This window comes from Taudactylus pleione, unplaced genomic scaffold (assembly GCF_031769625.1).
Source record: "Taudactylus pleione unplaced genomic scaffold, aTauple2 ptg000126l, whole genome shotgun sequence".
NCBI lineage: Eukaryota > Metazoa > Chordata > Amphibia > Anura > Myobatrachidae > Taudactylus > Taudactylus pleione.
This window is the reverse complement of record NW_028284528.1, coordinates 3,145,864-3,274,673: the sequence shown is the minus strand read 5'-3', so window position 1 is coordinate 3,274,673 and position 128,810 is coordinate 3,145,864. Positions and strand designations below refer to the sequence as shown.

At 49.4% G+C, this 128,810-nt stretch overlaps 1 protein-coding gene across 4 annotated transcripts; it reads right to left on the bottom strand.

Moving 5' to 3' along the window:
* Positions 1-24,305: 24,305 nt before the first annotated feature.
* Positions 24,306-103,752, bottom strand: PRDM15 (PR/SET domain 15). 4 transcript variants are annotated; one of them, XM_088472572.1, is made up of 24 exons: positions 103,459-103,752; positions 89,690-89,735; positions 88,109-88,202; positions 87,042-87,195; positions 81,017-81,269; positions 78,627-78,752; positions 76,701-76,799; positions 76,001-76,228; positions 75,290-75,461; positions 73,763-73,944; positions 71,221-71,315; positions 70,385-70,472; positions 69,243-69,410; positions 68,253-68,347; positions 65,985-66,116; positions 65,754-65,888; positions 51,138-51,301; positions 49,702-49,781; positions 46,870-46,989; positions 44,850-44,981; positions 42,476-42,557; positions 37,293-37,473; positions 32,390-32,596; positions 24,306-25,062 (listed from the first exon to the last, which is right to left on the bottom strand). In XM_088472572.1, exons 2-24 carry the CDS (start codon positions 89,724-89,726, stop codon positions 24,553-24,555), a joined length of 3,534 nt encoding a protein of 1,177 aa, XP_088328698.1. In that variant the 5' UTR covers positions 89,727-89,735; positions 103,459-103,752; the 3' UTR covers positions 24,306-24,552. The 4 variants fall into 4 exon arrangements, with proteins under 4 accessions (XP_088328698.1, XP_088328695.1, XP_088328697.1 ...); XM_088472569.1 differs by lacking the exon at positions 103,459-103,752 and adding an exon at positions 103,106-103,341; XM_088472571.1 differs by lacking the exon at positions 103,459-103,752 and adding an exon at positions 103,123-103,341.
* Positions 103,753-128,810: the final 25,058 nt, after the last annotated feature.

Genomic DNA, 128,810 nt, shown 5'->3' with positions numbered 1-128,810 from the left:
CTCTGTAGCGCCGACTTGGCGCTACAGAGCAGCACTCTGGAGGCAACGGACAGGTAAGTATAAAGACTATATGGGTGTAGGGTGTGCAGTGTGGGCCCCCCTGGACCCTGCACCCATTATAGATACGCCCATGTCATGGATATTCCCCGCAGATACGAAGAAAATAACCTGTAACACCGTAATTTTGAGAACAGACAAGGTTATAGTTGCAATCAATGCAATATAAACACGCTGGAAATATATTCTAAAAGTTTCATGGTGTCTATTTATGAAGAAGAGAAAAGCCAATTTTTGTGGCGTAATTGTCTGAAAATAGGCCAATTTTCAAGTGAAACCAAACAGAAAGTAGACTTGTCAATGCTTTGGGCCATTTATCAAGTGGCAGAAAAGCAGCTTAGCTATAGATGTCGTCACTGATGATCACGGCTGGACTGGCCATCTGGCAAATACCAGAAAGGCTGATGGCCTGATGGGCCAGTCTGCCCGTCTGTAGGCCTGGCACGAGCAGCTATACCTCACGGCGCTCAAATGCTCGGGTATGCATAGACAGGATTGAAGAGAGCAGAGCTGGGCCAAGGGGAAAGGGGCATGGCCTAATAGCATGGCCACGCCCCTCAGGATTTAAAAAAAAAATTGTGAAGCTGGGTGGTGGGTGGGGGGGAGCAAAGCCAGGGAGGGCGTGCAATCAATGTGATCGCTCCCCCCCCCCCTCCCCACAGGCATAGGAGACTGCTGCAGTGAAGTAAGAGGGAGGGTGGGTGATGCCAGACCCAGGCCCCTGCGATACCCACGCCCCCCCCCCCCCCCTCTTGGTGCCCCTGTGCATAGCTGGGGCATGCTGCAATGCCACACCCCCATGATGCATGGCCACACCCCATTTTTCTCCACACAGGAGGGATATCAAGGCTGAATTTACGAAACCAATCTGTCCCTGCTGGTGGTGTTACCGATAAGGACCACTTTGCTAACAGTGGGGGCCAAGTGAAGTCTTTCCAGGTTTGCTTAATCTCCACCGCATTGAAAAACAACACAGTAACACAGGAGAGGACACCGGACAGGTAAGTGATAGTAAAGACTGGCATTACAACAAAAGTATCAAGATGCAGCGATGCTAAGTGAAATATATCGCCGGCAACGGTGTTTAATGATGAATGGACCTTTCTGTAGATTGCACTAGCATTTATCCTGGCATTTTAGGTCTAGTATCAAACAATGCTCCGAGAACACTGTACATATCAGATAATATACACTTTCCAGTCAAGGCTGATCTTAATGATGTACAACTGAAATCATCATATGTTCACTAAACATGGTACATTTTAAATTCTCATAATAAAAGGATTTAAGGCCAAATCGAGAAAAGTGGTGCAGATTGGCACCTGGATAAACCATGGTGAAGGCAAGGGGTGCAGATGCAAATAGATTTTTATGGCTTATTGTATGTATTGTGTATGGCTTATATTTTTATGGCTTATTGTGCATATTGTGCTACATCTATAATGGGATGTAGTCAGGAAGCCAACGGTCTAAATACTGACCGCCGGCTTTCCGACTGTCTAATCCTGGCAAGGAACTAATGATAGGCGTCGAAATCCCAACACCTGTCATTAGACCTGCGCCGGGAGCCCGACACCCGGCATACCAAACGAAGGTAAGCCGGGCGCGGACAGACGCGAGGGGGGAGGGTTAGGTTAGGGGCTCCCGGTGGGAGGTTAGGGTTAGGCACCCCCCGGAGACTTAGGGTTAGGCTGCGGGGAAGGGGGGGTTAGGTTTAGGCACTTAGAGGGGGGTTAGGGTTAGGCACTTGGGGGGGGTAGGGTTAGGCACTTGGGGGGAGGTTAGGGTTAGGCACCCCTAAGGGAGGGTTAGGGGAAAATAGGGTTAGTTATACTTACCTTATTAGCGATCAGGACTTTCACCTCTGCCGGGCTTCCGCTGTCGGAAATTTGGACATGCGGCCGGCGGTAATACCTACTACACACATCTATAATGGGTCCAAGAGATAATCTGTGCAGCAGAACCCCCTGTCAGTGATCATGGCAGCTCCAAAGATTGTGCAGGTACCGCAGACAGCATATGCCCTGTGCAAGAGTCTTTACTCCCTACTGTGCATGCGCCATATTCCTGAACAATGACGGAAAGATGGCAGCGCCAGAATCACTTAAATGGGGTTCCTATGCATGGCTGCCTGCCAACTGCATAATGGCGTGTGGAGAGGGGTCCCGCTGCACACGGTCGCACTTATCTGTTAAAAAGATCATTGGGGTGACGTCTTTAAATGCCATATGTCAGTCGATCTCCTGTACACACTATGTTTGCGGCACGATACTGTCTCATCGGGGCCGTGTCATCCAGCAGTCCAAATGTTCGGAGCAGATGCAACTGGTTTTTAGACGACCATCAGTCCTGGGCGCTGTGTATACACCGTGCAATATTTGGACCAGGCAGCCGAGAATTCACCGTATGACCCGATTGTTGCACAGTATGTACCCCACCTTTCTGAATGTAAGAATGGATTAGATGTCTTTCATACAAGAAACAGCAGCTGCACAGTGCTGGCAATAGGCGTTGCCATATAAATAAACAATAAACAATAATAATAATAATAATATTGAGGAACACAGGAACTCAATTGCCCTTTACAGCCAACTATCTCGCTGGGGTTTTTAGCTGTGGTTTGGTTTTCCCCTTAATCAGCAAGTTATGAGAGTTGAACCTTGTGTCATCTTTCCGCCTTACTATATAGCTAGGTATATATGACGTCTGTCCTATCGCTGTATGCTGTACTTCATAGCTGAAGGGCCTGTGCGGGCTGTTCCCTGGCTAATAATAGAATCTGGGACGTCCTCACTAGAGGCAATACTACAACTAAGCTGCTACTGACATACCCTTTCTAAGAATACACCCATTGTGCCCATGTCCCTGAAGTGAGTGTGACTTGAGCCATTAATACATGTGTCCCGGTAAAAGTCTTGTTAAGATGTGACAAAAATAGGAACGCAACCATCACACTGAGCTGGAGAAAACACCTGGAGGCTGTGTCGGACTGGGGTATGAAGGGCACACCGGGGGATGCAGTGATAGGGGCCCCTACTTAGGGGTGTGGCCAGCCTTCAGAGGGGGTGTGGCTAACCATTAGAGAGTGCATGTCTGGGCCCCTTTAAAATATATATATATATATATATATATATATATATATATAGTACATACTGCTAGTGCATGCATGATAATGTACCAGATTAATAACAGCAATGCATTGTAGAAAATACACCATACTCCTGTGCAATATAAGGTAACATATGTATAATGTATAATTCAAGTGCCAGTCTGGAACCTGATCTCTTAAGGAGGGGGTGGGTCCTCAGACAGTCGGGCCCACTGGGAGTTTCCCCTATACCCCTGTGGGCCAGTCCGACCCTGCCTGGAGGCTACAGGCTACTATGAGATTGGGAAATGGCAGCGAGAACATTGCAGCAACCAATGGGTGTGTATATTTTTGGCCCCTCTGGGGGCAGCGTTGCATTTGAAATCTACGGAACCATTACAATTACACATGATGTGCCCGTTCCGGAGTGGCGCATCCTGGCCGCTGGCATCACTTTTCCGTCGCACCCCAAATGCTGGACAAACGAACTTTAGTTTCACTTTCTTTGGAGGGGGAACATGTGGAAGGTGGAGGGGAAGAACTCTCTGCACCAGGGACCAGAGTCCTTCTCTGTAGTCCTGAATGTTTAAGGTTCTATAAGTAGAGAAACCTCTATTTCATTGCGTAGGTTCATACAGTACATGCACTCTGTCATTGGACAGCTTTCCCTATTCTTCATCTAGTTCATAAATTTGCTCCATCACCTTTGTCTGACTCGTGTCTCTCTATGGGGTGATGTATAAATCCTCCCAAAGATGAAAACATATTAGTTGCCCATATGAACCAATCGGATTCCAGCTATCATTTACCTAGTACATTCTATATATAATGATAGGTAGAATCTTTATCGATTGTCCACTTTAGAAGGTTTGCTAACACTAATAAGGTGGATTATAGCTGGGGTGCAGGGCGGGGTCTATGGGCTACAAATAGAAGTTATGATGGGCCTGGTGAAGGAGAGATTACCGGTAATTTGGCCAGACCCGATGCTATCAACCACTTGGTCTGATATTGAAACGTGTGGCCGAAAAGCAAGTGTGAGACAATCCTGTTGAACATCTTGTAGAATGCAGATGTTGTATCTATCAGACAGCACCAGAGCTCTTCCCACTCTCTCCCAGGGCCATTTGGCCTAGACTAAAAGGCAGTATTGGCACATGCTTTGACGAGGGCAGTTTGAGCCATTTTATTGGGTTTGGTATGCTTTGCTGACAGTCACAATGCGTGATGTCGAGCAGAGTATGCCGACACGGTACTAATGTTAGTTAAAGCATTGTAACCATGTCGGCAATATAGAGCATCATATTTAAACTTATACTGCCGAAACGATTACAATCATGGGCAAAGCTATCATAGGTGCAAAGGTGCAGTTGCTATGGGGCCACTGGTCTGAACCCCGACACTGAAATACCGACGCCTATCTTAATCCCGATGCCGGAATCCAGAAGGACGGCAGCCGGAATGAGGTAAGTCCGGGTCGCCCTTAGTGTTAGCCGCGTGGGGGAGTGTTAGGTTTAGGCAGCGTAGCGGGGTTAGGGTTTGGGGGGGTTAAGGTTAGGCACTCCTAGGAGGGAGAGTTTGGCACCACTGGAGGGGGGTTAGTGTTAGGCACTAAGGATGGAGGGATAGGTTTAGGCACGAAGGGGGCAGACTTAGGTTTATGCACTAACGGGGAGGGTTAGGCTACAAGAAGGGAGGGTTAGGGGGAGAAAGGGGAAGGGGAAGTATACTTATCTGACCCCAGCCAGGATACCAACCATCGGGATGCCACTGTCTGTATTTTGACAGGAGGCATCCCAACAGCCGGCATTACATACCCATTCCTGGTGGTACATAGAGGCCCTTACAAACTTTAGCTTTGGGGACTTAAAATACCTAGTTATGCCCCTGATTACCACAGGACACCTTCAGAGGTCTTATGAAAACCCATGCCTCGACCGGTCAGAGCAGTTTTGGTTGCACGTGGAGGACCTACACAATATTAGGCAGTTGGCTTTAATGTTATGGCTGATGGGTGTACAGTATGTACACAAACCATCCCATCCATTTTTTTTTTTATTACTTGAAATTCAAACAAAATTAGATTTTCAATAAAAAAAAATAAAGTAGAGATATGGTAAGAACTTACCCTTGTTATCTCTTTTTCTACGAGGTCCATAGCATCCACAGGGTTACCTTGGGGTATAGGTCATGCACAGTTATCCGGCCACCTTATGCAGTAAATTTTTCTCCCAGGATGCAACGGGTCTCCCTCTATAACCCACCACCGGGCCGGAGGCTCCTCAGTTACGTAACAAGCCAAAGGCTGGAGGATAAAAGAGAGAGAAGAAAGTCTGGAACACACTAGAATCACATTCTCACACAGGAGATGGAAAGCCGGTGACCAGAGCGAAGCCCAACTGAAGCACAGGTGCATCAGGGCGGGTGCCCGATGGACCCTATGGACCTCTTAGAAAAAGAGATAACAAGGTTAAGTTCTTACCATGTCTCTACTTTTCTACTTCAGGATCCATAGAAGGTCCACAGCAGTACCTTCAAGAGTGGGGATGCTCCTGTGCAGAAAAAAGAATCCGCCGCCCGAAGGAAGCATCCTGAGTGGCAATGTTATCAAAAGCTTATACCTCATAAAGGTCTGGATCATGTAGCTGCCTTACAAAGCTGAACAGCCGAGGCACCACGATGAGCTGCTCACGAAGGACCCACAGGCTGAGTAGAATGAGCAGAACAGAGGGTAGCACAGGAAGGCTCTCATGAGTATAAGCCTCTGAGATCATCATACAAAGCCATCTAGCCAAAGTTTGTTTGTTTTTTGGCCGGCCATCCCCTTTTGTGGAAACCATAAAGTACAAAGAGTCTGATTTTCGAAGAGGTACGATCCACATAAATCTTGTGGGCAGGTACCACATCCAATGAGGCCTCACCTGCCAAAAGGTCTGGGGAATTAAAGGCCGGCACAATAATTTCCTCATTAATGTGGAAACTAGAGACCACCTTAGGAAGGAACCCAGGGCGAGTTCGAAGCACTGCTCTATCCCCGAAAAAAACTAGAAATGGGGAACGACAAGAGAGAGCCCCCAAATCGTAAACTCTTCTGGCAGAAGCAATGGCCAGTAGAAAAAAAGTCTTGGCATTAAGCCATTTGAGGTCCACTGAACCCAGTGGTTCAAAGGGAGGGCCCAGGAGGGCCTTAAGGACAACAGCCAAATCCCAAGGCGCTACTGGAGGGACAAAGGGAGGCTGGATATGAAGAACCCCCTGCAGAAAGGTGCGGATGTCAGGAAGAGGAGGAATCCTTCACTGGAACCACACTGAAAGGGCTGAGATATGGACCTTCAGTGTAGCAAGGTGAGACCAAGGTCCAAACCCGCCTGTAGGAAAGCCAACACTCTGGATATTCTAAACATCTGGCGGTCATAACTTTTTGGACTTCACTCAAAACATTCAAAATAGGTATGCCATACCTGATGGTAAATTCTAGCAGAAGCAGGTTTTTGTGCTCTGAGCATGGTGTTAACCACAGAGCCGGAAAAACCCTTGGCCCTTAAGAGGGATGTCTCAAGAGCCACGCCGTCAAAGACAGATGACCCAGATCTGAGTAGAGGCAATGACTCTGAGACAGCAGGTCCGGACATTGAGGCAACAGCCATGGAGTGTCGATGGAGAGATTCCAAAGATCTGAGTACCATGGACGCGGGGCCACTCTGGAGCCATCAGCAGGACCATGCCTCCCTCTTGTTTGAACTTTCAAATAACACGAGGAAGAAGGGAGAGTGGAGGAAACAGGTACACAAACTGGAAGGTCCACTTGACTGACAGAGCATCCACCAAGAGAGCTCTGGCGTCTCTTGTCCTGGACTCGTACTGTGGCAGCTTGTGATTTAGTCAAGAAGCTATGAGGTCCACATCTGGAAGGCCCCACTTGTCCACTAGGGACTGAAACACTTCTTGGTGAAGAGACCATTCACCGGGATGCACGTCGAGGCAGTCCGTTTCTCAATTCAGCACTCCTGGAATGAAACACTGCTGATATGGCTGGTAGATGGCCTTCCGCCCATGTCAGAATGCATGACACCTGTCATTGCCGCCTGACTTCGAGTTCCTCCTTGATGGTTTCGGTAAGCTCCTGTCATTGCGTTGTCTGACTGCACTTGCATGGGCTTTCCGTAAAGCAGCAGCCTGGCTTGTTGTAGAGCCCTGAACACTGCCCATAGTTCCAATATGTTGATTGGCAGTGCAGATTCCTTTGTGGTCCACCTTCCCTGAAAGGAGTGTGGACCTGTCACTGCGCCCCAACCCCGAAGACTGGCATCCATCATCAGAAAGACCCAGTCCAAGATCCAAAAGGGATGCCCCCTGGTGAGGTGGATCGTCTGTAGCCACTAAGTCAGAGACAGGCGAACCTCTGGAGATAGCACCATCGTTTGAGTCCGTATATGATGGGGAAATCCGTCCCACTTGGAGAGGATCAATTGCTGCAGAGGCTGGGAATAGTACTGGGCATACTCCACCATGTTGAACTGTCATAGATCCCAGTAACTGCATTGCTGAGTTGTCTGACACTCAGCGACTGTGAAGGTTTCTGCGTACACGCGTCTGCATAGTGTAGATCTTTTCTGCTGTCAGAAAAATCCTTTGCTGTTGTGAATCCAACAGAGCTCCCAGATGGATTTGAGACAGAATCAGTGAGGACTTCCTCCAATTGATCAACCACCCGTGTACCTGTAGCACAAATATTGTTAGCTGCAGGTGGTGGTGAAGCACCTCTGGGGACCCTGCTAGCAGTAAGAGGTCATCCAGGTAGGGTAACAGGCGGATCCCCTGCAGCCGCAGATGGGCTGCCTTTACCGCCATGACCTTTGTAAACACCCGAGGTGCAGTTTCAAGGCCAAACAGCAGAGCCTGAAACTGGATATCAGAATATGCAGGTATGCATCCTGAATATCCAGGGATACCATAAAATCCCCAGGTTTCATAGCCAGTATAATTGAGCGTAGGGTTTCCATTCTGAACCTGGGTACCATGAGGAATTTGTTCCGGGACTTGAGATTGAGAATAGGACGGTAAAAACTGTTGGCTTCTGGACTAGAAAAAGGGTGGAATAATAACCTGTTCCCCTTTAGGGACAGCGGGACCGATACAATGACCCCTGCCTGCAGCATGGATTGTACCACCTCTTGAATAGCCAAAGCCTTGTCCGCATTTTTCGGAAGTCCTGTGCAAGTGAATTGATGGGGAGACCTTCTGTGGAAGGAGAGGGCGTACCCCAAAGAAACAACTTCCCTCACCCAGGAATCCGTGGTAGTCTGACACCAGTACTGGGCAAACTGAAGAAGTCAGCCACCCACCCTGGGGTCCCCCAGGAGGAGGCCCATTCAGTCAGGCGGAGGGCATCATCAGGCTTGGCAGCCAGACGCCTGGTACTCCAAGCCTGCTTCTTAGACCTGGTGGATTTCTTGGTGGTGGATGGCCTAGGAAAGAACTGAGAGCCTGATTCAGAGCCGGATGCTCTTTAAGAGCGCTCACTGTGAATCAGGGCTTTTTTTTTTTTTATTGCGTCCTCCTGGCCGCTCGCTAAGCTGTGGGTGACCACCCACAGCTATGGCGATCGGCCAGGTTATGGTCGCGACCAGCGCGACCATCTGGGCTTGCGACGAGACCCTTGTGGTAGGGTCTCGTCCGTTGCAAGCCCCAGAGAGCCTTCCACAAACGGCAGGTGTTCCTTCGTTAATGACTCCATTTGTGTAGCCACTCCCTCTCCCCGCCTACAAAACGGGGCGAGCTGTCGATCAACATTGACAGCCGCCCCTTTTGTGGTGAGTCCCGGAGCGAGAGATTTTCTCTCTCGCTCTGGGGCTTGCACATGTGCGCGGTGCACGTGCGCTGTACCCCAATCAGGCCCTGAGTTCTAGCCTTACCTGGGGCCCGATTGGTCCGAAAAGACAGAGTCCGAGCCCCTGAAGAGGCCAAAGCAAAAGGCAGACAAGCCGACTTAGCTGCTGCTAAGGTATTCACAATCTTGTGCAAATCAGGGCCAAACAAGACTTTTCCGTCATAAGGCAAACACTCCAAACCCCTTAGACTTAGGCGCAGGAGGCTCATCCTCCTCAATGATCAGGGCTGCCTTCACAGCCTGTATCAGACCTGGAATTAGAGATGTGCACTGACCCTCGTGTTTTGGTTTTGGATCTGGATCTCCCCTGGTTTTGGATCTGGATTGGTTTTTTGTTTTTCGGGTTTAGTTTAGGATCTGGATTTTTTCTTAAAAAAATCATAAAAACAGCTAAAATCACATAAAATGGGCCTTTTTTTGTTCCTACAGTATTATTAACATCAATAACATTTATTTCCACTAATTTCCAGTCAATTTTGACCACCTCACAGCTTACAATATTTTTTCATCTAGTTTAGGCCCAAAATTTGCACCAAGATAGCTGGCTGACTGCAGCAGTGGGCAGCACAAACATATGGCAGTTCAACTTCAACTTCAAACATGGCACATCAGGAAACACTTTTATTATTCAAGAGAGGCCTGAGAGAGTTGGAGTATGTATGTAGTTGAAGGCAGGGCAGGGACAGGGAGCGTTGATTGGTAGTAAATTTAATTTTGATTTAATTTGATTTTCTCATCCCGGGAGGGGGACCAGGAAGAGTGCTTTCCCAAAACAAACAATTTACTTAAATAATCCTTTGCAAACCTTCTATAAAGGCATTTCTCAACCTGTACAGGGACATAAAAAAAAACAGTGTTAGTTAGTGGCCTTAAAGTGTGATATGTGAACAAGCGGAACAGAGCCTTAAATGCAACATTTCAGGTTTAAGTCTTACGTTGTGTCTTTCTTGGGAATTCTTTCTTTTGCACCATGCCTGCTTGCTGTCAGTGGTTTTTTTTCATCCCAGAAGGGGACCAGGAACAGGAAGTGTGCTTTCCAAATATAGATAAACAATTGTCTTAAATAATCCTTTGCAAAACTTTTGTTCTGTAAAGGAATTTCCCAACCTGTACAGGGAGATTAAAAAGTGACCTTCAAATTAAGTTAGTGGCCTTCAAATTGCCATTGTTACCACTGTCCACTTAACCATATTACTTAGATAAACAAGCAGAACAGAGAATTAAATGCAACATTTCAGTTTAAGGTTTAAGTTTTACATTGTGTCTGGAGATCATTTAGAAAGCAGAAAAAGAGCTCGACCACAAGCAGCAGATGACTAAACTCACACACAAAGGTTTAATAGAAATAGATACACCAGATCAGATGTTTACCCTGGAGGATCTGTCTGATTCATCATGGTGCCCCCAAGACCAAGATTGTGCAAATTCTGCCAAAAGAGAGACTGACACCACGTCTAAACATAAGAGTCACCTTCTGGATGTGCATTGTCTCATTTGCATGGAGGAAACCCAACCCTCAGATGAGATGGATCTCAGCCAGTGGACAACATTGAAATAACCATTAAAAAGTCACAATGGAAGACTACAGTGTTGAGAATCTTTCTTCACAGTCAGGAGAGGCCTCAGAGAACATGAAAAAGATGCTCTAGGTGCTCCATCATGTTCTGCAGTGTGGAAAGGTTTCATTCACGTTTTCTATAAAGCAGTTCAAAGTTACAGCCTTCAAAGTGTCTGGCTATAACATCCACCTTTGCCAGGAATTACCAAAGATTATCACAAGCAAAGGATTCATCTGTCCGGGATCTGTCTGGGAATTCATGGATCGTATCTGGCCTGAATGCACTAAGACATCCAGTGATTCTGTGTTCTGTAGCCGACTTTATTCCTACCTTAATCGCAAACCGAAATAGTGAGCACAGACAACATGGAGGCCTTAGTTATTCCACTGCCTGCATGCCAACCAATACCTCCCAGACTACACCCACTGGGGGGACCAGGTCTTGATAATGACCATCCCCATCTGTTGCTAGGCCTTCTTCCAAACCATCCATCCTAGACTTCCAGTCCAAAAAGGGTGAGCAGGGTACCTCTTACAGAAAGAGGAGCTAGATGTCCCCGATTACATTTTGTTTTCATCTATAATAGATAGATGATGTGGAGAGAGAAGAGCTTCAGATGTTGGAACAGGGGCTCCCAACTATTTGGCTTCCCTCCAGAGAGCAGAGCTCTATTCCTCAGGAAGTGTCTATGCCTGAGCTGATGATAGGTAGTCTCTGTTGGTAAACACCCTTCAGGAGATGGCAACCCAGAATAACAACAACTATAATAATGTGTCCACTGATAACCAGCCTGATCCCTTAACAGCAACATACCCCATATGGCCAACTCATAACATGACACCCAGTTTGCAGCCTCCTCTTCCTTATGACACTAATCAAGTCGCCATGGTTGATCAATCAGCCATGTGTGGTCCACTCAATTTTTGGCCTTCTACATTTTAACATCATAATAACACACTATAACACACTAGAGTTATAATCTTTGCTTTTGTTTATGTTTATGAATAGAACAGTTTTAGAATTTAGGATGTCCACTCTATATAGGTTTGTAAATATAGGCTTTAGTTTTTTAAAGCATATAACTTTTTAAGCTGTTAGGATAACATTTCTGCTATGTTTAAGATGAAAAAAAACATGTTTGTTTTTTTTAAAAAAAAAAAAATTTTTATTACTGGTTTTGTTTACAAAATGCAATAAAATTATTTATCAAAATTAAAAAAAAAAAAAAAAAAAAAAGTTTTTATTTTTTCACTGATGGTGTGGCTAACACACACACAGAAAAAAAATTGATTGACTGGGGGTAAACCGCTGAAAGAGGCAGCAGCCCCTTGACAGACAGCAACACAGCACCCCTGCGCAGCTACACTGATGACAGTGACAGCCAGGTGTGGCTGACAAGCACACACAAAATAATGTTTATTTATTTTTTGGGCAGCAGCCCCTCGACAGACAGCAGCACAGCACCCCTGTGCATTTATGCCGATGACAGGTGTGTCTAATACGCCACAAAAAATATATATATATTTTGAACCCCTGAAAAGAGGCAGCAGCCCCTTAACAGACAGCAGCAAAGCACCCCTGCACTGATGACAAGTGTGGCTAATTTATTTTTTTCACACTGGGGGTGGGTGAAGAACACCCCCTGGACAGCAGAGCACTTAAGCCAGCCAGTCCCTATGGACAGGATGACAGCCAGCCAGCCCCTATGGACAACAGTAGGAAGCCCCTATGCACAGCATCAGCGTGCAATTAACAATAACAAGTATTAAGAATTAACAACACAACAGCACAGCACAGCTCCCAGTTCCCTCTCTTTTTCACTCTCCACAGCAGGAATGAAAAATGGCGTTGAATCGCGGGACCTTTATAGGATCCAAAACCCGCGAGAATCTGACAGCGGGATGATGTTTTGCCTCGTTTTCAGATCAGAGTCAGGCGGGAGAACCCGAGCCAACTCGGATCTGCCTCGGATCCCTATAATTCGGGTGGGTCCGGTTCTCAGGGAACCGAACCCGCTCATCTCTACCTGGAATGTATATTTTTGATTTGAACTCTACCTCCTGAGGAGGGGGTACAGAGTCAGACTCATCGGGGAGCAGTCCATCATCAGATGATACATCATCATCATCACCCACAGTGGATTGCGATGACAGCAAGACCCTTTTAGCTTGTCTGCTGATGGGTGCTTGATTTTGCCGTACCTCAGTCGCATTTTGCAACACAGCGGGATATGTATTAACCCACTGGGGAGGCAACACCTGTATGGGTGTAGAGTGTTGCAGCAGGTTCTGTACTGGCATAAGGTGCTGCTGTTGAAAACCCAACTGGGGAAACCCAGGAGGGCCTGCCAAATGCCCCACAATGGCCGTTAGTGCTTTTGCAAAGCACTCCCATGGGGGCTCCTGCTGAGCGGCAGAAGCCGCAGAGGGACCTGTAGGGGTATAACACCGCAAACATAACTCCTCAGAGGTTATGTCTCCCACCCCCAACACCACTGTACATCTTTTACAGAGCAGCTTAGTAGGAGCCAAATTAGGCATATCACTCTCACTACCAGTCATAGTGAAGAGGATACCACTCTATAGATGTGACTGCGTAGTAAGGTCACAGACTGCAACTTCAGCCGCACCCGCACAACGCCAGTGCTATGGCTCAGAGTAGCAGAATAGGTACAGGGATAGCAAAATGGCTGACAGTTATAGAAAGCGAAACTCAGACAGACGGAGCTAGCTTACAGTCAAATGCAGAATAACAACAATACCTGTGTCACGGCCAGGGTTTCTCGGCGCGGTGGTATTACCTGTGAGGTCGTTATGGCAGCGGTGCTGGTGTTTGGCGAGGGGCATTGGCTGCGCGTGGTTCTGTGTGGGCACATTGTCACTAGGCCTGGTGAGGTCTGGCGGTGTTTCCGTTCCATTGACATGGGCGCCGCCATCTTGCCTGCAGCCATGTGATTCCAGCTGTCCAATCCTAGTAGGTCATGTGCTCATTCCAGCCAGTCACAGCGCGGCAATGAGTATTGAGGAAGGTCCAGAGCCTTCCTTCCTTCCTTTGCCAGTGCAACGTGTTTCTCAGCTGCGGCTGAGAGAGAGTACCTGTGCCTTACCTGCCTGCTTGTAAACGCTCCTAGCCTGAACCTTGCCTGCTCCAATCTGCTGGACTTACCCTGCAGCCTCCATATACCTTCTCACCTGCCTGAGTACCTGAATCTGTTGTTTCCCTGCACCTTGCCTCCATTCACTCCCAGCTGGACTTCACTACCTCTGTCTGCATTCGTCACAGTTCATCATACCTACATTCAGTTACAGCTCACCATACCTGTATTCAGTTACAGCTCATCATACCTGCATTCAGTTACAGCTCATCATACCTGCATTCTGTTGCAGCTCACCATACTTGTATACTGGACTGTTCCTGTCACTATCTGGACATTCTCCCATTAACACTCACTACAGTTATCTAGTGCACTTTAGTGCTATACCTGGACTTTTTCATTTGCCATTCCCATGTCTTCTAAGCCACTTATTAAAAACTCCACTTTTTCAATTAAGTCTGCTTCTGTGTCTGCTCCTATCACCACCCCGGGTCCACAAGAAATTCAGAACCTCACAGTTTGCACTGGCCCCATGGATCCGGCCACTGAACAGGAGTCTGGAGTTGATTTATTTCGCTGTATTGCTGGTCGTTTAGAAAACCTGGAAGCTACACAACATCAGATGGCCCAGTTCCTACAGGAGATGTCTAAACGCCAAGATAATCTGCAAACCTCGTTAATCACCCCTGGGGTATCAGCAACTACACCTCCTCCTGTGCCTGGTAATACAGGGACCAGGGTATCCCCTCGTCTACATCTTCCCATGCCAAGCAAATTGACGGCAATCCTAAGCTCTGTCGTGGTTTTTTTTAAATCAGTGTGATATACACTTTACATTACAGCCTGATAACTTCCCCACCGCTAGAACTAAAGTGGCATATATCGTGTCGTTGTTGACCGGCTCGGCTTTGGATTGGGCCTCCCCACTCTGGGAGCGTTCAGACTCTCTGCTGAATAACTATACAGACTTTGGATCTTCATTCAGGAGGATTTTCGATGAACCTGGATGCACAGTGTCAGCATCATGACCCTGAGACAAGGAACCCGCCCTGTCAGTCAATATGCCGTACAGTTTCATATCTTAGCATCAGAGCTTAAGTGGAATAAGGAGGCCCTCACCTCAGCCTTTTGGCATGGCCTTTCCGACCGATTAAAAGATGATTTGATTACCTGTGAGCCTACCACCAATTTAAATGATATGATCTCACTCTGCAACAAAATTGACCTACGCTTCAGAGAACGTCAGGCTGAAAAGCACAGAACTGATTGGCAAAGGTCATTTATGTCTCCCTTGCCTAACCGTCCACCCCATCCTCCTATAGATGAGGAGCCTATGCAGGTGAATCAAACCCATCTCTCCAAAGAGGAACGTCAGAGAAGGATGCTACAAAACCTCTGTCTGTACTGCAGAGATTCGGGTCACCTGGTGGCCTCCTGCTCCCGCAAGTCGGGAAACGTCCATTCCTAACTGACCTCGGGGACATCAAGTTAGGAGTTATTTGCCCGTCCCCAAATACTAAAGATTTCAAGATTTCCTTAGCTTTGGATCTCAAGCCCAACCCTGTCTTCGTCTCTGCTCTATTAGACTCTTGAGCAGCCGGAAACTTCATGAACTAGTTCATCTCTCAAGCAAGCAATTTCCCTGACTTCTGTAGATGGACATCCTCTAGCTAAAGGAGTGGTCACCAAGGAAACTCAACCAGTATTAGTTCATGTTGGGGTACTCCACTCCGAGTTTTTAAAGTTCTTAGTGATACCAGAGGCTTCTCAAGAAATCATTTTAGGACTACCCTGGTTACGCCAGCATAATCACAGGATAGACTGGTGTTCCATGCAGATTCTTTCATGGGGAACTGACTCAGAAATCCTGTCTTCCCATAATACGACCTGTAAGAAAGACAGCTTCGTTAACATCCCCAGCTATTCCCAAGGAGTACTAGATGTTCTCTGATGTTTTTTCCGAGCAACAGGTGAACGTTTTACCTCCCCACAGAGAATGGGACTGTCAGATCGAGCTGCTGCCTGACAAGATGCCACCCCTGTGGTCGCACCTATCCTCTATCCATGCCTGAGACTCAAGCCATGTCGGAGTACATCCAGGACAACCTAGCGAAGGGGTTTATTCGTCCTTCCACCTCTCCTGCTGGAGCCGCCTTCTTTTTCGTTGGCAAGAAAGACGGAGGCCTAAGACCTTGTATAGATTACCGGGGCCTCAATGATATAACGATTAAGAATCGATATCCTCTTCCCCTGATTACAGAGTTGTTTGACAGAGTTAAAGGGTCCATCATAGTCTCAAAGCTGGATCTGAGAGGGGCTTATAATCTCATCCGCATTCGGGCTGACGATGAATGGAAGACCGCCTTTAATACTAGAGATGGACACTTTGAATACCTTGTGATGCCCTTTGGGTTGTGCAATGCCCCTGCTATGTTTCAGGGCTTTGTTAATGAGATTTTCCGGGACCAGTTGTACGTCTCGGTTGTAGTTTACCTGGACAATATATTGATTTTTTCGTCTTCTGTAACAAAACATCATGAACATGTGAAGGAAGTATTGTCCCGTCTGAGAAAGAACCTCCTTTACTGCAAACTGGAGAAATGTGTCTTTGGGGTTCCCAGTGTGCCATTCCTTGGTTACATCATCTCTGGCTCCAGTCTAGAAATGGACCCCAAGAAGGTGCAGGCAATTTTGGATTGGTCCCGTCCTCAAACTTTGAAAGCCATCCAGAGATTGCCTGGGTTTGCCAACTACTATAGACATTTTATTAAAGGATTTTCATCATTATTGGCTCCCATTACCGCGTTGACCTGAAAAGACGCTAACCCTGCCCTATGGTCACTTGAGGCAGAGACTGCCTTCCAACTTTTAAAACAGGCGTTTATTTCAGCTCCAGACTTACGATAACCAGGTCTGGATAGGCCGTTTTTAGTGGAAGTGGATGCATCATCAGAGGCCGTGGGTGCAGTTCTTTCCCAGCGTTATGACGATAATCGAGTTCATCCCTGTGGGTTTTTCTCCAAGAAATTTTCTCCTGCCAAAAGAAATTATGCCATTGGTGAACAAGAACTTTTAGCAGTAAAGTTAGCATTAAAAGAATGGAGATACCTGCTGGAAGAGGCCAAGTTTCCCTTCACTGTCTTCACGGACCATAGAAATCTTCTCTTCCTCAAGAATCTTCAGTGCGGGAGTCCTCGTTTGGCCCGATGGGCAATATTTTTTGCTCGGTTCCAGTTCACCCTGACCTTCCGGTCTGGAGCCCTTAATCAAAAGACAGATGCCCTGTCCAGATCTTTCCGCTGTGATGACAAATCAGAGAATCAACAAAATACCCCTGTTTTGGAGTCAAGAGTCTTTGCCACCTTACAGTTACAGCCCCTACTGGGAAGTCCTTTGTGGCCCCGGAGTTAAGGAAGCAGCTCCTCACCTGGGCTCATTCCTCTCGCTTTGCAGGTCACTCAGGTACCCGGAAGACCTTGGAATTTTTAAAGAGAGGCTATTGGTGGCCATCCATGAAAGCAGACGTGTCAGAATTTATTTCTTCATGTTCTTCGTGTTGCCCAGCATAAATCTTCACGTCAGGCACTGGCTGGTGAGTTGTTGCCATTACCTTTTCCATCATGTCCATGGACGCATCTCTCCATGGACTTCGTCATGGAACTGCCGAATTCTCAAGGGTTCACTACCATCTGGGTCGCAGTAGACAGATTCTCTAAAATGGTCCATTACATACCACTAAAGAAATTGCCTTCTGCTCCTGACTTGGTTCACTTGTTCGTTCTACATATTTTCCTTTTCCATGGTGTTCCTGCTGAGATAGTCTTTGACTGTGGTGTTCAGTTCACAGCAAAATTTTGGAGAGCCTTATGTTCTGTATTGCAAGTAAAGCTAAATTTTTCTACGGCTATTCACCCACAAATCAACGGTTCCACTAAGAGGGTTAATCAAGACCTGGAGACCTTCCTGAGGATTTTTATGACATCTTCCCAAGACAATTGGTCTATATTGCTGCCATGGGCTGAATTTGCACATAATGCCTCCTACCACTCTTCCACGAACCAAACACCATTCCAAGTGGTCTACGGCCTTCATCCTCGGGTCCCTGAATTTCAAAGCCTGCCTGTCTTTGATGTCCCAGTTGTAGAAGACACTGTACGGAAATTTGCATCAATCTGGTCTCAAGTTCGTACTGACCTGGAGAAGGCGTCCACCCATTACAAATTTCAAGCTGATAAGAAGCGTAGCATGTATGCAACTTGGAGACCAGGTCTGGTTGTCCACCTGGAACCTACGACTTAGAGTACAGTCTAATTTGCTCCACACTTCATCGGGCCCTTCTCCATTATAGAGATCATTAACCCCGTGGCTTATCGCCTTCAGCTACCCCCTTATCTGCAAATTCCCAATTCCTTTCATGTCTCCCTGTTGAAACTGCTGGTGCTAAACAAATTTCAGAGTCCTGCCTGCTTCTCCCCGTGTCCAGGTCTTGGATTCCCGTCTCTGCCGAGGACATTTGCAGTACCTACTGGACTGGAGGGCTACGGCCCAGAAGAACGTTGTTGGACCGATGCCCGAGATGTCCATGCTCCTGCACTCATCAAGAGGTTTCTTGCTGCCCATCCAGAGAAGCCTGGTGAGTGTCCTGAGGCCACCCATAAGGGGGGGGGGGGTACTGTCACGGCCAAGGTTTCTCGGCAGGGTGGTCACCGGGTATTACCTGTGAGGTCGTTATGGTGGGGGGTCTCTGGCAGCGGTGCTGGTGTTTGGGAAGGGGCATTTGCTGTGCGTGGTTCTAAGTGGGCACATTGTCACTAGGCCTGGTGAGGTCTGGCGGTGTTTCCATTCCGTTGGCATGGGTGCCGCCATCTTGCCTGCGGCCATGTGATTCCAGCTGTCCAATCCTGGTAGGTCATGTGCTCATTCCAGCCAGTCACAGCGCGGCACTGAGTATTTAGGAAGGTCCATAGCCTTCCTTCCTTCCTTTGCCAGTGCAATGTGTTTCTCAGCTGCGGCTGAGAGTACCTGTGCCTTACCTGCCTGCTTGTAAATGCTCCTAGCCTGAACCTAATATATATATATTTTGAACCCCTGAAAAGAGGCAGCAGCCCCTTAACAGACAGCAGCAAAGCACCCCTGCACTGATGACAAGTGTGGCTAATTTATTTTTTTCACACTGGGGGTGGGTGAAGAACACCCCCTGGACAGCAGAGCACTTAAGCCAGCCAGTCCCTATGGACAGGATGACAGCCAGCCAGCCCCTATGGACAACAGTAGGAAGCCCCTATGCACAGCATCAGCGTGCAATTAACAATAACAAGTATTAAGAATTAACAACACAACAGCACAGCACAGCTCCCAGTTCCCTCTCTTTTTCACTCTCCACAGCAGGAATGAAAAATGGCGTTGAATCGCGGGACCTTTATAGGATCCAAAACCCGCGAGAATCTGACAGCGGGATGATGTTTTGCCTCGTTTTCAGATCAGAGTCAGGCGGGAGAACCCGAGCCAACTCGGATCTGCCTCGGATCCCTATAATTCGGGTGGGTCCGGTTCTCAGGGAACCGAACCCGCTCATCTCTACCTGGAATGTATATTTTTGATTTGAACTCTACCTCCTGAGGAGGGGGTACAGAGTCAGACTCATCGGGGAGCAGTCCATCATCAGATGATACATCATCATCATCACCCACAGTGGATTGCGATGACAGCAAGACCCTTTTAGCTTGTCTGCTGATGGGTGCTTGATTTTGCCGTACCTCAGTCGCATTTTGCAACACAGCGGGATATGTATTAACCCACTGGGGAGGCAACACCTGTATGGGTGTAGAGTGTTGCAGCAGGTTCTGTACTGGCATAAGGTGCTGCTGTTGAAAACCCAACTGGGGAAACCCAGGAGGGCCTGCCAAATGCCCCACAATGGCCGTTAGTGCTTTTGCAAAGCACTCCCATGGGGGCTCCTGCTGAGCGGCAGAAGCCGCAGAGGGACCTGTAGGGGTATAACACCGCAAACATAACTCCTCAGAGGTTATGTCTCCCACCCCCAACACCACTGTACATCTTTTACAGAGCAGCTTAGTAGGAGCCAAATTAGGCATATCACTCTCACTACCAGTCATAGTGAAGAGGATACCACTCTATAGATGTCACTGCGTAGTAAGGTCACAGACTGCAACTTCAGCCGCACCCGCACAACGCCAGTGCTATGGCTCAGAGTAGCAGAATAGGTACAGGGATAGCAAAATGGCTGACAGTTATAGAAAGCGAAACTCAGACAGACGGAGCTAGCTTACAGTCAAATGCAGAATAACAACAATACCTGTGTCACGGCCAGGGTTTCTCGGCGCGGTGGTATTACCTGTGAGGTCGTTATGGCAGCGGTGCTGGTGTTTGGCGAGGGGCATTGGCTGCGCGTGGTTCTGTGTGGGCACATTGTCACTAGGCCTGGTGAGGTCTGGCGGTGTTTCCGTTCCATTGACATGGGCGCCGCCATCTTGCCTGCAGCCATGTGATTCCAGCTGTCCAATCCTAGTAGGTCATGTGCTCATTCCAGCCAGTCACAGCGCGGCAATGAGTATTGAGGAAGGTCCAGAGCCTTCCTTCCTTCCTTTGCCAGTGCAACGTGTTTCTCAGCTGCGGCTGAGAGAGAGTACCTGTGCCTTACCTGCCTGCTTGTAAACGCTCCTAGCCTGAACCTTGCCTGCTCCAATCTGCTGGACTTACCCTGCAGCCTCCATATACCTTCTCACCTGCCTGAGTACCTGAATCTGTTGTTTCCCTGCACCTTGCCTCCATTCACTCCCAGCTGGACTTCACTACCTCTGTCTGCATTTGTCACAGTTCATCATACCTGCATTCAGTTACAGCTCATCATACCTGCATTCTGTTACAGCTCACCATACTTGTATACTGGACTGTTCCTGTCTGTCACTATCTGGACATTCTCCCATTAACCCTCACTAGTTATCTAGTGCACTTTAGTGCTATACCTGGACTTTTTCATTTGCCATTCCCATGTCTTCTAAGCCACTTATTAAAAACTCCACTTTTTCATTTAAGTCTGCTTCTGTGTCTGCTCCTATCACCACCCCGGGTCCACAACCAAATCAGAACCTCAGAACCTGCACTTAATGGCACTTACTGGTCAACTACAGATTTTAGTGTCTAGTTGAACAAAGTGCTACATACACTGACCACCACCAGGAGAGATATGTCTGGGGACTCGTACTCTGCACCGCCCGCAGAGATCTGCGACACGCAGCCAGGAGAAATGGCCGAAGAACTCATGGGGTGGTGGAGGCAGAAGTAGGAAGCTGTCACAGCCTAGCCAGACCGCGGTAAAGGCGCGCTGTGCAGCGGGGAGGAGGCACCTGTGAAACAGGGAAGGCTGCCTCCCCTGGCCAGCGGTTAACCCCTAGGATGCTGGAGCATGCCCGCCAACTTCAGCCCGCTGTCCCAGACGGCTTTGTGGAAGCGCAGGACTCAGTGCCTGGTTCCACACGCCATCAACCCCAGGGCGTCCCCAGCCCTGGAGAAAAAAAAAAAGAAGACTGCAATTCGGCACGCACCACCGCAGTACGTGTCGCTTACCTGCTGCCCCGTAGTGTCCGGCCGCAGTCTGAGGATCCTCCGGGGTCTCTGCTAGACAAGACCCCAGAGGCCCGCCGAGATCCCTGCATCAGTACCGGCGTCTCGGCGCCAGCAGGGTGATGACGTGGCAGTGCGAACTTCCACTGGACTGTCCGCACTAGAAGAATCTTTAAACTTCACGGGCCGTTTAGCAACAACCCCACTGCGTGTTCAGTGACCAGACTCTGGCCGGGCACCCAACGAAACTGAGGAGCCTCATTGGAGACCCATTGCATCCTGGAGAAAAAATTACTGCGTAAGGTGCCCAGATGACTCTGCATCACCTATACCCCAAGGTCACCCTGTGGACCTTCTATAGATCCTGAAGTAGAAAAAAGGTGTATTTCCCCAACAGCGATTGGATTTATATTATTTTATTGCCCAACAACAGCTGAAAGCTAGACTTGTAAATGTCTAGTAAACGTTTAAGTTGCACTGCGCAGGCTTCCATAAGTGCGACCGGAAAGACACAGACCACTGCTGCACATGACTGAGAATCAGCCCCCTATGAGTGAACAGCTGTACAGTAAAAAATAACCACTCTACTGCCATCTGGTGGGCATAATGGGTACAGCGAAAATCTTATGCTCTGCTGCACTCTAGTGGTCAATTGGGTTATTTCACCTGGGTTAAATTAATTGAGAGGCGTCTTGATATTTGTCTCAATGACAAACCCTCCAGTAATTTGGATAATTTTAGGTTTATAAAAAATAAATAAAATAAATTCACACCAATTAAACTAATATTGCAGTTACCTGGGCAGGATTAAGTAGGAAAACTGGAGAGTAGTGTGACAATAATAACACCAACTGCAAACTATCATTACTGGTTGTTGTTTTTGTCTTTGCTGTGTTTTGTGAGCCAGCAGCAGGAAAAGACCATCCATATAAGCAGTGACCAGGATCATTTAAGTACTGTTCCCTATCCAGTTTATTGTGCCCGAGTTCTAGGGTTCCCTCTATATGTTTTATGTACCCCTATTATATTACTGCCTGTGTAAGAGTTTATAGCAGTGACGGAACAATCGCTACTGCAGGGGCACACTGGACCGGCCATGTTAGGTTGCCCTTCTAAAGTCCATGCCCGCTCTCAGAGGTGCATAGCCAGGGAGGCCTGGGGCACTTTCTGAGAGCAGAGTCTGGACCCCAGATCCTACAACTGTATCACCAGGACCTTCCCCCAATCCTGCTATGAGTCCCGGTGTTGCGGTGTTCTGCCCCTGGATTGTAGCATTCACCTGCACAGATTATTAGGATGCTGCAGCCGTGATCTCAGTACCCAGAACAGAGGACCGACATGTCACAGAGGCTATAACATTTACAACCACTTACTTAGGTTATCACATTTTATGGGATAGCACCGATCTCTTATCCAAGACAGTTTTACAATTTCCAGAACTGAAAGTAAGGGGGGTATCCACTACAAAATCTGAAAACGACTGCACGATTACGACATTGTAATGGTGCAGTCGTTTGTCAGTCGTGTGATGAGCCTGCCCTGAACGAGCAGACGTTCAGTTCAGGCTCATCAATCATCTGGAAACATGCTGAACCCATGTTTGCAAGATGATAGATGTCTAAACGACCAGCGGGCGCGCGCATCACTGGTCGTTTTAGACACTTTTGCAAACGATTGAACGGTCATTATCGTTCAACTTAATCGTCTAGTGGGTACCCCCCTTTAGTTGTGGTCGCTCCTAGTCTCGCCCAGCAGATGACTTTGCCCCTTATTTTCTAGCCTTGCAGAGGTAATGCCAAAAGCAGCCACATAGGTTTGTTACAGTAACCTGTACTAGACAGAATGCAGGATCCCCTTAGTGTGGGACATTAGACAGTATTCACATATGTCCCCAAATGCTTTACATTGATCTCATAAAAGTTCAATCAAATGTAGTCTTAATTAACTTATTCTTAAAGACAATAAACTTGACACCTTTATGATCCATCCCTTTGCAGAGTATTATGAATTCCCGCAGTTGCTGATGAATAGTCTATTTTATGCCTCAGTTCCTATATTATAACAGTCTTTCTCCTTCCGCTTACTGAGGGACACTGCTACCATGGGATAGTGGCAAATGTTGCATTTGAGGTGGTGGGTGCCAGATGTAGGGGGTTTATTTACTAAGCTTCAAGTTCTAAAACCCGTTGCTTCCGATCATATTCATGCCCGAAATTTAAAAGGGCGATGATTTTACTAGAAAACACTATGGGCCTCATTCAGACCCACTCGCAAGCGGCTGTCCGCTCGCAAGTGGGTCGATGGTGTGCACTGCGCATGCGCACGACGGAGGGAGCTCCGTCGTGCGCATGCGCCAGACGCGACGAGCGAAGGACTTTCCTTCGCTCGTTGTGTCTGATCAAAGGGGGCGTGCTGTCGATGTTGATTGACAGCACGCCCCCTTTGGTGGGCGTGCCGGGGGCGTGCCTGCCAGACGGAGCCGTTCCCAAGGGAACGCCTACCGTCAGAAGCCGGCCCCACTGACATCACAAGTGATGTTAGTGGGAGTGATTTTGGCTCTGATAGAGCCAAAATCACTCCAGGGCTTGTGGTCGAAAACCCCGACCACAGGCTTCTGGTCGCACTGGCGATGGTCGCGATGGTCAAGACCATCGCGACCATCATCCTGCACGCTCGTATGTGCTGTGGGTGGTGACCCACAGCTATACGAGCGTCCAGGAGGACGCTCCATTTTTATGGAGGACGGCCCTCATTCAGAGCGAGCGCTCTGCTCAGAGCGTCCGGCTCTGAATGAGGGCCTATGAGCGAAAGCATTGACCTTGTAAATTTCGGGCATAAACACAAATCAGAAGCGCCGGGTTTTAGAACCCGAAGCTTAGTAAATAAACCCCTAACAATAGGATAAGGCTCGACCTAAAGGTGACTGCGTCGCTGTGCAAAGATAAAATAAAGAAAATACACACAATATAAGACATAATAAGGAGAAAAGCTTTGCAGCCATCGAATGTTCTGATCCATAAACATTTCTAGAAGGATCATGTTGTCAAGTGTTTTTAATGAGAACTTCAATAAGTGTTTAACACTGGCAAGAAAAAGAAAAAAATCTATTAGTCTTCTCATCCCTTCGGCTGCCTGAGAGGCAAAATTATTACAATGCGACAAACACATTCCAGCTGAAGAACCAAAAAAAAATGAAAAAAAAAATATAATAGTGCTTATAATTTAATAGGTCTCGTAACCATATTCAAGTACATAGCTTAGTCAAGGACTGGATAATAGTTTAGTAACTGTACATCTGTTCTTGCGAGTCTGCTTCCGTGGTTTGCCCGGCCTGCGTTGGAGAAGACGGAGGTTCCTGCTCAGTCTGTACGGAGGGAGGGTCTTCCTCTGCAGGGGGCGGAGTTTCGTCGACAGGGACCGCTCTCCATGTCAGAGGTCCTTCAGTTGCAATCTGCCCCCCGAGGGGAGCTATAGAATTCACAAAGGTGGTGAGGTTGATGAAGTGTGCCACAGGGTGTGGGCCGGCGGCCTCCTGCGCCGCGGTGATTGCCAGCTCAGCTGGCCGATTGTGGAGTACGGCGCTGCCGCTCACCGCGTCAAAAGTCACAGTCAGAATGGAGCTGTCGAGCTGGAGCTGCCGGTCAGGAGTAGTCAAGTGACCCACCGCCACCGGCTGCAGGCTGGCAAACTGAGCTCCTGCTGTTGTGGTGATGGGAGTAACCGTGATGTTGGTCAGCCCCACAGTGCACGCCGGCGCAGGTACATTCCCGTCACTAATCGTCACGACAACCTGAGCGGGGTGAAAAGCAAATGAGAAAGATCAACGTATCAATAGGTGAATGGGCAATAATAGATCAAGAAATGGTGACAGAGTTTCAGTTAGCGCTGAATTTCCTTTACCCCCATGCGCTTTCCACAAAGCAACATTACAGTATACGTCACCTCTAGTATCCATGTAGGCGATTCAATTCAGCGGGACGGAGCTATTCAATTCACCGTGCTGTTTGCTTTAAGTTGGAGAATGCCGATGCTTCCGACTTGGGTGTTTATTCGTGAGAAGCAGCATCCTCCAACTAAAGTGCCGACTGCGCAACTGTTAGTGCCGCGCTAAGCAGGGAAACAGCCGCCCAGCAGGCACTTTAGTCGCATTTCTCTTCTCGGACAAGACAGCGTGGGGCTATTCAGCATGGCCCTGAATTGAATCGCCCCCTATAGGGTTCCCCAGCCCTGTTCTCCAATGGATCAAGGATCTAGTTCAATCACAACAATACAGTCCAGCTCCCCCATGCCTATGTTCCTCTCTTATGTCCATCGCTAGTGCTGGATGTAGTGGAAGCAAGGTAAAGCCAGGAGAGGAGATAGAGGCACTGATGACTGTTCATCCGATACTGGGTAAAATCTTATTCTTCCATAAAACACCCAGATTATGAATGAATGTACTACACTACTTTTGCAGTTGGTACAATACTAAAGCTTAATAAACTCATACTCTTACAATTGTTACATTGATAAGAATGCAGTTTATGGACTCATAAGGAACCAGCGATATCACCTAGGATTCAGCCTACGATGTGACATCATGGGCCTGATCCAGCGGTGTAGGCTACTGCGTGCGCTCTTGCGTCAGTTGTCAGAGATGCAGCTGCGATTATATGCACATGCTAGCATCGGCCCTCCCCTGGTGCAGCAGCCTGCGGCTGAATGTGAAAGTACGGAGATGCCTACTTACAGCATCTTAGCACCCTCTAACACCGCCGATGATTCTTTAGACGCCACTATCGGCCACACCTTTGTTCATGCAAATCGACACTTGCAACAGCCCTACCGTTGGCTTTGTGGCTGCGGCTGTACGTTTGGGAGCGCCGACACTTTCACGGACACACCCACGACACTCCCATGAGACAGACAACAAGAGATATGGTAAGAACTTACCTTTGTTATCTCTGTTTCTACAAAGTCCAATAGGGTCCACAGGGTTGACCTTGGGTATAGGTTGGGAACCAAATCCGGGCACCACGCAGTTAAAGCTTTTAGCTCCCAGGATGCACTTGGGTCCACTCTCCCTATAACCCCGCCCCCCAGCCAGAGGCACCTCAGTTTGTAAGTAGCCAAAGGCCGGAGGAGAGAAAAAGAGAGAGAAAACTGGAACACTCAAGAACCATACTCACAGAAAAGGAGACGGGAAACCGGTGACCAGTAACAGAACCCATATGAAGCCAGGTGCGTCAGGGCGGGCGCCCTGTGGACCCTATGGACTTCGTAGAAACAGAGATAACAAAGGTAAGTTCTTACCATATCTCTTGTTTTCTACTTCAGGGTCCATAGGGGGTCCACAGGGTTGACCTTGGGGATGTCCCAAAGCAGTTCAACCAAGGGTGGGGACGCTCCTGTGCTGAGAGGAGAATCCGCCGCCAAAAAGGAAGCATCCTGAGAGGCAAAGGAAACCAATGCCTAGAACCTTAAAAAGGTGTGGACAGAAGACCACGTGGCCACCTAGCAAGGCAAAACAGCCAAGGCGCCACAGCGAGCCACCCACGAGGGTTACATGGCCCGAGAAAAACAAGCATCAACAACAGAAAGGCCTACCCATGGGTAGGCCCCTGAAGAAGACATGCGAGGCCATCCAGCCAACATTTGGCTATAGGCCGGCCATCTTTTCCTGTTAAAACCAGAAATCTCAGACCACCAATAAGGAGTCCGATTTCCGTAAGGAACTTGAACAGATCACATAAATCCACAGAGGCCGGACCACAGTCAATGAGGCCACACCAGCCGAGAGGACTGGGGACTGAATGGCCATACCATAAATTCCAGAATAATATGGAACCTAAAAATCACTAAGAAGAAACACAGGGCGAGAACAACTCACACCCTGACATGATGCCCTCCAGAAGAGGGAGCCACATGAGAACGCTCCCAATTCCGACACTCACCTGGTTGATATAAACACCCTGAGAGAAAGAGAGAGAGCCAAAGCAATAGACCATGTAATGGCTATCACAACCAGCGGTTCCATTGACTGTCCCCGAAGGGAACGAAGAACCACTACTAACTCCCAAGGAGTCCCTAGGGAGGACAAATGGAGGCATAATCCAGAAAACACTCCAAAGGATGAACTGGATACCAGAGCGGAGCAATTCCATATCTTAATCATACTGACAGTGTAGAGATCCGAACTGTCAGGACGGCCAGGCCAAGGGTGAAACCCAAGCCAGCCGGAAGGAATGCCAGAATATCTGGAAATCCTGGACACCGGAGGATCGTATCGACAAGTATAGTACCAAAAGAATTATGGCTGCCACAGTTTGTGGTAGGTCCCAGCAAAAGCTGATCCATGTGCTCTAATCATTCCAACGATGACAAAGCCAGGGAAGCCGTAAGACCACTGTAGGGACGCAGTCAAAGACAAACGACCCAGGTCAAAGGCAAACCCTAGGACCCTGAGACAACAGGTCTGGGCAGTGAAGCATCAGGAATGGAGTATCGATGGAGAGACTCCGAAAAACCAAGTACCCCTGACATCTGGGGCAATCAGGAGCCACCAGCAGGAAAGCATCTCCGTCTCGATTGAAACACTTCCCTCGAGGAAGAATGGAGACCGGAGAACACAGGTACGCAAATTGGAAGGACCACTTCACCAACAAAGAGTCACTGATGGTTGCTTCAGAATCCCCAGAGTTGGACTGTAACACCATAGTGTGATAGAGTCAGAAGGCCATGAGGGTCACCTCAGGAGGGGCCCCCCCTGCTCACCAGGAGATGAAACCTCTCTTGGGGAAGAGACTAGTCCCCGGGATGCACGTCGTGACGGCTGAGGACTCCCGCTTCCCAATGGAGAGCACCTGAAATGAATGCTGTCGAGATGGTCGGGAGGAGACCCTCGGACAATGTCCGAATGTATGACATACCTGACATTGCCACCCAACGAACAGTATTGCTAAAAAGGAAGCCACTGTTCTGACCCTGTCGGACTGAACTTTTTCAGGGTCACAGGGAAACAAGGGCTATGCCAGAGTGAAGGCCCAAGACAGGCTAAAGTTCCAACAAGTTAATTGACAGGGTGGAATCAACAGACATCCAACTGCACTGAAATGGATGTGAACCAGACACAGTCCTTAACAAAGAATACCCTGGACGAGATGGCCATAGTCACCCAAAAAGGGACCGACTTGCCTCCGGGGAGAGCATCATCGTTTGAACAGTGATCAGACAGAAAAAACTTGTTCCATCTGGAGATAAGCCAATTATGGAAAGGCCTGGAATGGAACTAAGCCCATTCCACCCTTCCAAAGGCAGACACTGAATAGTGGACCATGCATCCCAGAGTGTAAAGACATATGTCGACTGCGCAGACATCCATGTACTCCTAATGGAAGAGTGGAGATGCCGTATAATGCCAGAAGAATTCTCAGATTCTGAGAATCCAGCAGGGCTCCTAGTGGAAGAATACCCAGAGAGGGATGCAGGGAGGACTTTTTCCCCATTGAATAAACGTCTGCACCCTGAAGAAGCCACAGTCAACCTGACCCGGCTGTAAAGTACCCCGGTGATCCTGCTAAGAGCAGGAGGTAATCCAGGTACCGGAGCATTGGGATATACTGAACAGAAGTACTGTCAGAAAATCCAAAACGCTGGTAAACCCCTGTGGGGCTGAGAACAGTCCCAACAGGCAGAGCCCGAAAAATTGTAAGTGCTGTGATACAGCAAACCTCAGTCCATGCTGAGGCAAGGTCTCTGTAAGTACCCGTAGGGACGCGTCCTGTATATCCAGTGATACCATAAAGTCCCCAGGTTCCAAACATAGTATGATGGAGCATAGGGATTGCCTCCTGAGCCCAGGTAGCTTTAGGAACTGGTTCAGGGAATTTGAGACAGAGAATAGGCCAAAGAGGACCATTCAGCCACCGCACCAGAAAGAAAGCAGAACAACCAGTCCCTCGCTGAGAAAGTGGGGATGGCCCAATTAGCTCCACTTACTGCAACAACTGTATAGCTTTCTGGATTTGTAAGGCCCTGTTCGGGTCCGAATAAGGGCCTGCGTACCATCACATGGAAATAGGCCGCCTGAGCAAAGAGAGGGCGTACCCTCCTACCCACGTAGCCGCGGCAACTTGACACTAGTACCGGGCGAACTGAGAAAATCGCCATCTCCCAGTGGTAGGCCTGTCTCGTCAGGCTGAAGATATATCCGTAGGTTCAGAAGCAGGATCGGCTGGCAGTCCAGGCCTGCTTGGTACTGGATATGTCGGCCCTTGTAAAGGCCGACAGTCTATGAAAAAACAGACCTTTAGGCTGACCCAGAGGGCAAAAAGACTTAATAGACTTAGTCTGAGGCCCTGTAGTGGGCAAAGCTGAAGGCGGTAAATTTGTACTGCCACTGTCAAGGTCAGAACCCAACAAGATCTATACCCTATAGATGGTATCTCCACCTCTGCATTCACAGAGCGCAGCCATAGGGTATTACGGAGGATACAGTCGCAGCCGAAACTCTGAAAGTTAGGAGACTGGTATCCAATATAGGCATGTCCACCTATGACAACTGCATATATTACGTGAGCGACCAAATACATTTGAACCCCAGACGTGTTGGAGGGGAAAAAACATTACAAATGCATCAACTCAGTATGCAATAGTATTAACCAACCATGCTATAGCCATGGTAGGATGGGTAACAACCCCTGAAAGCGATACTGATTTCAGGCAGAGTTACCACCTATGGATCGGAAGAATCCGACCATGCAGGAATGGGATGCGTAGTAACGTCTGTAATCAGACGAGTAACACGCCCATCCACCCCAGGAGGGGCTCGTGATGACCCCCAGGGAATTTGGGACAGGAGGCCAAACACTGTTGTAATACCTCGTATCTGGCAACAGCCAGAGTCCCGCCATGCGATCCACCCGCTCCAGAAGGCACGTAATACTGAGGGTGTATGATACAGGTGCAGGTCAACATTCACTTTAACCAGAATGGACCTGCTACCAGCCCTAAAGCAGGGATAATAATACCTGAAATAGGCTTCCCCCCCCCCCCCCCGTCTAAGAGGGAAAGAGCCCAAAACAGTATCCAGTTCACGGCAGAGCCCACTGGGAAGTAACCACAGGGCGTCAACCACGCCAATTTGCGTTTCGTAGAAAACGACACCCACCCAGGGTGGCTGTTGTGGTAATCCCTGCAAGGGGAATGACAGACTATTGTGGCACCAGGGAGAATTCATATACTCGAAAAACCCCTGCAGGGAGCTATAGTCTGTGTCATAGGGGAAGAGTGCAAGAAACTGCAAGATACCCTGAGATGAAAAGGGCAGTATGGTGAAGTAACCCCAAGTGAGAGTGAGGTACAACAATGGGGCCCGCCCAGCAATCCGCAATTGAGAGGATCCCGAGAAAACAAACCGCCCAAGGGGGTCGTGAAAGGGGCCGGCACCCGATGACGCCACATACAGAACCCTTTAAGAGTTAAATCCTCCGCACTAACACCTGCAGCACATGGCTTGCAGGATAGTAAAAATGGGTGCAGTATAACGCTCTATCTCCTGGTCAGACATATCTGACCAAGCATTGCGATCAAGCAGCGCCATACTGGTCCTGACTGATACTAAAAATCAGCTGCAGGGACCCATTTTCAGCGTATGCAACACACAGTTCCACTCAAAATATGGCAACATGCAGCACGCAACAGTATGTGACAAACCTCACAAATATTAACAAGTATATAGATGTGAGGTCTCAGAACCACCCCAAGCACAGCTGTATTAGGGCAGATAAAGAAAAGGGATAGATATACACTGACAGGTGAGAGAATAAAGTACAGACAGTCAGCACTAGCATAAGTCACATACAATGCAGATATATACATATATACATAAACATGTCATATAATATACTGCACTATTACACTGCATTCAACCTACCCAGAAACAGGGACGGCTGCCTCCCCTGGCCGGCTATTAACCCCCGGGACGCCGGCTCCCTGCGCCGATCGTTAAGTCCCTGGTGGTCTAGTGGACACATGGGGTATGGGGGGGCCCGCCGCCACTGCTGGCGCCTCCGGTCTGTCCCCAGAGACCGGAGACACAGGACTGCATTTCAAATGCGCGGATCACCGCAAGCAGTGACCCGCGCCTTACCTGCTCCCCGTGGATCCGGCAGCAGTCCTGGGCGCCCGCAGAGTCCGGCTAGTACAGACTCTGGGGTCCCGCTGAGATCCCCAGATCTGTACTGGCTTCTCAGCGCCAGCAGGGTGACGGGGCGGCAGCTTAGACGTCCTATGGACAGTCTGACGCTGCCGCTCTGAAGAATCCAAAGTAAAAATAAAAAACTTTGTCCTTTAGAAAAAATAAAGCTTAGGGGCTGCTAATCAGCTCCCCACTGCACTAAACGGTGACCCGACTCCGGCCGGGCACCAACTTAAACTGAGGTGCCTCTGGCTGGGGGGCGGGGTTATAGGGAGAGTGGACCCAAGTGCATCCTGGGAGCTAAAAGCTTTAACTGCGTGGTGCCCAGATTTGGTTCCCAACCTATACCCAAGGTCAACCCTGTGGACCCCCTATGGACCCTGAAGTAGAAATTTCTTTTGCGTTCCCTTCTGGCCACCTCCCAGTCATCGCCCAGGAAACTGAGGTGTACTCAGATATCCGATGTTCGCTCTGTTGATCAGATGCTGCATCCATTGAACACAGCAGCGAATCTCAGAAGCCGGCAGTGGGCGGCTTTTTACACAAAACGCCTCCTGCGGCTTTTGTATTATTTCACACAGACGCAGCATACGTAGATGCAGCGGCTGTGTGAATAGCGTCCGTCTGCGAATCAGCCCCTCAGCGCGGTCACTGGTTACTTATGAGTGGATAGGCCGCTCGCTTTCAAATTGGGGGTAAGCCTGAAACAGCTGCCAATACTCTGAGTAGGGACAAGTGCACTAACAAGTGCACTACTGAAAATACCCGGGCCCAACCTCCTACACTGCCCCTGCCCATCAGAACACTTAATCTAGCAGTAGGGAGCGTGGATATTTCTTCTAGATGCCCTCCTCCGTTGCCTACAGTCCTCTCTATACACCCCTGTAGCGGGCTGAAAAGTGTTCTGACATGTTAAACATGGCTATTGTGATGTCCTGACCTGCTGCAGGGTCTCCACAGCTGACCCGTCTTCTTCTCCTGTACCGCTCGTGAATTCCACCTCTTTGCTGCTATAATGTGCAAACTCCGAGTCTTCGTGGACAACTTCCTCCACCTCCCCATCCTTGTCCTGCTCCGGGTGGCTGTCACCCAGTCGCATCGGTTTATTCTGCTGCACTTCTTCATCCTCTTCCGCATCCAACGCCGGCTACAGGGAGACACAAACACCCCAGTTACAGTACAGTCAGCAGGGAAAGGAGCAGCGGCGTGTGACAGAGTGTGGGTTCTACACTCTCCATCTCTCTACAAATCTTCAAACGGGCTCTCAAGACCCACTAATACATCAAGGCCGTCCAGCTCCCATCCTAACCCACCTCATGCTCTTTCCTCCCTGTCTTCCCCTTCTGTGTCACACCTGTCTGTCTGCCCCTCCCCTTCTGTGTCACGCCTGTCTATCCCTCCCCTCCCCTTCTGTGTCACGCCTGTCTGTCTGCCCCTCCCCTTCTGTGTCACCACTGTCTGCCTGCCCCTCCCCTTGTGTCACGCCTGTCTGTCTGCCCCTCCCCTTCTGTGTCAGGCCTGTCTGTCTGCCCCTCCCCTTCTGTGTCAGGCCTGTCTGTCTGCCCCTCCCCTTCTGTGTCAGGCCTGTCTGTCTGCTCCTCCCCTTCTGTGTCAGGCCTGTCTGTCTGCTCCTCCCCTTCTGTGTCAGGCCTGTCTGTCTGCTCCTCCCCTTCTGTGTCACGCCTGTCTGTCTGCCCCTCCCCTTGTGTCACGCCTGTCTGTCTGCCCCTTCCCTTCTGTGTCACGCCAGTCTGTCTGCCCCTTCCCTTCTGTGTCACGCCAGTCTGTCTGACCCTCCCGTTTAGAATGTAAGCTCTCATGAGCAGGGACCTCTTCCCTCATGTGCTTCTCTTTACATTGTCTTCTACTCTCTACTCCCCATAAGGGCACCTAACACGTGACTGCCAACTCCCAGGTGCTTATTGTGAGTGCTCTAATCGCTATTGCAGCAATGTATATAAATAGTGTCCTTGTCCTGCACTGTAATGTACTGTAAGTTACTTGTTTCTTGTTCACTTACTAGTTCTATGTACGGCGCTGCGGAACACTTGTGGCGCCATATAAATAAAGGATAATAATAATAAATAATAATAATAATACTAATAATACAGTGTAACCTGCACAACCATAATCACTACCACAGCAGCGCTGTTATTACTCACAGATATACCGGAATAGACGGCGTAAGTTTTAGTATTTTATACAGATCAGCAGCAGGGAATTTAAGATTGCAGAGTTAGCCCAGCCAACATTGGTCCAAATATGTTGGACCAATGTGTGGGGTTAGAGTTCAATGTGCCGAATGACCCATTATAATGGTCTTCCCTAATAAGACCTTATTCCTCCATGTGTTTGCTACCAACCCCCCCCCCCCCCCCCTACACTCATTTCTACCTAATCCAAACCCCTCCCTAAATGTAGAAAAAACACTTTTCTCTCTTAATTAGACGCGAGGCTTCCCGCTGTGCCTAAACAAATTCACGGTCTTCAGCCACATTTAAAAAAGAACAATATTTTCACACTTACTTTCTTGAACAAGTGACAATTACAGCAAGAAAAATGTTGGGGTTTCCCTTTAAATAAATAAACCAATGCTTATAATAATTTGCTATTATATAATATTGCTGTCCTCCCTAATCAACACCTGCCAAGATGTATCGCAATAAGACAAGACATCACAGGCAGCCCAACATGTCGTTTTGTGCAAGTTGGTAATAAACTATATATGGAATAAAAAAAACGTACATACTAATAATATGACCAAAATCTTAATACAGATGTGACCTCAAGCACTACTGCTGCAGCCATGCCAAACAGCCCCTCTGGGCGCGCCAGGACCTGTGCAGCTCAGCTTGTGACGAGCGTCTTTGCTGCTTGAAAATGCGCCTTAAACGCAAATACGTGCGAAAAAACGCTTCATGAGACTGCACTGATTGATATGCGACACTTGTATATCTGTGTGCGAATCTGTATACGACGCACTACGATGCAGCGGATTTTTTCCACGCCAAGTCCCCCTGCGCTTTGCATGCACAGACTTAGTTGCGCACAGAAATAAGTGTCACACAAAAATATGAATCAGTGCAGTCTCACGAAGAATCAGTGTAAGACTTAGGGTCATATTCAATTAGCGGAGATATTATCGGCCGATTATCGCCAATTTTCTCACCAATATTAATGGCACCCGCGATAATAGGATAGACTGAAACAGGGGAAAACGTTTTCTCCATCTCAGACCAGGAGAAAAGGAAAAAAAAATAATGCAAAACACGTATTTTTGCCTAAAAATTTGGGGATTTTTTTCAGAACCCTTCGGACACCCCCCACCCCCCTAATGATTAATTACCCCAAAAGTTTTTCGGAAGTGGTGTACCTGGTTAAAAATGACTGGTCACATTTTCGGTGAAAAAAAATATTTTTGAAAATGGTTTAAACGCAGAGGTTCCCAAAGTCTGCCATTACAGTCCACGTTTTAGGGATATCCATGCTTGAGCACAGGTGACTTAATTAGTACCTCAATCCATTTGATTTAACCATCTGGACTTGAGCATGGCTATCTCTAAAACGTGGACTGTAATGGCGGACTTTGGTAATCTCTGGTTTAACGTATTGGGTCTGGTTTTTCAAGGGGCCGTATTGGTGCGACAAGTGTTTTAAACATCGCATGTGGGTTCCTAAAGAAATCTCCACATCTTTAGGCAAAAATAGGGATTTTTCTTTTTTTTTTCCTGGTCTGAGATGGAGCAAACTTTGCGCCTGTCTTTTTTAGCGATAAACGGCCGATTTCGCTGGCGAGTTGGCTGAACATTAAATCTGCATTAAGTTAATATGGGTCTTAATAGAAGGTAATGCACATTTTAGCTCACACCATCAGAGTAGGTGAAAAGTAGGGAAAGTCCTTATTTCAATGTCAGGACACAGGGCCTGATTCAGCAAGGAACGCACGGATGCAGACGCACGCAATCGGACGATGTTTTAGCTCTGCGCATGCATCACAGTGAGCGAATCAGGCCACTGCGATGGGAACTGTGTGTGCAGAGGCTCCGCAGACCCAGAGTACAGGGATTGACCGGAAGCGCCGTTCTGTGGGGTGGTCAGGCAAACTCAGGCGTGTCTGTGCGTTTGGACGGCGTTTTAGGGGCGTGCATAATTAAGCCCTTGCGGCGAAGGCTGAAGCCTGAGGTCTAGTTGCACGCAGGAAGCGGCGCACATCCTGCGTGGAGTCAGGTCAACCACTAATGTGTTCGATGGTTCTCGATGTACGCACGTAGAATAAGCATATACTCGCAGCGGCCCGGTGCGTGCATCTGCTAGCGTGCGTTACTTGCTGAATCACAGTGCAAATAGTACATTAGGGGCCAATAAAGGCATATTTCATGTAATTTTTTCATGTATGTTGGGTGTGCATGTATGGGGAATGGGTGTAATGATGTGGGACATGTATGTTGGATGTTGTATAGATGGGAAATGGGTGTAATGATGTGGGACATGTATGTTGGATGTTGTATAGATGGGGAATGGGTGTAATGATGTGGGACATGTATGTTGGATGTTGTATAGATGGGGAATGGGTGTAATGATGTGGGACATGTATGGGGAATGGGTGTAATGATGTGGGACGTGTATGTATGGAGAATGGGTGTAATGATGTGGGACATGTATGTTGGGTGTGCATGTTTGGGAAATGTGGGTAATGATGTGGGATGTGTATGTTGGGTGTGTATGTATGAGGAATGGGTGTAATGATGTGGGACGTGTATGTATGGGGAATGGGTGTAAGGATGTGGGACGTGTATGTTGGGTGTGTATGTATGGGGAATGGGTGTAATGATGTGGGACATGTATGTTGGGTGTGCATGCTTGGGGAATGTGGGTAATGATGTGGGACGTGTATGTTGGGTGTGTATGCATGGGGAATGGGTGTAATGATGTGGGACATGTATGTTGGGTGTGTATGCATGGGGAATGTGGGTAATGATGTGGGACATGTATGTTGGGTGTGTATGTATGGGGAATGTGGGTAATGATGTGGGACATGTATGTTGGGTGTGTATGCATGGGGAATGTGGGTAATGATGTGGGACATGTATGTTGGGTGTGTATGTATGAGGAATGGGTGTAATGATGTGGGACATGTATGTTGGGTGTGTATGTATGGGGAATGTGGGTAATGATATGGGACATGTATGTTGGGTGTGTATGCATGGGGAATGTGGGTAATGATGTGGGACATGTATGTTGGGTGTGTATGTATGGGGAATGTGGGTAATGATGTGGGACATGTATGTTGGGTGTGTATGTATGGGGAATGTGGGTAATGATGTGGGACATGTATGTTGGGTGTGTATGTATGGGGAATGAGTGTAACAATATGGGGCATGCATGTAGAGGTGTTGCATGGATGTAAAACGCAGCTGTAGTGACACACCACTCACACTGTGCTACAGACGCAGTGATGCACCAACTTTACCCGCACAGGAATTTTGTTTTAAACATGTACAAAGTCGCAGATGAAGCACAACGTAACTGAGTGAGGAAAAGCTGCGGTCACTGCATTGGAGTTGCCCAGGACCTTGCGCACAGAGAGGGGCTATTTGGCGCGACTTGAGCTACAAGGGAAGACATTTTAATATCCCCCAAAATACTCTTTGGAAGAGATTAAAAAAAAATACTACAAATTGGCCATTTCCGGTGTCTCCGATGTGCAATGGTGCCTCACACATTAGCCAGTGACCAAATAAGCTGGTTGGACAGAATTCCCACCACCCTTAGCCAACAGGACCCTCACTGGCAGTTGGGCAATGCTCTGCCACTAGCTGGCGCTTTCCTCCTTCTCAACTAACCTCGGGGTGCTTGCGCCTCAAGTGCCGGCTCATGGATGCCCGAGTGGAGACCTTTGTTCCACAGAGTTGGCAGCTCTGTGCCTCCACCTTGTTGTGGGTGAGCTGGACGTGCTTCTGGAGCATGTATTCCGTCACGTACTTCTTGTCGCACACCGAGCAGGTCCACTGCTTCCCCACTTCATTAGGAGCCAAAACAGAAACAAAAAAAAGCGACAGAGCAAATTCAAACACCCCACACATCACATACACAGGACGGAACAGCCCTGTGCCCACCACCTCTGCAGGACACCCCACACATCACATACACAGGACGGAACAGCCCTGTGCCCACCTCCTCTGCAGGACACCCCACACATCACATACACAGGACGGAACAGCCCTGTGCCCACCTCCTCTGCAGGACACCCCACACATCACATACACAGGACGGAACAGCCCTGTGCCCACCTCCTCTGCAGGACACCCCACACATCACATACACAGGACGGAACAGCCCTGTGCCCACCTCCTCTGCAGGACACCCGAGAAACAACCTGTGCCCACCTCCTCTGCAGAACACCCGAGAAACAACCTGTGCCCACCTCCTCTGCAGAACACCCGAGAAACAACCTGTGCCCACCTCCTCTGCAGAACACCCGAGAAACAACCTGTGCCCACCTCCTCTGCAGGACACCCGAGAAACAACCTGTGCCCACCTCCTCTGCAGGACACCCGAGAAACAACCTGTGCCCACCTCCTCTGCAGGACACCCGAGAAACAACCTGTGCCCACCTCCTCTGCAGGACACCCGAGAAACAACCTGTGCCCACCTCCTCTGCAGGACACCCGAGAAACAACCTGTGCCCACCTCCTCTGCAGGACACCCGAGAAACAACCTGTGCCCACCTCCTCTGCAGGACACCCGAGAAACAACCTGTGCCCACCTCCTCTGCAGGACACCCGAGAAACAACCTGTGCCCACCTCCTATGCAGGACACCCGAGAAACAACCTGTGCCCACCTCCTATGCAGGACACCCGAGAAACAACCTGTGCCCACCTCCTATGCAGGACACCCGGTTTGGAGTCCATTTTTTTTTTCTAGGGTGAAACCTACCAAAGAGCTAAAATAAATGTTTCTGCACCAAACACAGTAAGGTCATTGTCCTAAACTCAATCAATCAATCTATGATCCTATTCCTTCTACTATTTGTCCTCATTTGACAGTGCCCCTTTCATGTGACAGCGCCCCTTTCACGCGACCATCATCTCCTGAAATATCTGTGCTGCTGTATTACGGCGATATTGCTACACGCCTGTCCCAACCGCATGACACTGGGGCTGATTCATAGATGGACGCTAGTCACCATTGCTGCCCCTGAACGTCAGCAGTAGGTTAACCATGCTGTGGATTTTGGAGCACTGCGGGCAACATCGCAGACCTAGATCTGCACAAATGCGCATCCCAGCTCCTGCGCAGATCTTAAAACAATGGAGATGTACGTTAACATCGAATTAATGTACATCCCTGAATCAGCCCCACTGTGACATGAATGGTGCCCTGTCCGCCCTAACGTAATCGTGTAGACAGGTCACTACTGCCGTCCACAAGATCTCCTGAAATATCTGCGCCGCTGTGTGTATAAAGCTGGCCATACAGGCTACAATTATCGGGGCGATCCGCCCGATATCCGCGAGTCGCCCCGATAATTGTAGCGTGCATGCGGGTGACCGAGGGTTAAATATTGCTCGGTCGGCCATGCCGGATTGTCCAGCATGCCAGTCCGATGCGATATTTATGGGGTAAACTGTCGGCCGCATCGGGCGGTGTATGCCCAACCACGGCCGACAGACGGCCATTTCCTGTGTTCCTTCCTACGGAAAAATCAGGGAAATGTCTCCCCCAGATTTCGGGCTGATACACTGTGAGAGAAATCTCACAGTGTATGCCGCGGATATCTGCGGCTGGCAGGCTGCCAGGTAAAATGTCCGTCAGTCTGACAGGCATTTTATCTGGCCGTGTATGCCCAGCTTTAAGTATTAGGTTGCACAGACTGACTTGAACTCCTGACACTGCCCCTGGCCAGGAACATAGGACCGGATTCAGACCTGGTCGCTAAGTTGCGCTCGCTCTGAGCGATTTTCGCCCGTCTGCGCATAAATCGCAGTGCACGTGCGCAAGCCAGTCTAGTAATCTGTTTTTGGTTGCTCGTAAGCCACTATCAGGTAGATAGCGCCGTTTGTTTGTGGCAACTGGGGAAGGTGCTTGTAAACGGGGGAGTGGTGTTGCGGACGCAGGCCAAAAACGCCGGTTAAAGGGCGTGCATAATTAGCAAAGTAGCGTCATTGGTCACGTCACCTGTATGTATTTCAGGCCGCACTGATCGCTGTGCTTGCGGCGGGGTAAGGCAACCTCAAGGGCTGCGAGCAGCTCCGATGGCGCTCGATTAATCCTACATTTCCCGGAGATGACGTGTGTTGCGAGTGGCAAGGAGGAGTCTTTATACACTTGTGAGCACATAGTACGCGACGCAGTGCGAGCACTTCATTTAAATATCCGGGCCCTTTTTGCCAGCGAGCGGCCGCAACTTGCGAGCGGGTCTGAATGAGCTCCATAGTACCTGCACAGCCTCTCACAAGATCAGCACTCAACTCCTGAAATATATATGTGCTGCTGTGAGCATTCTAAAAATCTACTTGGCTTTTAATATGATGAAATGTGACATAAAATAGATGCTCTGACCCTGTCAAACACTACATTTTTTTGTAGAAAATTCCCTTAGTACATAGTAAATGAATAATGAGCATAGAACACAATCAATAAGTAAAATGATACTGTGGGAGGATGTATCAAAGCTTTTGTAGGTTTATGGCAATACATGTGCCTCGCAATATATATTAAAAAGGGTCAGCAGCAGAAATCAGATATCCGCTGCGGACTCGCTGCACGGCAGACCCACAGTATTCTATGGGGTTGTGATGTGTCTGCATGCAGCAAGCTCCGGAACACGAGACTTTGCGTTGAAGCGGTTTCCTATAGAATCCTATGGGCTTCTTTTCGCAAGAAGCCCCAGAGAGGGACCCAAAAGTGCAGCGCATGCGCGATAGGACTCCCGTGTCATAGATCCGGAAGTCTTCTCACCGCAAGGGACAGCTTTTATGAGAGGTGCTGTCCCTGCAGGTAAGTGTACATGTATACCGGCGACCAAAGATGGCGGTATCCAGGCTAAGAGGGCGAGATGTATCACAATTTTCATTAATCCCGCCCTAAGTTCTGTAACTCTGAGCAGCTCAAATGCTTGTTTTATTGTCCAACCTGCATTACACGGATATCGCCACCGTACTGACTGTATAGCAGATTTCTGCCCGCTGTACCACTTTAGGCATTTATTCAGGTTTAGCCTCATTCTCTTACGTCATTTTTCAGTGTTTCCATATGTTTATAAAAAGTTGGAACAAACACTATCGCCTCTCATCTGCAAGGCCAAAACCTCCTCTTCCATTAATACAACACCACCATATACCTGTCCCACATCATATACACCACCACATACCTGTCCCACATCATATACACCTCCATACACACCTGTCCCACATCATTTACACCACCACCACCACATACCTGTCCCACATCATATACATCTCCACACACACCTGTCCCACATCATATACATCTCCACACACACCTGTCCCACATCATATACATCTCCACACACACCTATCCCACATCATATACATCTCCACACACACCTGTCCCACATCATATACATCTCCACACATACCTGTCCCACATCATATACACCACCACATACCTGTCCCACATCATATACACCACCACATACCTGTCCCACATCATATACACCTCCATACACACCTGTCCCACATCATTTACACCTCCACACACACCTGTCCCACATCATATACATCTCCACACACACCTGTCCCACATCATATACATCTCCATACACACCTGTCCCACATCATATACACCACCACATACCTGTCCTATGTCATATACACCACCACACACCTGTCCTATGTCATATACACCACCACACACACCTGTCCCACATCATATACACCTCCACACACACCTGTCCCACATCATATACACCACCACACACACCTGTCCCACATCATATACACCACCACACACACCTGTCCCACATCATATACACCACCACACACACCTGTCCCACATCATAAACACCTCCATACATACCTGTCCCACATCATTTACACCTCCACACACACCTGTCCTACATCATATACATCTCCACATACCTGTCCCCCATCATATACATCTCCACATACCTGTCCCCCATCATATACACCTCCACACACACACCTGTCCCACGTCATATACACCTCCATACATACCTGTCCCACATCATTTACACCTCCGCATACCTGTCCCACATCATTTACACCTCCACACACACCTGTCCCACATCATATACACCTCCACACACACACACCTGTCCTACATCATATACATCTCCACATACCTGTCCTACATCATATACACCTCCATACACACACCTGTCCCACATCATTTACACCTCCGCATACCTGTCCCACATCATTTACACCTTCGCATACCTGTCCCACATCATTTACACTTCCGCATACCTGTCCTACATCATTTATACCTCCACATACCTGTCCTATACATCAACACATACCTGTCCCACATAGGCAGTGCCTAGAAGTTTGGGTTACTAGCAACCTCCCTGGAGCCCTCCCACATTCACATTTCTTCTTCTGACAACTCAACGCCTCCTTTCCCTCTTTCCCACTGTTCTATAAATGAAAAAAAACCCAGAACCACAGAAAAGCTATAATTCTACGCAACAAATAAGGGACTCTGAGCCCCACACAGGAAGCAAAACTAAGGGAGTCAGATTCAAACATCAGTGCTGTGACCTGTGCTGCCACCCAGTGGTGAAAGAACACACGATCCATTTACAGCACTAACACAGGACTACTACAAGACGAGGAAAGTAAAAAGGGACACTCAGGCACCCAGCGCCCCCTGCTGGTGAATAAAGAGACCTAGAGAGTGACACAGACTGCAGTATTTATGTGGCACATCAGTGCTTAGTACATCACCAGTGAAGTCAGGATTGAGGCTTTCGTCATGGAGATGGCTGCACACTAATACTAATACCCCCACAAGCAAGATAAGGAAGATATATATTTACCAGTGTGAACCAGTTTGTGGGTCTCCATTGTGTTCTTCTCGCTGAACGTCTTCCCGCAAAGCTCGCACATGAAGTCCTTGATACCTGTAGTAACACGGAAACATCCCACAGAAGAGACTTAGTATCACAGACATCTATATACAAGGAGCTCAGGCCAGAGACAGCCACCGGATCTCCATACGGATATACAGAGCCCATACCTTCCTATGGGAGGGGAGGCAACGTAGCCCAATGTTATTGCAAGAATCCAGGGTACTGCAGGGAGAGGTCTGCAAGGGTGCTACATCCGTGTACACGAGTGGCATCTAGGACCTGATTCAGAATCAGAAGTGGAGGCAGCAGCACCTACTAGTGGTCGGCCGTCTGCGACTTTATGCATATGGCGCTACAAACTCCTCCCCTTGTGTACATCTGTGCAGCTGCATTTGCAAGGACTGAGATGCTCACTATCAGCGCTCATGCACGCTGTAATACCGACTGGTGCGTCCTTAGATGCCACCATAAAAACTTACACCAGGCCGATGGCAGATGCGTTTCCGTATTTGGAATGGGTATGAAATACCGCTGGCCGGCCGCACGATTCCAGTCAGCGGCAGCCCGACAGGAGCAGAATGCGACGCAGCGGAAGCCCGACAGCGCTGGAAATCCTGATCGTGGATAGGTAAGTATCCACTAACCTAACCCTCCTAATCCTAACCCTACTTAGGGGAGCCTAACCCTAACTTCCCCCCCCAAAGTGCCTAACCCTAATCCCCCCTCTAAGTGCCTAACCCTAACCACCCCCCTCCCCGCTACCTAGACCTGTCCCCCGGGGGTGCCTAACCCTAACCCTCCCTCCCCCTAAACCTCCCGGAGGGGTACCTAACCCTAAGTCCCCCCCGGGAGCCCTAAACCTAACCCTCCCCCCCGCGGCTGTCCGCTCGCGGCGCCCGGCATCACTACGACCGTGATGCCGGGCGCCAGTCTCCCGGCGTCGGGGAAATGCGGGCGTCTACATCCTGACGCCCGGCATTTCATCCATGCCAGGATAAGACAGTCGGGAAGCCGGCTGCCGGTATATAGGCAGTCGGCTTCCCGATTGCTTCCCCCGTATTTGACCATGGCCTCCACAGAACGGACACATTTTTGCGTGCTTCTCTAGCCACCACTATTCCACAACATTTTTATATCATTCGTCTCGATTGCAACAGCGGCTTTGTAACGCACGCGTTGTACGAGTCTCTAGGAATGTTTGAACGTTTGCAACAACAATAAAAACCAAAATCAAAACAGCGTGTGTTTTGCTCTGAATCAGGACATCTGTGAAACGGGGCGTTCTCCCCACGTGAAAACGCGGCATTATGGACCCCTACGCAGACCTATATGGTCACATAAATCATCCCAATATGATAAACCATCTCCGCACATTGCAAAATTCTACAGAGAGTTGGAAGCTTCTGTCGACAGGATCTGGGGAACACTGAGGTCTCATTAGATCAGGGGGAAGTTGGTTTTGAAATTTTCCGATGGGAGAAATATGAGGAGGAGGAGCCAGGCGATGGCAATGTTGGACAAGGAAGGAGGGAGTTAGGAGCCGATTCAGACCCGCTCGCTATGATGCGAACGCTCGTAGCTGGCCGATATTCTCAATCTGCGCATGCATCGCAATGCTCGTACCAGTGCTAGAGATCAGGATGCGTTCGCTTACTGCGCATAGACTGCCCAGCAGAGTGAGTGACAGGAGAAGCAGTTTGTGGGTGGTGACAGGGGCTGGCCACTAGAAACGGGGGAGTGGAGGTGCGAACACAGACGTGCCAGAGTGTCTCAACGCAGTTTCAGAGGCGTGCATAATTAAAAGGCAGCATCATAGGACACGTCACCTGGTTGTATTTCACACTGAAGTGATCGCAGTGCTTGCGGAAGGGTATAGTCAACCTCAAGCGCTGCGATCGCATTCGATGGTGCTCGATGTACCAATGTTTTCATGAGCTTCCAGGAGATGACGTGCGCAAGTGGGCGTCTTATGAATGGCTGGTGGGCGTCTGCATACACTAAGTGATCGCTTGCCAAGACATAGTGGGCGTGCTAATGCCTTGCCATGCGATTGCTTGCCTTGCTGGGCGTGCGCTGGATTTGCATACGCAGGGTGTGAGCGAATGCATCTAGCGAGCGGGTCTGAATGAGCTCCTTAGTGCCTATTTGCCAGGATGCTCTGTAGACCTAGATTCTCTAAAGTCAAACAAAGCCTTACAGCAAAACTAAATGACCACAACAAACCTGAGCGCTGCCAGGCGTACATACAGCCATGCTCACTACCAGTTTGCCGACAGCTTCCGCTGCACGCTCGCCACAAGCCAGTAAAAGTGTGCCAGGGACTGCCTAGGCGTTGTCTCTCACCTGTGTGCCTCTTGTAGTGCTTCAGCATATTGACCTTCTGTGCGAACTTGCGGTGACACTCGACGCACTCATATTCTTTGATGCCTTTGTGCAGCTTCATATGGTGGCGAAGGGCGTGCTTGGTCTTCATTCCTGAACGAGAGGGGGGGGTTAACATGCTAATCACAGAGAGATCCCATGTCGGTCACTCGTTCTGAAGGATCTCACTAAGGCGGCATAATGAAGAATCACTATGGTTGATGAGTAAAGTTATCCGGCCGTAGCGTCCAATCGCACAATAATCAGATCTGTGAGCAATCCAGCACGGACATGAAGGGCGGTATTGCACTAATCAGATCATTCAGGCACTGGGCCATCTGACTGGTTTATTATGGGAAGTTGGTTGGTCAATTGAATTGCATGAATATTGCGTGTGTGGTCCCATACGATATAAATTTGCTAAGCGGTGGCCTCTTCTCATTGTGGTTAAACCCTAAATTTAAAACGTCAACATTAATAGCAAACCTGCTGTGTTTTAATATTAATATCATTGCTGGTTTAAACTTTGGACTTGCAAGCTGACTAGCGGCGGATGCTTAGTAAATTTATCCCCCAGTCTTTCCCCATATGATTAGGGTACAATGACCAGTCCATAAACCTTGTGTGGAGCCAACCATACAGAGTTGGCCAGATCGACGGTGAATTAATGAATCAATCTGACCAAACTGGCCCAAAGATACTCCCTGCACAAACCCTCCGCTTGTGACCAATGCCGGGGAAGAATGACTAAAATCCCCCATGGTGCCTTGCACCAACACAATTTGATCCAAATATTAATGTTCTCGGTGATAGAGGCTGGATGTCCAAACATGCGGTTATCTGGATTGCCATTTAGATTGCTTTAGACCAATTATTCACAAATTTGCTACGCGTCTGCTCAGAACAAAAGCTGATCCTGTGCCACAACTAATTGTCTATTGCAGCATCTCAGATCAGATTGATCGTCTGATACGATTGCCACAAATCAGCCTATTCGGTTAGTTATCCACATCCACGCCAATCGGGTTTGTGACAGATCAAATTACACCAGAGCTTACTGGGGGAATTGTAGGAAATTGGGAGCAACTTTTTTTTTTCCCCTTTTGGAGAATTCCAGGGTCCAGATTATGGTAAAATAATTCCTTTTGAGCCTGATCCCTGCCCATTGATGGTCTTGTCATTCAAAACTCTTGTAGGATGGTCCGCATAGTGGGCCTGATTCAGAGCCGCTCGCTCTGAATCAGCTGCATGTTTTTGTTTTTTTTCGGCCTCCTGGCCGCTCTCTAAGCTGTGGGTGACCACCCACAGCTTTAGTGAGCGGCCAGATGATGGTCGCGATCATCGTGACCATCGGGCTTGCGACGAGACCCTTGTGGCAGGGGCTCGTCTGTCGCAAGCCCCAGTGAGCTTCCGGCTCTAGTAGAGCCGAAATCTCTACCACTGACATCACTTGTGATGTCAGTGGGGCCGCCCCCAAACAGCAGGAACGCCTCCGTTTGGCCAGCCACCCCCCCATCACCTCCCCCGACACGCCTACCAAAGGGGGCGAGCTGTCGATAAACATCGACAGCCGCCACTTTTGGATGCCAGCTCCGGAGCGAGTGATTTCTCGCTTGCTCCGGGGCCGCGTACGCACTGCCCGGCCATCGACCCGCTTGCGAGCGGCTCTGAATCAGGCCCAGTGTCTGGCTGAACGGGACACACTATTACCCTGGTCATGAACTGTAAATGTAGGTATAGACCCAAATGTAATCGGTGGCGATTTGCTGGTCCCAGCGTGATTTCACCGAGAGCGCCGCTAGATTTAAAGCAACAACTAGTTTTAAAGGCGAAACTAACTGGCACTTAAAATCTAGCGTCTATCTCGCCGAAATCTCGCTGGGACCAGCAAATCGCAACCTCTTATGTACAGGATAAGATGCCGCGTTGACCCTTGTAGATTCCGTGCCCTGTCCCTATATGGACTGCTCTTAGCCCAGTATGCCAGCTCTGTACACGGTACCTTTTCCACACTCCGCACATAAATATTCCCGGATGTTGTCGTGAACGCGCATATGTTCTTTTAACATGTCCTTCCTGGCAAAGGATTTCCCGCACTGCTGGCAGCCGTGGCTCTTTACTCCTGGGAGAGGGAGACGGAAGGGAGAATAAGGATTAGAACTGTTCCCTGGCCACACGATATGCCCCTACCGAGACCCCTGCCATGTAACCTTGTATTGTCCTTGCTGTACATGTATATGAAGAGTGCTACATTAGGATGACCCCTCCCGAGATCCCATCACTGGCGATGAGAGCTAAATATTCCAGCATTTTAGTATTAGGGGACAATTACATTATCAGCGATGGGCACGACGTGTCGGGGGCCCAGCAACATCATCATAATTCTTCTCACCCCATAGAGGAGCACAGGGCAATCTGCTACGCTGAGGTTCCATAATGAGCGGTGACTCCTGAGGCCGCACATTGCCGCTAGCTGAACTGTCCCCTCCACGTCCCACCCTAGATTCAGAGATGTAGACGTACGATGATATCTCCCCCATTAGCTTCAGTGACAAATAAATGTTAGAGACTTAGGGCCGTATTCAATTAGCCGCGAAAAGCTGAGCCGCGATGTTTTTGCCGCCTTCGCGTGTTTTTAGGAGATACTTTTTCCCTGCGCGCTCCAGCTTATCTCCGTATCCAATTCCAAAAGAGGCGAAAAGTCAAACAGGAGAAATCGGCGTAAAGAGAAACTGGCGAAAAGTCCCCCTAAGATTTTGGGGAAAACAGTCTGTACCCCAGGAAAAGCTGCACTAACATTATAAATCAATATAGAAGTGTCCTAATAGCCCTAATAAAAGTGTTTTGTGTTCTTAAAGTGCCAGACTTGGCTGTTATATGCAGAAGTGACGAAAAATTATAGAACGCTATTTTTTAGGGGGAAAAATAAGCACAGAGGTCAAAATTTGGGGTACATGAAAATGGGTACTAGTATATTCTGATGTCACTAAAGAGAAGATTAAAAAAAGAAAAAACTAAAAAAATATACCTGCTGCAGCCTCGTGCAATCCCCAAAACACCGGTCTCTCCATATAGCCCCCCAAAAGTACCAGGCCCCCACTTTTTACCCATTTTCCAACAGTTTTTTTAATTTTTACCCCAAAAAATTACATGTCATTTTGGGGTCTTCTCAAAAAATGTGAAAAATTTTTTGGACTGATTAGTCATTAGGGGGAAGTAGAGATGATAGGGATCCCGGGGACAGCTAATCTTCGGATCAGCCATCTCCATGTTTTAGTATCCACCGTTTCTCTAAAAGGTCTATTCATTAAGCATTGCTATTATAGGCTCCAACCCGCTTAGAGTAGAAACGGTGGATACTAAGACATGGAGATGGCTGATGCGAAGATTAGCTGTCCCAGGGATCCCTATCATCGCTACTTCCGTAGTAGTGAAACTTAGCACTGCCGAGTCTGACAGGTTCACGCACGCGCATGAAGAGCACGATGTCCGACAGATGAAGCTGAACAGGGGCAGAGTGGATCCCTCTTCGCAACCCTGGAGGCCATCTGAAAATGGGAGTCTGTTCTCACTATGATGTATTTTCAGAGTATGATGAACTGGGAAATAAGGAGGTCTCTGTACTAATGCTGGGGACCACGTTCCGCTTCGGGATGACAGATAACGCAGAAGATTTCAGTTAAATCTCCTGCGTTACCTGTTTGATGAATGGGGTAGTACTTAAAAAAAAAAAAAACCTTTGTCCAAGAATGATGATGTTTGTCCATGCAAGATGACGTTTTGCCTCTTTGAGTTCCGTTTTTTTTAAGGGAAAAATCCGAACTCGGCGTGCAAGCTCGAACCTATCCGAGCCAGCACATCCCTAAAAATAATAAATATAATATATATATTTTTTTTTTTTCACATACTTTTAAGGATACTGAATAGGCCCCTAACAAAGTAGCATATTAGTGAGTAGAGACAATGACAGGACACTATAAAAGTTGTAGCAGGAGTTGAAAAGCAGTTTTGGAAACTAATCTAAACCATCCTGATGCCAAAGCTGTACACGTGATGTGTTTATTTGGGTATTTGTTGAGGATGGCAACAATCACAGAATGTCGAGACTGACAGAGTATCAAAATGTCGACATTGCGAATGTCGGCAAACAATGTTCACAGCAGATTTTAGGGTTAGCCTGCAGTTAGGGTTAGACACTGAATTCACCTAAAAAGGCAGCGTGGATATGCTCACTGTTGTACAATGTTGACATTCCAGCAAGGGCGACATAATGTCACTGTCGACACTGAACGTCAAGTGGCATGCAACATGCTGTCTATGTAGACATTTAGAACTTGTTTAGTTGACTTTAGGTAGCACACCCTCTATGTGAGCTCATTATGAATTAGTTACGGAAATAACACAAGGTGATAGTAACAGTTTCAGGAGGCGCTGTCCCGAGTTACAGTGAGAGTCCCAGTTTCCCTTCCTACTGAGCTGATACTAGTAGGATAGAAGACTAATGCTGGGGACACTCTGGCCGACATATCGTGTGTGTCGGCCAGTGTGTGCAGACGATGTCTGTGAAAGACGCCGTACAGACATATCGTGTCGGCTGTGCAGTACAGCTGATGGCGATATATCTGCAGGTAAATTGGCTCATCATGCTGCGTGTATGGGCGGTCAGCCGATTGCCTGTACGCTTGTTGCAGAGGCCGCGGGCGGCTGATATTACACCCGGGCAGGAACATGTAAATAGCCACCCAGTTGTGACGTCAGGCACGACACATCGGGCAGACGCTTGGTAAGCATGTAACGATTTTCTTTGCAGGCTACTGGGGTTCTCCTAGGTTACCTGAGTGTATGAGTTTGTGTCTCTCCAAGTTCCCGATGCTGTTGAAAATCCTGCCACAAACTTCACACGGGTGAATGTACCTGCAGAGAAATACACAAAATCCGCAATGTTTCTGCCGTGCCAACACACAACGTTTGTGAGGGGGGAAGTGGTTCAAATCCCGGCAGTCAGGATGCCAGTGCTTACAAAGACGGTGCCGAAATCTTGACACCAGACAGAATCCTGGCACCAGGCATCCAGACAGTAAGTATTGGGGTTAGGGGAGTGTTAAGGGTAGGCACTAGGGGCAGGGTTAGGGTTAGGCACTAGGGGGGGGAGGAGGGGGTTACGGATAGTAGTAGGATACTTACCGACAGAAGTCGGTATCCTAACCCTGTCAGGAGAGCGGAGAAGGGACAGGTGGAGAGACAGAGAGGGTTATGTGTGTGTGTGTGTGTGAGATACAGAGCAGGGACAGGTGGATAGTCAGAGAGGGTTATGTGTGTGTGTGATACAGAGCAGGGACAGGTGGAGAGACAGAGAGGGTTATGTGTGTGTGATACAGAGCAGGGACAGGTGGAGAGACAGAGAGGGTTATGTGTGTGTGATAGAGTAGGGACAGGTGGAGAGACAGAGAGGGTTATGTGTGTGTGTAATACAGAGCAGGGACAGGTGGAGAGACAGAGAGGGTTATGTGTGTGTGATACAGAGCAGGGACAGGTGGAGAGACAGAGAGGGTTATGTGTGTGTGATAGAGTAGGGACAGGTGGATAGTCAGAGAGGGTTATGTGTGTGTGTGATACAGAGCAGGGACAGGTGGAGAGACAGAGAGGGTTATGTGTGTGTGATACAGAGCAGGGACAGGTGGAGAGACAGAGAGGGTTATGTGTGTGTGATAGAGTAGGGACAGGTGGAGAGACAGAGAGGGTTATGTGTGTGTGTAATACAGAGCAGGGACAGGTGGAGAGACAGAGAGGGTTATGTGTGTGTAATACAGAGCAGGGACAGGTGGAGAGTCAGAGAGGGTTATGGTGTGTGATAGAGTAGGGACAGGTGGAGAGACAGAGAGGGTTATGTGTGTGTGTGATACAGAGCAGGGACAGGTGGAGAGACAGAGAGGGTTATGTGTATGGGAGAGAGATGTACACAGGAGAGCAGCGAGCCAGAGACCGTATAGTATAGGAGACAGAGTAGAGAAGAGGAAGAGTGTAGAGAACACAGCATAGAGCAGGGAAATAACTATAGAAGATAACAGTGCACATGGGGGAGGTAGTGAGACAGGATAGGGCACATGTGTGGAAAGCACGGTGCAGAGTTATACACACGGGAGAGCAGCAGAGAGCAGTGACCATAGGAAAGCACAGACAATGCGTCAGGACACTAGGGGCCACACACACAGACACACACACACAGACACACACACATACAGACACACACACATACAGACACACACTTACTTCTGCACCTCTGGGTCAGGGAGGTTCTCGCGGTGGATCACCATGTGCGCATGGTAAGTTGCTTTGAGCGCGAAGCGGCGGTGACAGATGCTGCAATCGTAGCCATTTTCCGCATGTACATCCATAATGTGCTTCAGGTATTCCTTCCCCCGGGCAAATGAGATCTGGTACAAGGAGATCACCACAGTTATGGGATAATGTATATAATACAGTACCTACACGTGTGCATACAGGATTCATAGTGCACACACAAAAAAAAAATAATTATTATTGTACAAAAATATAAAAAACAAGAGATATGGTAAGAACTTACCTTTGTTATCTCTGTTTCTACGAAGTCCATAGGGTCCACAGGGTTGACCTTGGGGTATAGCTGGATCTGGATCCACGGGCACCACGCAGTTAAAGCTTTGCTGCTCCCAGGATGCACTTGGGTCCGTCCTCCTCTATACCCCGCCCCGGCCACAGGCACCTCAGTTGGTAAGCAGCTAAGGCCGGAGGAGGAGACTAAACAGAGAGAAGGAAGACTGGAACACACAAGAAACCATACTCACAGAAATGGGAGACGGAAAACCGGTGACCAGCCACACAGCCCATTTGAAGCCAGGTGCGTCAGGGCGGGCGCCCTGTGGACCCTATGGACTTCGTAGAAACAGAGATAACAAACGTAAGTTCTTACCATATCTCTTGTTTTCTACTTCAGGGTCCATAGGGGGTCCACAGGGTTGACCTTGGGGATGTCCCAAAGCAGTTCAACTAAGGGCGGGGACGCTCCTGTGCTGAAAGGAGTACCCGGCGCCCAAAGGATGCATCCTGAGAGGCGAAGGTGTCAAACGCATAAAACCTCAAAAACGTCTGAATTGAAGACCAAGTAGCCGCCTTACACAGCTGAACAGCGGAGGCGCCACGTCTAGCAGCCCAAGAGGGACCCACAGAACGAGTGGAATGAGCCTTAACAGAGGCTGGCACAGGTAAACCCTCCTGCGCATAAGCCTCACAAATAACTGAACGAAGCCAACGGTCTAACGTTTGCTTGTTGGCAGGCCAACCCCTCTTGTGAAAACCGAAGAGGACAAACAAAGAATCCGACTTCCTAACCGAAGCAGTCCGGTCCACATAGATTCTAAGTGCCCGGACCACATCCAAGGAAGCCTCACCAGCAGAAAGATCAGGTGACTGAAAAGCTGGCACAACAAGTTCCTGATTAATGTGGAACTTTGAAACCACTTTGGGCAAAAACTCAGGACGCGTGCGGAGCACTGCCCTGTCCTGGTGAAAAATCAGAAAAGGAGGGCGACAGGAAAGCGCCCCCAATTCTGAAACCCTCCTGGCCGAAGCAATTGCCAGGAGAAAAATGGTCTTAAACGTCAGCCACTTGAGCTCCACCGACTCAAGCGGCTCAAAAGGAGGACCCTGCAAGACCCTCAGTACCACAGTCAAGTCCCACGGAGCCACCGGAGGCACGAAGGGAGGCTGGATCCTGAGAACACCTTGGAAAAAGGTGTAAACATCTGGCAGTGTAGCAATCCGTCGCTGAAACCACACGGACAAAGCAGACACATGAACCTTCAGAGAGGCCAGGCGTAAGCCGAGGTCTAAACCCGATTGAAGAAATTCCAAGATTCTGGAAACCCGGAACACCTGCGGATCATAGTTTCTGGATTCACACCACTGAAAATAAGTGCGCCACACCCTGTGGTAAATCCGCGCGGAGGCAGGCTTGCGTGCCCTAAGCATGGTACCAATCACTGAACTGGAGAAACCCCTAGACCTCAAGACGGCTGTCTCAAGAGCCACGCCGTCAAAGACAGCCGACCCAGATCCGGGTAAAGGCAGGGCCCCTGAGACAACAGGTCCCGACGCTGAGGAAGAAGGTACGGAGCGTCGATGGAGAGGCACCTCAGATCGGAGTACCAAGGACGTCTGGGCCATGCCGGAGCCACCAGCACGAGCGTGCCGCCGTCCTGCTTGAATTTCCGCAGAACCCGAGGAAGTAAGGATATCGGAGGAAACAGATACGCCAGGTGAAACGTCCATGTCACCGACAGCGCGTCCACCAGACTTGCACCTGCGTCTCTTGTCCTTGACCCGTAAACGGGCAACTTGTGATTGTGACGGGAGGCCATCAAGTCCAGCTCCGGCAGCCCCCACCTGTCCACGAGTAGCTGAAACACCTCTGGGTGAAGCGACCATTCCCCGGGATGCACATCGTGACGGCTGAGGAAGTCCGCCTCCCAATTGAGGACTCCGGGAATGAAGACTGCCGAGATCGCTGGAACGTGACACTCCGCCCAAGCAAGAATGCGAGACACCTCCGACATTGCTGCCCGACTGCGAGTTCCCCCTTGGTGGTTGATGTACGCCACCGTGGTAGCGTTGTCGGACTGCACCTGAACCGCCCTTCCGTGAAGAGCGGGGCCGGACGACTGCAGGGCCCTGTACACAGCCCGCAGTTCCAGGATGTTGATGGGGAGAAGTGCTTCTTCCGCGGACCAACGACCCTGAAGCGATAATGAGCCGGTCACTGCCCCCCAACCCCGAAGACTGGCATCCGTCGTGAGCAGGACCCAGTCCGGGATCCAAAAGGGGCGCCCCTCGACCAGATGCACCGTCTGAAGCCACCAAGCCAAAGACTGCCGAACCTCCGCGGACAACACCAGCATCTGAGAGCGGATCCGGTGAGGTAACCCGTTCCATTCCGATAGAATCAGCGCCTGCAGGGGCCGGGAATGGAACTGGGCAAATTCCACCATGTCGAATGTCGACACCATGGACCCCAGAATTCTCATAGCTGAATGGACCGACAGGCGGCAACTGCTCAGGCAACTGTGTATCCGCAGCTGCAGGGAGGAGACCTTCTCTGGAGTCAGGAAAATCCGCTGCTGACGAGAATCCAGCAGGGCTCCCAAATGAACCATCCGCTGTGATGGAATCAGGGAGGACTTCTTCCAGTTTATCAACCACCCGTGTGCTTGAAGACAAGCAATGGTCAGGTGGAGATGTCGAAGAAGCACCTCCGGGGAGCTCGCCAGCAGCAGAAGATCGTCCAGGTACGGCAACAGACGTAGACCCTGACCCCGAAGGTGGGCAGCCATAACCGCCATCACCTTGGTGAACACCCTCGGAGCCGTGGAAAGGCCAAAAGGCAACGCCCGAAATTGGTAGTGATGGTTCAGGATAGCAAACCTCAGATACCGCTGATGTGCCGGTGCTATGGGCACATGGAGATAGGCGTCCTGGATATCGAGGGAGACCATATAATCCCCGGGTTCCATCGCCAGAATGATGGAACGTAACGTTTCCATCCTGAACCTGGGAACTCTGAGGTATCTGTTCAGAGACTTCAAATTCAGGATAGGGCGATGAGAACCATTGGGTTTCTGTACCAGAAACAGAGTAGAATAGTACCCCGTCCCGCGCTGAGACTGCGGAACGGGAACAATGACCCCTGCTTGTAGCAAGGATTCTATAGCTACCTGAATCTGACCAGCTTTGGTCTTGTCCAGAGAAGGACTCGTACAGAAAAACTGGTGGGGCGGCCTGAACCGAAAAGACAGGGCGTACCCCTGAGAGACTACTTCTCGAACCCAGGCATCCGTGGTGGTATTGTGCCAACACTGGGCGAATTGGAGAAGTCGGCCTCCCACTCTGGGGTCCCCCAGAGAGAGGCCCGTCCCATCAGGCAGCAGGCTTATCCTCCTGCTTGGAAGAAGGGCGTCGAGCACTCCATGCTTGCTTCTTGGGCTTGGGTGCGGCCTTGGTCGCCGAATGTCTCGGGAAGGACTGGCCCTTGGCCTTACCCTGAACCCGAAAGGACCGAAAGGCAGAGCTCCTCACTTTAGCCGGCGCAGAGGCCGAAGGGAGAAAAGCCGACTTGGACTTAGCCAAAGTATCCACTATTCTGTCCAAATCCGGACCAAATAGTAAATCACCATTAAAAGGCAAGGCCTCCAGACCCTTTTTTGAATCTGCATCAGCCCTCCAGGACCTCAGCCACAGGGAGCGCCGAGCAGATACCGCTGCAGCCGACACCCTAGAAGTGAGCAGGCTGGCATCCAAAGACGCTTCCCCAATATAGGAAGCTGCATCCCGCATCTGTCCCACTAACGCTCTCTGGATATCCGGAGCCTCATCAGGAAAGGTATCCTCCAAGGCATTGGCCCATGCCTCAATGGCTTTAGCCACCCAGGAGATAGCCATGGACGGGCGAGCCACCGCCCCGGAAAGAGAATAAATGGACTTTAAACAAGTCTCCACCTTCCTGTCCGTGGGATCCTTCAAAGAGGAGATAGACGGCAATGGCAACGTCGCGCTTTTGATCAAGCGGGTAACGTGGGAATCCACCGCCGGCGGAGTTTCCCATTTCCTGCAATGAGCTTCAGGAAAAGGATAGTTCGCCGCCAACCTCTTCTGTGGATGGAACCTCTTACTAGGTAATTGCCAGGCCGCTGCCATATGATCCGATAATTGATCAGACAGGGGGAACACAGTTGAGGTCACCTTGGCCTTTTTAAAATTAGGAAACTTCGACCTAGGAGCCGGCGCATCATCCTCAACATGTAGGATAGCCCGCACCGCCCTAACTAAGGCTGGAACATTAATGGAGGACTTAGCTTCCACCTCCTGCCCCATGACATCAGAGTCAGAGTCCTCATGGATTTCTCCATCATCTGAGGACACTTCCGTGTCCGACAACTGCGCAGCTAGTGAACTCACAACCGGACGTTTAGACACCCTTGGTGGCACATCACCTTGCAACATGGACTGAAACGCCGAGGATGAAGCCACCAGACTCTGTACGGAGCTGGATAGAACATCCACCCAAGGCGGAGGCTGCAAAGGCACTACAGACTGACACGTCCCTGGGGAAGACTGCACATACACAGGCAGTCCCGAGTAAGGACCCACAGTCTGGGCCCCGGGGGAAGACCGCAACATTTGTGGAACCCTCTGGGAATGGGGGATGGTGGGCTGCGGTAACGCCCTAGAAGGGACCGCTGATGGGACCGATAACCGGTCCGCAATAGACGCCAGCACCTGTGAAAACATCGCCCAAGGAGGGTCCTGTGATACAGGGGGGTTGGAGGGGCCCGGTACCAGCTGGCACCGCCCGCACAGACCATCCTGAGATAAGTCCTCCCCATCAACTCCAGCAGCACAGCGTCTGCAGGAAAATAGCACAGGAGCCACAGAGCGCTCAGTCTCCTCATCAGACATGATACCATAAATCACAAGAAACAGGTATCACCAGAGGAATTACGGTTTTAACACCCGCGCACTCACCAGTATGCGACACAACAGCCCAGATATGGTACTGTGTAGCACACAACAGTATGTGACTGACCCCACAAATACGTGTTTTATATAAGTGAGGGTCTCAGAAAAACGCCCTTCCCCCACACACCTGCCGGGCCGTAGGAGAAGGAAAGGGATAAGTATAAGCTGACAGTAAAGGAGAATAAGTCACAGACAGGCAGCACTAGCAATAGTCACATACAATGCAGAAAAGTTATACTCACTGCACCTTCCGCTACAATCAACCGCCCAGATTCAGTGTCTGGGAGGGCTATAGCGCTGTGTACACTGTCCTTTAGCAGGGGAGAGGTACACAGGGGGACCGGTACACTTGATACCGCCTGGGAGTCTGCGATGTGCCAGTAAAGATGGCCGCCGGAGACCTCAGAGGAGGAGTGGCCGAGAGAGAAGAGCAGCTCAGCGACGCCAGACTCCTAGTTGAAAGGCGCGCTGAGCTGAGGGGAGGAGCCGCTAGACAGGGAAGGCTGCCTCCCCTGGCTAGCAATTAACCCCCGGGTTGCCGGTCCCGCTACCAGCCTGATACCCTGGTGGTCTAGCGGACACGCGGGGTATTCCTCAATTGAGGGGGAGCCCGCCGCCGCCGCTAGCGCCTCCGGTCTGTCCCCAGAGACCGGAGGCTCCTGACTGCATTGAAGTATCCGCGGGCCGCCGCACGCGGCGACCCGCGGCTTACCTGATCCCCGTCGCGTCCGGCAGCAGTCAAGGGAGTCCCCAGAGCCCGGCTAGTACAGGCTCTGGGGTCCCGCCGCGATCCCCAGAGCTGTACTGGCGTCGCGGCGCCAGCGGGGAGAAGGAGCGGCAGCGTGGACGTCCTAAAGGACAGTCTGATGCTGCCGCTCTAATGGAGCGTACACACGGTCAGATTTGTCAGACTTGTCAGATTTGTCAGATGAACGATTGAACGATTAAACGATCTGAACGATTTGAACGATTTTAACAAAGTTTTGAACGATTTGAACGATTTGAACGATTGAACGATTTTTGACTGCATTAAAATGAATGGAATCGTCCAAGTCTGACTGCAAACCCATCAGATGTCAGAAATCGTTATCTGACCATCGGGAACGCGCATCGTTGATCGTTCATCGTTCAGGCATGTCAGATATGAACGATTTTCCTTCAGATATGAACGACTGAACGATTTTTAAATCGTTATCGTTCATATCTGAAGGAAAAATCTGATCGTGTGTATGCACCATTACAGTGTAAAAAAAGAAGAAAAAAATAAAAAATTTCTCTCCGGCCGGGCACCAACTAAAACTGAGGTGCCTGTGGCCGGGGCGGGGTATAGAGGAGGACGGACCCAAGTGCATCCTGGGAGCAGCAAAGCTTTAACTGCGTGGTGCCCGTGGATCCAGATCCAGCTATACCCCAAGGTCAACCCTGTGGACCCCCTATGGACCCTGAAGTAGAAAGTAGATTTTACATGAATAAAATACAATCTGAGGAAAGTGCCTCAGAGCCTATGGGCTAATGGGACAAATCTTAGATACCAGATACGACAGACATGTGGGGCGTAAGTACAGTATGTACAGGGGGCCTGATTCAGACCCGGTCGCAAGCGCTGAGCGCTCGCAACCGGGTCAATGTTTGCCCACTGGGCATGCACATGACGGAGCCGGCTCCGTAGTGCGCATGCGCTAGACCCGGCTAGTGACGGGTGTTCCGTCACTCCAGGTCTCACACCAAAGGGGGCGAGCTGTCGGTGGTGATTGACAGCTCGCCCCGTTTGGTAGGCGTGGCCGGGGGGTGGCTTCACAAACGGAGGCTTTCCCAAGTGAAACACCAGTGTTGTCAGTGGGAGAGCTTCCGGCTCTATTAGAGAAATAAGCTCTCTGGGGCTTGTGGTCCCGAGACCCTACCCACAAGGGTCTTGTCGCAAGCCCGATGGTCGCGATGGTTTTGACCATCGCGACCATCAACCTGGCCGCTCGCTATAGCTGTGGGTGGTTACAGCTCCAAAAAAATAAAAAAAGAAAGAAAAAAACATGCCCTGATTCAGAGCGTCTGTCTCTGAATCAGGCCCAGTAGCCACCAACTAAGTACAAAAACCAAGAGTTTGTGGGCATTGGATTTGGCACCAAACAAAAACACACCCTGGCTGGGGCCACAAAGCTACGGGAACCCCAGCTGAAAACCATTGAGCAAGAGGAAAGACTGAAGGAGGCTGCACCATGTGAAGCATATTTGGCTCGCCCAGCGCCTGCATGCCTGGGTGTAGGCAGATTTGGTTTGGAAGGGAGTTCGGTCAACACATAACGATGCTGCTGCCTGCTGGCCACAGGGAAGGAGGAAAGTTCTCAGGTGACCGGGATCCACCAATCAGCTTGTCAGTCCCGACACCATTTGGCTTCCTGCCTGGCCACAAAAATCGCCTGGGGAATCAGAGGAGCGCACCACCCCCTCAGTCGCAGTGGTAAGGACCCCCCAACAGGGCTGTCACTATACTGATAATCCCCCTTCCTGAGATGGGGAGAGACTGAGGTGGGGAAGTTTACACCTTCCATGCACGGCTTCTCAGACTCTAGAGCTTCGGCATGTGCCCATCTGGCCGGGAGAAGAACAGCTGTACAAAGATTAAATCAATCCCAGATTAAAGGCAGCAGCGAAGGATCCCCTGGCCGGGAGTAGGTTGACAGAGGGGCAACCCACATCCATCCCCTAGCATGCTCCTGGTGTCAGCAGTGAACCACCACCGTGTCTCCCTTCATGCACCAGTGCTGCTCCACATACGGCGTTTTCTTTCTTTATATTTTTCAATTACTGGGAGTGCGAGAAGGACAGAGGGAGGAGAGTGATCACCCAATTATAGCGCCCTGACTGCCCACATCTGGCCCCCTATGATGCTGGAAGAGAAATACTAAAGAGAAGTTTGATTTAAGCAAAAAAACAATCCGACTTTTCATCCCGAAGGGTTTTTTTTTAGCCCAAGGAATTATTCCAGTTGGTTCCTCCTCTGCTCCCGGGAGTTAGAAACCCTGGGTCACTGCGGGCAGGACATGGCTGGCGGGACACCCCCATAAGCTATACTGCCCCCGCATTATATATGGCTGCCCCTGACAGCTGGAGAAAACACTGCAGAGATAACAAGAGATATGGTAAGAACTTACCTTTGTTATCTCTGTTTCTACGAAGTCCATAGGGTCCACAGGGTTGACCTTGGGGTATAGGTTGGGAACCAAATCCGGGCACCACGCAGTTAAAGCTTTTAGCTCCCAGGATGCACTGGGTCCACTCTCCCTATAACCCCACCCCCAAGCCAGAGGCACCTCAGTTTGTAAGTAGCCAAAGGCCGGAGGAGGAGAGAAAAAGAGAGAGAAAACTGGAACACTCAATAACCATACTCACCGAAATGGGAGACGGAAAACCGGTGACCAGCCACACAGCCCATATGAAGCCAGGTGCGTCAGGGCGGGCGCCCTGTGGACCCTATGGACTTCGTAGAAACAGAGATAACAAAGGTAAGTTCTTACCATATCTCTTGTTTTCTACTTCAGGGTCCATAGGGGGTCCACAGGGTTGACCTTGGGGATGTCCCAAAGCAGTTCAACCAAGGGTGGGGACGCTCCTGTGCTGAGAGGAGAATCCGTCGCCAAAAAGGAAGCATCCTGAGAGGCAAAGGAAACCAATGCCTAGAACCTTAAAAAGGTGTGGACAGAAGACCACGTGGCCACCTAGTAAGGCAAAACAGCCGAGGCGCCACAGCGAGCCGCACACGAGGGTCACATGGCCCGAGAAAAAACAAGCATCAACAACAGGAAGGCCTACCCATGGGTAGGCCCCTGAGGAAGACCTACGAGGCCATCCAAGCCAACATTTGGTTATAGGCCGGCCATCCTTTCCTGTGAAAACCAGAAATCTCAGACCACCAATAAGGAGTCCGATTTCCGTAAGGAACCTGAACGGATCACATAAATCCAAAGAGGCCAGACCACAGTCAATGAGGCCACACCAGCCGAGAGGACTGGGGACAGAATGGCCGTACCATAAGTTCCAGAATAATATGGAACCTGAAAACCACTAAGAAGAAACACAGGGCGAGAGCAACTCCCACCCTGACATGATGCCCTCCAGAAGAGGGAGCCACATGAGAACGCTCCCAATTCAGACACTCTCCTGGTTGATATAAACACCCTGAGAGAAAGAGAGAGCCTAAGCAATAGACCATGTAATGGCTATCACAACCAGCGGTTCCATTGACTGTCCCCGGAGGTAACGAAGAACCACTACTTACTCCCAAGGAGTCCCTAGGGAGGACAAATGGAGGCATAATCAAGAAAACACTCCAAAGGATGAACTGGATACCAGAGTGAAGCAATTCCATATCTTAACCATACTGACAGTGTAGAGATCCGCACTGTCAGGAAGACCAGGCCAAGTGTGAAACCCAAGCCAGCCGGAAGGAATGCCAGAATATCTGGAAATCCTGGACACCGGAGGATTGTATCGACAGGTACAATACCATAAGATTTATGGCTGCCACAGTTTGTGGTAGGTCCCAGCAAAAGCTGATCCATGTGCTCTAATCATTCCAACGATGACAAAGCCAGGGAAGCCGTAAGACCACTGTAAGGACACAGTCAAAGACAAACGACCCAGGTCCAAGGCAAAACCAAGGACCCTGAGACAACAGGTCCGGGCAGTGAAGCATCAGGGATGGAGTATCGAAGTAGAGACTCCGAAGATCCAAGTACCCCTGACATCTGGGGCAATCAGGAGCCACCAGCAGGAAAGCATCTCCGTCTCGATTGAAAACACTTCCAAAGACCTCGAGGAAGAAGGGAGACCGGAGAACACAGGTACACAAAGTGGAAGGACCACTTCACCGACAAAGAGTCGCTGAAGTTTGCTTCAGAATCCCCAGAGCTGAACTGTAACACCATAGTGTGATAAAGTCAGAAGGCCATGAGGGTCACCTCAGGGGGGCCCCCCCTGCTCACCAGGAGATGAAACCTCTCTTGGGGAAGAGACTAGTCCCCGGGATGCACGTCGTGACGGCTGAGGACTCCCGCTTCCCAATGGAGAGCTCCTGAAATGAACGCTGCCGAGATGGTCGGGAGGAGACCCTCGGACTATGTCCGAATATGTGACATACCTGTCATTGCCACCCAACGAACAGTGTTGCTAAAAAGGAAGCCACTGTCCTGACCCTGTCGGACTGAACCTTTTCAGGTTCACCGGGAAACAAGAGTTATGCCAGAGTAAGTTAATTGACAGGGTGGAATCGACAGACGTCCAACTGCACTGAAAAGGATTCGATCCAGACACTGTCCCTAGCAAAGAAAACCCTGGACGAGATGGCCATAGCCACCCGGACAGGGACCGACTTGCATCCGGAGAGAGCATCATCGTTTGAACAGTTATCCGACAGAAAAAACTCATTCCATCTGGAGATGAGCCAATTATGGAAAGGCCTGGAATGGAACTGAGCCCATTCCACCATGCATCCCAGAGTGTAAAGACATCTGTCGACTGCGCAGACAACCATGTACTCCTAATGGAAGAGAGGAGATTCCGTCTTACGCCAGAAGAATTCTCAGATTCTGAGAATCCAGCAGGGATCCTAGATGAAGAATACCCAGAGAGGGATGCAGGGAGGACTTTTTCCCCGTTGATTAAACGTCTGCACCCTGAAGAAGCCACAGTCATCCTGACCTGGCCGTAAAGTACCCCGGTGATCCCGCTAAGAGCAGAAGGCCGTCCAGGTACAGGAGCATTGGGATATACTGAACAGAAGAACTGTCAGAAAATCCAAAACGCTGGTAAACCCCTGTGGGGCTGAGGACAGTCCCAACAGGCAGAGCCCGAAAAATTGTGATACAGCAAACCTCAGCCCATGCTGAGGAAAGGTCTCTGTAAGTACCCGTAGGCACGCGTCCTGTATATCCAGTGATACCCTAAAGTCCCCAGGTTCCAAACATCGTATGATGGAGCATAGGGATTTCCTCCTGAGCCCAGGTAGCTTTAGGAACTGGTTCAGGGAATTGAGACAGAGAATAGGCCAAAGAGGACCATTCAGCCACCGCACCAGAAAGAAAACAGAACAACCAGTCCCTCACTGAGATAGTGGGGATGGCCTAATTAGCTCCGCTTACCGCAACAACTGCATAGCTTTCTGGATCTGTAAGGCCCTTGTAAAGAGGGCGTACCCTCCTACCCACGTAGCCGCGGCAACTTGACACTAATACCGGGCGAACTGAGAAAATCGGTATCTCCCAGTTGTAGGCCTGTCCCGTCAGACTGAAGAGATATCCGTAGGTTCAGAAGCAGGATCGGCTGGCAGTCCAGGCCTGCTCGGTACTGGATATGTCGGCCCTTGTAGATGCCGACAGTCTACGAAGAAACAGACCTTTAGGCTGACCCAGAGGACAAAAAAGACTTAACAGACTTAGTCTGAGGCCTTGTAGTGGGCATAGCTGAAAGCGGTAAACTTGTCGTTAGTAATACTGCCAATGTTACTACAATCTTGTCAAGGTCAGGACCAAACAATATCAACCCTAAAGATGGTATCTGCACCTCTGCATTCCCAGAGCGCAGTCATAGGGTATTACGGAGGATACAGTCGCAGCCGGAACTCTGAAAGTTAGGAGACTGGTATCCAATATAGGCATTTCCACCTATGACAACAGCATATATTACGTGAGCGACCAAATACATTTGAACCCCCGACGTGTTGGAGGGGAAAAAACGTTACAAATGCATCAACCCAATATGCAATAGTATTAACCAACCATGCTATAGCCATGGTAGGATGGGTAACAACTCCTGAAAGCAAGTATACTGATTTCAGGCAGAGTTACCACCTACGGATCCGAAGAATCCGACCACGCAGGAATGGGAGGCGTAGTAACGTCTGTAATCAGACGAGTAACACGCCCATCCCCCCCAGGAGGGGCTCGTGATGACCCTCAGGGAATTTGGGACAGGAGGCCAAACACTGTTGTAACACCTCCTATCTGGCAACAGCCAGAGTCCCGCTATGCGATCCACCCGCTAGTCAGCAACAGGTAACCCGAAGGCACGCAATACTGAGGGTGTATGATACAGGTGCAGGTCAACATTCACTCTAACCAGAATGGACCTGCTACCAGCCCTAAAGCAGGGATAATAATACCTGAAATAGGCTTCCCCCCGTGTAAGAGGGAAAGAGCCCCGAACAGTACCCAGTTCACGGCAGAGCCAACTGGGAAGTAACCACAGGGCGTCAACCACGCCAATTAGCGTTTCGTAGAAAACGACATCCACCCAGGGTGGCTGTTGTGGTAATCCCTGCAAGGGGAATGACAGACTATTGTGGCACCAGGGGGAATTCATATACTGCGAAAAAACCCTGCAGGGAGCGGTAGTCTGTGTCACAGGGGAAGAGTGCAAGAAGCTGCGAGATACCCTGAGATGAAAAGGGCAGTATGGTGAAGTAACCCCAAGTGAGGTACAACAATGGGGCCCGCCCGGCAATCCGCAATTGAGAGGATCCCGAGAAAACAAACCGCCCAAGGGGGTCGTGAAAGAGGCCGGCACCAGATGACGCCACATACAGAACCCTTTATGAGTCAAATCCTCCGCACTAACACCTGCAGCACATGACTTGCAGGATAGTAAAAATGGGTGCAGTATAACGCTCTATCTCCTGGTCAGACATATCTGACCAATCTTGGCGGAAATATTAAGCAGCACTATACTGGTCCTGACTGATGCCAAAAATTAGCTGCAGGGACCCATTTTCAGCGTATGCAACACACAGTTCCATCTAAAATATGGCAACATGCAGCATGCAACAGTATGTGACAAACCACACAAATATTAACAAGTATATAAATGTGAGGTCTCAGAACCACCCTAAGTACAGCTGTATTAGGGCAGATAAAGAAAAGGGATAGATATACACTGACAGGTGAGAGAATAAAGTACAGTCAGCACTAGCATAAGTCACATACAATGCAGATATATACATATATACATAAACATGTCATATAATATACTGCACTATTACACTGCATTCAACTTACCCAGATTCAGTGTCTGGGAAGGCTACAGCGCTGTGTACACTGACCTGATGGTGAGGTACGCAGGGGGACTGGACTCACTGCCATCCTGAGAGATTTCTGCTGCACCACAGAGATAAAATGGCCGCTGGAGACCTCAGAGGAAGCGTGGCCCGCGGAGGAAGCAGCTCAGCGACGCCAGACTATGGATACTGAAAGGCGCGCTGAGCTGAGGGGAGGAGCCGCTGTAACAGGGAAGGCTGCCTCCCCTGGCCGGCTATTAACCCCCGGGACGCCGGCTCCCTGCACCGATCGTTAAGTCCCTGGTGGTCTAGTGGACACACGGGGTATGGGGGGCCCGCCGCCACTGCCGGCGCCTCCGGTCTGTCCCCTGAGACCGGAGGCACAGGACTGCATTTGAAATGCGCGGATCACCGCAAGCGGTGATCCGCGACCTTACCTGCTCCCCGTGGATCCGGCAGCAGTCCTGGGCGCCCGCAGAGTCCGGCTAGTACAGACTCTGGGGTCCCGCTGAGATCCCCAGATCTGTACTGGCGTCTCAGCGCCAGCGGGGGTGACGGAGCGGCAGCTTAGACGTCCTATGGACAGTCCGACGCTGCCGCTCTGAAGAGTCCAAAGTCCATGAAAAAACTTTGTCCCTAAAAAAATAAAATAAGCTTAGGGGCTGCTAATCAGCTCCCCCTGCGCTAACGGTGACCCGACTCCGGCCGGGCACCAACTTAAACTGAGGTGCCTCTGGCTTGGGGGTGGGGTTATAGGGAGAGTGGACCCAGTGCATCCTGGGAGCTAAAAGCTTTAACTGCGTGGTGCCCGGATTTGGTTCCCAACCTATACCCCAAGGTCAACCCTGTGGACCCCCTATGGACCCTGAAGTAGAAAAGCGGCTATTAGGAGTTAGGCAGGAAAAGTATCTTATGTACAATCATAATAAGAGATCCAAGTACAAACATACAGGTATAACCGCTCAGTGTCTTGTAATATCCACATCATTTACAGAAGAGTACTTGGAGAGAGATAAAGTACCAACCAATTAGCTCCTGTCATGTTACAGGCCGTGTTTGAAAAATGACAGAAGCTGATTGGTTGGTCCTTTTTCGCTCTCCAGGCTTTGCTAGATCTCCCCCATATATCGTTATTAGTTACATATTCTTTCCAAAGAGGGAAGTCTAGCACAAACAGTGCCTGACCAAGGGGGTAAGGGGAGATTCGGAAAAGCCCTGAGCTACCAAACGGCGGCTGTAACTAAAACTGTAAAGCAGCAACACCCTTAAGGGACATGTTCTCCTTCAATTCCTACCTGGCACCTCTTACAGCTGTACTTGTGGGGCTCGGAGTCCGCGCTCCCATCCGAGTTGTCGTCGTTGTCCTCGGAAGAGATGCCGATCTTCCCTATGAATTCTTCCCGCTGCTGGTCGTTCATCAAGGCAATGTCCTAAAACATACAACCTTGGTTAGGACGTCTGCCCGCGGCTGGCCGGCCGGCCGGCCGACCGCACAAATTACAGAGCTCCGAAAACGGAAGGGGTACCTTGAAGTGGATGTGTATGTGATCTCGGAGAACGTCCACCCTGAAGAATTTACGGCCACAGATCTCGCAGGTGTATTTCTTGTCTCCGTGAGTGAGGAGGTGCTTGTTCATATTGCTCCGGCAGGAGAACATCTGTAGGCACAGGACACACGAATGACTCGTATACAGCAGTGGGGTTCCATCTACGATATCTATGGTGTGGGTCTATGGTATCAGCTCAGTCAGTGGGTGGGACCGTTCTGTCTTGCATCAGTCACACTGTGGGCTGGCATTCTGGATTGGCGAGTTCAGAAAGTTTATGGTCTATACACTTCCTATATACACTGCCTTCACTACTGGGTTGGCCATAGTGGCACCTGCCAGGGAGGCTGCCCACTCCAGCCACCCATAAATTTGAACCCATGAGGAGGCATGTAGCCTCTTGATACCGGGGGAGGCTCTTTGCATATTAGCCCAGCACTGCCTTTTCATCTGAGCTTCTGGCTCTGGGCTCCACCACGAGGCCTCCATAATGTTGTGGCTATCAGTACTGCCCCTCCCCAGCAGGCAGTAACTGTGATAAGCTGGGCTCGCCCTCCTGCTACCTGCTGTAACCTATTACATCTGTGCATCCTTGGATCACGCGACATGCATGTTATGCACGACACTTGTTTGTTATGTACATTAGTAGTAATATCCTTTGTACGGTATTACATTTACATTTCTTGCTATTCTTGCTTTCAGAGACTGTTCTGCACTTTGCCTTCTCTTGTTAGTCCCCTATGCTTTTGCACTAGGCTCTACCCCTCCCCCCTCCCCGTATGGCGCTGCCGAATTCAGTGGCGCTATATAAATCAGCAATAATAAGTTGGATGTGACCCCGGCCTCCCCGATGATGTAGCACAACCCGAGCGATTACATTTACATACTCTGATTGGTTACAGGTTGGCCTAACCCTCTCCCACAAAAAACTTGGACATGTTGGGGCCGGGTGACCAGAAATGCTCTGCACTGCTCTTAACCATTCTATTGTCCCGATGGCCTACAGCTTGTTTTTTTTCCGTTTGGCAATTAATTTCTTGCATACAGATGTGTCCACATACGTCTACCCTCCGTGCGCTACAAGCCGTGTTACACAGAACGCGTGAGCACCATGCGACTCAGTAGTGCAGAGCGGCTTTGGCGCACCTTTTTACCCTGTATTCGGTGTGCGACTGCGGTTATATCTGCATGCGACATGCTACGTTACAGTGTTGGTAGCTGTGACACTAACATAGCACTACGCATGCAGATACAGCCGCCGTGGTATACAGAATACAGGCATGCCCATATCATTCTAATCAGTAGAAGCCAATAAGACGCATTTTAAAAGGGAAGAAGTCTCGCAAAAAGACGCTCGGCACTACAGAGTCGCACCACGGCGCGGTGCGACTAGAAGGGCTTGTTTCACTCGCAAGGAGGCTAAATGTATGTGGACAAATCTGTACCTAAAATGATTTTAAAAAAATTAATACGCTAGTAGCTATACGACCATCGTCAAACGCACTTCAATATAAAAGGTCTTAGAATATGGCGGAACAGAACATTTGCGTCTGTATTGCTTTGGAAAGAGGAGTTTGTGAGCCAAAACCAAAAATTCCCAGAGCCTATCTGGGTGACAATCAAGAGGAAACCATACAGCAAACGTGAACCAAGGGCCTGATTCAGACCCGCTCGCAAGCGGGTCGATGGTGGCCCAGTGCGCACTAGCGGCGTGCGCGTGCCCCGGAGCGAGCGCAAAAAGAGCTCGCTCTGGGACTCACTACAAAAGGGGCGGCTGTCGATGTTGATCGACAGCTTGCCCCATTTTGTAGGTGTGGCTTCACAAACGGAGGCGTTCCCATGCGAACGATGTGATGTCAGTGGGAGAGATTTCGGCTCTATTAGAGCCAGAAGCTCTCTGGGGCTTGCGGCCATGAGACCCTACCACAAGGGTCTCGTCGCAAGCCCGATGGTCGCGATGGTCTTGACCATCGCGACCATCATCATGGCCGCTCGCTATAGCTGTGGGTGGTCACCCACAGCTATGCAAGCGGCCAGGAGGCCGCTCCTAAAAAAAACAGCGCCCGCCCTGATTCAGAGTGAGCGCTCGCTTTTTGCGAGCACCTCTGAATCAGGCCCCAAGTTGCCTCAATGTACACCTGCAGCAGCCAGCACTAACAGTAATTACATCCATCCGGGTCTATATAGCGGCCATTGTGATGGTGATTAATGGTGGGAGTAATCAGCCCTAATGTAATAACGGCTCACCTTCCTGCAGACAGGACAGGCGGACGGCTCTTTCTTGTACTTGATGGAGTTCTCTGTGGTCTGCTGGATGGATTCCCGCTTTACTCGTCTCACTCCTGCAGGTGGCGCCATCAGTAATCAGCGTGTAACACAAGGACATGGCAATCATTAGATTTTTCTGTTCCTCCCTCAGGTATTTAAACATTTTTTTTTTTTTGTGTGTAAAAATAGATCTCTTGGAGGGGTCATTGTGGTGTTTGTTACTGCAATAGGCTGTCAGAGAGAAGATTTTATCAAATAGATAACTAAAAAAAAAAATAATAATAATATTCATCTAAGAAACAGAGTAGAACCGTCCAGGTGGTGCCCGCAGGCTGTGCAGTTTCCATCTTGGCAGCTGGCATATGCCCTTCCTAGCTGTACAACAGGTGGTCACCTACAGTCTTCAGCAGTAAGGGAGGGGGGGCTTACCGAAAACTGCACCATGGGGGAGAGTTACCAGGCAGCACCAGCTAGAACACAGAACAGCCAGCAGGAGACCGGTGGCAGATCCGCAGAGATAGAATATAGAAGAGTCTATTTATGGAACGGTCGCTATTTTCATTGACGTTGTCTGCATGCAGAGCTCACGTTGTCATAGGCTGCCATGTGTCTCCTCTGGAAGCCCCCGTCAGACTTATTTATGTGCGCAAGCCTTCCCGTGCTACAATAGCCCATGAGTGTAGCCTAGTAGCAAGGGGAGAGGGGGCTATGAGATAATTGGTGGTGCAGTATGATGTTGTTGGACTGTATGTCAGGGTCTAGGGGACTAAATGTAGTGGTGAGGTTATACTAATGCAATTCACACAGTCTGCATGTCTACATGGGTGGGAGTACACTTTTGTGCTGCTCACTACTAATCACTTGGAGTACAGCTCCCCTAGCCGGTACGCTTGTATACCCCCCCCTTATAGCTCAACACAAATCCCATTCCGGGGAGAAGGCCCCTGGGAGCGAGCATGGGAACTCTACCTTCCAGATGCCTGCGGTGATGCTCCAGCATGACGTCTCTCCTGTAGAACAGCTTATTACAGATCTCACAGGCAAACTTCTTCTCCCCGTGTTTCTTCTTGTGCTTGGAGAGGTTGCTGTTGGTGGAGAAGAATCTGTAGCACATCTCACACTGGAATGACTTGTCATCTGTCGGAGAGAGGAGGACCAATGGCATGTCAGGGATACATCACATGACCCCGCACAGCTGCCCGGTGCTACGGTAGACCAGGGCTCCTTACCCCCTTAGTATGGTGCAAAAGTAACCGGCCTCTTACCCCTTTATAAAAATACAAACACTCCTGAATTTCTGCTCCGTGTTTGCTCCCATTTATAAAACGAACCAAAGAGTGAGGGGACTTTGGCAGTGTCCTAATTATGCTCCACGCTCTGCAAATGAGCAACACTTCTACACAGCACAATGGACATTTTGCACCTTCTAGATCAGTAATGGGGAACCTCCTGCCCGGGGGCTGTATAAGGCCCCCGGAATCGTTTGGGCTGGCCCTCTGAGCTTTTTTCTGCTAGCCTCATCTGGCTAGTAGGGTGCCTAGAATGGCCTCCTGCAGCCAGAATCTATGCAGCAGGACGCTTCAGACGGTCACACCGCTGCCCTTACAGCTTCCCCCAGCATCCTCAGGATGCTCTGGGCATTGCTGTAATCACCGGCAATTGTGGCCCCGCCCCCATGTGACATCACACGGAGGGGGCTTGGCCTGCAACGGGCCCACGAATAATGTTATATCAAAATGGCCCTCGGCAGAAAAAAGGGTTCCCCACCCTTGTTCTAAATGAACCTATAACAGTGGTAAACTTTTAATCTGAAGCAAAATCCATGGGAATGCAGCCTACCAAGCCAGTGAGAGGCAATGCGGCACTTGTCACCCACATTTTGTGCCTCTGGCCCGACTAGTGGATTTCTACTGAATGAATAAACTGCGATCTCATGAACGTTGCCATTGGCTGCCGCTAATCCTCCGAGTAGGTAGCTTTCACATACGCACAGCTGCGGACAGACACCCAGTGCCCCTGCTATGAAATGCACATCGGCCAGTGGTACACACATTGCTTTGTGGAGTCCACAGGGTCACGTGACAAGGAAGGTCACATGATGCAGCTCCCACCTGTTCTGCAGTTGTGAAACTCCAGAAACGCCTCCACCCGAAACGCTTTTTCACACGTGGCACAGCGGTATCTGTAATCGGCATCAACCTGGGGATTAGAAGGGAAGGTTGTTATAATAGAACTCATTTTGTATATATACAATAGTGTTTGCTTTCTCATCTGGGTTTATTACAAAATGGCACAAGTGTCAATGGTGCAAGACAAAGGATGGCAGACTGGCACCAAATTCACCCATTATACAACCATAGGTGACATCACAAGAATATCTCCATAGAGAAACAGCATTTGAGTTCAGACTAAAGGGTGGTACACACTAGACCAGTGGTGGCGAACCTTGGCACTCCAGCTGCTGTGGGACTACATATCCCAGCATGCCCTGCCACAGTTTTAGCATTCCCTAATAGCAAAACTCTGGCAGTGCATGCTGGGATATGTAGTCCCACAGCAGCTGGAGTGCCACGGTTCGCCACCACTGCACTAGATGATGTGTAGCATGTACCGACCTCGGTAACGACGGGTCCTGGGATCGCAAGTCCGTACACACGATGCCGGGAGCGATGGCGCAACAGTGGGTGCGATGCTACATTCGGCAGCGTGGCCCCCCACTGACGATATCGCCCGTCGGAAATGCATGCATGTGCACACATGGAGCGGGCGGGAGTGTGCATTGTCAGCGGCATAGCGGGTACACACTGGCCTATGTGCCAGATATGTCGTCCGATCCCCCGGATCGGTCGACATATCGTCTAGTGTGTACCCGGCATAACACAACACTCTGGCAGTGAGGAGGCGACAATTATTACATGGACGACACACGGACAGACCCGGCTCTCACCTCGTTCCTGCTGTGCTTGTACGAGACGTGCTGCTTCAGGCTCTCTTTACGGCTGAACAATTTAGAACATTCCTCACATTTGAAGAGCTTGTCGCCTGGGAGAGAAAAACAACAGCGCCCCCTATAGGTCTTCAGCAGAACTAGGTGTTATGCAAATTTGAAAGACTCAGAGGCAACAGCAATTGTGATCATATATGGAATTTAGTAGGGGAGAAGGGAGGGTGGTGGAGGGGTGGAAGTTATCTAACACCACATTATATAATCATTAACATTTAAATTAAAAAAAGCTATTAATATATGGTGCCCAACATATACCACCCTCTTATGTCACACTGATCACAATGCTACAGGGCTAGTCTTGCAGTCCTCTTAAACAGAATTTCATAGAGCTCTACCAGAGGGATTGAGGAGCTGATCCAGACCCCCTCGCTAGGATGCGATCGCTCGTAGCTGGCCGATATTTGCAATCTGCGCATGCTTATGTATTGCAATGCGCGTGCGCGAATCACTGCGAAAGATCGGGAAGCGCTCGCTCGCCCAGCATAGACAGAGTGAGTGACAGGAGAGGTCGTTTATGGGTGGTGACAGGGGCTGGCCGCTAGAAACGGGGGAGTGGAGGTACGGACGCAGGCGTGAATGAGTGTTTCAACGCCGTTTCAGAGGCCTGCATAATTAACAGGCAGCGTCATTGTACACGTCACCTGGTTGTATTTCACACTGAAGTGATCGCAGTGCTTGCGGCAAGGTATAGTGAGCCTCAAGCGCAACGAGCACATCCGATGGTGCTCGATGTACCAATGTTTTCATGCACTTCCAGGAGATGACGTGCGCAAGTGGGCGTCTTCAGAAGGGCTGGTGGGCGTCTGCATACACAAAATGATCGCATGCCAAGACATAGTGGGCGTGCTAATGCCTTACCGTACAATCTCCTGTCTCACTGGGCGTACGTTAGATTTGCATACGCTGGGAGCGAGCAAAAGCATCTAGCAAGCGGATCTGAATGAGCTCCTGAGTCCTCCAGCAGTGCCCCATAGAGCTGTACTGCAAACAACCAGAGGGACGGAGTCCTCCAGCAGTGTCCCATAGAGATATACTGCAGATGACCAGACAGACTGGGTACTCCAGCAATATTCCACAGAGCTGTACTGCAGACAACCAGAGGGACGGAGTCCTCCAGCAGTGTCCCATAGAGCTATACTGCAGATGACCAGACAGACTAGGTACTCCCAGCAATATTCTACAGAGCTGTACTGCAAACAACCAGAGGGACGGAGTCCTCCAGCAGTGTCCCATAGAGATATACTGCAGATGACCAGACGGACTGGGTACTCCAGCAATATTCTACAGAGCTGTACTGCAGATGACCAGAGGGACGGAGTCCTCCAGCAGTGTCCCATAGAGCTATACTGCAGATGACCAGACGGACTGGGTACTCCCAGCAATGTTCTACAGAGCTGTACTGCAGATGACCAGAAGGACCCCAGCAGTGTTCCATTGAACTCTACTGTGGATGACCAAACTGATTGAGTCCTCCAGCAGAGTTCCATTAACATCATTTGCGGGTGCAAATTTTAAACCTCTTTGCAGGATTCTTTTTTTTCCTCCTCTGTTTACAATAGAAGAATTTAAATTATATATTTTCACTTCTTCTTTCCCTTTGTTTTTAATTATTTCCTTAGCTTTTCTATTTTTTTAGTTTTTAAATTAAACTCTCCTGGAGGACCAGACAGATTGAGTCCTCCAACAGACGGCCTGATTCAGACCCGCTCGCAAGTGCTATGTGATCTCTACACAGTCCTTCAGCAGATATCCATAGAGCTCTACTGCAGATGACGGGATGTGGCCACAGGGGGTGTGTCAATTGTTTTGTGGGGGGGGAGATAATTATTGGGCGCCCAGTGTTGCAATTCAATTATTCTGGGCACCCATTAATTGTTACAGTCATCGCTGCCCAATTCGACCGGGTTTAGCCGCGTAAAACGGCTAAACCTGTCTAAAGACCTGGTTAGGTTGCCCAAACTGCTGAGTTCCCTCTACTGAAGAGGAAAGGACAGCTCAGTATAGCGGCATTGTAAGACTAACTGTAATTGGCGACTCGCCGTCAGTTAAGGCAGGTCTCAGGGCGGACAAGCTCTTTATTACACAGTGGAGGTTAGGCCCGAGCATAGAAGTGAGATTTGGCCAACAATACACAATCCCTCCAAACCCAATCTATTAACATTTATTTATATGGCAGCAGTTATACGCTTTACAACTGAGAACAAAACAAGGAGTAAAACGAGACTGAGCACTAACAGACAGACAGGTAGGAGGGCCCTGCTGTGCTAAACGAGTCACCAGGCTGGTTATTAGGCAAGACCGCTGATAGTGATGTAAAAACTCGGCATGTTAACAAGTAAAGAATCCAAGGAAACAAGCGGGGGGAGAAGAGAAGAGCAGGCGACACACGTGGATATTCTGCTCACCTGCCCGGTCATTATTACTTCCACATCTACAGTTAGCAAAGCAAAAGACTTAGCCTGTGTCATTATACTCGTCTTACCGTGGGATCGGACGTGGCGGCTCAGGTTGCTGCTGTTTCGGAAAACCTTGGTGCAAATGTTGCACTGGAAGATGCGCTTGTGGTCTCCGAGCTGGCGCACAAACTTCCTCCGCATGCCATGCCGGGCACCAGAAAGGAGTATGTTCCTCTTCATGGAGCTGCTCCCCTGGTGAAAGGAGAACCTGCAGGGGGGGACAGGCGCTCATCAGGACAACACATCGGCTTATGGGCCAGATTCTGCGCTGAAAGCGATGTACGAAAGTAGCCGCGTCTCACGATCTTTAGCAAACGGTGCATGAATCACAGCCGACATGCGCAACTTAGGGCAGCTACGAGCTATTACGAGACGTACGCTGAATGGGCGTTAGTGGGTGGCAACAGGAATTTCGCACGTAACAGAAGTATCCCGCGGGCGTGTAGCCGGAGTCCCGACCTCTTCTGAGATGCGGGTGTGCAGAGTGCAAGCCATTTTCACTCGCAATTTCTGAACCAATATTGCGGTGGGTGTAAGCGCCCCCTACTAGTTATGGCGCTGCTCATGCGGCTGAACGGCCGGGAGTGGTGCTATAGCGCGGATGCTTACAGCTCAGAATAAGGACGAATAATCGCATAGACACTCCGATCGCTGGAGGCTTCTGGAAATTCAACCGCATTACGTGCGACTTCTATAGGGGCTGAGTCGGACGGATCTCAACAGATGTAAATTTACGCACTTCTTACATATGTCCGCTTTATCCAGAGTCGGATGGAACTTGGGCGGATGGGTCGTTCCGTGAAATTGGGCGTAGCGAGGCAGCAACAATGCGAGCGCAGAGCTGCCTTGTCTAATGGGAGGGGCTTGTGTATAAAAAGCTTGGAAGCAATTCACACATGAGGATGGGAATCCCGTACAAGGCTCCACATGTCGTCTCCGGCACTGTCAGCTGGGGGGGGGGGGGGGGGGAGGTAAGTCGCTAATTACGCTGTAGACAGTCAAAATATCAGAGTAAAGTCGCTGCATGAGGAGCTTCCGCGCGTGCGATCTAGTCAACGGTAGACACAGACGCCGGAGAGAAGCTGGAGTGCCGACAACCATGAAGACAGGTAAGTACTGCACGGCGGAGGAGACAGGTAAGTACTGCACAGCGGAGGAGACAGGTAAGTACTGCACAGGGGAGGAGACAGGTAAGTACTGCACAGGGGAGGAGACAGGTAAGTACTGCACAGGAGAAAGGGCATTACCTGGGGCACTGCATAAGGGGTATTACAGGGGGTACAGCATAAGGGGCATTACAGGTGGTACAGCATAAGGGGCATTACAGGGGGCACAGCATAAGGGGCATTACAGGGGGCACAGCGTAAGGGGCATTAATAAAGGGAGCATTGTATAAGGGGCACTACTACAGGGGGCACTGCATAATGAGCACAACTACAGAAGCACTGTATAGGTAGACCTAAGGGGCCCCCATACCTCTGGTTAGTTGCCCTAGAGAGGAAAACCCCCTGTAAGAATCACTGAACACCTCTGTTGGTGTAAGAGCTACTTACTTGGAGACAGGTGTAATATTACTGCTGGGCGCAGGCAGTTTTCCCAACATCAACTCCATGAACTTGTCGTCGGAGTCGTGAGGCAGAGGGACATCGTCGGGGGGGATTTCCGTGATTATCTCAGCTACGCGATCCGAGGAGAAGACAGGACTGTATAAGATAGGATGGTGCGCTGCGGGAGGGATCAGAGGGTTAGAATACAGGAGTCACTGGCAAATTAGAAGATGTATAAGGCAATTAGCATCGGCCCGAGCTACCTGAGCTACCCATAAGGGTTACCATAGAAAATCCCATCCCACCCGGCTGCTGGTTCTCATACATGGAACTAATTAAAGGTGATTTCTGCCTTTCAAATGACATAAAATCGATAACCTCGGTGGTGGAAGTCGGCTGGTACTACGAGGCGAAAGGTCCTAAGCAAGAAATCCTCTCACTACTAGGACATGATGTTTTCTCAAAGCCTATTCCCATACATTTGAAGTCAACAAGGGAGGAGCCTTGACAACCTTAGCATTGACAACCTGGGTAGAAGAGAGGATCTCCTGTTCGGGATCGTTAGACCCATCACCAATCGAAAGTAATCTTTTTGACTCTCCACCCAAAACTATTTTGTTTGCTCACCCCATCTAAACACTATACTCCTATAAAGCAATGTAAATTCATTTTTGTCTACGCTACACTCACCAGAGACGGCGCAGTTTGTTCCCTCACCTGGTGGGCTGTCGTCCTCCACGATCACTAAGGGAATACCACCCTTTACAGCTTTTGATTTGCGGCCCCTCTTCGGCTTCTTCTTCAGCTCCAAATTAGGGGCGGAGGTGCTGCAGATCACCGCCTGCTCCACGACCGTACTCGTGGCATCGCCCCCCACGTATGTGGAGTCACAGGCTCCAGAGGGGGAGATCCCTTTCGCTTGTTCCAGGTGACTTAACAAGTGCTCTAAGGTGTACGACAACAGCAAAGTTGCATAAACATCATAGGACTATTTCCAGAGGTTCTCAAACTCTGTCCTCAGGACCCCACAGAGGTCACATTTTCCAGGTAACCCAGCAGGTGCACAGGTGCATTCATTACTCACTGACACATTTTAAAAGATCCACAGGTGGAGATAATTATTTAACTTGCGATTCTGTGAGGAGACCTGGAAAACATGCTCTGTTTGGAGTTTGAGAACCTGTGGACTATTCTAACACCAAATTTATAGGCAAAAAAAAAGTTTTGGCAATAAATATTTTTGATGCATGAGAAGTCCATATTTCCCTGATAACGAACAAAACATTACTATTCCTTGGCTCAGGCCGGAAGAGAGCAATGGGTTAATATCATGTGACGCTACTCCACCAATCGCAATGCACAGGTTGCCATCACTAGAGCTGCAATGGGCCGCTTCAACCGAACACTTGGTGTGTACCTGTGAGCAGGTTGGGTTCTATGAAGGTCGTGTTGCAGACTTTACACACCCACTCGCAGGTTTCCACGTGAATGATGTCACTGTTCTCCTGGCACGTCACTGGAATAATACATTTATAGAAGTCAGTCGCTAGAGGACACTTGCCAGCCAGAAAAGTCATGATAACAACAGAGGGCCTGATTCAGAGCCGCTCGTAAGCGGCCGCTCGTTCGCTCCGAGTGATGTTCGCACATCTGCGCATGCGTATGGGTCGTAATGCGCATGCGCCAACCAGTCAGTGTGGTCGGAAATCGTGTGTGCAAAACAGCGAGTGCCTGATAATTTGAGTGACAGGATGAGGCGTTTGTGGGTGGTAACAGGGGAAGGTGCTTGAAAAAGGGGAGTGGAGATCCGAACGTAGGCGTGCCAAACGGTCAAAACGGGCGTTTTAAGGGTGTGCATAATTAACAAAGCAGCGTCATCGGCCACGTCACTTGGTTGTCTCTTAGCCTGAACTGTTCGCATGATTGCGGTAGGAAAATCCAACCACAAGCACTGCGAGCAGTTCAGACGCCTTTCGATGTACTCGATTACTCTAATAAATAGCGGAGATGACGTAGGATGCGAGCGGCCAGGGGGCGTTTTTACAAAATAGCGAGCGCATATTTCGTTCGCTCGCTCAGACAGAGGCGTAAACATCATAGGACTATTTCCAGAGGTTCTCAAACTCTGTCCTCAGGACCCCACAGAGGTCACATTTTCCAGGTAACCCAGCAGGTGCACAGGTGCATTCATTACTCACTGACACATTTTAAAAGAGCGAGCGCTCAATTTAAATAGCCGCCCCCTTTTTCTGGACGAGAGTCATTCCCACAGCAATGTTGGGAACCTATAACACAAGCAGCAGCGGAACTGGCCACTGGCTCACGTACATTTTGCAGAAAACAGAACTGTTTAGCGCACGTGGAGGAAAGATGTATGTGGACACCGCTGTATTACCGCTCATGTTTTGTTGGTTAGATACTCTGGGGATGATGCTGAAAATACACCTGACGGAAGAGCACATCTTGCTGTGTTCGCACTGCGCATGGTCTGAAACAGAGGTCAGCCAGGACGCGTTGGCCTAAACGCAGATTATGCAGAGTTATGGCCGGCGTGTACCCTCTATGTAGCCGATGATGCGTGCTCCCACGCGTAGTCAGCGGCATCGCCCCTCAGACCTGCATGCAGGTCCCACATTGTTAGTGATGGCCATGCTGCCGAATACAGTATGGCCCCCGCCATCGGCAAGTGTGTATGCACTTGCCGATGTCGGGTCCCGTCGCTTGCGGGATCGTGCTGGGTACACATCGTTAAATGTGTACCCAGCATTAGGCAGGAGTGTAAATATGCCTGTGTCCAAGTGTGTCTTTTGCATTTAATATAGGAAACGTGGAAATGTGGTAATAACCGAGTGTACACATAGAAGGGGGCTACACAATAAGAGGAGCACAATTTTTTGTTATACGTTTTTCAAAAATCAGCAGGAGCCAGATTTACTTCCAACTGCGATTCGGGCTCTTCGTCTATTAAGAGTATTTCTTGCATCTTCCCTCGCAGAGATATAGGAGTGTATGGTTTCTGACTCTAGGTATATTATATAGGGTCCGGGCCCTAGGTACAGCATGGAGGGTCCGGGCCCCAGGTACAGCATGGAGGGTCCGGGCCCCAGGTACAGCACGGAGGGTCCGGGCCCCAGGTACAGCACAGAGGGTCCGGGCCCCAGGTACAGCACAGAGGGTCCGGGCCCCAGGTGAAGATGCTCCGTTGCTAAAGCAGCAAAAGTTTGCATGATGAAAATATAAAACAAGTATCATGTGCACCTTATCCCCAGTAACATATGAAGGTTTCACCCCAGTAACATATGAAGGTTTCAGCCTTATACAGAGCCCTCTACCAGGTCAGTACCTGAAGTGTACGCTGCCGGAGGACGGATCATTTTTATCTTCTTGGAAGCCAGAGAAGCGATTTGGCTGGATTTTGAAGATGTCGAGTTCATCTCTTTTTCAGGTCCCGCTGCCAAAAATCCCACCTCTGCGTGGAAGGCAAAAGGAAAAAAAAAATTCTATGTATGAACTTGGGGCCTTATTCAGGTTGAATCACAAGGCTTGCGTCCGCACGCAGCTGGTCGATGTTTGTGCTCAGCGCATGCGCGGACCGGCCGCTGCGATCGGGAAGGGATCACAGTTAGCACGCATTCCCATCTCATAGTGACTGACATGAAGGGAACGTTTGGGGGTGGAGAGGAGGGAGTGATCGGCGGAACGCAGGCGTGCCTGTGCGTTTGATAGCCGTTAAAGGGGCGTGCATAATTAAGCCCCTGCGATTCCATACGCTGATCTAGATGGCGACAGGATTTTTAGCAGTTTGTGAAGTAGGGCCAGGTCACCCACAACTGTGCGACTGGTTCCGATGTTACTCAATGTTACCGATGGTTTTGCGGACTTGCGGATTCATGTCATGGGAAGTGGGCGGCTTTATACAGTGATGGACAGCTCGGTATTGTGCTGTGGTTGCCGTGTGATTGCATTCATTAGCATAGTTTCGCAGCGAGCGGGTGTGTGCGAACGCAGCCTTGCAATCCGTGCTTAGTTACCTAAAGAGCGGAGATTGACACCATATTTCATGCACCAGTTTGAGAAGAGCCTCACATTACTATTCTGTGCTGCTGGGAGACCCTGCTCCTCCCACTATATAACTCTTAGTCTGTGACTTCCTGCTGCCTCTATTCCCTCCTCACATCATGTCACTGCCCTTGTCACATCACTCATCTCCTGATATACTCTGTACTGCTGGGGACCCTGCTCCTCCCACTATATAACTCTTAGTCTGTGACTTCCTGCTGCCTCCATTCCCTCCTCACATCATGTCACTGCCCTTGTCACATGCAGTCCTGTCCTCACTAACACATCACTCATCTCCTGATATACTCTGTACTGCTGGGGACCCTGCTCCTCCCACTATATAACTCTTAGTCTGTGACTTCCTGCTGCCTCCATTCCCTCCTCACATCATGTCACTGCCCTTGTCACATGCAGTCCTGTCCTCACTAACACATCACTCATCTCCTGATATACTCTGTGCTGCTGGGGACCCTGCTCCTCCCACTATATAACTCTCAATCTGTGGCTTCTTACGGCCTCCATTCCCTCCTCACATCATGTCACTGTCCCTGTCACATGCACCTTGTTCCTCCCACTATATAATTTGGTCTGTGGCCTCCTGCTCAATACAGGATATTGTCCCTGACACATGTAGCACCATCCTCACTGACACTCAGTCAAGTAGATGGGTCACTGTCTTCCTCAGCTCATCTCCTGTTATTGTGAATGTATATTAACCGAATACACATTTGGGGTGTGCGTCATGTCATTTGTTCAGTATTTCCTTTATAGTGCGACTAGAGGAGCCAATGTCGGCACTTATGGATCTCCAAGTGCCAACATGCCGGGACTGGCTTGCTGGGACCAGTAGTCCCACCGTAACGGACAATATTTATTCTTTTTTTACACAATTAACCCCGCACCCAAAGGCACCAGAGGTGCGGGGAATAGCACTGGGCTATCAGCCTGTGCCTGGGGTATACCTGGGAGAGTGGACCCCTTTATTATGAGGGGGGGGTCCCCACTTCCCGAGGAATCCCCGGACTGGGATGACTAGTTGGGGATGGATAATGCTTTGGCTGGGGGACCCAGTGAAGCATGTCCCCCTGCTGTGGCATTACCCCTGCTAGTAGGAGCCCGGTGCTGGTCAATGGAAATAAGGGGGTACCCTATGAAATTTTTATTCCCCGTATTTCCTCAATCAAGGCCAGCTGAAGAGCCTGGTGCTGGTTCATTTAAATTTGGGGGACCCCAATGCAGTTTCCTCCCGCCCCGTATATATTTTGAACCAGGAACAGCTCAAAAAGCCAGATGCTGGTTATGCTTTGGGATAAATTCCTGTGAATTATTGTTTCCTATGGAAAGTACTTCAGGGTTTGACAATGGTGTATAATTCTATTTTTTTTAGCCCCGTGTTTTGCAGTTTCAACCTTGTTTTTATTCCCGTGTTTGCCATTAGTAAATCCTGTCCTCTACATAAACATCTGTAGACATCGGAGTAAGACCTGTCCCCCAAACAGTACCCAACAAGTGAAACAGCCAGGGCAACCCATCCTCAGAAGACACTACAGAAGCCATACTTAGCCAATGCTTTGGCACTTCACCCATATCCAACGGTACTGCCAGGAAATGCATTACTAAATAAAGGACGGACAGCTAGAACAGGCTTTTGGTTCTCTGGTCAGAAACACCTACCATTGTGGGATGGCATAGGGGGCTTCAGCAGCGGCTTCTCCATCTTCCTGGCATAGAAAGCGGCATACCACACTCGCAGCTCTGTGCCCGCTGCTATATCCTGGGAGGTAGTGAAATAGATTTCATTGCCATGCTGGAAGGCGGTCAGGTTCTGATGGGTGAAATCCATGGCCGGTCTCACCAGCATCATCCAGTTACACTCATCCTCTCTGAACGTGTCCAGCAGCATGACCCGACCATCTTTCTGGAACACCTACAGGAAGAGCGGGCATACGTTCAGGGCAAGTATTCCAACAGTGCCAGGACAACTTGGCCAGTAGAGGTGCCATGGCGTGACATATGCAAAGAAGGTGGTTTCCCTGTGCAGACCAGGTCATGCTCATGTAGAGCGCTAACCATCGGCTGCGGCAATGTGAATGGTAAATCAGCGCAAAGTATCGTATGACGGGATATATTGGGGTTGGGTCTCACATAGCGCCATTTGTAGAATCACGCGCAAACTAGGGATGGCCAATGGAATAATCCCAATGATATCACGATCACAAAAAGCCTTGCAATTACACGTAACCAACCCCGGCTAACCATTCCATGGTTTAACCAAATGCAAAGGACAGTTGTAGCTTGCACGCAGGCGGCAACCCCCGGCATCAGACGGGAGACATTGATGGTTGCCAGTCATTGGTTTTCGATGGCCATCCTTAGTTCAAACACAGTGAGGTTGGGCAGATGAGGTGCCGCTGTGAGGGCCGGCTGTACACGGATACTGCAATATTACATTGACCCCCGTATTTTGGTTTTGGATCTGGATTCATCGTCGAGTTTTGGTTTTGTAAAACTACCCTCAAGTGTTAGAGTTATGGATTTTTGTATATTTTTTTTTTTTTTTTTAAATTATAACGTTTTTAAAAACAGCTAAAACCCATATCATTTTTACAATCCAAATTCCTAACCGCAGGAAGATCAGAACCGCGACTCGGGTTTTATCCGGATCTCCTATTCACGAGTTCGGGTGGATTCGGATTTCTGGAGAAGAGAACCGCACAGCGCTACATTATATATAACAAGGCTATAGTTATATGATCGACACATTGCAAAATGAAGGAATGGAAACCCTGCAGCCTTGAAAAGGTTAAAGAGGAGCTGAGGATTATGGGAATGAATTGAAGTTGGGAGCAAAAGCAAAACAATAAAAGCAAGTAACTGTGCACCTGTACACACTATGCTGCACTGCAAGGGGAATAAATACATTACTTATTCTGCATGTAGGATAAATACCGGCTGCTTTCGCATGTAGCCCACAAATGCTGGGCAGCTTCATTCATAAACTGGGTACACACTGGAGTAAGGTCGTTCTGATTTGGCCAAACCGGAAATATAAATCGTGCATATTGCGCCGTGTGTGCACGATATGCGCGCTCCTGCGGTCGCATGCGACGCCATAAGGTCTGATGTGCTGCACATCAAACCTGACGATATCACATGCGGCGCAATGCAGTGTCATAAAGGGCGGAACGAGTGATCGCTCCGTCTTCCGTTACATCGTTCTGATATGTACCCAGGATTCCATATGTATATATAGGCTGGGTACACATCGCTCAGGGTGTAACCAGCTTTACACTGCAATTTGCAGGCTCCTGTTAGGCTCTAAGGGCCTGATTCAGACCTGCTCACTAAGATGTATACTCTCTCCGCTGCCGATAGTATGCAGTGTGTATGCATTGTGCGTATCCTTTAGCAAAAGTGCAATGTGTTCGCTTGCTGCGCATAGACGCCCAGCAGAGTGAACGACAGGGGAAGCCATTTGTAGGTGGTAACAAGGGCTGGCCATTAAAAACGGGGGAGTGGAAGTGCAAACGCAGGCGTGCCTGAGCATCTCAACAGCGTGTTAGAGGTGTGTATAAGTATAAGACAGTATCATAGTACACGTCACCTGGCTGGTTTTTACACTGAAGTGCTTGCGGCAGGGTATGGTGAACCTCAAGCGCTGCGATCGCATCCGATGTACTGTTGGTTACATACACTTCGTGGACATAACGTGCACAAGTGGGCGTCTTAAACCTGGTGAGTGTCTGCCTGTTTTAAGACTATGTGATACTGGGCGTGCTAATACATTGCTGTGCGATAGCAGTGCCTACACAATTTACATACACATCGTGCGAGCGATCGACTCTGAATCTGGCCCTAAGCCTAGTCTTTCCACATAGCACACCCCATATATGTATATAGGGTCTGATTCAGCACGGATCGCAACTGTAACAGCGTATGCAGATGGCCGATTGTTGCGTACTGCGCACGCCTATGTAAGCCATTGCAGAGTGATTGACAGTCAGCGTTTGAGGGGGGGGGGGGGGGGTGTCAGAGAAACGCAGGCGTGCCAGTTCATTTGAACGCCATTACACGGGGTGGATAAATTAGCCACTGCGCCGGCATACGCAGCCTGAGCACTCATTACGTGCGACGAGGTACAGCAATGACCTGACTTGCTGTAATTGTGCGTGTTGGGGGATGATGTTATCGATGTTCCCGATGTATACGCAGCACTGCAAGGTATTACGTATGTGAGATAATATGAGATATGGTAAGAACTTACCTTTGTTATCTCTATTTCTACGAAGTCCATAGGGTTCCACAGGATACCTTGGGGTATAGGTGATGACGTCAGGCATCGGGCACCATAGAGTTAAGTTTTCAGCCTCCCAGGATGCACTGGGGTCACCCTCCTATACCCTGCCCCCGCGCCAAAGCATCTCAGTTACGTACCAAGCCATAGGCTGGAGGAGGAGGAGAAGGAAGAGAGAGAAGAAATACACACACAAGAATCACATTCTCACCAGAAGGAGACGGAAAAACCGGTGACCAGAGTAAAGCCCATCTGCAGCACAGGTGCGAAAGGGCGGGAGTCCTGTGGAACCCTATGGACTTCGTAGAAATAGAGATAACAAAGGTAAGTTCTTACCATATCTCATATTTTCTACTTCAGGGTCCAGAGGGTATCCACAGGATACCTTGGGGATGTCCCAAAGCAGTATCCTTCAAGGGTGGGGACGCTCCTGTGCTGAAAGGAGAATCCGCCGCCCGAAGGAAGCATCCTGAGAGGCATAGGTATCAAATGCATAATACCTCACAAAGGTATGGATAGAGGACCACGTGGCAGCCTTGCAGATCTGGACTGCAGAGGCACCACGTCGAGCTGCCCACGAAGGACCCACAGACCTAGTGGAATGAGCCCTCACAGAGGACGGAACCGGAAGGCCTTCATGAAGATAAGCTTCAGAAATAGCCATACGAATCCAACCTGCCAAAGTTTGCTTTGAAGCAGGCTAACCCTTTTTACGGAAGCCATATAGGACAAACAAGGCGTCCGACTTCCTAAACGACGAAGTGCGGTCAACATAAACCCTTAAGACCCGCACAACTTCCAAAGTGGCCTCACCCACTGAAAGATCAGGCGAGTTAAAAGCGGGCACAACAATTTCCTCGTTGATGTGGTAACTTGAAACAACTTTGGGAAGAAATTCAGGACGAGTGCGCAGCACTGCCCTGTTCCTATGAAAAATCAGGAAAGGGGGTCTACAGGAGAGAGCCCCTAAGTCAGATACACGTCTGGCCGAAGCGATGGCCAGAAGGCAAATAGTTTTAGCCGTCAGCCATTTAAAGTCCACTGAGCCCAGTGGTTCAAACGGCGGTCCCTGGAGAGCCCTCAGGACCACAGCTAAATCCCAAGGCGCCATTGGTGGAACAAAGGGCGGCTGAATTCGAAGAACACCTTGCATAAAGGTGCGCACATCAGGTATTGTAGCAATCCTACGATGGAACCGGACGGACAGTTCTGGTTCCAGTTCTGGTTCCCCCCGCAAGGGAATAAATGGACTTTAGGCAGATCTCCACCTTACGGTCCGTAGCATCCTTCAAGGAGGGCATGGGTAATGTGGCACTTCGGACTAGGCGTGTCACATGAGAATCCACCTGTGGAGGGGATTCCCACTTAGAAAAATAATTGTCCGCAAACGGGTAAGCCACCGCTAAGCGCCTCTGAGGCTGATACCGTTTACCAGGGTGTTTCCACGCCTCCTCTAAATGGTCTACTAACTGACCCGAAAGAGGAAACACTGTGGCGTCACTCTTAATATCCTTAAAAAAGGCATATTTGGACTTGGACACCGGAGGATCGTCATCCTCAATAACTAAAGCAGTGCGGACTGCACGAATAAGGCCAGGAATATAAACCTTGGACTTAGCGTCCGACTCTTTAGTACGGAGAGGTTCTTGGTCAAATAGATCCAGAATCTCCCCATCATCGGACGTCACGTCGTCATCCTCATAAAGGAGCAGACAGAGACGCCACCGGCCGCTTATGTGGCCGCAACACAGACTCCCATTGTAACACGTCCGACAAATGCTGTACTGAACTTGTCAGGCTCCTGAGAGACCTGGGGAGGGGAAATAGGGAGACTGTGGGGTACCATCAGTTGTCTCGGGAAACCCTGCATGGGTGACGACACCACTGACTGCTGGGACAATCCCATCTGTGAAAACGCAGGTGGCGGAGCCAACTGGCCCACTAGGGTTGTAAGCGCTTTGGCGAAACAAGCCCAGGGTGGTTCCTGTACCGGAGCCGTGACAGTAATTGGCCGCGCCAATAAATAACACTGCCGACTGCCCCTCCGCGTTACCCTCCCCCTCCGCTATAGGTACTTTGCACGTAGTACACAGAAGCTGGAGAGGAAAGTCACTCTCAGACATGATGGTAAGTATGTGACCCCTCTCACTGATACTTGTTAGTATAGTGGGAGAACCACCCTGCAATCACCACACCGCAAGGGCTTTAGCAGGGACAGTGAAAACGCTGACAGTAGCAAGTGAAAGTACAGGCAGTAGACGCTAGCAGAAGTCACATACATTGCAAAGAAATTAATCCCTGCACTATCAGTGCTGTTCCTCAACTACGCAGACACAGAGCCTGGTAGGACACAGTGCTGCATACACAGACCTGTTTCAACGGAGGAGAGGTATGCCGGGGGACCCAGACCGCGATGCCACCGATCAACAGCTTCCAGCAGCGTTCACCATGCTTCATGAAAGATGGCCACAGAGGAGCAAAGAGGAGGCCGGCCTGGGGGAGGAGCGCTGCCACAGGGCCAATCGGCAGGTGCAGAGAGGGCTGTGTGCAGCGGGGGAGGCTCCGGCTGTGTACAGGGAAGGCGCGCTCCCCTGGCATGCAATTAACCCCTGGGACGCCGCAGTCCCAGGGGGGTAGTGGAAGCGCAGGTTGGTTACCTGGCTCCACGCTGCAGCCAGTCCCCAGGGAGCCCCCTGTCTGGGGACTCTGGACCATGTAACAGCAGAGACCCACCGCGGGACCCGGCTGCTTACCTGCTGTCCCCTTGATTCCAGCCATGGTCCAAAACATCTGGGGTCACCGCTAGCTGTGACCCCAGATGCTTACCAGCATCCAGGGATCAGTACCAGCGTTCTGGTACCGGCGGGGGTGTAGGGAAGACAGAATGGACGTCAGTAGTGACTGTCCATGCTGTACATCCAGATGTGCAGCCACAGCTGCTGCGAAGAAAACTTCAGGGGCTATCCTTAGCCCCCCTCTAACAGGTGCTCAGACTCCGAGCCGGGCACCAACGAAACTGAGATGCCTTGGCTCGGGGGCGGGGTATAGGAGGGGGACCCTAGCGCATCCTGGGAGGCTGAAAACTTAACTCTATAGTGCCCGATGCCTGACGTCATCACCTATACCTCAAGGTATCCTGTGGATACCCTATGGACCCAGATGTAGAAAAGGGAAGTGGGCGTCTCTATGCTGGCCCGTGCAACGGTTTTGCAGACATTAGCATATTTTTGCAGCAGATCTGCTTGCGTATTCGCTGCCATGATTGCATTAGCAATCCGTTGTGAATCAGCCCCATAACGTGCTACTTAAAATCACACATTTGTAACATTAGAGGAAAGAAAATACAAGCATACACAATACCTTACACATACTAGATAGCTGTAGCTATAGCATAACAAGCTGTACCTTGAGTGGGAAAACAGGTTCTTTGTCTAGTTTGGAGACTCTCTTACATTCAAATGGGCCAAACTGAGTGCGCTTGACAAGCGGCGTTACAGCAAATACCCCTTCCGTGCCGTCCCCTACGTGTTTGATCTCCAGGCTGGTGGGAAGAGACGATCTAGAAAGAGAGCAGGTGATCAGGGCACGTCCGCCATGCTTATCCTAGCTGGCGATGCTCAGGCTGGTTTTATAAAATGTCTGACAACAAGCATTCTGTCGTCATGGAAACAGCTTCCACCGGACCGGGAGGCAATTTATCAAAGTTAACTCAAATAAAGCAATCAGCTTTCACAAAGATATAGCTGGGAGACTTTCTGACCCAAAGTGCGATGAGCTCTGCCGCCTCCCAACGCGGATGCCATCGGTTTTATTGGTGTGGAGTTTGCGTGTTCTCCTACTGTTTATGTGGGTTTTTCTCTGGGTGGTCAGGGTTCATCCCACACTTCAAAAACAATCAAGTAGGTTAACCTGCTTTGATAAGAGATTTGCCCTATTCATAGACAAGCGCAGAAGCAGATACAGGGGGTGCTGCAACGGGACCACCCATCCACCAGGTCATGGCTTACCCGGTCACCACTTCTCCGGGACATAGGGCGCCCAGGTGAATAGTTTATGTCCCGGAGGGAAGGAATAGTCCATGACCTGGCATAGGGGGGAGGTCCCATTATAGCACCCCCTGTGTTGGCCTATGCGCATGTCTATGGCGTTAGTGTATTAGTATGTGTGTGTCCATGTGGTAGGAAATGTAGATTGTAAGCGGAGCTTAAATTTTTACGAATCATCTACATACAGGTAGGAAGTTGTCTAGTTAGCAGAGAGACACCTCATGCCTCAGTGAGGTTACTGGTCTCCGGTGAAAGGACAGCTGAATTCCGCTGTGTTACAATGCTACGAAATGTAACTGGTAATGGACCCTTCATAACGTGAGCAATCAATATGCAGATATGCAGAGTGTTTTTGTAACATTGCTGGTATGATGAGTGAGTGTATCTGTATATCTCACCCTTCCCCTCCCATGTGCTGATGCTCACCTGGCCCTGCTCAGCACAAAGGTGTCCTGTACAGTCACCACCGGGCCGAGTTCGGGACATTCCGAGTCATGGTACTGTGCGCAGTCTTCACACCCTGCAAAGCAAACACAAAAATTACTATTAGTATTATTTATATATAATTCATATATTGAAGCATTGTTAAGGTAATTGAGTTAGGGGTAAATTTACTAAAGTGAGATGTTGCCCATAGCAACCAGATTCTAGCTATTATTTTCTAGAAGGTGCTAGGTAAATGTTAAGTAGAATCTGATTGGTTGCTATGGGCAACATCACTTCTAAAAACTCTCACTTTAGTAAATTTACCCCTTAATGTTAAGGTGACAAAAATTAGCATGCAACATATCATCTATATTACTACCCGGCATATCCTGGGTCACCCCCCAATTCGGCCGCGTCCTGGTTCCTCCCTGCTGTACACTTACCTCTGGCAGGTCTGTCCGGTCACTGCAGTGGGAGCTGCTGGGCGCGTGCTGGCTCCCACTGCCCATGAATGAGACAGGTCAGACCTTAGCGGATTATTATATTGATACATATTGTGTAAGACATGACAGACAGAAGTTTGAGAGATGCAGATTTATTATTAGGTGTCATTTATTGTTAAGCTACAGATGTGGCCTCGTACATTCTTGCTGCACTTGCGCCAAACAGTCCCTCCTGGCGTGCCAGGTCCCGTGTGAATTTGGGCGTCTTCTTCGCCCAAAAATGCATCTCAGTCGCAAGGTGATGCCACTAGGACGCACCCAGGACACTGAGCCGATTAATTTGATATGCGACACTTGTATATCTGTGTGCCCCTTAGTCTCGGACTGTGTATGTGAAGTGTTACGATGCAGCGGCCGCGGTTTTATGTCCACGCCGTTGTTCCGTTGTGCTTCATTTACATTCGTAGTTGCACACAGATATCCAAGTGTCACATATCAAATTAATTAACTCAGTCTTCTGGTGCGTCCCAGTTGCATCACATCGCGACTAAGGCGCATTTTCTTGAGAAAAAAAAAAAAGACGCCCGGCACACGGGACTTGGCTGCTCACGCACGTCAGGTATCTCACGCCACATGGTGTATTTAGGCCATATGTATGAGGACACTTCTGCATGCATTACGATTAGTGTCTTCTGTTTGCTGGGATGGCCCCTTATCGGAAGTGGAACCCCCCCCACCAATCTCCATTTCACTGGGCACTGGTGATAGTGTAGCACAAGATGCCGCTGGGTGCAAAGAAACCTAGCCCCAGTCCTGCTCATCCAGGTTCTCCCCTCTCCAGCTAGACTGGGGTATGTCCTGTTGCTCTAGCAGTGCGAGTCATTGGAGGGGCAGTACGAGCCTTGGCTCCCACTGCGCATGAATGCAGGAGACGGGACAGACCTTAGTAATTGTTATATAGATCTGTAAAAACTTAAAGATGTTTACAGTTAACATTTACTTATATAGGGTTGCCATATTATGTTGTACTTTACTTTAATCATTTTCTTCTGACAAGAAGTGTGCTTACTCATGAATGGTGATCTCACAAGTACAGCGTTATTACTTCAGGTGAGACAGAAGTACACAGGACACTTACATATAAATACAGACTCGTCCATTCCTTCCTGTGCCATACTGCACACCTAGAATACAGAGATAAAAAACAGGACATGTTATGATATAAAGTTAGGAAGGTAGATCTGTTAAACTGAAGGACAAACAAGCATTCAACCTGATCACTACAAAATGGTGGGATTTTTATGTAAAGGGTTAATGTAGCTGGAAAGCAGGAAGATGCGCTGGGGATTTCCTCAAGAGAGAAAAACAGCAGCAACTAATGCGCAATTAATAAATCATCATATTGTGCTGATCCGCTGGTTTATCAACTTGGAGTAATAAAAATATACACAGAGCTATGCAGCAGGGACAGAGGCGTGATAAAGGGGATGTACTGTAGTCAGGATCCCGGCAGCAGATTACGGACGGTCAAAATTCTGACAAATCCCAATGGTGAGTATTAGGGTAAGGTACTACGGTCAGTACCAGATTAAGGTATACATGGGCCTGGAGCTGACATTTAAGAAGGGCCTATTGTGTGCTGCCGCAGAAGGTGTTATCAGCTCGGCGGGGGTGAGACTAGTAATGTGGGGGCCAACGCTATGGGGGAGATCAGTATGAAATACCGACAGTCGGGATCCTGTCCGTCAGAATTCTGATGCTGGGATCAAGACAGGGTTAACATACCGACACTTGTTTGTCGGTATACTAACCCTCCCCCTCTCCCTACCCTAACCCTCTCTCTTTGGTGCCTAACCCTAACCTCCCCCCTAGTGCCTGCACCTAACCTCCCCCTACCCGCACCCTAAACCTAACCCTCCCCCTAGTGCCTAACCCTAACCCCCCAATAGTGCCTTACCCTAACCCCTAAACCTAACCCTCCCCACTTAGTGCCTAACACTAACCACCAATAGTGCCTTACCCTAACCCCTAAACCTAACCCTCCCCCCCACCCCGCTACTTACCTTCGGCATCCCAGCAGTCGGGATGCTGGTGCTGGAATGTAAGCGTCGGCATCCCACTATGGAGTTGTGGTCTGCACAGGTAGTGTGGTCTGTGACATGGGGTATGGATAGCACCATGGAGAGGGCGTGGCTACCGCCTACTTTCGACAACATACATCTCCCTCCCCCCTTTGCTTGTATGAAGCATACACCACCTGTTATATTATTGATTACTGAATATAAAAAAAAATAATTATATATATATATATATATATATATGGGGTGTGCACCGGCCACTTTTCGTGTTTTGTGTTTTGGTTTTGGATCTGGATCTTTCTTCGTGTTTTGGATCTGGATTGGTTTTGCCAAAACCACCCTTGCGTGTTTTGGGTTCTGGGTTTTGTGTTTTGGATCTGTATTTTTTTGAAAAAAAGCATAAAAACAGCTAAAATCACAGAATTTGTAGGTTTTTCTGCTCCTATGCTATTATTAACCTCAATAACCTTAATTTCCACTCATTTCCAGTCTATTCTGAATACCTCACACCTCACAATAGTGTTTTTATGTCCAAAAGGTTGCACCGAGGTAGCTGGATGACTATGCTAAGCGACACAAGTGGGCGGCACAAACACGTGACCCATCTAGGCGTGAAACTGCAGTGGCAGACAGGATGGCATTGAAAAACTAGGCCCCAAACTGTACATAATGCAAAGAAAAAAAAAGAGGTGCAAGATGGAATTGTCCTTGGGCCCTCCCACCCACCCTTATGTTGTATAAACAGGACATGCACACTTTAACAAACCAATCATTTCAGCGCCAGGGTCTGCCACACAACTGTGGCTGAAATGATTGGTTCGTTTGGGCCCCCACAAAACAAGCTGGCAATTTATCTGTCCCTGCACAAACTGGCTCTACGGAGGCAAGATGTCATCCTCATCCTCCTCATCCACCGATTCCTCACCCTCCTCAGTGTGTACATCCTCATCCTCACAGAGTATTAATTCGTCCCTGCTGGAACCACAGGTCCCTCTGTACGTTCTGGAGGCTGGTCTCCCTGGAAGAGTTGATAATTCATTTTATGAACATCATCTTCTCCACATTTTGTGGAAGCAACCTCCTACGCCTTTCGCTGACAAGGTTCCCGGCTGCACTAAACACTCTTTCGGAGTACACACTGGAGGGGGGGCAACTCAGGTAAAATAGAGCCAGTTTGTACAGGGACCTCCAAATTGCTTCTTTTTCCTGCCAGTACAGGTACGGACTGTCTGACATGCCTACTTGGATGCTGTCACCGATGTAATCCTTTAACAGACAGACGCACGCTTGTCGCTGCTGCTTTGAGGATTCAAGTGCGGCTACAGCCCACACAATTCACAAAGACAGAAAAAAGAAGAAGAATATTTTTATTGTTTGTGTAGAACACTTTGAGGTGTCACCACCCTTTAACAGACAGACGCACGCTTGTCGCTGCTGCTTTAAGGATGCAGGTGCGGCTACAGCCCACACATTTCACAAAGACCGAAAAAAAATGAATATTTTAATTGTTTGTGTAGCACACTTTGAGGGTGTCACCACCCTTTAACAGACAGACGCACGCTTGTCGCTGCTGCTTTGAGGATGCAAGTGTGGCTACATCGCACACAAGTCACAAACACATTAAAAAAATAGTTTTTTATTTTTTGGAACACTTTGAGAGTTACACCACCCTTTAACAGACAGACGCACGCTTGTCGCTGCTGCTTTAAGGATGCAGGTGCGGCTACAGCCCACACATTTCACAAAGACCGAAAAAAAAAGAACAATATTTTAATTGTTTGTGTAGAACACTTTGAGGGTGTCACCACCCTTTAACAGACAGACGCACGCTTGTCGCTGCTGCTTTAAGGATGCAGGTGCGGCTACAGCCCACACAATTCACATAGACAGAAAAAAGAATATTTTTATTGTTTGTGTAGCACACTTTGAGGGTGTCACCACCCTTTAACAGACAGACGCACGCTTGTCGCTGCTGCTTTAAGGATGCAGGTGCGGCTACATCGCACACAAGTCACAAACACATTAAAAAAATAGTTTTTTATTTTTTGGAACACTTTGAGAGTTACACCACCCTTTAACAGACAGACGCACGCTTGTCGCTGCTGCTTTAAGGATGCAGGTGCGGCTACAGCCCACACATTTCACAAAGACCGAAAAAAAAAGAACAATATTTTAATTGTTTGTGTAGAACACTTTGAGGGTGTCACCACCCTTTAACAGACAGACGCACGCTTGTCGCTGCTGCTTTAAGGATGCAGGTGCGGCTACAGCCCACACATTTCACAAAGACCAAAAAAAAAAGAACAATATTTTAATTGTTTGTGTAGAACACTTTGAGGGTGTCACCACCCTTTAACAGACAGACGCACGCTTGTCGCTGCTGCTTTAAGGATGCAGGTGCGGCTACAGCCCACACATTTCACAAAGACCAAAAAAAAAAGAACAATATTTTAATTGTTTGTGTAGCACACTTTGAGGGTGTCACCACCCTTTAACAGACAGACGCACGCTTGTCGCTGCTGCTTTGAGGATGCAGGTGGAATCTAGACGGGATTTGGAACCGAGGACACACTACCTCCATCAATTGTCTAAATCCCACTGCACTAATGTCGGATACCGGACGCACGTCTAACACCAACATAGCAGTCAAGGCCTCAGTTATACGTTTTGCTTCAGGATGACTGCTGTCGTACTTTATCCTCATCGCTAGGGACTGTTGGAGGGTCAATTGTTTAGTAAAAGTAGTGATGTTCCTACTTCCTCTCTGGGATGATGAACAACTCCCAGCAGCAGCAACAGCACTAGGAGGAAGTGGTTCTTGATCTTTCCCTATTTTATTTTTATCGGAGAAAGTTTGGTCCTCCATTTATGTTATATTGATATATATACGTGCGGCTAAAGCGCACACAAACACAGAAAATATTATTTTATTTTTGCTGGAGAGTAGTGCACTTTGTGGGTTACACCACCCTTTAAGAAATGAGCCAGCCGGCTCTTTACTTATGGGACACAGGCGCACGCTTGGCGCTGCTCCTTTGTTGATGCACGTGCAGCCACAGTGCACACAATTCACAAACACAGAAAATAATTTTTTTTTTGGTTTGGACTGGAGTGTACTTTCGGGGGTTACAGCACCCTTAACGGTCAAGCCAGCCGGCCCTTTACTTATGACACAGGCGCACGCTTGGCACTACTTTGTTGATGCACGTGCGGCTACTGCGCACACAATTCACAAACAAACACAGAAAATATATTATTTTTTTAGCACTTGGGGGGAGCACCCCTGATGGACAGAGCACCCCCTGGACAACACTGCAGCACTCTTTTAGGACTGGGACACTGCACAGGACTTTGGAGTGGACACAGCCCCTAGGGAGAACTGACTGCACAACACAGTCCAGCCAGCCCCTATGGACTTTGAAGTAGTGGACACAGCCCCTATTAACAACAGCAGCACAGCACAACACAGCCAGCCCCTATGGACTTTGAAGTAGTGGACAACAGCAGCACTACACTAAACTACACTACACAGCCCTAACTCCCACCCTCCCTCTTCACTGTCCACAGCCGAGTGAGAAAATGGCGCCGACGCGGGTACCTTATATAGGATCCAAAACCCGCGAGACTCGGAAGGCGGGATGATGACGTTTTGCCTCGATTTCAGATCCGAGTCAGGCGGGAAAAGTCGAGCCTGATTCGGATCGGACTCGGATCGGGGGGGCTCGGATTTCAGAAATCCGAACCCGCTCACCCCTAATATATATATATATATATATATATATATATATATATATATATATATATATATATATATATATATATATATATATATATATATACACACACACACACACACACACGCGCACAGTATACAGTATATATATATACATACATATATATATATATGCTGCAGCGTACGAGCATGAAAACACTTTAGTGACACTCCCATAATACGTCCATGGGATGGATCATTTTTGCCCGCATTCATAGCCACCTCCCAGGAATGCTCAGAACTTTTCCATGAGATTTCTGATAGCGAGCGTCTCAATCACACAGCGCCTATGTGCGTACACACGATGTATCACATGCACCCTACAAGATTATAGGAATTTTCCTGCACGCCTTATAGCAGAAAATCACTCAACTATGTGAACATCGGCATTGCGTGCGACTCTGAATCAGGCCCATATTATATCCATGTGTATTACACACAATTATACTGAAATTAATATCTCTTGAAATTATTGATTGTATGTTTTACTCTTTATATGTGCAATATGTGTTTTTTATTATTCTGTTCACAATCAGAATAATGTGCATTTATATATATTAATAATGCTATTGGTGATTTATACGAGGACGCTTCGGTCTTGGGGCCCCTCTAATATCATATAAATACATACATTTATTTGCTATGTGAACAAATTTTATTAAGCTAATTAAGTACGGAATTGTATTAGTGGTAATGCACCAGATGGGTTTGTATGTATTGCTTTTCTATAGTACCCATTGGAAACAATTCCTGGTTATCTGGCATTAATGGGTGGCTGGTAATGGTCACTAATAAGTGACCTATATCTTATCCCAAGTACGTTTACAATGGGTATCAATAGCATTATTAATATATATAAATGCACATTATTCTGATTGTGAACAGAATAATAAAAAACACATATTGCACATATAAAGAGTAAAACATACAATCAATAATTTCAAGAGATATTAATTTCAGTATAATTTATAACTTACATCTATAAACCCTATTCTGGAAAGAGAATTAGAAAACATACCACCCGTGAAATAATAATATATATTATATATATATATATATATATATATAATATATATATATATATATATATTTACGACCTAATACCTTACCAAGCAACCGGACCGTCCATGGTGCCGCTTCACCGTAGGATTCCACACTGCGTGGTGACATCACAGATCTCACACGATTCGTTGTCACGGAGCATCACAAGTGAGCTGTAAACAAAGATTGTGATTGGGATCTTGCTGCGAAGCGGTACCATGGACAGTCTTGGTGTGGGTATTTAGCTTATTGGGTTTGTGTTCAACCTGAGGAAAATGTTATATAAACATTGAAGCATTGGTTCAAATAAGCTACAGACCATTTTTATATACAGTGTGTCTGTAATATATATATATATATATATATATATATATATATATATATATATATATATATACACACACAGATATATGAAAAATCATACATGCTCTGTATATTTGAAATATAAACAGGATTATGCTATATACACACACACTTGAATATTTAAACACAAATATATATATATATATATATTAGAAAATGTTTTCTCTATATTTTTAATATATACACACACACCTCAGCCTGCAGTGCAAGTATATAGAGAAAGCATTTTCATATATATATATATATTATATAATGTTTCAGCAGCAGCAGCCAGGCTGGCAATAAGCAGGACTGACACCTCACCTCAAGAGGCTCAGTCACCATACCGCGCTCAGGGCTACTTCATGGGGCTTCCTAGGACTCCTGTGCTGCTGCTCCTTCCTTCAGGGCGGCGCGCTGATGGCTGGGTGGCACCTTGGTGATGTCACACATCCTGACATCACGTGGTGACACAGAGGAGGCGCCGGGTCACTGCCGCCATGTTTATTGAATTTATGTCCCCAGCAGTTCTTTGATTTGTCGGGTCCGCGGTTGGGAGCGGGGAAAAGGGTCGCGAGTTGCGGCCGGGGGGCGTGGCCTAAAACGTCCACTGACAGGCTGCTGCAGCAGGAAAGTTTTTTTTCCTGTGTACAGCAGTAGAAACAACACAGCAGTTGCTGTGGGCCTATTCTGATGGGAGGCCTGGAGCTGCAGCTCCATCCGGCCCATTGTTAATCCGGCCCTGACTACGGTGAGGGTTAGGCGGCCAGAGGGGGGCCGTTAGGCGGCCAGAATACTCGCTAAAATTTGTCTGGATTTTCACTGTCGCAGTTCCGCTGCCGGTAATGTGACAGTCAGGATGGTCACACCCGGGATATCGTGCCCAACCCATGATAAAGTACTTACACTATAAAACATGCTTCAGAGCAAGATAAGAGTTTAACAAGGGTTTCAATTTTCAGAGTTTATTGTGGGATATTTTTTACATAAAAATCGGAGGAGTTTGAGCCATTCAGTGAGAATCAGCAAATGGTTGTATTCTGCGAACATACGCTAATGCAGCAGGAGGCGTCTGGTGCACATAGCCACCTCCTGCTTACTAATGTTATCAGCAGCTGTGTCCGAGGATGCAGCCATCGGATCACCTTGGGCACCATCAGCCACCCTCAGGTTACTCAGATGGCCACCTATGCAAACCATTATGCACAGTGCAGGAGCCTGCTAGCCCCCGTAAGCAAAGCACAGGAGCCTGCTAGCCGCCGCAAGCAAAGCACAGGAGCCTGCTAGCCGCTGAGAGCACAGGAGCCTGCTAGCCGCCGCAAGCAAAGCACAGAAGCCTGCTAGCCGCCGCAAGCAAAGCACAGGAGCCTGCTAGCCGCTGAGAGCACAGCACAGGAGCCTGCTAGCCGCAGAGAGCACAGCACAGGAGCCTGCTAGCCGCCGAGAGCACAGCACAGGAGCCCGCTAGCCGCCGAGAGCACAGCACAGGAGCCCGCTAGCCGCCGAGAGCACAGCACAGGAGCCTGCTAGCCGCTGAGAGCACAGCACAGGAGCCTGCTAGCCGCTGAGAGCACAGCACAGGAGCCTGCTAGCCGCTGAGAGCACAGCACAGGAGCCTGCTAGCCGCTGAGAGCACAGGAGCCTGCTAGCCGCCGCACGCAAAGCACAGGAGCCCGCTAGCCGCTGAGAGCACAGCGTAGGAGGCTATTCTAAGGTATCATTGAGTTTCACAGTTTTTATTAATGAATGAAAACGATAGCCTGCATGTGTATTCCAGCAATATAACAAGCATTTAGAACATGTTGGTGTATATTTAAAAGTCTCTGAAGTGATTTATAAGTGTTTATATACAAGTTAGTTAGTGAAAAAACACTTTGAACTCCGACTTGCAAGTTCAAAAACCTCTTTCCCATCTATAGAAGGAATCGGTATGCAACACCGCCGGCCGACGTGGAAGGAAATACCGATCGTCCGTAAGGTAAGTATTTCCTAACCTAATCTACCCCCTAACCCTCCCTAGGGGTGCCTAACACTAACCTCCCCCTCCTGTGCCTAACCCTACCCCTCCCTCCCCCTAGCCTAAACCTAACCTCCGGGGGGGTGCCTAACCCTAAGTTCCCCCCCAGAACCCTAAACCTAACCCTCCCCCCCGCGGCTGTCCGCGCTCGGCATCCCTTCGATCGGGATGCCGGGCACCGGTCTCCCGGCGTAGGTTAATTAACCCTCGCCGGGATTCTGTAGTGTAGATGCCAGCGGTCGGCATAGCGACCGCCGGCATCATAAACGCATACCCTATAGAAGACCTCAGCGTACATCCCACATAAATAAGATACGTCTTCTGCTTTTTAGAGAAATCCTTATCGGCCATACTTTACTATTTAAACACCTCTAAACATTATCAGTGATTGGGAGGGAATGGGTTCGATTCCCGTCAGCGGCAGCCCGACAGGAGCAGAGTGCGACACAGCGGAAGCCCGATAGCGCTGGAAATCCCGATCATGGATAGGTAAGTATCCACTAACCTAACCTAACCCCCCTAACCCTAACCCTCCTTAGGGGTGCCTAACACTAACTTCCCCCCCGTGCCTAACCCTAATCCCCCCTCTAAGTGCCTAACCCTAACCACCCCCTTCCCCGCTACCTAAACCTAAGTCCCCCGGGGGGTGCCTAACCCTAAGTCCCCCCCGGGGGTGCCTAACCCTAACCCTCCCTCCCCCTAGCCTAACCCTAACCCTCCCAGGGGGGTGCCTAACCCTAAGTCCCCCCCGGGGGCCCTAAACCTAACCCTCCCCCCCCCGCAGCTGTCCGCTCGCGGCGCCCGGCATCACTACGATCGTGATACCGGGCGCCGGTCTCCCGGCGTCGGGGAAATGCGGGCGTCTAAATCTAGACGCCCGGCATTTCACCCTTGCCGGGATAAGACAGTCGGGAAGCCGGCTGCCGGTATAGACAGTCGGCTTCCCGATTGCTTCCCATTGGGAGGGGTGTACCGTACCGGAGGTACTGCATTGTGTCCTGACATTTTTACATTAAAATAAGGACTTTTATTTTTAATACAGTAGTTACCCCTAATCTGGAGATACAAACTAAAAGCCGAGCTTTCACCCATTGAAACCCTCATTAACTATTGGAGTACCAAAAAGTCACGGCCCTGCGTTTTACCCACTGTAACTCAGGCTTGTTTTGTGTGCATTACTGCTGCCCTTATAAATCCAGAAAATAGTTATCTGTAATAAATATACCCGCTAGAGGAGACCATGAGGGTCCATTACCCCGAAGCTTCAGGTTAAACCAAAAATGTACCTTAAAAAAAAAAAAAAGCATGATTGTTTTTTGGATTTGTAGAGCAGGATTCCAATTTTATTACAAGAATAGAAAAAAAAAAACTTGCATGAACGGATGGAAGCTGCAACATGCAACCCTAATGGTTATTATAGTCCATAATTACACCATTGGCCATCGTTAGTAATATACTCAATGGGTGATGAACGTATTTAGCAGCAGATATGAGCAATCCCATACATGATGCAGTAACTTAGTGAATCGCACCAATCAGAGGCTTGAAGCTTCAGTCATCGCCGGTTCTGCACTATAGATGGTCTCCATTCGTCATGGACAGTGGATACCGTTGCCCACTTTTGAATTAGGCACATAGGGTTATATTTAGAAGTGGAGATGTTGCCCATAACAACCAGATTCTACTTATCATTTATCTAGCACCTTCTAGAAGATAATAGCTAGAATCTGATTGGTTGCTGTAGGGCAAATCTCCACTGCTAAAAACCAACACGTTAGTAAATATACCCCATGGTTTGAAGGCAAGTTACATAGCGGTGAGAGGTTCATGTGTCCACATACATTTGGCCACGCATTGACCACCAGACTGCTCTTCTCCTCATATCATGTCCATAAAAGGAAACAGTATCGCATATAAAAGCCAGATTAAAATGTATTAAACCTACCCCAATCATTATGTATTCTCACGTATGTCACGAGACTCACAGTCTGAACTAAAGGGCGGTGTGTCTGTACAATATGTACCTGAGTGGGTGGAAGGTGTTAAAACGCTTCACTGATCAGAACATTAATTTGCTTTAAAAGCAGGACATAGATGACTTACGTCTTTGCTCGCTCTGTCCGTACACACAGGAGATACTGTGGTAACTAATCAGCAGATTCGGAGATCTCTCTGGTAGGAAATTTAGATTGTAAGCTTCACTGCGCATAAAGGTGCTATATAATACGTTCTTAATAAATATTGTAAGAAAAAGGGACTTGCATTAAGTCAGCCCAATAAGTGCAAGAGCCAAGTCAAGCTGGCCATACCTAAAGATTATCAACCATTTGCTCCCAAACACTGGGAAACTGACTAAAAAGGTCGTTCAGACAAGATGGTTACGTATGATTTAACTAGTTTGTCTGAACGACCATTTTTGATTGTTTTGCAGTGTTTGAGAGCAAATGGACGATTGTCATTTGCTCCCATACATTAGCAGATTTTCGTTCCAACCAGCCAAGTAGTTGGATGGTTGAAACGATAATCTTTAGATGTATGGCCAGCTCACAGATCCCAGTGTGGGAGGATGTACATGCACCACTAGATTGACCATGGATGTAAACAAGTCATACATTATTTTAACATCGTGAGCCCCAAGCATTCTAGAACATCGTGAGCCCCAAGCATTCTAGAACATCGTGAGCCCCAAGCATTCTAGAACATCGTGAGCCCCAAGCATTCTAGAACATCTTGAGCACCAAGCATTCTAGAACATCGTGAGCACCAAGCATTCTAGAACATCTTGAGCACCAAGCATTCTAGAACATCATGAGCTACTTTAAAACACACCATTACCCGAAACACAAATAGATCTTTCTTATATGGGGGTAAATGTATTATTGGTTGAGAAGTCATAAATGCGCTAAATCAAGCACAATTTGACACTGCTATCCATTTCCAAGAGGTATTAAAGCAGGTATCGTAGAGAAAAATCACTTTTCTCCAAGGTCTCTGCGCATTTCTATCGTCCGTATGGCGACGGTATTGCGGCAACTATTATAAAGAAACGAAACGAACTTTCGTGGCTTATCATTTTATTACATATAGGCAGGATTACCTCCTCATACGTGAAATAACCAGCGACCGACCGCGCATGAGATCTTGTGGGTTTATTTTGGGAGATCTCGCGCACGTGCGGTGGGGTTGACCAGGATGCAGAGCACAGAGCAACAGCACTGGGCTAATATGCTGCGTCACATACAAGTATGTCCAAGAGAAGGATTTAAGAAAAGGAGGGAGAAGAAAAGGGACCCAAAGTAGCATCTTGCCTATGGCCCAATGGGGTCTTATTAAGGGTCTGACTAAATGTCTGTACTGGGTAATTCCATGAAATATAGGACACAACACATAAAAATTACATTTTACATAACCGCTTATACTAAAATGTATTTATGTTGCTAAAAGATCGTAGTATATAATGTTACTGTCATAGTGTTCCCTCTAGCTCCGGTGGGAGGCAGGGCGCCGGAGCTAGAGAGAGCAATCTTGTGCGCGCGCCGAAGGCGCGCACGGCCAAAAAGGGGGCGTGGTTATGAAAAGGGGGCGTGTCTATAAGACGCGTCCCCTTTTCGTCATACTTGGGGGTGTGCCCGGCGCTTACGGACATGCCGGGCAGCCCCCAAGCGCTGCAGAAAGGGAGAATAGATGCCGGGCGCATGCGCCCGGCGTCTATTCTCCGGCGGTGACCGGGTCACCGCATGTTTGTCCACCCGCGGGACACTGCGTCCCGCGGGTGAGAACGGCTCCCGCAGGCTGTTAGGGCAGGGCGCTTTTTGCCCTCCTCCTGGAGGGCAGGGTGCTTTTTGCCCTCCAGAAGGAGGGCAGGGCGCCGCGCCCCGCTAAAACAGCCTAGCGGGAACGCTACTGTCACTGTGACTTCAGATGACGCCGTTAAGTTGGTGACTGGTTCTATGTTGAAAATGTTGTTACCCAGGTGAGATCAAGGACATCAGGAGATGGTGAATACTAATGCTGGCCACACACATAGCGATATTTTACCCGATCTGGCCGATTTCGACACAGTGGAACGACAGATCGTGTAAAATATGGCCAAATCCAGAGTAAATCGGGTGTCCTCATTCACAATCACGATGCGATGCGCGTCCCCGCTGGTCGCACATCGCATCTTCAGATCTGCCGTGCAGTAGGGCAGATCTGACAATCTGGGACGCGATGCCCTGTGAAAATCTGACTGCAGGAGAGATTGTTTGAAGATTGGACACCAAATTGTGTGCAGATCGTGTGCAGAGCTGCCGGGGAGAGTTTCAAGGAAAATCGTACACAAATCGTACACATCGGCTGATCGTGTGCAGATCGCTATGTGTGTAGCCAGCTTTAGTGAGCACAATGGAGCAAGCTGGCAGCAACTAGAAACGGCCGTCATCACCAGATCAGATATATTTTATACACCTTCACAGTTAATCAGGTCTACATTAATTCACGTGGATTCTACAGGTTTGAGTAATTTGTATCAGAGACTGGGGACAGAAATGTAATGTGAGTCACATTCACATGTAACATGAGTCACATGTCAAAACTGATTTTAAGTATAGTTTGGGAAACATTCATTTTTTTTTAATTGTGTGTCAATCATAAGTTTAGGGTCTTATAAGGGTACAGTATAACAATCATGTCAAAAATAATTAGGAGAGCAGGTTTAAATAAATATATAAGTCCCCTCAGGTACATTCTGTAACATGAGTCACGCACATAAACAATAAAATTTAAACTACTAAGAGTGTACATTTTTGTTCTGCTTTTAGCATTAATTGTGACCACATACCCCATATACTATTGTCATGTTTTCAAAATGCCGAATTTCAGTTTAATTTTAGAGTGTGTGGTGCACTAACATGAAACGTAACGTGAGTCACACAGAATTACCATAATGCACACTAGGGACCCAAGTCGCGCGCAGCTATACAAATGGGCGCATAACACGGAATGTGAATATTTGGTAAACATCATACTGATGCTACTACCGACACGTCTAACCAGCGCCCGCAGTCATCATCGGTAATATGGCAAATTACGTCTACCCAATGCAGGGCGCAAGAGAGCTGTCTGAAAAGGGCGTCCCCGCCGCATATCCGCAATGAGGAACAGGACGCAACTCTGCAGAGGCGCAAATATATCATCACAACCGCGCATGCGTTAATGCTGCCGCATATGGACGATACAGGCGCACCATGTAAATATATATATATATACACATACATACATACATGTATCTGTGTGTATTATTCAGATACATCACACACACACCTGTGCATTAAACATACATGTTGGAGACACACGTGTACAAACAGGCATGGTCCTTCCATTACACATGCATGGGGTGCAGTGGGGCCCCATCTCCAGGGGCCCCACAGGCTGATGACAGTCCAGGGACGCGGCTCCGGGATCGGCAGGCACCAGCCGGGTTTTTCCTGCGATCCGGGAGCGGAGGAGGGGGGAAGCCGCCCCCCGGCTGCAACAAAGAACAATCGGCCTGGCCAGCTGGAGCGGGGGGGAGCCCAGACACCGGCCTGCACCCAGCCGCCTACCCCTCCCTGCCCAACCCCGCTACCCCCCAGCCTGGGCTTTTCGCCTCTCCTCCCCTACCACCCTCCCGGTACCTGCTGCCGCGTGGAAACCCAGCGGGGGGGGGGGACCGAATCCGGACTCCGGGTTCTGATCCGCTCCGGAAATCGCGCAGGACCGGAAGCGGCGCTAGAAGCGCGCAGGGGCTGCCGGGAAATGTAGTTCTTATGTAGCCTGTGAGCAGCTGGACCATAGGACGGCGCCCTCTTCCCTCATTATCCCTTTATATGTCACTCATTACGCTGCTCAGTGCTCAGCTGCTGCACAACTCAGGCCCTCTATTGCATTCAGGGACTCCCTGACTTTTTTATCCCAGCTAATTAATAGATAGTATAGAGTGTAAGCTCTCACAAGCAGGGCTTTTCCTTCCCTCACTTATACTATGGCCATCGGTCGGGTGAACCATCGATGGTTTGCACCCCTCGATGGCCATTGGCCACCGCTGCTGGGGATGCCGGGCCGCGAGCCAATAAAAAATGGGGGTGGGGCTTAGCGGCCGTCGGGAGATAATATGTATATGTGTGTATGTCCCCTCATATTACTATCCTCAAATTTGGGCTATCAGGTCCGCCACGCTTTGTGACTTAGCAGCGCCATGTGTCTTTTCCAAAATGTCCATCTTATTAGCATCGCGTACCCCGAACGCTGAAGCAGGCATCGCATGCCTCTTCTGTGTGTGACATAGGGCCATATTCAATTAGCCTGCGAAAACGATCGCCGATGATGTCATTTTCGCCTGTTTGACTTATCCCCATATTCAATTATAAAGACTTTTCGCAGGTGCGAAAAGTCTTTGTAAAAAAGTCAGGGATAAGTTTTCACCACTGTTTAGGTGGCGAAAAAAAGTGCAGTATTGGGGTTTAGGGGTGCAGATTAAAAAAAAAATAGCCTGCAGCCTTTGTAATGTCCCCTTAAAGTAATGTGTGTGAATTTATTTTTTAAAAAAGTTCCTTAGGACACCCCAAAAAAGGTACTTTAATTTTGGGGTTTAAAAAAAATATGTTGGGGGACAAACTTCTAAACTAGCTAAATCGATCCCGGGGGGGTTCCCAAGTATGCGGGAGGTGTTTTCTAGAATGCGGCAGGTGCATTTTTTAAGAATTTTACATCACTTTAGGGACATAAAAATATGCTGCCACCCATTTTCATGTACCCCAAATTTGATGGACATAGTTTCCCCCCCCCCCAAAAAAAAATCAAAGTGCTATTCTTCACCCCTTCTTCACAGGCACATTCACCATTCACCTGCTGCTGCTATTTAAAAACCCCAATTACCTTCAGCAGGCCAAATCGGGTACCCATAGTGATCTCCCATGTCAGACCATCTTCAGGGGGGGTGCCAGGATGATTTCCCGAAAATGTACAGGACTTTTCCATACTTACCTCTCCGCCGGGTCCCGTTTTCGTCGGATAGTAATTGAATGCAGGGATAAGCGGGCACGCGCCAGATACTTTATCCCTGCAAAAAACGTTGATGAGGGCGAAAAGTACGACCTCTGACTTTTCACCCCATATTGAATATAGCCCATAGTCGCTGATCTGGGTAAAAAGACGGAGGTCCGATATGAGTGATTCATGGCACGCATCACTTTGCGTAATCTGCGACTTTATAGCCATTTCTCTGCAACAAGAAATACTAATCCTAAGTAACTAGGAAACAATAAGCAGCTTTGTATGTGGCCACAATGACACACAATTCTGGAAAAGTATGAAAGTAGAGAAATGGCTACCCGTGGCGTAGTGTCTTGTGCTATACGGCGCATAAAGGATATTGTAGGTGTATGACGGCACATCTGTGATAAGTGATAATGTGATATATTGATATTATCTTATACAGTATCTTAGTGTTTCCCATACTTTCCTAAAGCTTCAAACATAAGGCTGCAATTCTCCCACAGTGGCAAATGCAGGATTTTGAAAATGGGGTTTCCAAATAATTGGTTACAGAACCAATGACAAAAAAGTCTAACCAGAATACGCCTGCAACATCCACTTTATTGTGTACTTCAAGTGTTCTAATATAAATAACAATAAATAATATAAATAACAAGGCATCTGGGCATAAAACTTGCTTATGCATAATGTGTAACAGTACGAACAAAATGTAAACTACCAGTGCAATTTATGCCACACAGTAGTCCCTTATTCGTGTTATGACACACAGTAGTGCGCCTTTTACACAATGCCCACAGTAGTAGTGCCCCTTATACATGATGCCCACAGTAGTAGTGCCCCTTATATGATGCCCACAGTACACAGTAGTAGTGCCCATTATACAATGCCCACAGCAGTGGAGCCTCCTATGCAATGCCCCCTGTAGTAGTGCCCCCGGTAGTAATGCTCACAGTAGTGCCCCCTATAGTAGTGCCCTCATTAGTAATGCCCCCATTAGTAGTGCCCCAGTGGTAATGCCCCCTATAGTAGTGCTCCAGTGGTAATGCCCCCTATAGAGTGCCCCCAGTGGTAATGTCCCCTCTCCCATAGTGCACACTGCAGCAACCAGAGCTCAGCAGTGAGCTCCAGCCTCCTGCTGCCGCTACCATTGCGGGAAGGAGACGGACGACCGTTGGTATCAAAATCTCAGTGGGTGCCCAGCAAATAGAGCCTCCCTGAGACAGCTGGAGGGGGGGTGTGAGCAGGAGTATGGCGGCAAGGGGGTGTGGGCAGATGGAACAACAGGCCGCAGGGGGGATTTCTAGGTACTCGGAAACCTCCCCTGCATGAGCATATACTCCCACTCGGGTAAATATAGAAAGACAATTTTCATATTACATAAGGAGAAATATATATAAAAAACAGTGTAATATGTCACATATGTATGGAGAAACGCGTAGGCGGCATGTGACACAAGTTCCAGTACATGACACTCGGGGAGGATATCCAGCATCTCCAATATAGAAGGGTCCTGGCAAGGTTTCCAGAAGCCTCCAACATCTTAACTACAGTCCCATTCATTTAAATGGGACATCTGGTAAACCTCCACCCTGTCTCTATATTCATGTGATATATTGTGACTAACTCATGTTATTAGGCTGCTATGATTTTCTGAAAACAATAAATGGCTGCGATTCAATTGAAAGCGATGTCGAATAACCCGGGGAGAGGGCTCCCGGAGCTGTTCAATTCAGCGCGATGTTTGGTTCAACTAAAGGATTTCTTCTCGCACCCCCCTGGGGATGCGAGGAGAAATCTGACAAAAGTTCCAGCCGCGCGGCTATTTTCCTGCTTAGCACGGCGTTAACAGCTGCGCGGCCGCCATTTCAGTTGGAGAATGCCGGTTCTCGAGACTATACACCCAGCTTAAGTTGCGAGAACCATCATTGTCCCACTTAACAGCGTGCTGATTTGAAAAGCTCCGGTAGCTGCCTCCTGGGCTATTCATCATCGCTTTGAATTGAATCGCAGCCAATGTTTTCTATATTCTTTTCTCCCTATGTGGTATTAAAATTATCCTTCTATATTTACCCGAGTGGGAGAGTTGCAGCCGTACATTTGAAGCTTATGGATAGTATATGTCCTTTTCTACTTCAGGGTCCATAGGGGGTCCACAGGGTTGAACTTGGAGTATAGCTGGATCCGGTATAGCTGGATCTGGATCCACGGGCATCACGCAGTTAAAGCTTTTGATGCTCCCAGGATGCACTTGGGTCCATCCTCCTCTATACCCCGCCCCCGAGCCACAGGCACCTCAGTTTTAGTTGGTGCCCGGCCGGAGTTGAGTCACCCTAGCGTAGTGGGGCTGCATCAGCAGCCCCTAAGCTTATTTTTATTTTTGGAGTCATTGGATATTATTTATTTTTGACACTCTTCAGAGCGGCAACATCAGACTGTCCATTAGGACGTCCATGCTGCCGCTCCTACACCCCTCTGGCGCTGCAACGCCAGTACAGCTCTGGGGATTGCAGCGGGACCCCGGAGTCTGTACTAGCAGGACTCCGGGACCTCCCAAGACTGCTGCCGGATCACCGGGGACAGGTAATCCGCGGGCAGCGCAGACTTGCGTTGCCCGCGGGGAAATGCAGTCTTCAGCCTCCAGTCTCTGGGAACAGACCGGTGGCGCTAGTTAGCGGCGGCGGGCTCCCACTATCCAGGCATACCCCGCACGTCCGCTAGAACACCAGGGAGTAATGTCTGGAAGCGTGAACCGGCGTCCCTGGGGTTAATGACTAGCCAGGGGAGAGAGACTTCCCTGTTTAGCGGCTTCTCAGCTCAGCGCGCCTTTTCTCATGTGTACTGGCGACGCTAAGCTGCATTCCTCATGTGGCCACTCCTCCTCTGAGGTCTCCGGCGGCCATCTCTGGCACAACGCAGATCTCTCAGGCAGCGCGTGGACCGGTCCCCCTGTGTACCTCTCCCCTGCTAAAGGACAGTGGGCCTGATTCAGAGCCGGACGCTATTTGCGCTCGCTCGTTCAGAAAAAGGGGCCGGCTATTTAAATTGAGCGCTCGCTCTTTGCGGTCTGTTGACGCCTCTATGTCTGAGCGAGCGAACGAAACATGCGCTCACTATTTTGTAAAGACGCCCCCTGGCCGCTCGCATCCTACGTCATCTCCGCTATTTATTAGATTAATCGAGTACATCGAAAGGCGTCTGAACTGCTCGCAGTGCTTGTGGTTGGATTTTCCTACCGCAATCATGCGAACAGTTCAGGCTAAGAGACAACCAAGTGACGTGGTCGATGACGCTGCTTTGTTAATTATGCACACCCATTAAACGCCCGTTTTGACCGTTTGGCACGCCTGCGTTCGGATCTCCACTCCCCGTTTTCAAGCACCTTCCCCTGTTACCACCCACAAACGCCTCATCCTGTCACTCAAATTAGCAGGCACTCGCTGTTTTGTGAACACACGATTTCCGACCGCACTGACTGGTTGGCGTATGCGCATTACGACCCATACGCATGCGCAGATGTGCGAACATCGCTCGGAGCGAACGAGCGGCCGCTTACGAGCGGCTCTGAATCAGGCCCAGTGTACACAGCACTATAGCCCTCCCAGACACTGAATCTGGGCAGTTGATTGTAGTGACAAAGGTGCAGTGAGTATTACTTTCTGCATTGTATGTGACTTTTGCTAGTGCTGACTGTCTGTGCTAATTTCTACTTACTGTCAGCTTATACCTATCCCTTTCCTTCTCCTACGGCCCGGCAGGTGTGTGGGGGAAGGGCATTTTCTGTGGACCTCACGTGTATAAATCACGTATTTGTGGGGTCAGTCACATACAGTTGGGTGCTGCCCAGTACCATATTACCATATTGGGTGCTGCCCAGTACCATATTGTGTTGCATACTTGTGAGTGCGCAGGTGTTAAACACCATACTTCTCTATTGTGATACATATATATATATATTGAATATATATTGTGTCATGTCTGATGAGGAGATTAGGGAGGATTTATCACAGGATGGTCTGTGCAGGCGGTGCCAGCTATTGCCTGGTCCCTCTCATCCCCCTATGTCGCAGGACCCTCCTTGGGCGATGTTTTCACAGGTACTGGTGTCAATCGCGGACCGTCTAGCGGTCCCGACTGCTGTCCCTACTAGGGCGTTGCCCCAGCCGACTATCCCCCATTCCCCGGGTATTCCGCAGTTATTGCAGTCTCCCCCCGATTCTCAGACTGTTGGTCAGTATACGGAGTAGCCTATGTATGTTCAGTCTACCCCAGTGACGCAGCAGTCTGTGGTGCCCTTTCAGGGTTTTCCTCAGGTGGCTCCTCCACCCTGGGTGGATGTACTCTCCAGCTCTGTCCCGAGTTTGGCGGCCTCATCTTCGGCTTTTCAGTCGATGTTACAAGGTGACATGCCTCCAAAGGTGTCTAAGCGCCCAGTGCTGGCTGCCCAGGCTGCGCATTTAACGGACACTGACGTGTCTTCAGATGACGGGGAGGTACCTAAGGACACTGACTCGGACGCCACGGCTCAAGAGGTAGAGACTAAGGGGGTCATTCAGACCCGCTCGTGAGCGGCAGTACGCTCGCAAGCGGGTCGATGTTCCCCCACTGCGCATGCGCACGACGGCGGGAGCTCCGTCGTGCGCATGCGCGAGACCCGGCGAGCGACGGGCTCTCCATCGCTCCAGGTCTCGCACCAAAGGGGGCGTGCTGTCGATGTTGATTGACAGCACGTCCCCTTTGGTGGGTGTGCCGGGGGCGTGCCTTCTAGACGGAGGCGTTCCCATGGGAACGCCTACCGTCTGAAGCCGGCCCCACTGACATCACTAGTGATGTCAGTGAGAGTGATTTTGGCTCTGATAGAGCCAAAATCACTCCAGGGCTTGCGGCAGCGAGACCCTACCGCAGGGCAGGGGCTGGCTGGCAACTTTTAGCCTGGGGGGCAAATGCATGCAGGCGGCCCTGGCAGAGGAGTAGCGCGTAGCCAGGGTGCCCGAAGAACGTGCGTGCTAAGGCGCCACCCCCCTCAAGTATTTCAGGGAGGAGGCTGGTCCATATGGGATTAATGTAAGGTAAAAATAAAGATTAGGGGCAGCCCCCTGTCGTAGTGCCCATATGCAGTGCCCCCGTGTGCCACAGGAGATAACACCCTTATGCAGGCCTCCAGTAGTGCCCCCAGTAGTGATCCCCCTATGCAGTGCCCCTTGTGCCCCCAGTAGTGGTCCCCCCTGTTGAGTGCCCCTTGTGCCCCCAGTAGTAAGCCCCTTATATAGTGCCCCCAATAGTGGTACCCCCCATGCAGTGCCCCCAGTAGCAGTCCACCCCCCATGCAGTGCCCCCAATAGTGGTAACCATTATGCAATGTCCCTTAAATAGTGGCCCCAGTTGTAGTCTCCCCCCTATGCAGTACCCCCAGTATTGCCCTTTATATAGAGTCCCTCGCAGTGCCCCCAGTGGTAGTCCCCTCCCCCTATGTAGTGCCCCTAGTAGTAGTCCCCTCCCCCCTATGCAGTGCCCCTAGTAGTAGTCCCCTCTCCTTGTAGTGCCCCCAGTAGTAGCCCCCCCTTGTAGTGCCCCCAGTAGTAGTAGTAGTCCCCCCTTGTAGTTCCCCAAGTAGTAGTAGTCCCCCCCTTGTAGTGCCCCCAGTAGTAATCCACCTCCCTGGTAGTGCCCCCAGTAGTAATCCCCCCCTGGTAGTGCCACCATAGAAATCCCCCCCGTGGTAGTGCCCCCACAGTAACCCCCCCCTGGTAGTGCCCCCATAGTAATCCCCCCCCTTGGTAGTGCCCCCAGTAGAGAGAGACTTAATAAAAAATAAAAAAAAACACTTACCTGAAACTCCCGCTCCTGGTCCCGACGCTTCCACCGGCTCCTCTGGCCGCTTTGCATTATGGGAGAGACGTCGTCATGACGACGGCTCTCCCATTACCCACTGCGGAAGATGGCTCCCGCAATGGGAGCAGCAGCAGCCGATGAGAGTCTGACAGACTCTCAGCGGCTGCTGATTACAGCAAACACACAGCTGCCGGCTCCGGCGGCTGTGTGTTTGTGCTGTGTAGTGCTGACCGGACGGAGTCCGGTCAGCGCTACACATGCGGTGCAGTCTGTGTCACAGTGACACAGACTGCACCGGCCAGCGGCCCGCATAACGCTGCGGCCCGGGGGTCACATGGCACCCTGCCCCCCGGCCCAGCCCGCCACTGCCGCAAGGTCTCCGTGGCAAGCCCGATGGTCGCGATGGTCAAGACCATCGCGACCATCATCATGGACGCTCGCATATGCTGTGGGTGGTCACCCACAGCTATCCGAGTGTCCAAGAGGCCGCTCCATTTTCAGGGAGGAGGGCCCTGATTCAGAGCGAGCGCTCTGGTCAGAGCGTTCAGCTCTGAATCAGGCCCTAAGTCCTCCATTAATGTGTTGGCATTGGTTAGGGCGGTGCGGGCCATCCTTCACATAGAGAATGATGCACCGGCCCTAGGTCGAAGTATCCTAATTTTAAGAAGGCTAAGGTGACTTCGACTGTTTTTCCCCTGTCTGACCAGCTGACGGATCATATGGCGGGGGCCTGCCAGTTGTCCAGTAAGAGATGCCAGCCACAGAAATGGTTGGCATCCAATTATCCATTTCCTGAGGCTCTTTGCAGGTAATGGGAAGCCCCACCAGCGGTGGATTCCCAAGTCAACCGCTTAATAAAAAGCGCTACATTGCCCTTACCGTCTATCTATCTCCTCCCTGAAGGATCCCATGGACAGGAAGGTGGAGACTTGTTTAAAGTTCATTTACTCTCTCTAAGGGGCAGTGGCCCGTCCGTCCATGGTCATCTCCTGGGTGGCTAAAGCCATTGAGAGCTGGGCCAAAGCATTAGAGGATACCTTTCCAGACGATGCTCCGGATGTCCAGAGAGCGTTAATTGGACAGATGAGAGATGCTGCTTCCTATATTGGGGAAGCGTCTTTAGATGCAAGTCTACTGACCTCTAGGGTTTCGGCGGCAGCAGTATCTGCTCGTCGGTCCTTGTGGCTGAGGTCCTGGAGAGCAGACGCAGATTCTAAGAAGGGCCTGAAGGCATTACCATTTAATGGGGAGTTGTTATTTGGTACAGACTTGGACAAAATAGTGGATACTCTGGCTAAATCCAAGTCAGCTTTCCTCCCTTCGACTACAACGCATACTATGGTCAGGAGCTCTGCCTTTCGGTCCTTTCGGGTTCAGGGTAAGGACAAAAGTCAGTCCTTCCCGAGACAGTCAGCGACCAAGGCCGCCTCTAAGCCCAAAAAGCAAGCCTGGAGAGCTAGGCGCGCTTCTTCCAAGCAGGAAGATAAACCTTCTGCCTGATGTGACGGGCCTCCCTCTGGGGGACCCCAGAGTGGGAGGCCGACTTCTTCAATTTGCCCAGTGCTGGCACAATACCACCACGGGGTACGCTCTGTCTTTTCAGCACAGACCACCCCACCAGTTTTTCTGCACAAGTCCTTCTCTGGACAAAACCAAAGCTTTGCAGATTCAGATGGCTATAGAGTCCTTGCTGACAGCCGGGGTCATTGTTCCCGTTCCTCAGTCTCAATGTGGGACGGGGTACTACTCTACTCTGTTTCTGGTGCAGAAACGCAATGGTTCTCATCACCCTATCCTCAATTTGAAGTCTCTGAACAGGTTCCTCAGAGTTCCCAAGTTCAGGATGGAAATGTTACGTTCCATCATTCTGGCGATGGAACCGAGGGATTACATGGTCTCCCTGGATATCCAGGACGCCTACCTCCATGTTCCTATAGCATCTTCACACCAGCGGTATCTGAGGTTTGCTATACTGCAACATCACTAGCAGTTTCGGGCGCTACCCTTTGGCCTCTCCACGGCACCAAGGGTATTCACCAAAGTGATGGCGATCATGGCCGCCCACCTTCGGAGCCAGGGTATACGGCTGTTGCCATATCTAGATGACCTCCTACTGCTGGCGACATCTCCACCTGACGATCGCTTGTCTGCAAGCACATGGGTAGTTGATAAATTGGAAAAAGTCCTCCCTGATCCCATCACAATGGATACTTCACTTGGGAGCCCTGCTAGATTCTCGTCTGCAAAGGATCTTCCTGACTCCGGGAAAAGGTCTCCTCCCTACAGCTGCGGATACACAGTTGCCTGAGCAGTTGCCGAATGTCGGTCCACTCGGCAATGAGAGTTCTGGGGTCCATGGTGTCGGCATTCGACATGGTGGAATTTGCCCAGTTCCATTCCAGGCCCCTGCAGGGGTTGATTCTATCCGAATGGAATGGGTTACCTCACCAGATCCAATCTCAGATGCTGGTGTTGTCCCCGGAAGTTCGCCTGTCTCTAGCTTGGTGGCTTCAGACAGCTCATCTTATCAAGGGGCACCCCTTTTGGATCCCGGACTGGGTTCTGCTCACAACAGATGCCAGTCTCCGGGGTTGGGGGGCAGTGACAGGCTCATTGTCACTTCAGGGCCGTTGGACTGCGGAGGATGAAGTTCTCCCCATCAACATTCTGGAACTGCGAGCCGTGTACAGGGCTCTGCAGTCGTCCAGCACCGCTCTTCAAAGAAGGGCAGTACAGGTGCAGTCCGACAACGCCACCACGGTGGCGTACATCAATCACCAGGGAGGAACTTGCAGTCGAGCTGCGATGTCGGAGGTGTCTCGCATCCTAGCTTGGGTGGAGTGCCACCTTCCAGCAATCTCGGCAGTCTTCATCCTGGAAGTCCTCAATTGGGAGGCGGACTTCCTCAGCCGCCACAACGTGCATCCCGGGGAATGGTCACTTCACCCAGAGGTATTTCAGCTGCTCATGGACAAATGGGGACTGCCAGAGTTGGACCTGATGGCCTCACGTCATAATCACAAGTTGCCTGTGTACGGGTCAAGGACAAGAGACGCCGGCGCAAGTCTGGTGGATGTGCTGTCGGTGAAATGGACGTTTCAGTTGGCGTATCTATATGTCCTCCAATATCCCTGCTGCCTCGGGTTCTGCGAAAATTCAAGCAGGACGGCGGCACGCTTCTGCTGGTGGCTCCAGCTTGGCCCAGACGTCCTTGGTACTCCGATCTGCGGAGCCTATCCATCGACGCTCCGTACCTTCTACCTCAGCATCGGGACCTGTTGTCTCAGGGGCCTTGCCTTTACCCGGATCTGGGTTGGCTGTCTTTGACGACGTGGCTCTTGAGACAGCCGTCTTAAGGTCTCGGGGCTTTTCAAGCTCTGTTATTAGTACCATGCTGAGGGCATGCAAGCCTGCTTCCGCATGGATTTACCACAGAGTGTGGTACACTTTCTTTCGGTGGTGTCAGTCCAGAAACTATGATCCTCAAGTGTTTCGGGTTTCTAGGATTTTGGCGTTTCTTCAGTCAGGTTTGGACCTAGGCTTACGTCTTGCCTCTCTGAGGGTTCATGTGTCTGCACTGTCTGTGGTTCCAATGTAGGATCGCTACACTACTAGATGTTCACACCTTTTTCCAAGGTGTTCTTCGAATCCAGCCTCCCTTTGTGCCTCCAGTGGTGCCGTGGGACTTGGCAGTGATTCTTCGGGCCCTGCAGGGTCCTCCTTTTGAGCCTCTTGAGTCGGTGGAACTCAAGTGGTTGACATTTAAGACTGTTTTTCTGTCAGAATTGGGGGCGCTTTCCTGTCGCCCCCCTTTTCTGATTTTTCACCAGGACAGAGCGGTGCTTCGCACTCGTCCTGAGTTTCTGCCTAAAGTGGTTTCTAAGTTCCACATCAATCAGGAAATTGTTGTGCCAGCTTTTCGGTCACCTGATCTTTCAGCTGGTGAGGCTTCGTTAGATGTCCTGCGTGCTCTCAGAATTTATGTGGACCGGACTGATTCCATTAGGAAGTCTAATTCCTTGTTTGTCCTCTTTGGTTTTCACAAGAGGGGTTGGCCTGCCAACAAACATACTTTGGCCCGTTGGCATTGTTCTGTTATTTGTGAGGCTTATACGCAGGAGGGTTTACCTGTTCCAGCCTCCGTTAAGGCTCATTCCACTCGGTCTGTGGGTCCTTCTTGGGCTGCTAGCCGTGGCGCCTCTGCTGTTCAGCTATGTAAGGTGGCTACCTGGTCTTCCATTCAGACATTTTTGAGGTTCTATGCATTTCACACCTTTGCCTCTCAGGAAGCATCCTTCGGGCGCCGGATTCTCCTTTCTGCACAGGAGCGTCCCCGCCCTTAGTTGAACTGCTTTGTTACATCCCAAAGGTCAACCCTGTGGACCCCTATGGACCCTGAAGTAGAAAACAAGAGATATGGTAAGAACTTACCTTTGTTATCTCTGTTTCTATGAAGTCCATAGGGTCCACAGGGCACCTGGCTTCATATGGGCTGTGTGGCTGGTCACCGGTTTTCCGTCTCCCATTTCTGTGAGTATGGTTTCTTGTGTCTTCCTTCTCTCTGTTTCGTCTCCTCCTCCAGCCTTGGCTGCTTACCAACTGAGGTGCCTGTGGCTCGGGGGCGGGGTATAGAGGAGGATGGACCCAAGTGCATCCTGGGAGCAGCAAAAGCTTTAACTGCGTGGTGCCCGTGGATCCAGATCCAGCTATACCCCAAGGTCAACCCTGTGGACCCTATGGACTTCGTAGAAACAAAGGTAAGTTCTTACCACATCTCTTGTTTATGCTATACATGCTGATTGGTTAGACATAGCACACCTGTGTGATCTATCTTTTATCTTATATGGATAGCCTTAAAACCAGGACTGTTAAGCTGGGTACACACTAGGAGATGTGTGTACCCAGTGACGGCACTTGTGACTGGACGATACTTCGGGCGGTCCGTACACACTACACGATCTGGTGTACGACCAGTGGAGCAGGACCACTGCTAAACATCGGTTCTTGATATGCTGCTATAGAAACTACACCAATATTTGCCTAATGGTTAGCCAAGCAACTGTGGTGGCAGCACGCACCCCCTCTACTGGTGGACCACACTCCTTAAGCATGGGTCCCTATTATTGCATTCTCCCGGTGGCCCCATTATGCCCCAGCCTGACACTGTGTACGACCGCCCGATATGTCGTTCCCCCGCCGCATCCAGAACCATGGTATCATCTCTCAAATCTTCAGACTGGCCGATCTAAAGATGCGATAAACAACGTGCGGTAGCGCACAATAGTATATACACACTGGATGATTTGTCATTCCGATTCGTTGACAATTGGGGTATCATCCAATATATCATCTAATGTGTACCCAGCTTTAGAGTGCCTTGAGGACTGAGAAACCCTGTTACATGTGAGTAATAAGAAAGCAGGTCAGTTGGAAATGAATGTCCATGGGGCTTATCCAGCACGGATGGCTATTGGCAGAACCTACAGATCTTGGTATACCAGGCTTGCCTACCCTCCCGATTTGACCGGGAGCCTCCCGAATATCGAGTGCCACTACCAGCCCCCCCCCCGGAAAGCCTCTCGGCTACCGCCTGCCCCCCCCCAGCTACTAGTAGAAACCCCCGCAGCGGGTGGGCTGGTGACGCGATTCGCGCTGAATTGCTTCATCGTGGCCCTGCCCCCTGCTTCACAATGCCGTTATTTTTGGCATTGTGAAGAGGAGGAGGGGCCACGATGACACGATCGTGTGGACCCGCCCCCAGCCCCCAATGTGACATCATTACCCGGCCACGCCCCCAGCTGTGAGCATACATTCAGCTTCCTCCTGGAAGGAGTGAGCTGAATGTCGGTAAGTATGGTGTCAGCAGTGCGCAGTGGACGTCAGTCCACATAGTAGATAACTTAACCAGATTGAATGGTTTATTAAACGGTAGATAACAGGATGCAGGTAACAAAGGGTGTGGCACACACTATGGACGTCATTCAGAGTCGGTCGAAGCGGCCGCACGGTCGTACGGGAAAAGGGGCCGGATATTCAAATGATTCCCTCGCAAGTTGCGTCCCTAAGTTCGGATCGGTAGTTGGCCGACCAAGGGGAGGAAGCGGTCGGAAGACTAAAAAATACTCCCCCTTCTCGTACGCATTGCACGTCATCTCCGGGCATATAAGGATTAATCGAGACCATTGGGAACCATCGGAACTGGTCGTAGAGCTTAAGGTTGACCATACCGTCTCTTAAGCTCTACGATCATGTCAGTGTAAAAACCTCCCATGTCACGTGTGCCATGACGCTACTTTGTTAATTATGCACTCCCATAATCCGTATGGGCACTCCCATAAAACGCCGTTCGCATAATGAGGCACGCCTGCTTTCGGATCTCCACTCCCCCGTTTTCAAGCACCTTCCCCTGTTACCACCCACAAACGCCTCAATCTGTCACTCAAACTACCGACCTGGCTGTGTTCAAGGAGAGAGAAATTTCTGATCATAGCGGCTAGTTTGCGCACACGCATTGCGAACTTTACGCATGCGCAGTATAGCAAACATCGGTGGCGTACGACCGTGCGGCCGCTTCGACCGACTCTGAATGAGGTCCTATATTAGTATAGCCAGTGGCATACCCTCCAACATTTTACAGTAAGAACCCGGTACATAGCCGTGGCCACAAATAAAGGGGGCGTGGTCACATATAAAGGGGCATGTTCACTGGGGCTGGAGGAAACTGGCGCTGGCTGGTTTCATACCCTGTCCAAACAAGATTGTATATATATATATATATATATATATATGCCTATATAGATAGATTCATGTAGAAATATATAATATATATCTACATGAGTAGTTTCACTTGAGATGTTTATAATTTATTTACATAGTGGGGACAACTACCTACCTCTCTAGGGGAACAAGTGCACTGTAAGATTCTTTTTACACAGCCGCCGATGTGATGCAGCAGCCCTAAGCTCAGCCTCACTATCACTGTCTCGTGGGATGATGACGTCATCATCTCGCAAGACTTTGACTGGAGTAGCTCCTCGGTGGCCCGAGAACACAGAGGGCGGAACCGCCTGTCACTCAGCAGCGCTGCGGGAGTCTGTGTCCCCGCCATAGTTGCCTACCTTTGGCTTCTCCTCCCCGGGAGAAGCCTTGGTAGGAGAAGCAGGTGGGCTGTGACGGAGGTGGCGCCTGACGGTCAAAGTAATTAAGCCACACCCCTTTCACGGCAAACTGGCTTCAATGTAAATAGGGGCGGGGCTAAATGACGCGATTGAGAATAACGTCATTAAGCCCCGCCCCCTACACGGGGACCCGCGATAGCCGCAGAAATTCTCCCCATTCTGCCCACTTCACTAGGAGGTGGGCAGAATGCGTGAGAATTGCCTACCCTTCCGGGGGTGCGGGGGGTTACCCGAAAAATTGTGAGCCTCCCACGAAAACCGGGAGGGTAGGCATGTATGGCCCCTGCAGCGCTGCTATAGAATTCGGGAGATAATGGAGTATCACTCACCTGCTCTGCATTGTGTGTCAGAGTGTACTCACCTGATACAATTGGTACAGCCCCTGTTTGCCGATGCAGACCAATAAAAATCGGTACAGGTGGAGGGTCTGCAGTGGTGGCAATGGCTTATACACATCCAGAAGTAGTGACACAGTAGATTGTGCAGGTCTGTATCCAATACAGAGTCTTCGCACACAGAGGCCCTGATTCAGAGCCGGACGCTCTGACAGAGTGCTCGCTCTGAATCAGGGCCGTCCTCTTTTTTTTAGAGCGGCCTCCTGGCTGCTTGCATAGCTGTGGGTGACCACCCACAGCTATAGCGAGCAGCCAAAATGATGGTCGCGATGGTCTTGACCATCGGGCTTGCGACGAGACCCTTGTGGTAGGGTCTCGTTGCCGCAAGCCCTGGAGTGCTTTCGGCTCTATCAGAGCCGAAGCCACCCCCACTGACATCACTTGTGATGTCAGTGGGGCCGGCCCCAGACGGTAGGCGTTCCCATAGCCAGCACGCCCCCTTTGGTACGAGACCCATAGCGACGGCTTGGCCGTCGCTATCCAGGTCTCGCGCATGTGCACTGGGCCAACATCCAGGGCCGGCCCATTACGCCCGGTAAGCAGCCGCGTATGGCGGCAAGCCATAAGGGCGCAATCTCCTGAGTCCCACCGCTGACCCCACTAGGCGCCGGCATTACAATGAGTCACAATTGACTCATTATATGCCGCTGCGCAACCAGCCGCCAGTGCCTCACACTTTATTGAATGACAGTCGGCACAGCCAGAGGAGGAGGAGTGGCCACTCTCTCCTCCTCTCTCAACATTCCAATCCAGGCTTCCTTTCTCTGTCGCTGTGCTTGGGTGCCGGGGATCTGACGTCACGTGACCGTCCCCGGCGTTATGTCCACGGAGGAGCCGCCATCCAAGCGCTGCAGTGAAGTTCTGGGCCCAGGTAACCCACTGGCTGTCACCCTCTCCCCTGTCACCCACTGGCTGTCTCCCTCTCCCCTGTCACCCACTGGCTGTCACCCTCTCCCCTGTCACCCACTGGCTGTCACCCACTGGCTGTCACCCTCTCCCTGTCACCCTCTCTCCTGTCACCCACTGGCTTGTCTCCCTCTCCCTGTCACCCTCTCCCTGAATACGTATCTTAGGGTATAATTGTAGCTTAGCACCCAGGGTGGACCTGCTTTATAGGGGCCCTATACCACTTATTTTCATGTAGGAGCCTCTGTGTGTGTGTTTTTTTTCATGCAAATTTTATGTTTTATTACTTTTCTTCTGCAAAGCCTATGTGTTTTACTTTTATGTGGGGGCTAATGTATTTGTTTTTTCCATATGGGGGCCTATGTATGTGTGTTTTTCATGTGGGGGCCTATGTGTGTGAGTTTTTTATATATCATGTGATGCGCCCACAATGGGGGTTAATGTGTATGTTTTTTTTCCCCCTGTTGGGTCAATTGTATATTATTACTAAGGATACTGTATGGTCTTATGCAGGAGAAGGTCCATGTGGGGTTACACCATTAGTTACTGCACTTGGTTACACCAGCCCTAGTGACACCAGTGAGTATAGTATTAAAATATAATCATATGTATATCTAGCTGGTCATTTGATCTACAGATTCCCTTTTCTCATTGTTACATTATTACATGTACTACCGATATTTCACACACCGAAATATGATGGTTTATTTCAACAGGGGGCGCCAAAATCTATATCCGCTTACCAAAAAAATTAGTCTTGGGCCGGCCCTGCCAACATCGACCTGCTTGCGAGCGCTCAGCGCTCGTGAGCGGATCTGAATCAGGCCCAGAGACTCTTGGGCACATCCTCTGTTATGGAGGATGGTGACGAGAGAACGCTGACAGCAGTCTCTGGTTACACAGTAATATAAACATTCCACACTCTGGAGGTCTCACCTGTAACCAAATGCATCAACAGTAAACGCATTCCAGCCCACATTTTTGTAGACAGACACTTAACACATGTGACGTCAGTCCCTTCACACATTTCAGCGATAATCTCCTCACTTGACTTATATTTTTTTCTGCTAACTAAAGCGATATCTACCAGCTCTTTTATAAAATGGTGTCTTATAGCAATGTGCTCCAGGGCTGATTCAGCAGACGGAGATCAGAGTTTTCACGCACATTCACGATTATCGGGGAATCTGCTCATATGCAGAATGGATCCTGCGATACTGAAAGTTGACTAAAGTCTTTAAAATCATGTAATCTTGTAAATGACAGGGGAATAGGAGATAAAGACCCTCATACAGACCCGCTTGCTGCAGGAGGCAGCTTGCAGGTCTGATGGGCGTTTTTTTGGTTTTTTTTTTCCCAGCCCGCTCGCAAAGCTGTGGGTGACCACCCACAGCTTGTGCGAGTGGCCTGGAGTCCGTCACGATTATCGCGACCATCGGGCTTGCAACGAGACCCTGTGGTTGGGTCTCTGTTCCCGCAAGCCCGAGTTCCCTTAGGAACGCCTGGCGTTTGTGGGCGGCCAAGTGATGTCAGTAGGGCCGCCCACAAATTCCAGGCGTTCCTAAGGGAACGCCTCCGTTTGTGCAAGGCCTACAAAACGGGGCGAGCTGTCACTCAACATCGACAGCCGCCCCGTCTTGTAGCGAGACCCGTAGAGACGGAGCTGCCGTCGCTGGACAGGTCTCGCGCATGCGCACGATGGAGGCGGCGCATGCACAGTGGGGGACCATCGCAAGCGGGTCTGAATCAAGCCCAAAGTCCTAAATGCCATGTAAGCTGGGACAATTACTATGTACTTGAGGTTCAAGGGCAAAACAGCTGTCACAGACATTGGAGTTGTACTATTTGTGCCAGATCTAAGAACCATCAGTGCGCTGGGGAAGAAAGGATACACGATCCGGTCCACTTGTCCATGTAGGCTTCCTCGGTCTTCTTAAAGTAAAAAAAAATGAAAAATACCGACCCACATACTCAGGGCTCGATTCAGACCCGCTCGCTAGATGCGTTCGCACGCACCCACCCATCGTATGCAAAGCTGGCAAAGGCAAGCGATCGCATGGCAAGGCCCACTATGTCTTAGCGTGCAATCGCTCTGTGTATGCAGACGCCCACTAATGCACGTCATCTCCTGGAAGTGTATGCAACCATCGGTAACATCGAATACCATCGGATGCGATCGCAGCACTTGTGGGTGACCATACCCTGCTGCAAGCACTGCGAGTCCTTCAGTGTGAAATAGAACCAAGTGAGGTGTACTCTGACGCTGCGTCTTAATTATGCACGCCTCTTAAATGGCGTTAAGACGCTCAGGCACGCGTGCGTTTGCACCTCCACTCCCCCGTTTCTAGCGGCCTGCCCCTGTCACCACCCACAAACGGCTTCTCCTGTCACTCAATCAGCCGGGCTGTCTGCGCAGCAAGCGAACGCTTCCCGATCGCTCGCACTGGTTCGCGCACGCGCACTGCGATACATGTGCAGAATTCAAACATTGACTGGCGTGCAAATGCAGCCTAGCGAGCGGGTCTGAATCGGGCCCTTAGTACCATCCTCGAAGGACAGTACCTCCCGAATGATGGGCCCAGATGCGACATTTCCCTTTGAAGTGCCGTGGCTGAGCGTTCATTGGCTGAGAGAGGTCAGCCTCTGCCTCTCTCAGCCAATGAACGGCTCCCACCATTGAAGTTAATGGTGAGAGCCGCAGGGTTACTAATGGTTAGCTTGCGGTTCTCACCATTGACTTCAATGGTGGGAGTGATTATGTGTGTAGAAAACGTATACTGTCACGGTGTGTCTCTTGTCTTTCTTTTAACATTTCTTTACAGGTGAACTACAGGTACCAGCGGGCCCTTAATGCTTGCTGGGACCTGCAGTTCTACTGGTAAAGACAATGTTGGCACTTCTATTTTTACACTATAAACCTGGCACCCACCGCCACCGGGGATAGCCCTGGGCTATCTCTATCTACTGATTTACCTGACGGGCTAGGGCCTGATTCAGCAGCGATCGCAATTGTGATTACGCACGTAATTGGCCAATTGTTGTGCTCTGCGTATGCATCACAGTGCGCGAAGACTGCACTGCGATCGGGACCGCGATCGCAGTGACTATGCAGACCCATCGCAGAGTGATTGACAGGAAGTACCGTTTGGGGGTGGTGGCAGGGGTCGGCCGGTGAAAGGCAGACGTTTCAGCGCGTTTGAACGCTGTTGCAGGGGCGTGCATAAATTAGCCACTGCGATGCCATACACAACTTGGGCTTCCACTGCCCACAACGAGGTTAGCAATTCCTGAGTAAGGTCAGAGCTTGTGTAAGTGTGCATGAGGCTGCCATTGTACTTGATGTTACCGAGGGCTTTGCAGCCTTACAAAGTATTACGGATGTGTGTAAGGTAAGGTGGGCGTCCTTATGTTGTGCTGTGACAGCATAGCGATCACAGCGGATTAGCATATCTTCGTAGTGAGACTGCGTGCGTAATCGCTATTGCAATCGCAGTTGCGATCCGTACTGAATCAGGCTCTAGATTCGCAATGGACTGAACCATTACCTTTTGCAAAGCTGACATCTCCTCTTGAGCAGGCAAAATCCTACTGACTGAGAGCCATGGCCTCACATGCCGCTCAGAGGCCATACGGCTCTGTGTTGCCACCAGGAAGCTTGTTAGACATTTTGAAAAAACATAATGCAAAGCCTGAGTAGCCCTCTGCTTAGCATCATGGGCGTATCTATAATGGGTGTCGGGTGGGGGTCCCTGGGTCCAGGGGGGTCCGCTCCATACACCCTGCACCCATACTATCTAATACTTACCTCTCCGAGGTCCCACGTCGGGTGTCCCAGCCCTGCACAAAATGACGGAAAATGGCCGCCGCGGCCATTTTTCCAGCGTTTTGTGCATGCGCATTGAGGCAATCGCTGGGTAAATGGTGCCCACGCCATTTCCTGGGCGACCTGCTCATGCGCAGTAGACTCTGGGCACACTCTAGTACCCAAAGTCTCCTGATGGTCGACGGTCAGACACATCAGTCTGCTGCCGGCTGCCGCCTGGGAGAGAGGAGGGGGCCCCGGAATGAACATGGGCCCCCTCCTCTCTTAAAACGCACCTGTTTAGCATCGGAAGGTCTATCCCCCTTTCCAGCCATACTGACATCACACAGAAAAATACAATTAAAGCCTAAACTCAACAGCAATCATTCAATAATAACTGTATATCAAGTCAGAAGCATGGGACGGGAGTAATCACTCAAAAGGTGAAAATCAATAAGAGAAAAGGAAATCAATTCCTAAAATTTTTACCTCACACAAACAGTGACTACAGAAAAAGGCAGTGGCTGCTTCAATAGCAATAGAGCCTACACTATCAGGACCAGACCCTCTACACCCGCCAAGGGAGTAGCGGCATCTGACGACTAACACCAAGGGAACACTATGAGAGAGGAGAAAACAGCCAACCGCCTCCTCCAGCAGCCACTGCAACTAACATGGCGTCATCCATAAGGAAAACAGTGCCCATTAAAAACCTAGTGGACGGAATGGACCTGCATACCGCTGTGCCCTCATAAATGTACTGCAGCGGACAGGAGCCCCAAAGACCTGCTCTGGTGCCCCACCACTAGCCTGCTTAGAACTACGTGCTGTATTGTAGACTGCAGCACGCACCATTACCGCTGTGGCTCCTGGGACACGAAGGGCATAATTGTGACCCAGCTCACCTACAGGCGTTTGGTTTCTCCCTGGTACCAACACGGAGCAGACTGCAGCCAAGGACAGACACCGGCTACTGGCATTGTGAACCTCACTACACAGGCTGTAAAACAGGGATGGGGAACCTCAGGCCCAAGGGCCGTATAAGGCCCGCGGAATCATTTGGTCTGGCCCTCAGAGCTTTTTTCTGCTAGCCTCATCTGGCTTACAGGGTGCTTAAAATGGCATCCTGCAGCCATAAGCTATGCAGCAATGCTGCCTGGAGCATCCTTAGGATGCTTCAGACGGTCACAGATCCTCAGGATGCTCCGGGCATTGCTGTAAGCACAGGCAATTGTGGCCCCGCCCCATGTGACATCACATGGAGGGGCGTGACCTGCATCGGGCCCGCAAATAATGATATATATATATCGCAAAATGGTTCTCGGCAGAAAAAGGGTTCCCCACAACTGCTGTAAAATGACATAAGCTGATTGGTTGGTAGTTTATCTTTCTCCAAGATTTGTTAAATCGCTCCATTGTGCCTACTCCCTATGCAGTCATTTCCTGTGTGGCTGGTAGGGTTTAGTTTCAACTCCAATAGAGTAACTATTTAGTGCCTATTTATCAGCCTCCTCCTATTACCCATAGACTACCAGTGTCACCCCATATAAATTAACAAATTATTATATCAGATGCAGACAATAGTGCACAATTACTTGGTACTTGACTTGTTGGTCTGCACTAAGGAAAATATCAATAAACATCAATACACCCCTGGTGGCTAGTCATCAAGGCTTGCGTGATATGGCAAGCTGGCCCTGCGCAGCCGGGAGGCACCAGGCTGGAGAGGTGGCACCGCAGCCTTCTCCATTAGCCAGGTGACCGCTGAGATTTTGTTACTAGTGAGCACCAATTGGCTATTTTCCTGCAGTCGGAGGCTGGAGCTCACTCCTGAGCTCCGTCTGCTGGCTCCTGCAGTGTGTGTAGGGAGGGACGTCATGACGTCTCCCCAATAGTGCGAGTGTGAGGAGCTGTAGGATAGGGGTGGGCCAGAGGCGGGGCTTCAAGTAAGTACAGTGTTGTGTGTCTGCGTGTCATAATGTGTATTTGGCATTATTACTGTGAGCATTATGAGCAATGGACACTACTACTGTGGGCATTGTATAAGGAACACTACTACTGTGGGCATTTTGTAAGGGGCACTATTACTGTGGGCATTATGTGTAAGGGACACTACTACTGAGGGCATTGTGTAAGGGGCACTACTACTGTGGGCATTGTGGAAAGGGCACTACTACTGTGGGCATTGTGGAAAGGGCACTACTACTGTGGGCATTATTTTAAAGGGGTACTACTACTGTTGGCATTGTGTAAGGGGTACAGCTATGGGCACTGTTTGAGGGGCACTATTGCTGTGTGCATTATGTGTAAGGGGCACTACTACTGTGGACATTGTGTAAGGGGCACTATTGTGGGAATTATGTGTAAGAGGCACTACTACTATGGGCATTATGTGTAAGGGGCACTACCACTGTGGTCATTATGTGTATATGGGGCAGGACTACTGTGTGCATTGTGTGTAAGGGGCACTACTACTGTGGGCATTATGTGTAAGAGGCACTACTACTGTGGGCATTATGTGTATAAGGGGCACACTATTGTGAGCATTATGTGTAAGAGGCACTACTATTGTGGGCATTATTTTAAAGGGGCACTATTACTGTGGGCATTGTGTAAGGGGTACTGCGATGGGCAGTTTTAGGGGCACTATTGCTGTGTGCATTATGTGTAAGGGGCACTACTACTGTGGGCATTGTGTAAGGGGCACTACTGTGGGAATTATGTGTAAGAGGCACTACTACAATGGGCACTATGTGTAAGAGGCACTAGTACTGTGGTCATTATGTGTATATGGGGCAGGACTACTGTGTGCATTGTGTGTAAGGGGCACTACTACTGTGGGCATTATTTGTAAGAGGCACTACTAATGTGGATATTGTGTGTATAAGGGGCACTAATACTGTGGATGTTCGACCAGTGTGGTCGAACAGGGGCACCACCCATAGAGGACGCACCCCTCCCCAACATCCCGATTTCAGCGGGACAGCAATGTCTCGCTGTTCCACCAGTGGGCCGAAGTGGCCCGTGGGTGGTCAAATCGGGAGGTTGGGAAACGCCCCAAACCCCCCCTCCCCGCTGCAGCTGTGCCGGATCCCAGAGTCTGAATGGATGCTGCGCGTGGCATCCATTCAGTGACGGGAGAGTGCTGGGGTAAGCCCAGCCTGACGTTATTTGGAGGCGTGCCATGCGGACATGCCTTCAAATAACATCACATAGGTGGCATGGCCTATGGCGATTAGGTCACACCCCAATTTTTGGTTGCGGACAGCTTCGCCGCGCCTGATGTTGGGGCGCACTGTAAAGAGCCAGCACAGGGTGTTCCGACCCCTGGAGCTGGCCCTGGTAAAAGGGGCACCACTGTGTGGCTATAAGGGGCACTACTGTGGACAGTATGTATATGAGGGGCACTACCACTGCGATGCGCACGGGCCTTTTATAAAAAATTCCAGGGAAGACACGCATTTATAGTTTGCAGGGGGCGCCAAACACATGGCCCTGCTAGTCATATAAAATTATTGTTTGACTTTGCAAATCCAGTGTAATCTCCTGACACCGATTATCATTATTTAATTTGTGTTATACACTTCACAGTACTGGTACTATGACTAAAAGGACACATCTGTTGTACCCTAAAACACTAGCAGTAGATACATCTTGTACATGACTAAATAAAGGAGACACCAAAACAGGTTAATAAAAGTGTTGTGTTTTATTAATCCTTTAATTAAAAACAAAAAGTAAATATATTGCGCTTTTCAAAGCATGAAACAAATGTCAAGTCTTCCGAACATCAATCGGTCATTAGATGCTTTTACACTCCCTAGATTTTAGTATTGGTTGAAAATAAAAAAAAATAGATATATAAATTATGCTTCAAGCTTAATGTATTGTTGAATGTATCAATTTACTTTATTATTAAAAAAAAAGAAAAATCATAAAAGGAATATAAATTGTGGGGTTTATGCAGATCAGAGGTAAGGATCCTGTGGCTCGTCACCTTCTGTGGAACTACAAAGCCCAGCACCTTCATAGCAGCCGGAGATTCTGTTGCCTGCCTCATCTTACAGGAAAAGCTTTTCAGTTTATCTGGTTAGATTTGTAAAAGGACAAATTAAAAAAAAAATTATAATACTAAAGCCTCCAACATAGAGCATATGAGATGTTATTAAAGTTTTTATCGTAAAAAAGGAGCTCATAATAATAAAACTCAGATGTAGAGGGTATATGGCATACATTGTAAATGGAATGAGTGGGATAGACCATGTTCCAAGTGTGGGAATGAATATCTGGAAAATGTTTACTTCTAAAGTCACAAACGCAAAAAGAAGATGTACAAATAATTGTTTCGGATTTCATGGTTTTCTGTATCTGGTATCCGGCCGGTCATTAGGTCTACAATGGAAGATAGACAGGCAATAGGTCGACAGGTACTGAAACTCGACATGATCATTAGATAGACACTCATATGGTCGACATGCAAATGGTCGACATGTTTTTTGTGGGGTTTTTTTAGGGTTAGGGTCTGGGTTAGGTACTTACCCCGACGGTTAGGGTTAGGCACCAAGGGAAGGTTTAGGATTAGGGTGAAGATTAGGGCTAAAAAAAAAAAAAAAAAAAAGCATGTGTCAACCATTTGCATGTCAACCATATGAGTGTCGACCTTTAGTATGTCAACCTTCAGACCCTGTCGACCTATTGCATGTCTATCTAGATGTAGACCTAATGATCCACACCCTCTGAATCTCTAATGCTGGCCATACACTGCCAGGTATAATGCCTCTCAGGCCAACAGACATTTTATCTGAAAACCTGACACCCTGCAGATATCGCCGGCATACACTGGGAGATATCTCACAGTGTATCGGTCCCGTTATCTGCGCTCCGCCCCTGGGGAGGAGACATTTCCCCGTTCCTTCCCTGTGAACGAACGGTGAAATGATGGCCGGTCGGCCGTGGCTGGGCATACACTGCGCGTTGCGGCCTACATTTAACTTACAAAATATCGCATCAGACGGGCATGCTGGACGATCCGGCATGCCCGACCGATCAATATTTTGCCCTTGGTCGCCGGCACACACACACTACAATTATCGGGGCAATCCGCTGAGATGCCAGCGCCGGGATTCTGACAGGTCTCGGGTTCCCGGTGATGGCAATATCAATAATTCTTTGTTATAGGATTCATACAATGAGATAACTGCAGATTGTGTTTAAACTTTAAAGTGTACCCAAAGTCTACACACCATGGAGGCAACCAACTTGGAATAGCAGCCTATTACGTGCTAGGGACATCACAGAAACAACGTCTGCATCCTTATGGTAGGATGTTTTCGGAATCCCACTGTCCTGCCAATAAAAGACGCTAATGTGTTATTTCCATTGGTCAGATAGGAGGGGGGGAGAGGAGAGAGAGAGAGAGAGAGAGAGAGAGACTGAGAGACTGAGAGAGAGAGAGAGAGAGAGAGAGAGAGAGAGAGAGAGAGAGAGAGTCATCACCAGGTGGTCATAAATGGAACTGCAACTCCTATGGATTAGTTTAATTTAAATTTTATTTTTTTTCTGTTCACACACTGGGGGTTAAATTTAATATGTAGCACTTTTCCAGGCTGCCGTATCTTCAGTCATTTAAAGGGGATATTATTTATATATATATATATATATATATATATATATATATATATATATATTACAAAACCAGGAACATTTTGTATTGAATATAATTGCCCCTTAAAATGGGATGGTCAGGAAGCAAACGGTCGAAATGCTGACCACCGGCTTCCCAACTGTCAAATCCCGGCAAGGTACTAATGACAGGCGTTGAAATCCCGACGTCTGTCATTAGACCTATACCGGCAACCCGACACCCTGAACGAAGGTAAGCC

Coding starts and splice junctions, on each gene's coding strand:
- PRDM15 (XM_088472569.1), bottom strand. CDS start 103,195: ATGGGGCCCCACTGCACCCCATGCATGTGTAATGGAAGGACCATGCCT. Junction 76,229..76,700: donor AGAACCCAACCTGCTCACAG/GTACACACCAAG, acceptor CGTACACCTTAG/AGCACTTGTTAAGTCACCTG. Junction 71,316..73,762: donor CCGCCACGTCCGATCCCACG/GTAAGACGAGTA, acceptor TTTCTCTCCCAG/GCGACAAGCTCTTCAAATGT.